The following is a 144179-nucleotide window of genomic DNA, read 5'->3' on the forward strand; positions in this document are numbered from 1 at the left end:
ATAAAGCTATTTCCAATTCAAATTTAATGGTACAGGGTTTTACCTAATTTTTTAAATCTTGTACTTGTGTCTTTTATCTTTTACCCTGACAATCTTTGTTTCTAAGTATATTAACCTCATAATTATTTCTTAATTCTAAACAAACTGATAATAATTTTAATATAACACTACCAATATTACTATTAACATTAAGACTATAGAAAGCAGTTTAAGATTTCTTTGTGGTGGGGCCAGGTGCGGTGGCTCACGCCTGTAATCCCAGCACTTTGGGAAGCCGAGGCAGGTGGATCACGAGGTCAAGAAATCGAGACCATCCTGGTCAACATGGTGAAACCCCGTCTCTACCAAAAATACAAAAAATTAGCTGGGCATGGTGGCGCGTGCCTGTAATCCCAGCTACTCAGGAGACTGAGGCAGGAGAATTGCCTGAACCCAGGAGGCGGAGGTTGCGGTGAGCCGAGATTGCGCCATTGCACTCCAGCCTGGGTAACAAGAGCGAAACTCTGTCTCAAAAAAAAAAAGATTTCTTTGTGGTTCATTTTGTCCTTAGATCATATATCATTAAGGATGTATGGTCAAAATATTGTTTTAAAGTAATTTAAAGGTATTCTATTTGTATGATTATGCCACCAACTTGATATACAGTGAAGTTTATTTGTTTCAGTTTTTTTTTTTTAAATTGTACTTTAGGTTCTGGGGTACATGTGCAAATCTTGCAGGATTGTTGCATAGGTATATTAGTTGATTTTAATTTTCCTTTTGAGTTAATATTATTTAAAAATTTAATTTTTTTTTTTTTTATTTGAGATGGAGTTTCGCTCTTGTTACCCAGGCTGGAGTGCAATGGCTCGATCTCGGCTCACCGCAACCTCCGCCTCCTGGGTTCAGGCAAGTCTCCTGCCTCAGCCTCCTGAGTAGCTGGGATTACAGGCGTGCACCACCATGCCCAGATAATTTTTGGTATTTTTAGTAGAGACGGGGTTTCGCCATGTTGACCAGGATGGTCTTGATCTCTTGACCTCGTGATCCACCCGCCTCGGCCTCCCAAAGTGCTGGGATTACAGGCTTGAGCCACCGCGCCCGGCCCAAACTGAGGTTCTAAGAAGTTAGTTAAATCAAGTGTCAAAGTAACACAGCTAGGAAAGGGCAGATTCAGAATTTAAATCCAGGCCTTCCAACTCCAAAGTCCATGTTCTCGTTCCTGTTGTATGCTGCAGAGCAAATGACAGTGGGTGGAAGGTTTCCCACTTTTCCTGGGGTCAGCTTTGTGTGGAAGCAGGGAATCCGCATCTGGCAGTAGGGAGTGACTATGCTGAACCCAGAGGGAACAGGCCTGAGGGCAGTGGCCAGCTTCTGGTGCATGCCTCCCACTGTCGCCACCACTGCCAGCCCTCAGGAACTTCCAGGTGTGAAATGTCAGCTAAGAAGTGGAGAAGGCTGCTTTCCCAAAGTGCTGGGATTACAGGCGTGAGCCACCGTGCCCGGCCCCCCCCAAAATTTTTTTATATAGTGTGTCACTCCCAGACTGGAGTGCAGTGGTGCAATCACGGCTCACTGCAGCCTCAAACTCCTGGGCTCAAGCAATTCTCCTGTCCTAGCCTCCCAAAATGCTGGGATTACAGGCATAAACCACTGTGCCTGGCTGCTTAATTTTATTTCTAATTATGCTTCCAAAGATGAAACTAGATAACAAGATACATTCAGAGAAATTTAGCTTCCATTCCTGCTACTTCATCCTGTTCCCTCTTTCCTCCAGTTTTGTAAGATTTTGGTTCATACTTTTAATGCTTCTTAGTTAAAAATGTAAGTAAATATATGTATAACCACACATGTGTGTGTATTTCCCTTTTTGAACACAAAAGATGATACATGAAAAAAACAGTTATTTACCTTGATTTTTTTCACTTCATATATCCAGAGATCATTCCATGTGAATGTATGAAGATTATCTTCATTTTTTTTTTTTTTTTTTTTGAGACGGAGTTTCGCTCTTGTTACCCAGGCTGGAGTGCAATGGCGCGATCTCGGCTCACTGCAAACTCTGCCTCCTGGGTTCAGGCAATTCTCCTGCCTCAGCCTCCTGAGTAGCTGGGATTACAGGCACGCGCCACCATGCCCATCTAATTTTTTGTATTAGTAGAGACGGGGTTTCACCATGTTGACCAGGATGGTCTCGATCTCTTGACCTCGTGATCCACCCGCCTCGGCCTCCCAAAGTGCTGGGATTACAGGCTTGAGCCACCGCGCCCGGCCTATCTTCATTCTTTTTTATAACTGTGTATTACTCCATTATGTGGTTATATTGGGATTTTTTTCAGTCTTTTAATATTATAAATAGTGCCAGTAGGCCAGGCGCGGTGGCTCATGCCTATAATCCCAGCACTTTGGGAGGCTGAAGCTGGCGGATCACGAGGTCAAGAGAGCGAGACCATCCTGGCCAACATGGTGAAACCCCGTCTCTACTAAAAATACAAAAAATACCCGGGCATGGTGGCAAGTGCCTGTGGTCCCAGCTACTCAGGAGGCTGAGGCGGAAGAATCGCTTGAATCCAGGAGGCGGAGGTTGCAGTGAGCCGAGATTGCGCCACTGCACTCCAGCCTGGTGACAGAGCAAGACTCTGTCTCAAAAAAGAAAAAAAAATAATGCCAGTAAATAGCACTGGGCATATGCCATTCTGTATTTTTTTACAGTATGTCTTTGGAATAGATTCCAGGAAGTGAGATTGTTCTATGTATCGACAAGTTCCCCTCCATAGGGGCCATATCATTTTGCATTCCCAGCAGCAATGTGTGAGAGAATCCAGGCCTCTTTACATCTTTCCACAGAGCCAGTGTGGATCAAATTGGTAACTCTGAGTTTTATAGCCTGAGAGAGACTTCACCTCCCTCACCACTCATCCCACAGAAGTATACCACAGCTCAGATCCTATTATTTTCCCTATTACATACCTTGTGCTAAAAACAAATGGGTTGCCTAGCAGGAAGGAGCAGCTCTTTGTGGCAAGCCTTGTCTTGTTACGAGCCACTTCTCAAGTTTGCCTGGCTGCCTGTGGCTGAGGAAGTTTCTGAAACATGTTAAACAGCCCTGACAGCCTGATTGCTAATGAGTCTACATTGTCAGCTGCCTACACTAAGTGATCTTGCCCATGAACCTGTGTCTGGAGGGTATACCCCCGTATATACAAGGCAGAATGGAACATCAAATGTGCATCTTTCTGCTTCTCTAAAGTACTTGCTTTCTGTTCATTATTACCAACATTGAAATAGACCCAGTGGAAGCCCCGCAAGACAAACCTGTCATTGTTTTTTTGTTGTTGATCTTTCACCTGTGGTGGGGGCCTTCACTTCCACTCGCTGCCTCTCCCTGTGTCTCCTTGGAGCTCTCGCCATCTTGTGGCAGGTCAGCAGGTTTGAGAACAGAGATGTCGACTTATCCTAAGTGTGAAGAAAATCAAATCCAAACTCCTTACCATGCTATACTGTGTATGTGCAATATATACTGTTTATAATTTGCTTCAAAATACTTCAGTATCAGCTATGTAATATACCTTATTTTATTTATTCTAAAATGCATATCTTTTTCACTTTTAATCACCTCTGAAATTAGGATGAATTTTACCATTAATAATATGTCATAATTTAACTGACAGCAAATTTTCTTTCTGCGTGCAGAAAAGAATGATGAGTTTTACAACCGATGATATTTTGGATTCATGAATTAATTATTTAATGAAATATTGTATCTGTCTACAAAATGATCTTTTGAAACACTGGCCTAGGTTGGGGGCAGTGGAGGTAGGAAGAAGGGGTGGACTTAGTATCTACTTTGAAGTAGAGGAGAGGTAATGTTTATTCATACTGATAAACAATTTTTATAATTCATTGCTAATTAGTTTTAATCCACACTCTGGGGGTGGTTAGTTAATATTTGAATTCTTCTAATTAGGAATACATACTCAGGGTGATTAGTTAGCATTTGAAAGATCCTACTCAAGTGTTCACCTCCCAGAAGTAATTATACCCTAAGATGTTCACTTTTTCCTATCTGAACCTGCACTAAGTCAGAAATTCTTATACCTTATTTTTGCCATGGTCCCCTTTGTCTAACTGGTGAACCCATTTCAGAGTCATGCTTTTAATACCCAAAATAAAACACATAGGATTACAATTAAAACCAATTGTGTAAGCCTGTAATTACAGCACTTTGGGAGGTTGAGGGGGCAGGATTGCTTGAGGCAAGGAGTTTGAGACCAACCTGGGCAACATAGGAACACCACTCCCCAACCCCATCCCACTCCTCCCCGCTTTCTCTACAAAATATTTAAAAATTAGCCAGTCGTGGTGCTGTGCACCTGTGGTCCCAGCTACTTGGGAGGCTGAGGACTCCCCTGCCATCGTTTGAGCCCTGGTAGTGGAGGCTGCAATGAGCTGTGGTTACATCACTGCAATTCAGCCTGGGCAACAGGCTGAAAAAAAAACACAAATGCATTCATATGCTGTTATCAAAATATTAAAGATACAATTTATGACATTAACATATACTTCTTCACCCTCAGCTTTATCAAGGTATGATTGACAAAATTGTATATATTTTTGGTGTACAGGATGATGTTTTGATATCTGTATGTATTGTGAAATGACTAAGTCAAACTAATTTACATATAATTATCTCACTTTTTTTTAAATTTTAGATTCAGGTAGTACATGTGCATGTTTGTTACATGGGAATTAACTGTGTAATGGTGAGATTGGGCTTCTAGTATACATATCACTCAAATATTGAACATTGTACCTAGTAGGTAATTTTTGACCCCTTCCTTCTCTCCCACCCTCCCTCCTTTGGAGTCCTCAGAGTCTATTTTCCCCATGTTTATGTCCATGTGTGCCATTTGTTTAGCTTCCACTTATAAGTGAGAACATGTGATATTTGATATTCTGCCTCTGTGTTGGTTCACTTAGGATAATGGCCTTCAGCTGCATCCATGTTGCTGCAAATGACATTATTTTGGTCTTTTTTGTGACCGCATAGTATTCCATGGTGTATCTGTACTACATTTTCTTGGATAGATATATAGTAGTGGGATAGCTAGATTGAATGGTAGTTCCCTTCTTAGTTCTTGGAGATATCTCCATATTGTTTTTTCTAGAGGTTATACTAATTTACATCCCCACCAACAGTGACATACTTATCATTTTTGCGTGGTGAGAACATTTAAGATCTACTGTCTTAGCAATTTTCAAGTATATAGTACATTATTATTTACTGTAGTCACCATGCTATAAAATACATCTCCAGGACTGATTCATCCTCACTGAAACTTTGTGCACTTTAACCAACATCTTTCCATTTCTCCCACCCCAGTCCCTGGTAATCACCATTCTACTCTCTGCTTCTACTAGTTAAAACTTTTAAGATTCCATACATAAGTGAGACCATGCAGTATTTGTCTTTCTGTGCCTGGCTTATTTCACTTGGTGTAATATCCTTGGTGTCCATGTTGTCACAAATGAAAGGATTTCCTTCTTTCTTTTTTTTTTTTTAAAGCTGAATGGTGTTCTGTTGTGTGTGTGCATACTACATTTTCTTTATCCATTTATTCATTGGTGGACACTTAGTTGATTCCATATCTTGGTTAATGTGAAGAATGCTGCAATGAATGTGAGAGTGCAGGTATGCCTTCAGTGTATTGATTTCAATTCCTTTGGATATATACCTGGAATTGGGATTGCTAGATCACATGGTAATTCTGTTTTTAATTTTTTGAGGAACCACTATACTGTTTTTCATAATGGCTATACTAATTTACATTCCCACTAACAGTATGCAAGGGTTCCCTGTCTCTATACCCTCACCAACACTTGTTACCTTTCCTCTTTTTGAAAATACCCATCCTAACAAGTACGAGGGGATATCTCATTGTGGTTTTGATTTTCCTTTCCCTGATGTTTAGTGATGTTGGACATTATTTTTTTATATCCCTGTTGTCCACTTGTTTGTCATCTTTTGAAAATGTTTATTCAGATCCTTTGCTCATTTTTAATTTTTTTTACATTTATTTTTAGTATTCATGGGTACATAGTAGGTATATATATATATTTGTGAGGCACATGAGATGTTTTGATACAGGCATTCAATGTGTAATAATCACATCATAGAATATGGGGTATCCATCCCCTCAAGCATTAAACCTTTGTGTTACAAATAATCCAAATATAGCCATTTAGTTATTTTAAAATGTACAATTAAATTATTACTGACTGGGCCGGGCCCAGTGGCTCACGCCTGTAATACCAGCACTTTGGGAGGCCAAGGCAGGTGGATCACGAGGTCAAGAGATCGAGACCATCCTGGTCAACATGGTGAAACCCCGTCTCTACTAAAAATACAAAAAATTAGCTGGGCACTGTGGCGCATGCCTGTAATCCCAGCTACTCAGGAGGCTGAGGCAGGAGAATTGCCTGAACCCAGGAGGCGGAGGTTTGTGGTGAGCCGAGATCACGCCATTGCACTCCAGCCTGGGTAACAAAAGCGAAACGCCGTCTCAAAAAAAAAAAAATTATTACTGACTATAGTCACCCTGTTGTACTGTCAAATACTAGGTATTATTCATTCATTCAAAATATTTTAATTATTTGTTTTCTTTCTAGTGAGTTGTTTGAGTTCCTTACATAGTTTGGATATTAACCCCTTATCAGATAAATGGTTTGCAAATATTTTCTCCCATTCTGTAGATTGTCTCTCTGTGTTTATTATTTCCTTTGCTGTGCAGAAGCATTTTAGTTTAGTGCAATTCTATTTCTCTATTTTTGCTCATGCTTTTGGGGTCATATCCAAAAATTTATTGTCTAGACCAATGTCAAGAAGCTTTTACATTATGTTTTCTTCTAGTAGTTTTGCAGTTTCGGGCCATATGTTTAAGTCTTTAATCCATTTTGAGGTTTTTTTTTTTTTTAGTACAGTGTAAGATAGGGATCTAATTTCATTCTTCTGCATGTGGATATCCAGTTTTCCCAACATCATTAATTTTTTAAATTCTTTTCTTTTTTCTCCTTCCTTCCTTCTTTCCTTCTTTCCTTCCTTCCTTCTCCCTTTCTCTTTCTTTTTCTTTCTTTCTTTCTTTTATAAATAGAGACAGGGTCTCACTATATTGTCAAGGCTAGTCTCAAACTTCTGGGCTCAAGTAATCCACCTTCCTCAGCCTCCCAAAGTGCTGGGATTACCAGCATGAGCCACCACGCCTGGCCCCCAACATCATTTATTGAAGAGACTGCCATTTCCCCATTGGTACCTTTGTTAAAGATCAATTGACCATAAATGTATAGATTTATTTCTGGGCTCTTATTCTGTTGCCTGAGTCTATATGTCTGTTTTTATGCCATTACCATGCTGTTTTGGTTACTATATCTCTGTAGTATAATTTGAAGTCAGATAATGTAATTCCTCCAGTTTTGTTCTTTTTGCTCAGGATGGCTTTGGCTATTCTGTGCCTTTTGTGTTTCCATGTGTATGTTAGTATTTTTTAAAATTATTTCTATGAAAAATGTCCTTGGAATTTTGATAGGAATTACATTGGCTCTGTAGATCACCTTGGGTAGCATGGACATTTTAACAATATTGTGTGTTCTTTTTTATTAACCTAACAAATAACAAGATCTAGAGCAGGTCTATAATCATTACGATTTTTAATAGTGATGAGCATAACTGATTTCATGAGATATTGGCAACAGCTATAATGTGATGTGAAAATATCTTTGATATATATTGGTGAGAAAGTTGCAGACACTGATAATAAGACTGTGATTTGTTGACCACATTCAGTTAGAAATGAATAAAAATAAAGGTGTAATTTTTCCCATCAGAGTCCAAAAAGACCCCCTGGATTGTATTCACAGAATCTCAGGGGAGGAAACCCTGTACCAGAGAGTCCATTAATTAGTATAAAGGGTGGCCGGGCGCGGTGGCTCACGCCTATAATCCCAGCACTTTGGGAGGCCGAGGTGGGTGGATCATGAGGTCAAGAGATCAAGACCATCCTGGTCAACATGGTGAAACCCCGTCTCTACTAAAAATACAAAAAATTAGCTGGGCATGGTGGCGTGTACCTGTAATCCCAGCTACTCAGGAGGCTGAGGCAGGAGAATTGCCTGAACCCAGGAGGCGGAGGTTGCGGTGAGCCGAGATCACGCCATTGCACTCCAGCCTGAGTAACAAGAGCGAAACTCCGTCTAAAAAAAAAAAAAAAAAAAAATTAGTATAAAGGATGTAAGAAATAATATTTCATTGGTGAAATGAATTCTGTTAAAAATATGTGGACTGGCTAGAAATTTGTCCATGTACCTCCATGCTTGCATGAATAAAAGATAAAAATCTGTCCAGCCAGCCCAACAGTTCAGCATGTTCTGGAGTGGCATCTAGGCCTCAGACTTTGTGTGATCCTATATAAAGCCAGTTTTTCAGATGTCCCTAGTGATAATAAATGTTGTTTTTAGCCACTACACGTTGGTGGTAATTTGTAACACAGCAATAAACAAGTACAATTTAAAAAAATAGTATCACTTAATAGAAGATTTTCCTGTTCTGACCAGAAGATAGGTTGATCCTGTTACCATAATATTAGGCCATCTGCTTCATGTGGATTTTTTATGCAAAGAACTTGCTGGAGTTCCTAAAGATCAGAGAGCATGTATAGGTTGGTGCAAAAGTAATTGCGGTTTTTGTCATTACTTTTAATGGCAAAAACCGCAATTACTTTTGCACCAACCTATACTTGACCCATTTTACAAGGAGAGACCATATAACTGTTTTGGTCCCTGACTGATAATAACTGTATGTGTCATAAAATTCAGTCTGACAATTACCTTCATTATAATATTTGACCTAGTAAGGAGGTTGTAGAAGAGGTGACCTATGGCCCTTGCCTACCTCTAATTTTCAGAGGCTTCCTAATTCTACCAAAAACAATGAGTTTAGGTCCATTTGCAAAGCCCTAGGTAATCTGACTTTTATCTGCCTCTCTGAACTCACCTCTCCCCACCTACTCTCACTTCTCTCCAGCAATACTGGATTGCCATAGCAATGGCAAACCACAAATTGAGTGGTTTAAATACTAGAAATGTGTTGCCTCATACTTCTGGAAGCAGGGTTTGTTTCTCATCAGGGTCTCACTCTGTCGCCCAGGCTGGAGTGCAGTGGCACAATCTCGGCTCACTGAAGCCTCCACCTCCTGGGGTCAGGTGATCCTCCCACCTCAGCCTTCCAGGTAGGTGGGAGCACAGGCATACGCCACCACACCTGGCTAATTTTTGTATTTTTTGTAGAGATGGGGTTTCACCATGTTGCCCAGGCTGATCCCAAACTCCTGGGCTCAAGATATTCACTCACGTCAGACTCTCAAATTGCTGAGATTATAGGTATGAGTCACCGCACCTGCCTGGGTTTGTTCTTTTGGGGGCTGTGAGGAAGAATCTGTTCCATGCCTGTCTTCTATCTTCTGGTGGTTTGCTGGCTATCTTTGGCATTTCTTGGCTTATAGAAGCATCACCCTGATCTCTGCTTTCATCTTTTTTTTTTTTTTGAGACGGAGTTCCGCTCTTGTTACCCAGGCTGGAGTGCAATGGCACAATCTCGGCTCACCGCAACCTCCGCCTCCTGGGTTCAGGCAAGTCTCCTGCCTCAGCCTCCTGAGTAGCTGAGATTACAGGCACGCGCCACCATGTCCAGCTAATTTTTTGTATTTTTAGTAGAGACGGGGTTTCACCATGTTGACCAGGATGGTCTCGATCTCTTGACCTCGTGATCCACCTGCCTCGGCCTCCCAAAGTGGTTGGATTACAGGCGTGAGCCACCGCGCCCGGCCTGCTTTCATCTTTACATGGTGTTCTCCCTATATGCATGTCTGCATTCAAACATTCCCCCTTCTTTTAGCCAGACACAGTGCCTCACACCTGTAGTCATGGCTACTTGTGAGGCTGATGCAGGAAGATTGCTTGAACCTAGGAGTTCAAGACCAGTCTGGATGATATAGGAAGATCCTATCTCTAAAAAAAAATTTTTTTAATAAATAAATAAAAAAACCTTCCCTCTTTTTATAAGAACACAGTAATATTGGATTAGGAGCCTACCCTACTCCAGTATGATCTCATCCTAATTGCATCTATAAGGTACCTATTTTCTTTTTTTTTTTTTTTTGAGATGGAGTTTCGCTCTCATTACCCAGGCTGGAGTGCAATGGCGCGATCTCGGCTCACCGCAACCTCCGCCTCCTAGGTTCAGGCAATTCTCCTGCCTCAGCCTCACAAAGTGCTGGGATTACAGGCGTGAGCCACCACGCCCGGCTAAGGTACCTATTTTCTTTCTTCCTTTTTTTTTTGTTTTTTTTGAGATGGAGTCTCGGTCTGTCACCCAGGCTGGAGTGCAGTGGTGCAATCTTGGCGCACTGCAGCCTCTGCCTCCCAGGTTCAAGCAATTCTCATTCTTCAGCCTCTCAAGTAGCTGGAACTACAGGCATGCCTCACCACACCCAGCTAATTTTTGTATTTTTAATAGAGATGGAGTTTCACCATGTTGGCCATGGCTGGTCTCGAACTCCTGACCTCACATGATCAGCCCACCTGGCCTCCCATAGTGTTAGGATTACAGGCATTAGCCACCGCGCCCAGCCAGTTCCCTATTTTCAAATAAGGTCATATTCTAGGGCACTAGAGGTTATATCTTCAACATGTGAATTTTTGGGAGACACGATTCAACTCATAACTCTTGCTTTCATGCTGTTCCTCTAACACACTAAGCTGATTTTCATTTCAGGTCCTTTGTACATGGCATGTCTTTCTGTCTAGAACCCTGAAGAAGCCTGGCTGTTACCTTCTCAGTATACATATCTTATCTTCATATGCCATCTTCTCAAAAAGGCCTTCCCTGATCACTGTATTTAAAATAGCCTCTCAACCGTACACACATCATTCCTTACTCCCTTTCCTGTTTCAGTATTCTTCATAGCACTAGTTACTACCTGAAATACGTTTATTTTTAGTTGTTTTTATCTGTCTCTCCCACCAGAATATAAGTTTCTTGAGGACAAGAAACTTGTTCATCTTACTTCTGTATACATAATTCCTGTTCAAAAGTAAATATTTAATAAATGTTGAATGAACATTGAATGAATGAACACTCACTTTGTTCTCCAATTGAGTCTCTAAAAAAATCCAGTAGAATCAAGTTTCTACTGAGAAAATAGAGCTTATTTCAAACTCCTAAAGACATTCATTTTTCCCCTTTGTAATAAACTACACTGATCTAAGAGAACAATTATAAAACAGTAAAATAATGTTTCCCCTCTCTCCCATAGTTAACTTTTTTTTATCTCTTCTTGTACTTATTACTTAATGGTATCAAAAATTAGAGTGAAGAGAAGTGAGTTCCAAGATGGTGACACATTGTAAATCTTTACTCAAAGAATGTTCATCACCTGCTCTCTCTCCAGCTTGGCTAGCTCTTTTCAGGCTGGATAGGCACACAGTAATGGGCCTGGCTGGAACACCTATTAGAGAGAAAAGGGTTATACCTTCCATTAGATTAACTGGCTCAGAAAAAGCTAAAGAAGTAAGCTGACTTTTTTTTTTTTTGAGATGGAGCCTCACTCTATCTCCCAGGCTGGAGTGCAGTGGCGCGATCTAAGCTCACTGCAACCTCCGCCTCCCAGGTGCAAGTGATTCTCCAGCCTCAGCCTCCCGAGTAGCTGGGACTACAGGTGCACGCCACCATGTGTGACTAATTTTTGTATTTTTAGTAGAGACAGGGTTTCACCATGTTAGCCAGGCTGGTCACCAACTCCTGACCTCAGGAGATCCACCCACCTCAGCCTTCCTAAGTGCTGAAATTACAGGCGTGAGCCACTGCACCCGGCCTAAGCTGACTTCCAACAGATTTCTAAATTTAAGAGCTTTAAGTCAGAGCAATGACTATGTTTTGTTCCTCAGAGGTTTTTTTAAAAAAGGATTGTCCACTTCGAGTTCTGACCTGCCTGCAAATAGGGTGGTGAACCTAATGACCTCTTGCTCTTGTATAACTGCCTCCCAGCTCTTGTATGACTTACGGCAATTACTAAGACAAACTGATATCTAAACAAAATCTCTTGGGGATTTTTTATTATTGTTTGCTTTTGTATCTTCTTAATGATCAAAAGAGGACTCTGACAGGAACCTTTGATGTTTATCCAAGTAAATTTAGGCTTTTTCTGCAATAAAGAAAGTAAGCTTGTTTGTGGTTTGTGAAGATTTAAGCAAGGGAGGAGAGGAAAGTTGATTTTAAAAACACATTTAAAAACTTTCTTAAAAGACAAATCTTTAAACGAACAGAGGAAAGAATTTAATTGAACAATTTTCTGAGATCAAGTTCCAACTTGTTTCTATTTAATCTTTTTCTAAACCTGCTTAAGTCAGTAGTTTTTAAGCCCTTGTGGGTTGCAGACACCTTAGGGCGATGCATCTCAATTTAATATGGGTATGAATCCACCTGGTGGTCCTGCTAAAATGAAAATTCTGATTCAGTTAAGTCAGGGGAGGGCATTGTTGGATGGTTCAAATGGGTCTTCAAGCTTCCCCATTTAGGCACCCACTTTGGCCTCAGCCCACCTCCAAATGCCCTGTTTTTCAATGTCCACCACTGCAGTAGCCCATTCTAACTATCGATTCTTGTCAGATGCCCCTGTTACAAATCTTTCTGATTTTAACTCACCTTCAAGTTTACCTCTCTTACGTTCGTTTCTCTCTGGACCCTACCCTCTGTGAAGATATAATGAGTAACAGGTGATCATGGGTTGATGCTTTATTTCTCTTTCTCCATTGGACAGAAGATCAAGCCCACTCATCCCTCCACCACCACAAGGTAACAATGGAATTTAACTATGGCTTTCAGGAACAAGGTTTTCTCAAAGGAAAAATTCCAAATGGTAAAGTTTTTCTGCTTTATAACACACTAATGAAAAGGCTATTTTTTAGTGGGTTGGAGAGGAGGAATAGAATTTCTAACTTCTCAGAAAAAAAAAAATATACAACCTAGGTAACTGCCAGCCTGACCTGCTTACACTCTTTGCTCTGCCTCTCATCTGCTCTGGTCTCATTGAAAGCAACATTATCTTATTTTAGAAATGGAACCATGAAACTGTCAGATGACCAGTTATTTCATGGTTATGTCCAAAGGAGTTGAAATTACAAAGCAAGAGAAGCAACCAATTTATCTTTTTCTTTTCTTTCTTTTTTTTTTTCTGAGAGACCTTGATGACCCATGGTGAAGACCTTCAAAGCAGCGTCCAAAGTCTTAACCATGAAAATCTTTTTCTTTCTTTTTTTTTTTTTTTGAGACGGAGTCTCGCTCTTGTTACCCAGGCTGGAGTGCAATGGCGCGATCTCGGCTCACCGCAACCTCCGCCTCCTGGGTTCAGGCAATTCTCCTGCCTCAGCCTCCTGAGTAGCTGGGATTACAGGCACGCGCCACCGTGCCCAGCTAATTTTTTTGTATTAATAGAGACGGGGTTTCACAATGTTGACCAGGATGGTCTCGATCTCTCGATCTCGTGATCCACCCGCCTCGACCTCCCAAAGTGCTGGGATTACAGGCTTGAGCCACCGCGCCCGGCCTGAAAATCTTTTTCTTAACTGCAAAGAAGACTCAGTCTTTAAAATACAGATTGTCTTAACTTGTACTTTCTGGAAGGAAGGGCAAATACTTGCATTCTATTCTGGGAGAGGTCCCTTCCCCTAAGGATGTGTTAAGTGCTCCTAATACAACAAAGGAAAAGGGTTTGTTGGTTTTTGTTTTTTTAAAGCAGTTGCATTTCCTTATTTTAAAGGCCAATCATTAACATACTGCTTCACTTGCAACCAAAATAGTTCTAACTCATTTATCCACAGCACATTGTGTTGATGGAGGGACTGTACATTGTCAACCTTTAGCTCTGAAAACTTGTTGTGACTTTATCTTCTTTTTTTTTTTTTGAGACAGAGTCTTTGTGGCACAGGATGGAGTGCAGTGGTGTGATCTCAGCTCACTGCAACCACTGCCTCCAGGGCTCAAGCAATTCTCCTCCCTCAGCCTCCCAGGTAGCTGGGATTACAGGTGCCTTCCACTGTACCTGGCTAATTTTTTGTATTTTTAATAGAGATGGAGTTTCACCATGATGGCCAGGCTGGTTTCAAACTCCTGAGCTCAAGTGACCCGCCCACCTTGGCCTCCCAAAATGCTGGGATTATAGGTGTGAGCCACTGTGCCCAGCCTATTTTCTTTCCCAGGCAGAGTAGTCAGTTCAGAGCCAGTAAATATGGTTGCAGGAAAGTCTTTTCTTTACCATCTGTATTACTTTCTTGTTGTTGCTATAACAAATTACTATAAACTTGGTGGCTTAAAGCAACACTTATTTTTTATTATCTTATGGTTCTGGATCTCACAATTCTGCATTCAGTCTCACTGGGTTAAAATCAAGCTGCTGACAGGGCTGCATTCCTTTCTGGAGGCTCTGGGGGAGACGTTCCAGCCCACATTCCTTGGCTCCTGGCTTCCTTTCTCTATCTTCGAAGTCAGTAATACTGGGTCATGTTCTCACATCTCGTCACTGACTTCTGTGTCCCTCTTCCATTTTTAAGGATCCCTGTGATTGCATTAGGCCACCGATATAATCCACAGTAATCTCCCTACTTTGGAGTCGGCTGATTAGGAATCTTAATTCCACCTTCATTCCCCTTTGCCATGCAAAGTAGCATATTCACAGGTTCCAGGGCTTAGGATGTGGACATCTTTAGGGAGCTATTATTCTGCCTTCCACACCACCACATGAAAATGTTTATTGAACATCTGCTGTGCATAGAGAACTTTGTGCTTTGTCTTAAGGGACAATCTGGATAAGATAGGACTTGTTCAGAAAAGGGTAAATAACAATGGGAGGTTTCACAGGCTATGAGAGAGGTAAGAAGATGAGGAACTCATGCTATGTCATGCTACAAAAATTTAGAAGACAGTGTGGTGTGATGACTGACATGGTCAGAGAAGACTTCCTGGAAGAAGCAGAACTTAATCAGTCTTAAAGAAAAGGCAAGACTTGAATATTGCTTCTGAGCTGAATAAGTCTCACATATACACTTTCGATGGCAGATTTCCAAAGTAGCAGATGTAACATGAAAGTACTCACTGCTATTCTAGTGATGTCTCCATGACACTTAACAGCCTATAAATCACTGTTAAACGTACCAGCTCATTTGATGCACACCACAGCGCTGTGAGGGAAGTAGCGAGAACAGGAAACTACATAAACCTTTCCATCACTGAGTCCCCAGGCCCCTTTCCAGGCCTAGGGCCACCCCAGTTTTCTTTCTTCCTTGCGGCCATGAGGAAATTGCCTGTTTTCCCCTTTTGGTAATTATCTCCCCAAGCCTAGCTGCAGAATGAGACACAAACTCTGCACCTTCTAAGTTTCTTGCTACTACTGAAGCCAAGCACAAAGGCTCATTTAAAGTTTGCTAAACCCTGGAGAAAACAGGGTAAACCCAACAGACATAAGGCAGTAACAAAAGTTTCATAATCTTACAGTTTACATAATAATGGTCTCTGATTTATAGTTTCTGCTTCCCTTTTCAATGGCAAAAGAAAGTACCACTGAGTTTAGGTCCTCTGCTCATATTTTCTTAGGGCTCGTCATCATCATCATCATCATCATCATCATCATTGTAGCGAGCAACTATGGAGTTTTTTTTATACGTCAGGCAGTGTTCTCATTGCTTTCCATTCTTTAACTCGTTTAATTCTTACAACAACCCATTTTATGGATAATGAGGCAGGCTTCAAACCTAGGTAGACTGGCTCTGGAATCTGTTTCTAACCATTACACCACACTGCTCTACCATCTCTTCCGTACCACCACTTTGCCTTCTGCCTGACAATATGGGCTACGATTTGGACAGTTTCTCCATGAGGGACCAGTATGCTAAGTTACAGGTGAAGAAACTGAGGCTGAGCAAAGTTAGACTTTTCCAAGGCAACATTAATAGTGAGTGGGGAGCTGGGGGTCAAATCCAGCTCCATCATACCATGTTGTCTTTAAGAGGTGCTACTTCAGTGAGGTCTGGTTCTGCTCCAACATAGTAAAAAGAATTGATTTCAAATAATTCCACATGTATCAGTCCATCTTATTATTATGGGATGTTTCATTTTTGGACACTGTAATCAAGACCAGGTTTTAATCTAAAGGCTCTAAGATCTAGAAAGAAACTAATGTCCTCCCAACACCATCCCCGATGGATTCAAATTAAAAGTAATTATAAACAATAAAATAAACAAAACACACTACCATTTTCTCCCATAACTACTTAAATTTTTGTTTTTGAAATACCAACCATCAAATTCTTTTATAAATTCTTAAAAGAATTCTTAAAACACTTTTTTCTGATGTCCTAAGCACATGTTTAAACTGTTAAGTAATTCAACACTCTCTGTTACATATTAATTCCTGGAAGAGGAGTATAAAAGTTGTAACTATAAAGGCAAATTTGGGACAAATGAGGACAGACACAGGTGATCAGGAAGAAGACAGAACATGCAAGTCAGGGAAGGGCTCTGTGTTTACAATTTGCAAGAATCCGCCTACCATGGGTGGGATCAACCGTCTACAGGAAATCTTTCCAAAAGCTGCAGTCTATGGTGAGACTGTGAATAAGTTACTGATGACATTTAACTACTCCCTAGAGATCTCCAGGAAGCAACCTCAAATTTAGTCAATGCCGTATAATCCATAAGCCTGGGAAATGCAAACATTAAGATAAGTGAAACAATACAGGGTGGAGGGGACTATTATAATGTCTAGAGCCAACAGAAAGAAAGCAATTCTTGGAGAATTTACGAAAAAGGAAGGTTGATGGTGAGAAGTTTTATTTATTTATTTTAACTTATTTTTGTTTCACTTTAAGTTCTGGGATATGTGTGCTGAATGTGCAGGTTTGTTACATAGGTATACATGTGCCATGGTGGTTTGCTGCATCATCTAAGTTTTACGCCCTGCATGCATTAGGTATTTGTCCTAATGCTCTCCCTCCTCTTGCCCTCCACCCCCTGACAGGCCCTAGGGGGTGCGATGGCCCCCCTCCCTGTGTCCATGTGTTCTCATTGTTCAGCTCCCACTTATGAGTGAGAACATATGGTGTTTGGTTTTCTGTTCCTGTGTTAGTTTGCTGAGAATGATGGTTTTCAGCTTCATCCATGTCCCTGCAAAGGACATGAACTCAATTCTTTTTATGGCTGCATAGTATTCTGTGGTATATATGTGCCACATTTCTTTATCTGATCTATCGTTGATGGACATTTGGGTTGGCTCCAAGTCTTTGCTATTGTAAATAGTGCTGCAATAAACATATGTGTGCATGTGTCTTTATAGTAGAATGATTATAATCCTTTGGGTATATACCCGGTAATGGGATTGCTGGATTGCTGGGTCAAATGGTATTTCTGGTTCTAGATCCTTGAGGAATTGCCATACTGTCTTCCACAATGGCTGAACTAAGTTACACTCCCACCAACAGTATAAAAGCATTCCTATTTCTTCACATCCTCTCCAGCATCTGTTGTTTCCAGACTTTTTAATGATCGCCACTGTAACTGGCGTGAGATGGTATCTCATGGTTTTGATTTGCGTTTCTCTAATGACCAGTGATGATGAGCTTTTTTTCATGTTTGTTGGCTGAATAAATGTCTTGATGGTGAGAAGTTTTTAGTGTGTCCAGCATTGCCCAGGAGAGGGAGGTTTCAGATTTGGGGCATGAATATGTTAGTTGAATTTGCAGGTGTAATCTTATTTTGAAAAAGGCCTACTGAGCTTGCTGCTGCAGCTTAACAGTAACATTCCATTAATATCATCTGACTATCTTAGCTCAGATTCTGTGATCACCAACTTATCAACGGACTTCCTAGTACTCTGATATTGGGAATGGGGGCCTTACCTCACAGACACAAGATTCCAATCAGCATGGCATATATAATTCTTTAGGTAATACATAAATTGTCATCCAGATTATAGATCATTCTTTTATAAATCACAGGATCTCAATGTTGGAGTATACTTAAGGGACATTTAGTTAACCATCCACGTGCTGCTGGTATTCCCTTTGTAAAAAGCTGACAAGGGGTTGTCCATTTTTCCTTGAGAGTCTCAAGTAATAGGAAACTCATTACCTCTTTATTTCTCTGAACACCTGTGTTGGAAAATTCTGCTTTATATTGAACAAAAATGTGTTATTTTATTTTTATTTTTTGATATAGTGTCTTGTTCTGTCACCCAGGCTGGATTGCAGTGGCACAACCTTGGCTCATCACAACTCCTGCCTCCTGGGTTAAAGAGATTCAAGTGTCTCAGCCTCCTGAGTAGCTGCGACTAGAGGCGTGCACCACCACGCTCAGCTAATTTTTGTATTTTTATTTTTTTATTTTTTATTTTATTTATTTATTTATTTATTTTGTATTTTTAGTAGAGACGGGGTTTCACCATGTTGACCAGGATGGTCTCGATCTCTTGACCTCGTGATCCACCCGCCTCGGCCTCCCAAAGTGCTGGGGTGAGCCACCGCGCCCGGCCAATTTTTGTATTTTTAGTAGAGATGAGGTCTTGCCATGTTGGCCAGGCTGGTTTCAAACTCCTGACCTCAGGTGATCTGCCCACCTTGGCCTCCTAAAGTGGTCAGATTACAGGTGTGAGCCACCATGCCTGACCAAAAGAGTGTTACTTTAGAGCCTCCATTCCTTGGTTGACTCCTTGGGTCACATACAAAACAATCTAAATTTTCTTTAAAAAAATATAGATAAACTCATGTCCCTGATAAACCTCTTTCCAGGCCAAATTCCCTACACTCGTTAAATGCTCCTAATATAGGATGCTTTGAAATCATTATATTGTCCTGGTCACCCTTCCATGGACAGGCTTTAGTTTTTCTTTTAAGGTGTGGTCTTGGTCACGGGCAAGTGTTTTTGTAAAATTTACAAGTGTAAAATATTTTCTGAAGTGTTTCTTACGACTCCAACTTCCCTCTGTCACACTTCCCCTCAGGTCAAGTGATGCTGGAGTGGCCATGAGCACTTCTGGAATATAGCTAAGAGGTTGTTGTGTTGGTTGTATAGTTAGTTTGGATTCAGGAGAATATATATTATGTGGTTCACTGACACTTCTATATCTAGTTAACTGATGGATAGCTGCCTTAGTGTAGAAATGGTTTCCAGGAAAACTCCTACCACCCACTGTGCCAATTTCACTTGGCATTGTGATACTAAATTGCAGGTGTGTTCGGCACCTAATTAAAATGTTATTTTTATGGGTTTTGTGATGTTGAAGAAATTTTTCAGCTTTTAACAATAAATATAAAATGTGCTGTGCATTGAACTATACTCTTATAATGGGAACATTTTATGGCCTATAAATTATACCTCAATAAATCTGTTAAAAATGTGCTATGATTTCTTTTCTATTTTTAATAAATATTTGCTTTTGTGCCTAAAGTAAAATAGAAATATGTAGCAGGATATCCACAAAACCTACACAAAACATTCTATTTAAGGGTGAAATGGAAGAATCCCCTTTGAGATTGGGAATTACGCAAAGGGATCCCTATTACTACCTTTGTTCAACATTGTACTAGAAGTTCTAGTGAGTTCAGTAAGTGAAGAAAAAGAAATAAAAGTTATAAGAATTAGAAAAAAGAAGGTTGGGTGCAATGGCTCACGCCTGTAATCCCAGCACTTTGTGAAGCTGAGGCGGATGGATCACTTGAGTTCAGGAGTTCAAGACCAGCCTGGCCAAGAAGGTGAAACCCCGTCTCTACTAAAAGTACAAAAATTGCCGGGCGTGGTGGCTCACGCCTGTAATCCCAGCACTTTGGGAGGCCGAGGCAGGTGGATCCCGAGGTCAAGCGATCGAGACCATCCTGGTCAACATGGTGAAATCCCGTCTCTACTAAAAATACAAAAAATTAGCTGGGCATGGTGGTGCGTGCCTGTACTCCCGGCTACTCAGGAGGCTGAGGCAGGAGACTTGCCTGAACCCAGGAGGCGGAGGTTGCGGTGAGCTCAGATCGCGCCATTGCACTCCAGCCTGGGTAACAAGAGCGAAACTCTGTCTCAAAAAAAAAAAAAAATACAAAAATTAGCCAGGCATGGGCAGGCACCTGTAGTCCCAGCTGCTCAGGAGTCTGAGGCAGGAGAATCACTTGAACCTAGGAGGCAGAGGTTGCAATGAGCCAAGATCATGCCATTGCACTTTAGCCTGGGCAACAACAGTGAAACTCCATCTCAAAATAAATAAATAAATAGAAACAAAACTGTGTTTAAAGCAAAAAATATGACCATGTTTATAGACAATCTAAGACAAAATACAGAAATATTATTACAATTAATAAGTGAGTTTAGCAGTGTTGCTGGGTATAAAAATTAGTAAGTAAAAACAAATTGTATCTTTAACAGCCATCATTAAAAATAAAAATAAAAATATATAATTTACAACATCATTAAAACATATAAAGTTCTTAGAAGTAAATATGACAAAGGAGATGCAAGACTTTTATTATAAAATTTACATGAAAATGAAAAAGGCCAAGAATAAAAACAAAACGCAGAACCACCCCCCAAACAAACAAACAAACAAAAAGCCAAGAATAGCCAAAGAAGAACAAGGTGGCAAAAGTTGTCTTATCAGATGTCAAGACTTAGTCATTAGGGCAGTAGCATGGAATAACTGAATGGAGAGCTCCAGAACAAAATGATGTGTATATAGGCATTTCATATATAATAGAACTGACATTTTAGATCATCAAAGAAAGTATATTTTTGAAAGTAGTTTTCAAAAATGGCTGGGCCCGGTGGCTCATTCCTGTAATCCCAGCACTTTAGGAGGCCTATGTGGGTGGATCACATGAGGCCAGGAGTTGAAGACCAGCCTGGCCAACATGGTGAAAACCCATCTCTACTAAAAATACAAAAATTAGCCAGGCATGATGGTGCATGGCTGTAGTCTCACCTACTCGGGTGGCTAAGGCATGAGAATCGCTTGAACCCGGGAGGCGAAGTTTGCAGTGAATGGAGCTCATACCACTGTACTCCAGCCTGGGTGACAGAATAAGACCCTGTCTCAAAAAATATGTACTTTTCAAAAGTGGTGCTGGAGCAATTCGTCTTCCATATGGAATACTATGCAGCCATAAAAAATGACGAGTTTGTGTCTTTTGTAGGGACATGGATGATTCTGGAAACCATCATTCTCAGCAAACTGACACAAGAACAGAAAACCAAACACCGCATGTTCTCACTCATAGGCGGGTGTTGAACAATGAGAACACATGAATACAGGGAAAAGGGCATTACACACTGGGGTCGGTGGGGGGTGGGGCTAAGGGAGGGACAGCGAGGGGAGGGGAGGCTGGGAGCGATAATGGGGAGAAATGCCAGTTGCAGGTGATGGGGGGAGCAAGGATGGAGGAAGCAAACCACCTGGCCAAGTATGTACCTATCCAACAATCCTGCATGATCGGCACATGTACCCCAGAACCTAGAGTACAATAAAAAAATTATTCTTTAAGTTACATATATATGTTTTACATACTCTTCCGTGTATATTTCACCATTTTAGAAAAGGAAAAAAAAATCAGTGCCCAGAGCTGAACATACAACTCTGGTTAATCTATCATACTAGAAGACAATCGTCTCCATTCTTTTGATGATTTCATTCTTTTGACGATTCATACTAGAAGACAATCGTCTCCATTCTTCTGCCTCTGTTTATTTTGAACCAAAGTGTACTTTTATACTTGTTAAATTTTCTCTTATTCTATTTGACCCTTCTTTTAACTTGTCCTTCCAGCCAGTCAAGCTCTCCCCAAAGCCGTCATCATATATGTCAACCATGGATCATCCTCCAGGGGAACTGGTATACTAAAGTTTCTGAGCTAGCCAGACTGAGGTCCAAATGGCAGCTGACAGACGTAGCAACACTTTGGAAAGTCCATCTTGAAACAGCTTCCTTACCACACACGCTTCCCTCCCTACTTCTCCTGCAGTAATCTGTTTATAGGCCCAGACTAATTATCTTTTTTTTATGAGAAACTTTAGCAAATCTCTTATCTAGGAAGGCAGTGCTTCACATTAGGTCATGTTGATAAGATGATGAGAGAGAATATTTTCACCCAAGAAGATTGCTATTTCCTGAAGGGGTAAAAACCCCACAGGGAAAACCCCAGTGGTTCTCATAAGTAGGGCTGGTCTATCTAAGCTGGTAGCACAGTTCCGTCCAGAAAAGGAAAGCAGAATAAACTTATTCATTCCCGGGAGCTCTTGGGGTAGGTGTGCATTTTTCACATCTTAAAGACTCACAGACCCTAAGCTGGACAAAGGTCGCATTCCTGAAGGACCTCTCCAGAATCTGGATTGCTGAATCTTCCCTGCTGCCTAGAGGGGCTCCAAACCACCTCTTGACAATGGGAAACTGGGTGGTTAACCACTGGTTTTCAGTTTTGTTTCTGGTAAGTGATTTTTGACTTCCTACTAATTAGGAAGGATTAAGGAGGCATCATGTTTGTTTATATTTGTAAATTTATTTGAAAGGGAAAGATTCCATGCCAATTATTGGGTTCATCAAGACCAGTTAGTTTAAAAATGCAACTCTAGATCAGATGAGAGGACAGAGACAAATAATATGCAGTTGTTCATATTGTCAAATCATGAGTATTTGGAATTTCAACCTGTTTTCATTTTCTGTCGTCTCCTTTTCTCTTCCATCTCACTTCTAACTACTACCGTGAGTGCTGATTTCTCTGTGTCTTTCCTATACTGCTCCCATCAAGATTTCATAAAATCATTGAATGTTTGACATGAAAGTGATCTTAGAGATCATATGGCCCAGCACTACCCACTAGAAATATAGCAAACCACATAATAATGTAATTCCTGAATTTTCTTTTCTTTTTTTTTCCCCTGCGGTATTTCAGGAATTCCTGAATTTTCTAATACCTCCACTGAAAAGGTAAAAAGAAACAGGTGAAGTTAATGTTTAGCAATATAATACATTTAACCCAACATATCAACAAATCTTTTCAGTATGTATTCAATATTGAAAATATTAATAAGATAATTTATATATTTTTATTTTTACTGAGTCTTTGAAATCTGATGTGTATTTATACGCACAACACATCTCAGTGAGGACTAGCCACATTTCAAGTGCTCAGAAGCCACATGTGGGTAGTGGCTGTGGCATTGCATAGTGCAGATGTAAACCAACTTATTGATTGTACAAAGGAAAATAAGACCTAGATGTCACACAATGAATTGATTGAAGAAGCATCACTCGAACCCACCTCCTCAATGACATTCAGACCAGAATCCCTTCACCACCCTATGTATGTACAATCTCTTTCTCCTAACACTTGAACACTTCTCTCCACTATCATTCTTCCATTTCTGAGCCACAATTGAGCCTGGGGCTCCCTGTGTCCTTTCTCACTTTCCTAGATCTTCATTCATTACTCTCTTTTCTCCTGTTTTGCTTTTGGGTTCCATATGCAAAACAGGAGAAAAGAGAAGATGTGATGCTTCTTTTATCTCCTGGCTCCCTGCCGCACCCCCCTCTCCACGTCCCCCACCAGGTGCTCCAGGAAAAAATATGTGGAGTTTCCCTGGAGGAGTGTTTGTTTTACATTGAACAAAGATGCTTATTTTGTCAGGTTATCCCATGACATATTTTAAATGCTCAAAATGCTTTATATTGAGTTCCTTTTGCACTATAATAGAAATAACACTAGTTTAGGAGAAAGGGAACCTGGCAAGTACCTTGAATTCTGCTACTAAGTGGGTGATCTTGATCAAATTTTTTATATACTCTCTGGACTTCAGGTCTTGTGTGTGTGGGAGTAGGGGGTTGGGGGGACTGGGCAGGGGAGGGGAGTAGGGGATTAATATAGTGACTAGATTAGATACAAATATGAGGTGTTTCTAGCTCTAAAATCTACGTTTACCTGCATTTTTTCCCCTGTCTTATTTTTTGCTGGGAGAGTTTACCAGCCATGATGGTGACTCACATTTAATTCTCTAGGTTTGAATTTTCATCCCCCACCAATCCAGCTGGCAAGCTTAGACTTCTCATTATCTCTGACATATACTCCCATGCACTGACTTTTTAAATAAAAAACAAATTACTTAAAAATAGTCTTATTCCTCCTTCGTCCCACGTCTTGTAGTTTACCTTCTTTTTCGTTCACAGTGGAGGAAATGACAGCCAAGATGGGGAATGGAATTCCTTACTCCTAGATGTCACTGTATTTCATCACTTGCCTTGCCTACAATTGATGATGGGCTGACAAAGTTATTTGCCCGTGTCTCTTTGTGATCCAGTAATATTTCTGCTCCCTCTAAATAAGCTTCTCTCTTCTGTCTTCCAAATTCTTGAGGTATCTGTGGCTGTTGACTTTCTTTTCTTTCAAAGACATTTCTCTGGAAGACACTCAGCTCTGGAAAAGGGTATTCGAGCAAAGGAGGCAGGAAGAAATTGATTGGTAAAGCTGGTTCAGTAGTGACACAACTCTGTAGCTAGCATTTATTGATCTCTTACTAAGCACCAAGCATTGTGTTAATCACTTTACACACATTATCTGACGTAAGCCTAATAGCATTACCATAAAGTAGGTCCTGTTATTATCCTCATTTTACAGGTGAAGAAATTGAGGTTTAGAAAAGTTAAATCACATGTCTGTCTAAGATTACAGAGCTATTAACTGGTAGTGCTACAACTTGACTCCAATATCACACTTTAAATTACTATGCTATAGTACTAAAGATGTGTGAGTGGTCTAGATCTAGGGAATGTGAATAGGCCATGCCCTGGGCTAAAGGCCCTTTGCCTGTTGTGCTGAGATGGTTCTGACTCATAATGGGTCGAGGTATATATACTAGAGGCATCCCAGTGCCCTGGAGACCTGGAGACCTGTCGAATTACAGACTAGCATCCCCAAACTTGGGCTAGACCAGTTGGTTGGTCCCCAAGGCAATGGGCAGTGAGTTCCAAATTTCACCTTTAGCCAATACAGAGATAGAACTTGGGAAAGGCAAAAGCAGTCTTAAGAGTTCAAACGACTCCAAAGGAACAATAGATTAATCTGAAAAAATACTCACAATCTGAAAACAGGAAAATGTGTGTCACGGTATAATTAAAAAGGCAGGCCCATCTGGAATGTTCTAGTTCTTTTCAGATGAGTATTGTTATAGATGCTAAATTTGTTCTTTGTTTCTTCAGATATCCATTTATTCACTTATTGCTATCTTTTAGGTGCAACAGTTTCAATAGTCTAGTCCAAGAATTGGCAAATGTTTCTGTAAAAAGCTAGATAGTATATATTTTAGGCTTTGCAAGCCATATGGTCTCTGTCCCAACTACTCTACTCCGTCATTGTATCACAAAAACAGCCATAAACAATACAGAAATGAGTAGGAGTGGCTAAGTTCCAATACCACTTTATTTATGGTCACTGAAATTTGAATTTCAAATAACTTTCACATGCCACAAAATATTCTTTTTCTTTTGATTTTCTCAACCATTAGAAAATGTGAAAATATAAAATATAAAAACCATTCTGAACTTGCAGGCTGTTGCAAAACAGGTAATGGGCCATGGGCCTCAGTTTGCTGATTCTGCTCTGGTCTAATGCATGTCTCAAAGTGCTAACTCACTCTGAAAGTCAGTTAGATACTGGCAGGATTGTACTCATTTAAAATGAAAACAGGTAAACACAAAATAGCCAAAATGGCGACACTATTCCTATCCCTACTATTCCTATCCCTATCCCGAATTTACTCCTTCCCATACCCAAATTTCACTGTATTCTTTGCATGTTTTATTCTTCCTCTAGGCTGTTTGGTTTGGGCTGAATGTTTTCCTGTTTGTGGATGCTTTCCTGAAATATGAGAAGGCCGACAAGTACTACTACACAAGAAAAATCCTTGGGGTGAGTATCACGATTGTATGGATAAAATCTCTATTTTTTTCTTATCTCTGATTCCAGCTTCTTTGTGACCCAATGCCCTGATATCTTCCAGGGCTAAGGTTGCCAGAAAAAGTACAGAATGCCCAACTGACTTTGAGTTTCAGATAAGTGACAAATTATTTTTTGATATAAGTATGTTCCAAATATTGCATGAAACACAGGTATACTAAAATATTGATTTAAAAAAATCTGAAGTTCAAATTTAGCTTAGCATCCTGTATTTTTTAAATTTCCATTATTACATTGTAATATATAAGCATCCTGTATTTTTATTTAATAAATCTGATAACCCCATTTAAGGCACACTCCCAAGACCTAATAAAGGAAACGTTCAATGAAGAAAACTATTAGGCAGTGGTTTTCAAACTGGTTTCCAGAAACTCAGGTGTTCCTACAGGACATGAGGAGAAGGCTAACTGGGTAGTGCTTTTACTCCTGCCCCTGTTTCAACCAAAGCAGCTTGTATCTATCTATGAACACCTGCTCACACTTTTAAGAAGAGTTTGCTTTTTTAAAAAGAAGGAAAGCGAAAAAGAAAAAACAAACACAACATGAAAGCCACTGCTGTCATGGAAACATACCTCTCTATCAAATAGGAGGGATACTTAGAAGAGTTTCATGGGTGCTACAGAATTCAAAGCCTGCAGAAAGGAGGGCTCAGGTCAAGGTTACAGAATGGAGAAGCTTGGGGAAGTGGCAGATCAAAAACAGAAGAGGGCAGGAGGGAGTGGGTAGGGTGCATGGATGTGGAGGTGATTAGAAGGAAGCATGGAGTTGAGGACAGTTCTCTCACAGGGTGAGGAACCCGGACACTGTCTGGTTAGAAGAGCGTATTTGACTGCTACTTCTAGTCTATTATGCAATAACAGGTAGGAGATTTTAAATCACTTTCATCTTGACAGTGGTTTTTTTTTTTTCAGTAGCTTTCAGTATCCTCCCAATATACATGTTTAACGACAGCCTGTCCTTTTAAAAAATTTCTTTTTTCTTTCCATAATCAAAGAATCCATGTTGAGATCACAACTAATTTGAACGTTCTGTTCATGGTTTATTTCACCCTGCTGTTTTCCATTTTAAATGTTCATCCTTGATCCTTCTTTAGAAACTATAACTCCAAAGGAGGTATTAATTTGCTTTAAAAATAGCTTTTTTTTTTTTTTTTTTTTTTTTTTTTTTTGAGACGGAGTTTCGCTCTCGTTACCCAGGCTGGAGTGCAATGGCGCGATCTCGGCTCACTGCAACCTCCGCCTCCTGGGTTCAGGCAATTCTCCTGCCTCAGCTTCCTGAGTAGCTGGGATTACAGGCACGCGCCACCATGCCCAGCTAATTTTTTTGTATTAGTAGAGACGGGGTTTCACAATGTTGACCAGGATGGTCTCGATCTCTTGACCTCGTGATCCACCCGCCTCGGCCTCCCAAAGTGCTGGGATTACAGGCTTGAGCCACCGCGCCCGGCCAAAAATAGCTTTTTAAATGATGCAACAAATGTGGCTAGTTATTAACAGCTTGATTACTTCACGACCCAAATGTCAGCAGCAGAAAAATAAATTATGCTGATGTCCCGTGGACATTTCATTTTTTAAAAAATTATTTTAAAATTGTTTATATATGTAGGGGGTACAAGTGCAGGTCTCTTTCTTTCCTTCTTTCCTTTCTTTCTTTCTTCTTTCTTTCTCCCCTCCCTTCTCTCCCCTCCTTCCTTCTCCCCTCTCTCCCTCCCTCCCTCTCTTCCTTCCTTCCTTCCTCCTTCCTTCCTTCCCTCTTTCTTTTCATTCTCTTTCTTTTGAGACAAGGTCTTTCTCTGTTACCCAGGCTGGTGTGCAGTGGCATGATCATGGCTCACCGCAGCCTCGACTCTCCCAGGCTTAAGCCATCCTCCCACCTCAGCGTCCTGATTAGCTGGGACCACAGGTGTGTGCCACCAAGCCTGGCTAGTTTTAAAATTTTTTTTTGTTGAGATAGGTTCTCCCCGTGTTGCTCAGGCTGGTCTCAAAACTCCTGGGCTCAAGTGATATTCCCACCTCGGCCTCCCAAAGGCCGAGTATTACAGGTATGAGCACCGTGCCCAGCCACAAGTGCAGGCTTCTTACATGCATATATTGTGTAGTGATGAAGTCTGGGTTTTTAGTTTACCTAGCACCTGAATAGTGAACATTGTACCCAATGGGTAATTTTTCAACCCTCACTCCCCACCGCCCTCCTACTTTTGTAGTCTCCAATGTCCATTATTCCACTCTATAGGACATTTTATTTTTTAAAGTCCTATTTTAAAAAATTAATTATCAATAATGCTGCTTTCAATGTGATCAAACCATATATTAGGTTGGTGCAAAAGTTATTGCAGTTTTTGCTATTGAAACTATTTGCAAAAACCACAATTACTTTTGCACTAACCTAATAGAAGTATATAACTAAAATGTGAAAATCACCCTCTCATCCCAATCCCTAGAGATACATACACACACACACACACACTGACATATGTTCACAAATGTATCAGACACATAGGTTTTGTTTTTGAGGTGAGTATGATTGTTTATTCACTTTTTAATTTTCATATAGTAAAATTTGCTGGTTTTTGGTGTACAGTTCTATGAGTTTTGGTAAACACATATAATAGGACACACAGTTTTTTTGTTTTAAGCAAAAAAGGGATCACTTTGTAGATATTGGCTGGAAATTGCTTATGTTACTATATCTCAGATATCTTTCCTTTTCTTCTTTTTCTTTTTTTTTTTTTTTGAGATAGAGTCTCACTCTGTTGCCCAGCTTGGAATGAATTGGTGCAATCTCAGCTCACTGCAACCTCCACCTCCCAGGATCAAGTGATTTTCCTGCCTCAGCCTCCCGCGTAGCTGGGATTACAGGTGCATACCACAGGGCCTGGCTAATTTTTTCTATTTTTAGTAGAGACCGGGTTTCACCATGTTGGCCAGGCTGGTCTCAAATGCCTGACCTCAAGTGATCCATCTGCTTTGGTCTCCCAAAGTGTTGGGATTATAGGCGTAAGTCATTGTGCCCAGCCTCAGATTTATTTTCATGTGAGTACGTAACCAGTGGTGTGCTGAAACCAGCTCTTATCAGCTTGTAGTGCCAGCTGTGTGCATCTCTTCCCAACTCTGCATTCAGTGGTGTTCAATGACATCAAGTTAGTATCTTGAAATCTGCCATGGTGGGAGTAGTTACATCATCAAAATTGGTGAATGCTGGAAATCAGGAATTTCCCCTCCCCTCAAAAATCAACAAGAGCGAAACTCCGTATCAAAAAAAAAAAAATTTTACCACCACTGTATCACTGCATAGAGCTCTCATTCTTTTAAGAGAATAACAATTCAGGCCTGGCGCGTTCGCTCACGCCTATAATCCCAGCACTTTGGGAGGCCGAGGCAGGTGGATAACGTGAGGTCGAGAAGTTCGAAACCAGTCTGACCAACATGGAGAAACCCCATCTCTACTAAAAATACAAAATTAGCCAGGCGTGTTGGCGCATGCCTGTAATCCCAGCTGAGGCTGAGGCAGGAGAATTGCTTGAACCCGTAAGGCGGAGGTTGCGGTGAGCCGAGATCACCATTGCACTCCAGCCTGGGCAACAAGAGCGAAACAACATCTGGAAAAATAAAAAGAAAAAAGAGAATAACAATTCATTGCATTGATGTACCATAATTTATTTAAACATTCCACAGGTTATTTCTTAAATTCATCCTCACCTTGGGAAAATACAGAGAGCAATTTGATTCCCTATGAAGTAGAGCAGATAAGCAGCAGAGAAAGAAGTTTAAATCCATAGTCAATGATGCATTAATGACAGCAGGAGTTCATTTATAACACCAATGAGTGTGGATCTAGAGAAATGAACATACATTGGCATATTTAAATGTGCTGCAATGAGGAAAAAATGTTTTCTCTAAAAAGAATCCATCCTATACAGATAGCCACCACAGAATATGGAACTGTGAAATTATAGTCCTGTATTTTCAATTCACTTGCCAATTTTAGCTTTAAGAAATCTCTGTGATTCAAATAAGCTAGTGGGAACCAATGTGGATATGCAGGATCTCTGAGATGAGCCGAGGAAATTTACTCAGAAATGGAACAGGCTGTCTGTACCAAAAACAGTCGGAGCGTGACTCAGCAGAGAGAGAAAACATAGGTCATGTGGAAAAGCCAGAAATGGAAAACAGTAGGGCAGCTTTTGTTCACCACACTGCCTGACATTCTTAGCCATTGTGGATGCTAGACAGACCTTGTCCTGGCTTATTAAGTTTATGTCAGGCTGTCCTAGGTTTACGATATAAGAAAAATCAATTTTGTGCTTCATAGATAATTGGAAAAAGGCTAAGAAATGCTAACCTTAACCTATACCCCTCCTTTTAGAAAGTCTTTGACAGGCACACAGTGTAAGGCTGGCCAGTCAGCTGAAGTGCAACAAAAATTGCCTGGCTGCTGCTGCCAGCTCCTCTGCTACTACATTGTCACACTCCATAGCAGTCCCAAGTTCATGTAGTAGACTCAGAGGCCAGTTGTATGGAGTTGAGAAGTCAGATTTAGCTGCCATATAGTTAAGCTGCCATGGGGTTAATATTCTGTCCAGCTTATACCTAGTAAGGCCTGTTTTTCTGGGCTAAATACTTCTTTGAAGCATTGACTCCTTGTCTCCTTTGCTAGCAGCTTCTACTGTTGGAGCAAGTTGTTCCTGATTTATGCTGCCTGGCCATGCAAGGAAATCAGCTTAAAATTGTGCTTCTCTGAAGTTGTCCCTTCTCAAATATATCTACCTGTTTAAAAATTTTACTCTAAGAGGTTTCCTAGTCTTGACTTTGTTAAATTTTTAAAGACATCTAAAATAGAAGTGGTTAAAATTTTTAAGTGTTTTTATTATATAACTATTATGTGCTTATAACTGCAATATTAGAAAATCCAGAAAAGAATAAAATTCTATCTGTAATTATACCTCTAAATATGAGCTTTACTTAAAATGCAAATAAAGGTATATATAATCCTTGGCCAGGCATGGTGTCTCACGTCTGTAATCCCAGCACTTTGGGAGGCCAAGTCAGGTAGATCACTTGAGCTCAGGAGTTCCAGACCAGCCTGGGCAACATGGCAAAACCCTGTCTCTGCCAAAAATACAAAAATTCACTGGGTATGGTGGTGCCCAACTGTAATCCCAGCTACTCGGGAGTCTGAGGAGGGAGGATGGCTTCAGCCCAGGAGGCAGAGGACACAGTGTGCCGAGATCTTGCCACTGCACTCCAGCCTGGGCAATAGAGCCAGATCCTTAAGACTCTTTTAAAAGTGACAAATAATAAAATTATAATTAAGAGTATTAAACAAAATGTTACATCCGTAGAATGTATTTGCTAACATGTAATCATTAAATCCTATTCTCTTTCATGTTAATAAATGTATTCAAACATTTCCTAACTACTGTCATGGGAATTTCTCAATTCAATATTAAATTCAGCATATTTTATGCATTTTGCAAACAGAGCCTGGCCTTATCATGCTAGCTACTGAGAGGGGAGGCAGCTGGAGCCCTGTTCATTTGCAGGCCTCGGATGAGTGGCTGGGTCAGTGGCTCACATGCTAGATGGTGAGATGAAGCTGCTGATGGTCTCTTTTTCTCTTCTACTCTAGTCAACATTGGCCTGTGCCCGAGCCTCTGCTCTCTGCTTGAATTTTAACAGCATGTTGATCCTGCTTCCCGTGTGTCGCAATCTGCTGTCCTTCCTGAGGGGCACCTGCTCAGTGAGTCCCAACCACTCCTAAGTCAACATTCACATTAGAGAAGGAGACCTGGACTCCTCAGTAGGGCAGCCCAACATCATGCTCCTAGGAAGGGAAGCCAGAGGTCTCCTTTGGTAGCTAAGGTGGTGGGTAAGGGTGGGTGAGTATTGGCATGCTATGTGCAAGACATGTTGATTATGTGTTAATGAATTTAATAAAGCTGGCTGGAGACATCTGACCATGATCACGTTACATTTGTAGTTTTGCAGCTGCACACTGAGAAAGCAATTGGATCACAACCTCACCTTCCACAAGCTGGTGGCCTATATGATCTGCCTACATACAGGTAACTCAGGCAAGCCCTGAATCCGCAGACTCCAGGGCATTCAGAATCTTGCTTCATTCATCCATCCATATGCATATTCAAAAAATATTTATCAAGCACTGGGCACTATTTGTTAGGCACTGTTCTTGGCCTATTTTCATGGAGCTTATGCTCTATTCTTTTGGGAATAGAGTAAGTATAAAAAAGATCTTGAATCGCTCTGCGATCAAGGGTTTATTGGGCACCTTCTTTGCACTCAGCATTCTGCTAAGCACTATAATGTAGGATTCTTCTAGTGTAGTGGGGCACACCTGCCATGATGTTGCTGAGATGCCTCTTAACATTTCTTTTCATCTTTTCATTTAGCTATTCACATCATTGCACACCTGTTTAACTTTGACTGCTATAGCAGAAGCCGACAGGCCACAGATGGCTCCCTTGCCTCCATTCTCTCTGGCCTATCTCATGATGAGAAAAAGGGGGGTTCTTGGCTAAATCCCATCCAGTCCCCAAACATGGTGAGTTGACTTACTAGCAAAGCACCTGAGATATGGTCATAAGCAGGAAGTGCACAGGTGGATATTGTGCCAGGCTGACATTTTTCCTTTCACAGACAGTGAAGTATGTGACATTCACCAGCATTGCTGGTCTCACCGGAGTGATCATGACAATAGCCTTGATTCTCATGGTAACTTCAGCTACTGAGTTCATCCGGAGGAGTTATTTTGAGGTCTTCTGGTATACTCACCACCTTTTTATCTTCTATATCCTTGGCTTAGGGATTCACGGCATTGGGTAAGATCTTCAAACCCTCATTCTCATGCCCCAGCCCCCGACCTTGCATAATTCTTTGTTCCAAACCGTCCTTCTTTGTCTATTTCAGTGGAATTGTCCGGGGTCAAACAGAGAAGAGCATGAAGGAGAGTCATCCTTGCAAGTGTGCAGAGTCTTTTGAGATGTGGGATGATCGTGACTCCCACTGTAGGCGCCCCGAGTTTGAAGGGCACCCCCCTGAGGTAAGAGCCCTATGGGCAAGGACAGACTCTTGTTAGGAGCTGTTACTGTTATTATTACTTTTATTGTTGTTATAATCATCATTATTAGCTCAGTCCTGTGCTGGGTCTTATGAAGGCTATCCATGGGGTTCCTACCTTTAAGAAACTTCCAGTATCATTGGCAACAGGCAATTAGAAGGGGATCTTGAAGAGAAAAACCTAATAATTCTTGAATGTTGTGAGACCCTCTGCAAAGGTAATAATGATAGCACACATTATTAATTGTGTTTATCATCTTCCAGCCTTGCTGCATAATATGGATTATTTAATTTATATATAGCAATAACCTATGAGATATGTACTTCTTTTTTGCTTAAATTTTGAAAAAAAAAGGACAGGATTCCAAGAGATTAAGAAAACTGACAAGCTCTTACAGTAAGTAAGTAGTGGAGCTTAAATACAAGCCCAGGCCTTTTGGATTCCGCTCAGCTGTGGTATTCCAGTCAAATTCTAGGAAGAGATAAAGCATTCTTGAAGTGGGCTTTCTTTGGTGTTCTAAGAATATGCTTGGAAATTTTTGTTAGATACTGGGCGATTATGAAACTGGGTTCTGGGGAACTCAAGGTGTGCCCCAGGGTAATTATTGTGGGTGTTATGGTTTACCTTTGCTTGCTCACAAAATAGGTTATATTGAGGAGTAAATGGAAGGGGAGGCTGATTTGTAGTGCCTCAAAGTGCTCTGAGAATGTTTAAGGTCTTTAAATCAGATTCAGGATTAAGAGCAATAGCTTAGTCCTCATCTGGAACAGGAAAATATATATAAAACAAAAAGCCTTCTAAAGTTGGCATTTTAATTCATCAAAAAAACGATAAAGATTAATAATTTTTGATACAATAAGATCATCATCTGGGAAAAAAAGCTGTATCTTTATTTCATGCCTTGCACTCAACTATGGATCAAGGATACATGGAGCAACAATTTAAATGTGAAAGAAACCCATAAAAGCACCTTAAGACCACAAGGGAGATTTTTTTCTAATACTGAAGTTGGGGAACATGTTTATAAATAAGATAAACCACCCTGAAGCCATAAAAGAAGAGATAATTTTGCATGGCACAAGAAATCCCCGTCAGGCTGGGCACAGTGGCTCATACCTGTAATCCCAGCAATTTGAAAGGCTGAGGTGGGTGGATTGCTTGAGCCCAGGAGTTTGAGACCAGCCTGGGCAACATGGCAAAACCCTCATCTCTACAAAAAATACAAAAATTAGTTGGGCATGGTGGCATGCACCTGTAGTCCCGGCTACTAAGGAGGGTGAGGTGAAAGGATTACTTGAGCCTGGGAGGTTGAGGCTGCAGTGAGCTGTAATCATGCCACGGCACTCCAGCCTGGGTGATGGTGCGATCCTATCTCAAAACAAACTAACAAAAATCCCCATTATAAATAAAGACAGACTGCAAATTACCAAGTAGGAAAAGTATTTACAACTCACAGGCCATGGACTAATTTTTTAATATATAAATAACTCCTAGAAATCAATAAAAAAAGTCTAACAACATGATAAACGGAGATGTAGAAGATATGAACAGAATAATCTCAGAAATGGAGACGTATCTTGATGTTAAATATATGAAATGATGCTTAATGTTATAATGGAAACAATGCCAAATAAAACGACGAGAATCTGTTAACCTAACAGATTAGCAAAGATTAAAAAACCTGCTAATGTATTGTATTGGCAAGAGTATAGAGAAATGCTCTTATGCATTGCTGGTTAGATGTAAACCTATACAACTGCTTGTAGAGAGTGATTTGGCAGTAGCAATTAAGCTTTAAAACTTGACTTCCGGCCGGGCGTGGTGGCTCACTCCTGTAATCCAAGCACTTTGGAGGCCAAGGCGGGCGGATCACCTGAGGTCAGGAGTCCAAGACCAGCCTGACCAACATGGTGAAACTCCGTCTTTAAAAATAAAATAAAATAAAATAAAAATAAATAAATAAATAAATAAAACTTGACTTCCAATTTATTCCACAAATACGCCTGTATATATGTTAAATTACATGCCTTAAGTTATTCATTACAGCAGTGTTTAATAGAAAAAAAGTTTGGAAACAAGTGTCCATCAATGGGGCACTAGTTACATTTTGTGACTTTTATGCAATGGAATAGTCTGCAACGAGGAAAACAAAAGAGACAGCACCATAGACACTAATAGGGACCAGTCCCTAAGATGTTAAATGTAAAAAGCAGGGCAGTGTGTATAGTCCCCTATCATTCGCATTGAAAAGATCACTTAAATGCATGTTCTCCAGAAGAATTCACAAAATAATAACATTGCCTCTGGGGATCTGGAGGGGCCAGAAGATTTGCTTTTACTGTATATCCTGTTGTACTTTCAGATTTTGTACCATATACATGTATTACCTATTTAGAAAGTAATTTTATAATAAGATAGATAGACTGTTAGCTACAGAAATAAAGAATAGACCACTGGCTACACTAATAAAGAAAAAAAGAGAGAAGATCCAAATACACACAATCAGAAATGACAAATATGATATTGCCACTGACCCCACAGAAATAAATAAATTAAAAAAAAAAACCCTCAGAGACTACTATGAACACCTCTAGGCACATAAACTAAAAAAAAAAAAAGATAGGGGAAATGGATAAATTCGTGGACACATACAACGTCCCAAGACAAGACAACGAAGAAATTTAATCCCTGAGCAGGCCAATATTGAGTTTCAAAACTGAATAAGTATAAAAAGCCTACAACCCAAAAAAGGCCCTGGACCAGATAGGTTCACAGCCAAATTTTTCCAGATGTATAAATCTGGTATGATTCCTACTGAAACTATTGCAAAAAATTGAAAAGGAGGGTCTCCTCCCTAACTCACTCTGTGGGGCCAGCATCATCCTGATACCAAAATGTGGCAGAGATACCACAAAAAAAGAAAACTTCAGGCCAATATCCTTGATGATCATCGATGAAAAAATCCTCAACAAAATACTGTCAAATGGAATCCAGTAGCACATCAAAAAGTTAATCCACCATGACCAAGTAGGCTTTATCCCTGGGATGCAAGTAGGGTTCAACATATGCAAGTCGATAATATGTGATTCATCACATAAAGAGAACTAAAGACAAAAACTGTATGATCATCTCAGTAGATGCACAAAAGGCCTTCGATAAAATTCAACATTCCTTCATATGAAAAACTCTCAGCAAACTAGGCATCGCAGGAATATATTTCAAAATAGTAAGAGTCATCTATGGCAAACCCACAACCCACGTTATACTGAATGGGCAAAAGCTGGATGCATTCCCCTTGAAAACTGGAGCAAGACAAGGTTTCACTCTCTTACCGCTCCTATTCAACATAGTGCTGGAAGTTTTAGCCAGAGCAATCAGGCAAGTGAAAGAAATAAAAGGCATCCAAATAGGAAGACAAAAAGTCAAACTATCTCTGTTGGCAGACAATATGATTCTATACCTAGAAAACCCCATAGTCTATGTCCAAAAGCTCCTAGATCCAATAAACAGCTTCAGCAAAGTTTCAGGATACAAAATCAATATACAAAAATCAGTAGCATTGCTATACCCCAAGAACACTCACGCTGAGAGCCAAATCAAGAATGCAATCCCATTCACAATAGTCACAAAAAGAATAAAATACCTAGGAATACAGCAAACCAGGAAGGTGAGAGATCTCTACAATGAGAGTTACAAAACACTGCTCAAAGAAATTAGAGATGACACAAACAAATGGAAAAACATTCCACACTAATGAATAGAAAGAATCAATATTGGCCGGGCCCGGTGGCTCACGCCTGTAATCTCAGCACTTTGGGAGGCCATGGCGGGTGGATCACGAGGTCAAGACATCGAGACCATCCTGGTCAACATGGTGAAACCCCGTCTCTACTAAAAATACAAAAAATTAGCTGGGCACTGTGGTGCATGCCTGTAATCCCAGCTACTCGGGAGGCTGAGGCAGGAGAATTGCCTGAACCCAGGAGGCGGAGGTTGCGGTGAGCCGAGATCGCGCCATTGCACTCCAGCCTGGGTAACAAGAGCGAAACTCCGTCTCAAAAAAAAAAAAAAAAGAATCAATATTATTAAAATGGGCATACTGCCCAAAGCAATTTACAGATTCAATACTATTCCTACCAAACTACCATTCTTCACATAATTAGAAAAAAATACCACACAAAATACCTTCACATAATTAGAAAAAAACTACCATTCTTCACATAATTAGAAAAAAATATTTAAAAATTCACATTGAACCAAAAAAAAAGAGTCCAAATAGCCAAGGCAATCCTAAGCAAAAAGAACAAAGCTGGAGGCATCACGTTACCCAATTTCAAACTCTACTACAAGGCTACAGCAACCAAAACAGCATGGTACTGGTATAAAAACAGACACACAGACCAATGGAACAGAATAGAGAGCCCAGAAATAATGTCACATACCCATGACCAACTGATCTTTAACAAAGTCAACAAAAGTAAGCAATGGGGAAAGGACTCCCTATTCAATAGATGGTGCTGAGATAACCGGCTAACCACATGAAGAAGATTGAAACTGGACTCCTTCCTTACACCATATACAAAAACCAACTCAAAATGGATTAAAGACTATAAAACGAAAACCCCAAACTATAAAAACCCTGGAAGACAACATAGGCAATACCATTCAGGACATAGGCCCTGGTGAAGATTTCATGATGAAGATGCCAAAAGCAAATGCAACAAAAATGAAAATTGATTAATAGGATCTAATTAAACTAAAGTGCTTCTGCACAGCAAAAGCAACTACCAACAGAGTAAACAACCTACAGAATGGGAGAAAATATTTACAAACTACACATCTGACAAAGGTCTAATATCTAGCATCTATAAGGAACCTAAACAAATTAATGAACAAAAACCAAACAATCCCATAACAAAGTGGGTAAAGTCTCCAAAAAAAGCAGGCAAAAGTCATAAAGAAACAGTTTTCAAAAGAAGACACACACAGCCAACAAACATATGAAAAAATGTTCAACGTCACTGATCATTAGAGACATGCAAATCCAAACCACAATGAGACACCACCTCACACCAGTCAGAATGACTATTGTTAAAAAGTCAAAAAATAACAGATGCTGGTGAGGTTGCAGGAAAAGGGAACACTTATATAGTGCTGGTGGAAATGTAAATTAGTTCAGCCATTGTGGAAAGCAGTGTGATAATTCCTCAAAGAACTGAAAACAGATTACCGTTCGACCCAGGAATCCCATTACTGAGTATATACCCAAAGGAATATAATCATTCTATGACAAAGACACATGCACTTGTGTGTTCACTGCAGCACTATTCACAATTGCAAAGACATGGAGTCCACCTAAATGCTCATCAATGGTAGACTGGATAAAGAAAATGTGGAACATATACACCATGGAATACAATGCAGTCATAAAAAAGAACGAGATCATGTCCTTTGCAGCAAAATAGATGGAGCCAGAGGCCATTATCCTAAGCAAACTAATGTAGAAACAGAAAACCAAATACCACTCGTTCTCATTTATAAGTGAGAGCTAAACATTGAGTATATATGGACACAAAGAAGGAAATAACACACACCAGGGCCTACTTGAGAATAGAGAAAGGGAGGAGTGACAGGATCAAAAAACTATCTAATGGGTACTATGCTTATTACCTGGGTGATGAAATAATCTGTTCACCAAACCCCTGTGACATGCAGTTTACCTCTATAACAAACCTGCTCATGTACCTCTGAACCTAAAATAGAAGTTAAAAAAAAATAATTTTGTTCGAGGCACAGTGTCTCATGCCTGTAGTCTCAGCACTTTGGGAGGCTGAGGCAGGAGGACTGCTTGAGTCCAATAGTTCAAGACCAATCTGGGCAACATAGGAAGACCTTGTCTCTATAGAATATTAAAAAAATAGCTGGGCAGGGTGGTGCATGCCTGTGGTTCCAGCTATACGGGAGGCTGAGATGGGAGGATCACTTGAGCCCAGGAGGTTGAGGCTGCAGTGAGCTGTGATGGCACCATTGCACTTCAGCCTGGTTGACAGAGAAAGACCCTGTCTCAAAAAAAAAAGTAATTTTGAAAGGACTTACCTGGAATGTTAATAGCACATTTCATTTCTAAAGTCAGAGGAAATTGTAAGATCATAACCAGGGACCTGTATTAGGATAGGGAGCTATTTAAGGCTTATTAGCAAAGCTTACTAGCTAAGATGGTTAATACCTTGTCTTACCTGGCACATCAGCTTCTGTCTTTTTCTCATCTATAACCTGAGTTAAGTTATATTTGGCCTATTTGGTATCCTTAAAATTTAGAGTTTGCTTTGGTTGGTCATGTAACACTCTAAGAGAGAGAACACCAGTTTTGCCACCTGAATGTATTGCTTTGATTCTTCCATAAACATTTATTTATTTATTTGAGACAGAGTTTTGCTCTGTCACCCAGGCTGGAGTGCAATAGTGTAATCTGTGCTCAACACAACCTACACCTCCTGGGTTCCAGCGACTCTCCTGCCTCAGCCTCCAGAGTAGCTGGGATTACAGGCATGCGCCACCACGCCCAGCTAATTTTTTGTATTTTTAGTAGAGATGGGGTTTCACCGTGTTGGCCAGGCTGGTCTTTAACTCCTGACCTCATGATTCACCCACCTCGGCCTCCCAAAGTGCTGGGATTACAGGCGTGAGCCATCACACCTGGCCCCATAAACGTTTAAAAAATACTCTCTCCGCATTCACCCCATTTAAAAATTAGAAAAATAATACACATTTATTGTAGAAAGTTTGGAAAATACAAAAATATTTTAGAAGTAAATAAAAAATTTCATAGAGTTCTACCACCTAGAGGAAATGATATTTTTCCTTGATTGTTATCATGGATGTTTTCCTCTGTTGTCAAATATTCTTTTGAAACGTTTTTTTTTTTTTTTTTTTGAGACAGAATCTCACTCTGCTACCCAGGCTGGAGTGCAGTGGCATGATCTTGGCTCGCTACAACCTCCGCCTCTCGGGTTCAAGTGATTCTCCTGCCCCAGCTTCCTGAGTAGCTGCGACTACAGGCATGCACCACCACAGCCAGCTAATTTTTGGATTTTTAGTAGAGACAGGTTTCGCCATGTTGGCCAGACTGGTCTCCAACTCCTGACCTCAGGTGATCTGGCTGCCTCAGCCTCCCAAAATGCTGGGATTACAGGCGTGAGCCACCACGCCCAGCCTTGAAACATTGTTTTAAAATAGTTGGCCAGGCGTGGTGGCTCATGCCTGTAATTCCAGCACTTTGAGAGGCTGAGACAGGTGGCTCACCTGAGGCCAGCAGTTCCAGACCAGCCTGGCCAGCAAGGTGAAACCCCATCTCTACTGAAAATACAAAAATTGGGTGTGGTGGTGCATGCCTGTAGATTTAGCTACTTGGGAGGCTGAGGCAGGAGAATTGCTTGAACCCAGGAGGTGGAGGTTGCACTGAGCCGAGATTACATCACTGCCTGGAGTGAGACACCGTCTCAAAACAAAAACAAAAACAAAAACAAAAAACCTGTATGATATACACCATTTTAATCATGTTTTAAAGTAAACATTGTGGCCATTACTTTACTCATGTATAATACTTTTTCACACCTTAATTATTTATCTTCATTTCCTAGAAGTGAAGTTCTGGCATTAAAGAGAAGGAATGCGTTTGAGGCTATTGAGATGTACTGCTAAATTGCTCTCTGGGAAGATGTTGCCAATTTGCATTTTCACCCATGTGAAATGCATGTTCAATTTTCATGTTCAATTTGCATGCCCATGTGAACACGCCCATTTCTCTGAATCCCAGTTAATGCTGGACATTATTACTTAAAATTGTTTTTCAATTTGAGAGACTAAAATGGTATCTTGTTTTAATATTTATTACTCTGACTACTTCTGAAGCCAATATTTTTTTCACATTGTTATTACCTGTTTCTTAAATATGTTTTTCTCCAAATTCAGCTGGGGAATTTTTTTTTTTCAAATAAGAAATAGCACTGAATTGCATAACGTTCATTCTGTTTCACTTGTCCCATCTCTGCCTTTTCCTTCCCTAGAGATACTCAAGGAAGTTATTTGCCTGCACCAACTTAAGAAACCTCACTTCACACAGTCCCAAGGTTATCACACTTGAGCAACTGTGCAAGAAAGGACATGATTTAGTATTGCTAGGAAGTACATTTTTCATAGCTCCTGTGCATGTAGAAGCAAACTGCTGCTTTGCAAAGATCTCAGGGATAGAAAGGCTGCTTTAAAAAAAAATTGTTCTTTGAGACAGAGTTTCACTCTGTCACCCAGGCTGGGGTGGAGTGGCATGACCTTGACTCACTGCAACCTCCTGGGTTCAAGTGATTCTCCTTCCTCAGTCTCCTGAGTAGCTGGGACTACAGGCGCCCACCACCATGCCTGGATAATTTTTGTATTTTTAGTAGAGATGGTGTTTCAACACGTTGGCCAGGCTGGTCTTGAACTCCTGATCTCAAGTGATCCACCCGCCTCTGCTTCCCAAACTGCTGGGATTACAGGTACGAGCCACTGCACCTGGCCGAAAAGCTGCATTAAAAAAAAATATAGACAAGGTAAAAAATACTACTAGATTAAATGTTTAAGCACTTGAGAAAGGAGGTGATGGATGAGAACTGAGTTTTATGTACCCAATAGCATCAGCTTTCCCTTTTATTGTGTTTGTTTTTGATTATCTGTTTCTATTTTCACATCTACTTTCTCTGTTGGTTTTTTTAGATTGGACAAGTTGTCCTTGAAGATAGTCTTAGATTTTTAAATTAAATCTAATTTTATTTTATTTTTTTGCAGACAGTCTTGCTCTGTTGCCCAGGCTGGAGTGCAGTGATGTGATCTCAGTTCACTGCAACTTCTACCGCCTCCTGGGTTCAAGCGATTCTTATGCCTCAGCCTCCCATGTAGCTGGAATTACAGGCACGCACCACCAAGCCCAGCTAATTTTTTGTATTTTTAGTAGAGACAGGCTTTTGCTATGTTGCCCTGGCTGGGTCTCCGAGAGATCAGGCCATCTGCCCGCCTCGGCCTCCTAAAGTGCTAGGATGATCCACTGTGCTGGGCCTTAAAATTAAATTTTATGTGTGATTTGAGAACATGAGTATTTACCATGTGCCCTATTTCTGTGCTTTTTTCTTGCTTCTTTGTCAGACTTGTAAATTTTCAGGAAGTGATCTGTTTTATGAATAACAGATTAACAAACAAAACCATTGTCGTTTATTTTTTCTATTTCCATCTTCCAGATTTGGTGAAATTAGTGGTTTAAAAATGATACACATTGGAGAACTCAGTAAATATTGAATGAAGGATGAACTGCAACACAAATAAGTCCTAAACAAGAAATTAAAGTGTAATCTCATTCTTTATCCTGTCTCTGCAGTCTTGGAAGTGGATCCTTGCACCGGTCATTCTTTATATCTGTGAAAGAATCCTCCGGTTTTATCGCTCCCAGCAGAAGGTTGTAATTACCAAGGTAAAGAATATGCACCTTCCAGTCTGGCACAGTGGCTCATGCCTGTCATCTCGGCACTTTGGGAGGCCAAGGCGGGTGAATCACGAAGTCAAGAGATTAAAACCATCCTGACCAACATGGTGAAACCCCGTCTCTACTAAAAATACAAACATTAGCTGGGCGTGGTGGCACGCGCCTGTAGTCCCAGCTACTCAGGAGGCTGAGGCAGGAGAATTGCTTGAACCTGGGAGGCAGAGGTTGCAGTGAACCGAGATCACACCATTGCACTCCAGCCTGGCAACAGAGCGAGACTCCGTCTCAAAAAAAAAAAAAAAAAGAGTATGCACTTTCCTCTTGCTGTGATAAGAGTTTCCTTCTATTAGACTACAGAACTAAATTTTTATGTTGTCACCCTAAAGGGGATAAAGAGGAATTTGGAGGCCGGCCCTGCTGGGTGGTAATCCCAGCACGTTGGGAGGCCGAGGAGGGCAGATTTCCAGAGGTCAGGAGTTCAAGACCAGCCTGGCCAACATGGTGAAACCCTGTCTCTACTAAAAATATGAAAAATATTAGCTGGGCGTGGTGGTGCCTGCTTGTAATTCCAGCTACTTGGGAGACTGAGGCAGGAGAATGGCTTGAACCTGGGAGGTGGAGGAAGTTGCAGTGAGTCGAGATTGTGCCACTGCACTCCAGCCTGGGGGCAACAGAGAGAGACGCTTTCAAAAAAAAAAAAGAACTTGGGTTTGACATACCTTAGTTCTTCCAGTGCAGAACAGAACTGGGAAAGAGCGGTTTCGCAGAAATCATCAGGATAAGTCTATGTCAGGGGTTGCAAACGGGCAGCCTGGGCCAGATCTAGTCCACACATTCATTTTGTTTGGTGTACACAATGTTTGTTTATAAAGTTGAATTGGTTGCCAGCATTTAAAAATCTGGATGGAAGCTTCTGCTTGAGTTTTTAAAAGCAATTTCTTGCTTCTCTTGAAGAATCAGAAAACCTGATAACACTGCCATGGTTCCATTTGCAACCATTGTCTGGAGCTAAGCAGCTGCTGCTCTCTTTAGTGAGGACTTGTGTTTGTAGTTCACCATCGTCACCAGCCCTCCAGCTTCACTCATTTGCTTTATCTGTCTGGCCCTGTCGCCATTAGAGTTTGCCTTCTTTGGTCTATGTGCTTAATTCACAGGTTGTCATGCACCCATCCAAAGTTTTAGAATTGCAGATGAACAAGCGTGGCTTCAGCATGGAAGTGGGACAATATATCTTTGTTAATTGCCCCTCAATCTCTCTCTTGGAATGGCATCCTTTTACATTGACCTCTGCTCCAGAGGAAGATTTCTTCTCCATTCATATCCGAGCAGCAGGGGACTGGACAGAAAATCTCATAAGGGCTTTTGAACAACAATATTCAACAATTCCCAGGTAGGTCCTTGATACGAGCAGAGTCTCAGACCAGGATGCAGACTGGCAGAAAAGAGAAAGCAATTCTTTGTTGAACCTTAAGTTTAGTACAGTAGACTAAGATTAAAATAAATAGGCAGAAGCCAGTCATGGGAACAACTATATCTCTGGGAGGATGTTTGAGGTTGGAGGTGGAGGGGAGTCTTCAGTTGCCCGTTGTCATCTATGTTCTGCCAGGATTGAAGTGGATGGTCCCTTTGGCACAGCCAGTGAGGATGTTTTCCAGTATGAAGTGGCTGTGCTGGTTGGAGCAGGAATTGGGGTCACCCCCTTTGCTTCTATCTTGAAATCCATCTGGTACAAATTCCAGTGTGCAGACCACAACCTCAAAACAAAAAAGGTATAATCCTGTATATCACTTTTCACCTGATCTGGGTCTGACAAGTCTATTGCCTTTCTGGGCTAAGCCCTTTACAATTGATAAGGGAGCAAACTCTCCCTGGAGTTACGAGAATAAGTGATCACTTGTCTTGGCCAGGACATCCACTTCTACAGATTTATCATAAGAGCAGGGTGTTCTTTTCAATTTGCAGTTTAAAATCACCCTGACCCAAAGATGTTGGAAGGCTCTTTCATAAGGGAAATTGTCAGAACTCTGAACATTCCTGCTCCCTAAAGTTTGCTGCTTTGTAAATGTGATGTTTAAGGTCACTTAGTAAGGCTATGCTCTCTCTTGCTGATTTCAGATCTATTTCTACTGGATCTGCAGGGAGACAGGTGCCTTTTCCTGGTTCAACGACCTGTTGACTTCCCTGGAACAGGAGATGGAGGAATTAGGCAAAGTGGGTTTTCTAAACTACCGTCTCTTCCTCACTGGATGGGACAGCAATATTGTGAGTTTAAATAACACACCAATTCCCCTGCTAAACATAAGATGAATATCAGACAAAGGATAGTGCATACGGATTAGAAATTATTTCTTATTATTTCCTACCTGCTCTCACACTCACACGCAAGTTTAAAGGTTGAGGAAAGAAGAGGCAGCTATCAGGACTCGGTTTTTCTAACCTTTTTTCCTCTGAATCCAGGTTGGTCATGCAGCATTAAACTTTGACAAGGCCACTGACATCCTGACAGGTCTGAAACAGAAAACCTCCTTTGGGAGACCAATGTGGGACAATGAGTTTTCTAAAATAGCTACCTCCCACCCCAAGTAAGTATATTTTCCTCTAGTAAGTTGAGCTTGCGGAGTTAGGGATTAGGAAAGGTATTACAGCATGTTGAACACTCTTAGGAAAAGATCTCCGGGGCAGAAACTTTTTGTGCCATTCTTAGATTCTCAGTGGACTGAGGAAATTTCATGTGGGGTTTTAGAAAGATAGGGTCATGATCTTGTAATTGATGAAAAGAGGTTTTTTGCCCCAGGAAACTCCGTTCAGTGAGGCAAATGGACCCATTTCTGATCTAAACTACCAAACAAACTAGAGAAGTGGAGCAATTCAAATGCATTTTTGCCAGAAGGGGACTCAATAATCTCTACTTAAAGTAACAAGGGTATTATCTAGCTTACCAGCCACCTGAGCTCAATCTTTCTGGAGGGTTTTGAGACATGTTAGAGCACAAAAAGCCCTGGTGCTATGAAATCAGCCATTCCAATGGGAAGGAGATGAAGCTGAGATTCCCACAACAAGTAGGCAGGTGACGATCAATTCAGTGCTACAAACATTCTTGGTTACCTTTTTTTTTTGAGATGGAGTTTCGCTCTTGTTGCCCAGGCTGGAGTGCAATGGTGCCATCTTGGTTCACTGCAACCTCCGCCTCCTGGGTTCAAGCGATTCTCCTCCCTGAGCCTCCCAAGTAGCTGGGATCCACCCGCCTCAGCCTCCAAAAGTGCTGGGATTACGGGCATGAGCCACCGAGCCCAGCCTTGGTTAGCTTTTATAAGCTCAGCTCTCACGATTCTAGAAGCGTTGGAGGTTGAAAGAGAAATAGGATATGGTTCTTGCCCTCAAGGAGCATAGGTTTGAATAAGAGATGCACACAGTCCACCTCAAGGCAGAATAATGCATTCTGTGAAACAGGTTTATGGACGCTAGAGGGAAGAACAGTCTATGGCCACATGCGGTGATTAGGAAAGGCTTCAGGAAAGCAGTGGCCAGAGCACTTACTGACTTGGATTCAGATGATCCTGGGTCCTCATGCTGTTTCTTTCTTTCTTTCTTTCTTTTAAGACATAGTCTTGCTCTGTTGCCCGGGCTGGAGTGCAATGGTGTGATCTCGGCTCACTGCAACCTCTGCCTCCTGGGTTCAGGCAATTCTGCTGCCTTACTATCCTGAGTAGCTGGGAGTACAGGCACTCGCCACCATGCCCAGCTAATTTTTTGTATTTTTAGTAGAGATGGGGTTTTGCCCTGTTGACCAGGCTGGTCTTGAACTCCTGACCTCAGGTGATCCATCCACCTCGGCCTCCCAGAGTGCTGGGATTACAGGCATGAGCCACTGTGCCCGGCCTTTATGCTGGTTCTGACACTTTCTAGTTCTGAGACCTTGAGCTTCTGAACCCTCTGATCTTGATTCCTCATCTGTAAGACAAGGGTCATATTAGTGAATGCCTGCTCTACTCACTTGCAGAGTTGTTGTGACGATTAAGTGAGACAATATATTAAAAAAAATGCTTTGTAAATTGTAAAGCAGCATATAAGCATAAGAGATGCTAATTATTGTGTTGAATGTAACTGAAGTTGTGAGAGAGTATGAGATTGTCAGGGAGAGAGAGAAGGAGAGAGAGACTAGCAAAGGACAGAGCACTACGGAATGCTGTCTAGGTTATATGGGAAGAGAAAAAGACAAACCAGGGAAGAAATAGGAGTACACAGAGAAGTGGTGTCATGGAAACCAAGGGAGCAAATACTAGAGAAGTGTAGTCAATAGTGTTGGGAGAGTAGCAGGGTCAGGAAATGCGCATTTAGCTTAAGGTTATTTATAGACAGAACAGGGGCCAGTACACAGAATAAAATATACAAAAGAGGGGAGACGACTAAGATGACCGTAATAAAAGATGGACAATAGTGTTAACAAGGAAGTGGAGAAGTTGGAATCCTACTATATTGCTTGTGGGAATGTGAAATGGTACCACACTTGGAGAAAACTCTTTGGCAGTTCCTCAAGTGTTAACATAGTTTCCATATGATGCAGCAATTCCACTCCTTGTTATACACCCAAGAGAAATGAAAATATATGTCTACACAAAAACTTGTACATGATGTATACAGCAGCATTATTCCTAATAGCCCCAAAGTGAAAACAACCCAAGTGTCCATCAAAAGATGAATGGATAAAGCAAATGTAGTACATTCACCTACTGGAATATTATTCAGCTATAAAAAGAAAGTACTGATACATACTACAACATGGACAAACCTTGACAACATCATGCTGAAAGACACCGGACACCAAAGGCTATATATTTTATGACTCCACTTGTGAAACATTCAGAATAGGCATACCTACAGAGTCAGAAAGTAGATTAGTGATCGTCTAGGGTAGGACAGGGTAGTTGGAAGGAAATGAGGACTGCTAATGTGGATGGGGCTTCTTTTGGGGATGATGAAAATGTTCTGGAATTAGATAGTGGTGATGGTTGCATAACTTTGTGGCTATACTAAAAAGCACAAATTGTACACTTCAAATGGGCAAATTTTATGGTATAGAAACTATACCATAATTAGATTTTTAAAAAAGAGAGAAAGGTATGAGAGAAGGGAGAAGAGGGTGAGATCCAGAGCATAGTTGGAAAGATTAGCCTTGGCAAGAAAGAACACTACCTCTCCAGAAGAAATTTTGGGGTGGGGATAAGCTCACAGTAGATGGCTTTAACGGGAGCTAAAACATAGGTACTCACTATGTGCCAGGTATTTTTATAATTTCTTTACATGTTCTCATTTAATGCTTAAAACAACCCTATGTGGTGAGTACTATTTTTATCCCCATTTTGCAGGTGGGAAAGCTGAAACACAGAGAGGCTAAGAAAATTCCCCTTGTCGGGCACTATGGCTCATGCCTGCAATCCCAGCAATTTGGGAGGCCAAGGCGGGTGGACCACTTGAGGTCAAGAGTTTGAGACCAGCCTGGCCAGCATGGTGAAACCCCGTCTCTACTAAAAGTACAAAAATTAGCTGGGCGTGGTGGTGCGCGCCTGTAGTCCCAGCTACTCAGGAGGCTGAGGCAAGAAAATCACTTGAACCAGGGAGGAGGAGGTTGCAGTGAGCTGAGATCATACTACTGCACTCCAGCCTGGGCCACAGAGTGAGACTCCATCTCAAAAAAAGAAAGAAAAAGAAAAAAAAGAAATTTGGCCAAATTCCCACAGATGGGATAAATGTCAGAGCTGAGATTTGAACCCAGACAGACTGGCTCCACAGTCTGGCCCTTAGCCACTGTACTGTCCTATGTCTCTTATCTGTGTTCTCAATAAAACAGGGTAGGCTGAGTGCTGAGAGTGATAAGGGCTGAGAGCATATTTGGGGTTTGTGCGCAGAAAAGGTTAAAAAATTACCATGAAGAATGTGGGAGTTAACAACCAAATTTTTATTCAAGGTTCTTCGAAGTAGTAGAGGCCTAACAGGCAGTTTCTCCGTTCTGTCATTGTTGCATTCTAGCCCTTACTATTGTTCTGTTCCTACAGGTCTGTAGTGGGAGTGTTCTTATGTGGCCCTCAGACTTTGGCAAAGAGCCTGCGCAAATGCTGTCACCGATATTCCAGTCTAGATCCTAGGAAGGTTCAGTTCTACTTCAACAAAGAAAATTTTTGAATTATAGGTATAAGGATGGTAGTCTGCATTGTCTCTCCTTTGTATCTTCAATAACTTACTTGGTCTGGTCAGGTTTGAGCAGTCACTTTAAGAATGTGCCTCTCAGTCCTTGACTCCTTGGCATTCTTTTTTTTGACTGCATTCAACTTTGTTACTTAAGCTTCAGCAACTTAAAAACTTCTGAAGTTCTTAAAGCCCATGGATCCTTTCTTGGGAAAATAGCTGTACTTCTGGACAGCCATGACTATAGCAAGGCTTGATAGCAGAGCTTTGGTGGTTGAGAGTTATACAATCAATCCCAGGTGATTTTATCAATTCCAAATGTTACTATCTCCTGAATTTTGGTTTGTAATCTCTTGCCCCTCCCGCCCCCACAGAAGATTTCTAAGTAGTGTGACTTTTTAAATAAAAATTTATTGAATAATTAATGATAAAACATAACAATAAACATAAATAATAAACAAAATTACCAAGAACCCCTTCCCCATATAACACCAACAGTGTACATTTTTACTGTTACTTTCGATATGGTATTATCCAGTGTGAACAGCAATTTATTCTTATTTTTGCTTGTCAAAAAATAAAGGATTTTCTTCTTTGCTTGATGAATGAGTCTTTTGTTACCTCTTTTTGGGTTCTCCATTTGGAAAAGAAAATCTAGAAAGTATGCTATTGTAATTGAAATTGTATTATAATTGCAAGTCAGTTACATTATCATCTTGTATTACTCTGTTAAAAGCAATTGTGAAAACCTGAACTCCATGTTAGGATGACCTATTTAGTCAAGAAGAGCTCTTTATCATTGTTTTTATTAAGGGAGTTTATTAATGTCAACTTTAAAAAATAACAATTTATAATTTTAATAGATTTTTGTGGACTCCTACCTATTCGCCAAAGAATCATTCAGCTATGACATAATCAAAATGCCTTCTTTCTCTATCAGAATGCTATTTATTTCTCCCATCTACCCAAACTTGGCCTACAAGGACCACACTGGCTCTGGGATGTTAGTAGTCACAGTGAATCACTAGGAGAGAAGCTCAGGGCTCTTAAGAGAGAAACCTCACACTTCATTGTGCCCAGACAATTCAACTCATTATAGATTTATAAGAATGGTTCCACTGAATTAGCATTATATTATCTATTTTTTCTACCATTAAGTGACCAAGAATGAACAAATGGTTGTTTCTAATATTTTAGGAACCTCTATTGCTTGAGGGATAAAACTGTTTTTTGTTTTTTTTTTGTCACTAGTCTGAGCACAATAAAGGTAGGTCATGAACTCATGGTAGCTGATTGTGTTTCATCTATTACAACAGTAAAAAAATACTGATGGGTGTTTATGTAGGGAGGGATACCTCTGCTGTTGCCAATTGGTTCACCCAGATTTCAGCTATTTAATTCAGGTTTACTAAGGCATTCGGAAAATGATAGTTTCATCTTCAATGACCTCGATTTGGAATCTTAGTGTTCCTTGAAACTTCTAAGTTCCTAACAAGAAAGGTGTCACTCTTGGCCTCCATGTCTAAATATATTGACACACTCACTTCAAGATACAACTACTGCCAAAATCAACATTCTAAGTCTTGAATATTTATGGAAGTAGGCATAAATTCATGATTTATTATGTTCATAATGAAAATAATAAATCCTATGCATAACCAACATCCAAGTTGAACTGGGGATGAGCAGGATACACAGGAAGCTCCTCACCTGCTTCGAGTAAGTTTTTCTTGTGATGTTGTAATATGAAATACCTTAATCAGCAAATTTCTTATAAATATTTATATATCAGAGTAGAAAATCCCTCGATTTCATTGTCACTCATAAAGTTGATTATCTTTGCATTCTTTTGCTTGACATGTAAGCAATATGCTATTACATTCTCTAAGCCTATGACAGGCTTTTAATTCACCTGACCATAATCCTAACCCAGGGGATAGGATTCCAAGAATATAAATTGGCTCAAAAGTAGTTCCAGTAGAACTTTACTGATTATTAAGGCAACTCTTAACCTCTTGAGGTTGGCCTGATGGAGAGAAACCATGTTCCTCCTTAATGCCACTACGAGAGAGAGTATATGAGTGAGAGAAAGAGTGAGAGACAGTGTGTGTGTGTGTGAGAGAGAGAGAGAGAGAGAGAGAGATAGAGAGAGAGAGAGAGAATGAATATTAGGCAAGAAGACCCACAGGTTAGAGCGAATGGCACTAATTATGTGCCTATCTGCAAGGAAGCAAGCAGGAGCAGACCTAATGGGCAATCTGACTGTGCTCTACATTTGGTCCACTTAAAATAACTGAGAGGAATGTAAAAGTTTTAGGGTTTTCTATGTTTTAAGTTCCCAGAGTAAATTTAGTTACAGGGTAGGGCTGCAGGTTAGGGATTGCCTGGAAGATAGGATGAAATGTTTTTTGTTCATTTGATTTGTTTTTATTTCATCTTGAACATGTGAAAACTCAGTGGCTTTTTAAACTTTCAAAGTTGACTACCTAGACTGATAAATTTAAGAACACACAAGTAAATGTCAACAGTCTCTTGTGTTGCTGACACACTCAAACCAGTGCTAAAACAATTTTTGTCTTAACTGTGAATTATACATGTTCAGACCTGCTATTGAAACAAATGCATTTTGATATTTGGATTTTTCTAAACTAAACACATGGCTGTGCTAGGCTCTGTGTTCTGTTAGCCTTCTGACCATTTTATAGCTCTAAGCATGTGCTATTTTCTCCCAAAAGACTCAGAAGACCTAGAAAGTTTTCAGAGGGCAAAGCCTTATAAGAATTCTTACTGGAAGCAAACTAAACAAAAACCAAGTTCCAGAAAACATTGCTTCTGAGAAATTCTCAAAAATCATCAAGAAGAATAAATGGTTAACTTAAAGTAAAAACAAAACTATGGCAATATGTTAAAGTACAATACTGCAGTAAGGGGAGAAACACATCTAAGGTTTCACCCTTAGTGTTCAGCTTTTTAAAAGCAAAAAGGTCATGTATATCAATTTGCAGTGTACTAAAATTGTGTTTAAAGTTTATTTCAAGTCACAGAAAATATACAAACTAAGACAATAAAATGAAGTGATTTTGTTCTGAGAGAAGGTGATGGGAGTCCTCCACCTGGCACTGATTTGAGTCATTCAAGGGTTAGGATGCAGGTCATCTTTTTCAATATTTCAACAAAATTATAGAATAAATTTCCAGATTTCTTGCCAGGTATTTTTGAAAACCTGTAGGAAAAAGTTAGGAGAAAGCCATTAGAAGTGAAGAACAAGCTCTCTTCAGAAAAAACATCAGGAAAAAAATAAAAAGGCTAGGGGAGGGAGGACAGGCATACAATCAAATCACAGATTTCCAAGGTGTCTGTCTCCTGAGTCCTGCCTCCTCAAAGCAATCATCCCTTGCAGCAGGGTTTCTCAAACTCAGCACTATTGACATTTTGGGCTGGAGCACTAATTGCTATTGGGAAGTCGGTGACAGGGACCATCCTGTGCATTATGGGATGTTTCAGTGGCCTCTACCCACTGAATGCCAGTAGCATGCCATACTCCTTAAAATTGTGATGACCAAAAATGTCTCGGGACATTGCCTAATGTCCCCTAGGGAACAAAACTGCCCCTGTTTGAGAACCATTCATCTCTAATGATAATAGTATAGAAGCCTGTCAGTGATGGCAGAGATGAATCACAACTAGCTAGGGATAGGATGGAGGGAAAGCCAACACGTCAGCCATAGTACGCACAAACACCAGTAGACACACAGTAAAATCTTGCCCACATAAAAGTGCATAAAACCACATATACATACATACAAACTATGGTAGGTTTTTAAAAATGGTGAAAACTGAGTTTGTAGTCAAGTTAACAGTGATGTGCCAATGTCAATTTCTTGGTTTTGTACTATGCTGGGTGAAGGGTACATGAGACTACTTGTACTATTTTTCCAACTTTCCTTGAGTCTATAATTATTTAAAAATAAAAGGTAAAAAAATTTACAAAAATCTTGCCCTGTGGTTAATATGCAAGGCCTTAAATTAAACATCTTATAAGCAAGAATATAATGAAAGAACTTTCAGAAACATTTCTACCTCCACTATCCAGAAACAGTAAACAGTAATTTTCTCATGTTGTAGGAAATGCCTTTTCTTGCATAAGTAAATTAGTAAAAGAGAAATATTTTTTATCTATTCCTCTGAATATAATAGGTAGTCTATACTTTTACTAAAAAAAATAGAATATGCAGGGTTTGTGGAATAAAACATTAAGGTACCAAAAGTCTACAGAGCCCTCCATCTATGATAGCTTCTCATTAATTCATTTAAAGTCTAAATACAGATATGATGCATAGTTGCAGTTTAAAGATATTACAAATATCGATTAAAATGATTTATTAAGAGTGGTAATTATTAATAGTATGAGTTCACTATTACATAACATAAGGATAGGAATTATAATATGGATGGGGTAAAAAGTAGAAATTTAAATTGTGATGTCCTACCTGATAGTTGGACAATGTGAATTTTAAACTGCTTTTAGAAAAAAGAATTGTTTATAAAATACAAAATGCTGGGGATTTTTTTTTTAAAAAGAAACACTGATACATGTATATGTAATCAAGTTGTCACATGATTATTTATGAGGCAGGTTACTTGGATCCTTTTTGAGACAGGGTCTCACTCTGTTACTCAGGCTGGAGTGCAGTGGCATCATCATGGCTCACTATAGGCTTGACCTCCTGGACTCGAGCAATCCTCCCACCTCAGCCTCACAAGTAGCTGAAACTATAGGCACATCTCACCATGCCTGGCTAATTTTCCAAAAAATTTTGTAACGATGGGGTCTCACTATGTTGCTTAGGCTGGTCTTGAACTCCTGGGCTCAAGCAATCCTTCCACCTAAGCCTGCCAAAGCTGAGATTACAGGGGTAAGCCACTGTGCCCGGTCCCTGGAGTCTTTCTGCCTAAATAATGAGCAAGAAAAATAAGGGTAGCAGGGTACAGCAATCTCTAAAATACATAGAAAGTGATGGTGATGGTGGACATTTACTACCTTAAATTACGTGCTGTAATAGTTCAACATCAAAATATTCACTATAAAACACAGGAAACAAAATATTTGTACATTTAATTGAAATGCTTTGTATGTTTTCCATTTTGACAGGACAGTTTGGAATAAGATAATATAACTGATTGTAGAAGGATACACACCAAACTATATTTAGAGGTTTTGTCTGGGGAATGAGATTGAGGAAACAGGGCTTTTTATTTCATTTTCTACCTTTCTATGTATCATTACTTTTGTTAAACTGATCATACATTACCTTTGTCATTAGGAAAGACTGTAAGCAATTCAACAACTGTACAAATATTCTATAGCCTTACTCTATCCCTATAGAAGCTGACCTACTGAAGAGTAAAGAAGACTCTAGCTAAGTGGTTTGAGGGCCTGTGGGAGAACAATCTTGTTGGTTAAGGTTAAAAGTATATACCCAGAATAGACAAGGAGCTAGTCCTATTCAGATGGGATTAAGTTTGCTCACCTATCAAGGTGCTCCAGTGGATTTCTGTATTTGTTCCTTTAAAATCAGGATACTCTGCCTTTGCTCAGGAGGCAACATGGCAATCTGGTCTGCAGTCAGTTGTAGAACCTGCATAATCAAAGCAGCCTGTGCAGAAGAAAAAAAAGGTAGTAAGTTTTTATGATGACAGCTAAAAAAACAAAACAAAAAACCCACCACTAGCTTCTGTCCAAAAAGCTACTGTAGTGGGATATGAAGCAAAATGGAAAAAGGAAGAACATTTCACACAGAAAACAAACAACAGGCAAGGAAAAAAAAAAGGCTGGTGAGAAAAAGTACAAAGAAAAGAACAAGTATAAATTAAAATACCTAAGGTTAGACGATTCAAAACAGACAACTTCATGAACTCAAAGCTCCTGGAGACTAAGATGGTATCTGTGAGCCCTGGAAACCCTTCAGGTTTTAATCCTGTTTTAGAAGTCTCTCTTTTTCACAAATTTTAGCCTTTCCATCAGACATAAGTTCCCCAGAATAGTCAAATATAAAAACAGAAAGATATAATCATGGGGAATCTACTGCTGTTTTTAGGGATAAAGTAGAAAGGGAAGGAAAAAGGGTGTGGGTTTTCTGGTCTATCTGGCCTGAAGAAAAACCTGCTATTGGCAGATGAGTCTGAAATATATAATAAGCTACCATTTACATCCACTTAAGAACTTTACATCCATTAGAAACTTTAGGACCAGACTCACAAATTTTCAGGTAACAAGATCATAAAAGAGTTCTAAGTTAGAATAAACATCACCTCCAAAGGGACTGTGAAGACCCAGGATCACCACATGGTAACTGTGAAAAGAGGAATCAAAAAGGCTAGAATTGTGCATAAGGAGGCAGTCAGACAGTGTTGCTTACCTTCTCATGATCCTGTGGAGTGACCTGGTTCTGCCCAGGACTAAAGCCACCAGGCTGGCTTCCACCCTGTATATTCGCTCCTTGCATGCCTGTTCCCTGCATGACTGGGACCTATGTGCACAAAGAGAAAAGAGAGATTTTTGGCATTTTTAATGTATAGGTAACCTGAATTCAGTAATAATGTGAAAACTTATGATCTCTATACAGATATGAGTAAGAAAAGTAAATCAATGACTCTGAAGATCATTTCTATGGTTAGCAATAGCAGAAGGCAGGGTTTAGCCAGAGATCAACTAGCAAGTTTGATATATTTGCTTACAACAGCTCCAGCATCATCAACAAATATCACACAGCACAACTGGATACCACTGAATTAATGAAAATTCAGCCAAATAAGCACAGGGAAAACTGACAGCACCCTGGAAACACAAATGAAAGCATATAGAGTCTAGAGAAAATGTATGCTGGTCTACCGGGGAAGTTACATTCACAGGGCCACCCCCTACCCTAGTTCAATCAGACACAGGTAGTTTGTCCCAAAGGGCCCTATCCCATAAGTGAGACAGAGTTGTTCATAATGTCAGAGAAGCAGAAAGGCAATGGGAAGGATTCTGGGAAAAGACTGGTATTAGCCCAACATTTGCTGTTTATAGCTTTCCATAGAGAACATATGGCAAGACGCTCTCTGCGAAATGCAGACCAAGAAATATGAGTGTCTTGAGTGAAAGAACAAAGTACAGTAATATCATACTTATTGGTATTTAAGATCTTCAATGAGTTTGACCCTTTGCAAGACTACCAGAACCCAAGGAAAAGATCTCTTGAGTACCAAGTGTAACTGTTAGAATGTCCCTATACAAGCATTACGTTCACACTCAGGCATTCACCCAGGGCTTAGGTACTCTCTTAATAAACACATATTGTTAACAAACTTGTTACCTGCTTACCCAGCAGATTAGAAGCAGCAAAACATAAAAGAAATATGGATAAACAACTGTTAGCAGCAGATACCACTTCAGCAATATGAAGAGCCAGGTGACAGCCTGACAGTGAAGGAGACCAGAAACCAAACAGGAGATAACTATGTTTTATATTACAGCATAGACAATAATGAATCTATTTAATGATGACCTTGGGTAGTCAAAAGTGATTAAACTATTTTTTTGTATCTTGTTTAAGAAGAAAGGAAATATCAAAAACATCTTATAGGCCGGGCGCGGTGGCTCAAGCCTGTAATCCCAGCACTTTGGGAGGCCGAGGCGGGTGGATCACGAGGTCAAGAGATCGAGACCATCCTGGTCAACATGGTGAAACCCCGTCTCTACTAATACAAAAAATTAGCTGGGCATGGTGGCGCGTGCCTGTAATCCCAGCTACTCAGGAGGCTGAGGCAGGAGAATTGCCTGAACCCAGGAGGCGGAGGTTGCGGTGAGCCGAGATCGCGCCATTGCACTCCAGCCTGGGTAACGAGCGAAACTCCGTCTCAAAAAAAAAAAAAAAAAAAAACTTATAATTTTTCATTAAAAAAGTTAGAAAACTTGGTAGAATAGTTTCATTATCTGGAATATTCACTTATATGCATTAACTCATTTCCCAAAGACACTGGATAGATAAAACACGAGTACTGATTTGTACAGACTGCTAGAATACTATCACTGTTCTGTTTGTTATCAATACTGAATCCAGAGACAAGTTTCCAGAGACCAGAGACCAGTCTGAACATTAATGAGCTATTATGGATCTGAAACACCTATGAGTATAATCATTTAAAAAAAATTTTTTATTTCCATAGGTTATTGGGGAACAGGTGGTGTTTGGTTACATGAGTTTATAGCAGCACAATTTGCAATTGAGTATAATCTTTTTGAAGCTTTAATTTAAGGTATTGTAATTGTTATCTAACCACTTAATAATGGGCATTTTAAATTTCTAGGTATGCTTGTTCTAGGCAGATAAGTACTAGCAAGAGCGACCATACATCTTGGTTTCCCTAAGACAGTCCCAGTTTCTGCTTTTGCCTCCAAGTAAAGTAACAGCACTTTCTTTCATGTTCTCCTTTAGATGATAAATTATATAATCATCTGAGTAATAATAAGCCTTTTGCCCACAAGTTTCTAACTAGGTGGACTAGAGTTAATTTTAAAATCTAATTTAAAAGTATGAATTAAGGACATGTTGTTAAGGAAAAAAAAAAAGGTACAGAACCGCGAAAGGGGAAAAATAAGAATATATATTTGTATTTTCTGGAAAGTGACATTAAAAATCTAATAAAAGTGATTCTTTACAGGAGCTAGGGGGCCACAGGGGAGACAGGCACAGGAGAGGAAGCAAGGTTAAGATGTGGTCTCACTATGTTTTGTAGGCTGGCCTCCAACTCTTGGGCTCTACTGATCCCTCCTGCCTCAGCCTCCAGAGTAGCTGGGACTACAGGATTCTACCCTGGCTTTTTTTTTTTTTTTTTAAGATGGGAGTCTAATATGTTGCTCAGGCTAGAGTGCAGTGGCTAGTCACAGATGCGAACAGAAAGCACTACAGCCTCAAGCTCCTGGGCTCAAATGATCTTCCTGTCCCAGCCTCCAGAGTGCTGGGACTACAGGTGCATGGCACCACACTTGGCTTGAAGTTAAGTTCTTTATATATCTTTTATAGATGAACAAATGTATATATTTATGTTAATATATTAATTTAAACTTTTTTTCAAGGTTTGAAGATAAAATATGTATTTTCTCTTGCCTCAGATCTAATTGGCTTTATGGAATTTACTAATCAAAACGATATACACCTAGTATTAGGGTAATAAATTCAAGCACTAGCAGAGAGAAAGGAGCAAAATATTATCCAGAAATGTTCTTCCAACCCTCACTTGCACTGTCTTTCACCACAGAACTACTAGTAAAATTACATAAGCGCATTTTGTAGTTATTTGTTTGTTATCTGTCTCCCTAACTAGAACGTAAGCCCACGGGGAAAGGAGCTTTGTTCTGTTCACACTGCAATATCCCCAGTACCTAGATCTATGTTTGGTACATAGTAGGTGCTCAATAAATATTTGCTGAATGACAGAATGAATGCATACAAACCATTTCTGTTACCATTTCTGTACCGACCATCGCGGGTACAATAAGAATGAAGGCCCATGAACACTTCAAACACAACAGAGAACAGTTTTATTCTACACATACCAAAAAAACCTCTATTTGTATTTCATATTAAAGAGGAGGGGGCAGACACATATCCACACATACAAATGTGCAGATAACAGGACAGAGTAGTGGAGTGGAAAAAGTAGCAGGTTCCGTTCCCGGCTCTGCCACTTTTTAGTTATGTGAATTTGGTCAAGTCACCTGAATTCTTGGGCCTTAATTTCCAAACCTATAAACTGAGGGAATTAGATGATTGCTATGTTCCATTCCAGCTCTACCATTATCTTTCTCTCTCTCATAAACACACACATGGGTAGGAAGACACATAAACAAATAGAAGAGAGAAGCACACAGAGGAAGGGGGAAAAAGGAAGGTAGAGCAGCTAGAGGGAAGTGAAGGTACCAGTGTACAAAAACTCAGGGAAGAAACACACGTACCACCTCTCCACAACCAAGTGGAGATGAAGAGGGAGGCGATAACAATCACAGACCAGCATATACACACAGGCAGAGAGAGCCAAATAAAAGGCGACAAGACTTCAATTCCACACCTTTTAAGGTGATCATTAATAAACTGCCTTTCATATTCCACTGTTGACTTAGGCTATGTGATGACAGTAAATTAACACAGGTGTCTGCAAACCTAAGATTATCTAAATGGCCACTAACAGCTCTTCATATAATCTAACCCAGTGACTCCCAGTCAGGGCTCACATTAGAATCATTTGGGGGAGGTTTTTCAAACTATCCATGCTCAGATCCTACTGATAAGAGATTCTGAGTTATACCTGGGATGAGATCTGGGCAAGTATATTTTGAAAAAAACTATGTACATGATGTTGGTTTGTACCCCTAATGAAGACTACTTTCTAACCCCTAAATTTTCAGGGGCTCTTCTCTGAATGAATAGCTACTTATTGTGGGATAAAGTTGTTTTTTTTTTTGAACTACAATCCTGATAGCCAGAAAATCACCACTGTAAGGGACAGAGGAGCTACAGGGAGATCCGAGTCTTCTCTCTATTACAAGCTGAGAAACAGCCCAAGTCAGAAGGCAGTAATAATTCAGGCTCAATAAGCAATTCCTGAATAGATCAAGATTTCACTTGGATGCCAGAAGTCAGTGTTACACGTACCTGTCTGGATCCCTGGGGGACAACCGCCCCCATGTTAATTGGACTGGGACCCTGCATTCCACTAGGTATAGGTCCTCTAGGGCCAGGCACTGGGCCTCTGGTATCCATGCCTCTGGCCTCCATCCCTCGGACTTCCATCGCACGGGCCTCCATCGCTCGGGCCTCCATTGCACGAGCTTCCATTGCACGGGCCTCCATTGCACGGGCCTCCAATCCTCTGGCATCTAACCCTCTTGCCTCCATGGCTCGGGCTTCCATCCCTCGTGTATCTATTCCTCGGGGATCCCTTCCACCTAAAAGAAAATTATAAGAAAACCATTGTGTAGCTACTTGCATGTACTGCAAGAATGATGATCAATCCAAGAAAGATAGAAATCTAGTCACATTTGCCCCCTCAGCTATTAATATATGAGACTATTATCTCCTCCCAAGTTTCTCAGATTTGTGGATAAACCTTAAAGATGCTTGCAAACCTACTGCTCCAGCATTCTTTATCCCAGATTAGAGTGTAAGACAGCAGGGTTCATTATCACATTTGCAATGTGGTCTCTGCTTACCTCTGCCATCCAAGGGTGGACCCCTCTGATCTAACATGGGTCCTCTTGGTTCTGCCATTAGAGGTCTGGGCTCAGGTAATGGCCCTGCCCTCAGCTCATGTGGGGGTGGTCCTCGGCTCTCATGGCCAGGAACATGGTGCATGGGTGGACCCTGATGAGGTGGTCCCAAGTAACCTCTGGAGATGGAGAAAAACATTATATTTTAAAATAGAACAAGGAAAACAACAAAGTATCAACCAGAAGATCAGTAAGTCAACATCCAACAAAGAACTGACATAAACAGTCTATGAATACTAACAAGAAAATAACACCAAATAGATGGAAGAAAAGCTACAGAGATATAAATCCATGTATTCTAGAATTTTGTATCTGGTTCATAATTAGGGAGGAATCAATGAATATTCATTATATGTATGAGTTTGCAGAACAATGCATAAGAATATGAGCTCTGGATTCAGATGGTATGGGTTCAAATCTCGGTTCTATCACTTATTAGCTGTGTAATATTGGACATATTTAACTTTTGCACACATCAGTTTCATCAGTAAAATGGGACTAATAATGGTATCCATCTCACAGGGTCTTGAAGATTTAATAAGATGGTAAGTAAAGTACTCAGAGCAGAGTCAGAGGCATGATTCCCCATTAATGTCAATTATTATTATTGTTATTATATTTATTTATTTATTTTTGAGACAGAGTTTCACTCTTGTCGCCCAGGCTGGAGTGCAGTGGCATGATCTCAGCTTACTGCAACCTCCGCCTATTCAAGTGATTCTCCTGTCTCAGCCTCCTGAGTAGCTGGAATTACAGGAGTGCGCTACCACACCTGGCTAATTTTTCTATTTTTAGTAGAGACGGGATTTTGCCACATTGACCACGCAGGTCTCGAACTCTTGACCTTAGGTGATCCACCCGCCTTGGCCCCCCAAAGTACTGGGATTACAGGCATGAGCCACCACACTCAGCCTATTACTGCTATTATTAATATTTCCACTACCACAAATTTCCCTGTTCAAGTATGTATACTAAAATTTCCAATTTCTGAAAATACAGTAGCTCGAAATGACATACTCAACTACATAGTTCTGCCTTAGGAGAAGTGCTTAGCCTTGGACAGTGGCCACGAATATTTACCTATCTTCTGAAGTAGGCAAACAGGTACAACTGGTACAGAAAGACTGTTCTCAGGGAAGGAGGGACAATTCTGATTTCTTTAACTGTTTCCTTCTATGTTAATGCTTACCTAGGCTCTACCTCTCCAGTTACAGAAAGTAAAGTGCCTCCCCGTGGATCATTCGGAGCATCTCCTAACAAGCCTCGAGGGGTTGGGACGTTGGCAGGCAAGGATCCCCGCTGCATAGCTGCTCTGGGGTCTTGCATCGGCACTGACAGGGAAACAAACAGGGAGTTACTGCTGTGAAAGACACATAAGAAAACAAGAAATGACTCTATATACCACTGACAACATAATTCAGACACCTTAGAGTGGGTGAAACCTCACCACAGCAGAATCCTCTTGCAGCTCAAGAACAGAAGCAGGGTGTAGGCAGAATCTGTGCCATGTCAGAGGTATGGATGGAATTATATAAAGAGCCAACTGGGGAGCAACCTGCCAAGGACTAGCACTGCAACCTGAAGAAACTTATGCTCCTGGTTTTCCTTCTAATCAATCTTAGTTCAAGGACCAGAGTCACAAAAGAGAGGTAGAGTCTTGGCATATGTGAACACTGCCATGGCTCTGCAAGAACCCGCTGTCTCCTTACAGACTGCTATTCCATCCAGGCCTCCTGACACCAGTAGGGAGGGAGTACAGCCTCGGACAGATGCCCATATCATCCATGTTCTCTGCCCTGTGTGAAGAGGTCAATCTTAGGCTTGTGGCCTCAACAGAAAAAAAATTAAAAAACAAAAACCCAAAAACACTACCCTTTTGGGTTCTGAACGCGAGGATGACTGCCAAGCAGCTCTTTTCCTCTCAGCGTCCCACCCTGAACACCACAAGCAAAAGGAAACCCACAGATACAATGGGTACCTTGAACTCGCTCAATTGATGCAGGCCCGGTGGGTCCCACGGGCGAGTGCTGTAGGGTTCCTAGGTAAGCAGTAAGTTCAAAAGGAGAAAGAACAGACACTTAAAATAGCTTGCACACACATGCAGAAACACATACACACAGAGACTCAGATTTACATATATAAGTTAAAAAGCCAAGAGTTCACTGGCTTGCTCCAGGCTACAAAATCTCCTTAAACTACACTATCTCCCTTGGGTCTCTGAAACAGTTCCATTTTGACCAGATAGCTTCTGAAAGGGAATCCCATGGGGCACTGGTTTGATCTAGGCAGGAATAAGCAGACGTTTCCATTTTCCCCTCTGCTACTATGTTTTCCCTTAGGTCTCCTTATGATAGCATTAGAGAAAAAAATATATATATAAAGGACAGTTTTGAATCTTCCAGTTATGCAAAGAACATAAACATAGTTTCAGAAGACAAACATGAAAGAAACTATACTGTATCTGGTAGGCAAGATTCATTCTGAAGCGGCCATAAGTGAAGTACAGCAATTCTATTTTTGTTAAGATTTTAAGGCACAAAAATTTCTGTTGTCACAAAAGTATCAAATGGGGAAATGCCATGAACGAACTTTACATGATGAAAGAGAGTATCACTCCACAAGAAGTACTGCCGCAGCAAGACTTTGATAATAAACATCATGACAACAGCAAAGACTAATGAGATGACATGAGCGCCAACACTAAACAAACATGGTGGGGGCAGCAAGAAGTATTTTCAGAAACATCTTTGTCTCCTTTCACCATTACAAATGTGCAAAAGCAGCATGGACTCCAGGAAAAGTAAGACAAACTAGGCACACATGAAAAGACTCTTGCTTCCTCTGTTGGGTACTAAAGGAAACTATAAAAGGAAGCTCATCTTACTTTGTCTCTTCATGAAGACATCCTGGAAATAGCCTCAAAACATGAGTCATTTCCCTTTGTAAATTTCTGACAGAAAGGTGAAGATTACTATAACAGAAGGAAGATGTCTTGGGCAAGTATCCATTAAAAAGCTAAAACCTGACAGATTGAATGCTGGGCCTATGACAGGTAGAAGTATGACTGAAACCCTAATACCCTCTCATTACTGCAAAAACTCTGGAGAACGTACATGATCTACTGACAGTGGTGGGGTGGGGATGGAGAGCGTACAATAGCACAAAAGCATGGGATGCTTAGAGAAAATATGAGATATTTGGCCAGGGAGTTTGTCCTGCTGTCAGACATCTAAAAGAAAAAATTATGTCACTTCAGCAACCAATCCCACTGTACAAACCACAGGCTTGTATATTAATATGTGTGTGTGTGTATTTTTTTGAGACAGAGTCTTGCTCTGTCACCCAGGCTAGAGAGCAGTGGTGTGATTATGGCTCACTGCAGCCTCAACCTGTTGGGTTCAACTGATCCTTCCACTTCAGCCTCCCAAGTAGCTGGGACCACAAGTACACACCACCATTGCCCATCTAGTTTTTGTATTTTTTATAGAGATGGGGTTTTGCCATCTTGCCCAGGCTGGTCTCAAACCTCTGAGCTCAAGCGATCCACCCACCTTGGCCTCCGAAAGTGCTGGGATTACAGGCATGAGCCACTGTGCCTGGCCAATATTTTGCTTTTTAAATGGGTTCCACTTATAGGCCATATGCTACAGAGGAAAAAACCTTAAGCTTTTCTATGCTTGCCCAAAGCAGTCTTTCCCATCATCTTTTTTTTTTTTTTTTTTTTTTGAGATGGAGTTTCTCTCTTGTTACCCAGGCTGGGCTCACCGCAACCTCTGCCTCCTGGGTTCAGGCAATTCTCCTGCCTCAGCCTCCTGAGTAGCTGGGATTACAGGCACGCGCCACCATGTCCAGCTAATTTTTTGCATTTTTAGTAGAGACGGGGTTTCACCATGTTGACCAGGATGGTCTCGATCTCTTGACCTTGTGATCCACCCGCCTCAGCCTCCCAAAGTGCTGGGATTACAGGCGTGAGCCACCGCGCCCGGCTCCCATCATCTTATTCCACAGGAAAAAGGGTAGAAAAGACTGAATAATATATTTGTAAGTTAACAGAGGCAGTGTGGAGTGACAGAAAGAGGATAGATTTTGGACTCAAAGACTTCTGAATCTTAGCTCTGCCACTTACTAGTCGAAAGAGAGAATAAGAGCATCAAATCCAGTCCAATTACTCATACATTAATATTTACTTATCCTGTCCCCTTGAGTAAGTAACTTATTCTGAGCTTCCAACCCTTTGCCTGTAAAACTAAGGTACTGCCACCTAACTCACAAGATTATTTATGAAAATTAAAGTGCTTGGCATATAGTATGCACTCAGTTCCTTCTCTTTTCTCACCATCTCTCCTCCTAACATTGTTTCCAACTCAACTACTACACTTTCTTGTCCTTCAAATTCCAGTAACATGAAGAAATAACGTGGAGATTTTGGAGCGGCAGCTACTGCTGTAGATAGCAGTACAGTCACAGCACAACAGATGTTTATAAAGTAGGCTTTAAAACCTATGATCCCCTCCCAGTTTTCTCTAGGGTTTAAATCTAGTCTTCTACATACTCAGCCACACAGTTACATGCTCATTATTAAAATTCCTTACTCAGTCAACAGATATCCATACAGGGAGAGTGAACATGTCAGTGGAATTATTAGACTATCAGGAAACAAAGGACCCACTTGCTTCATTATCAATTCTTGTAGAGCTGGGTTCTGAATCACCAGGTGGAAAGTCTAGATCAGCACTGTCCAAGAGATCTTTTTACAATGATAGAAATGTTCTGTATCTGCAATGTCCTGTGTGGTGTCCACTGGTCACATGTGGCCATTGAGTACTTGGAATGTGGCTATTGTGACTGAGGAACTAAGTTTTAAATTTTACTTAATTTTAGTTAACCTAATATTGAAATAGCCATGGGTAGTTAGTGGCTGCCGTATTAGACACTTGGATGTGGAACACTTCCAAGACCAATTCACATTAGTCAGACATTAATATTTATTTACCTTGTCCCCGTTCCATGGACACTGGTCCAGTTCCTGGCATTCCAACCTGAGTCTGCATTCCTCCTAGAAGAAAAAGGGCAGACAAGAAAAAACACCAATTAGAACAGTGGCTGAGTTTACAAATTTCTTCATTCTGCTCCACAAGCAGAAACCTACAAAGGAAGATATTCAACAATGCAATGAGATAGAAGATAGGGTGTGTTAGTATATTTACAACGTATACTTTATGTTTCAGTGACAGAATAGTGAGTTCAATAAGAATAATTAATCTCGGCTGGGCGCGGTGGCTCAAGCCTGTAATCCCAGCACTTTGGGAGGCCGAGGCGGGTGGATCACGAGGTCAAGAGATCGAGACCATCCCGGTCAACATGGTGAAACCCCGTCTCTACTAAAAATACAAAAAATTAGCTGGGCATGGTGGTGTGTGCCTGTAATCCCAGCTACTCAGGAGGCTGAGGCAGGAGAATTGCCTGAACCCAGAAGGCAGAGGTTGCGGTGAGCCGAGATCGTGCCATTGCACTCCAGCCTGGGTAACAAGAGCGAAACTCCGTCTCAAAAAAAAAGAATAATTAATCTCATTGGTTACCAAACTCTTGGCAGGAAGCTCTTTAATAATATAGGAAAACAATGTCCCTTACCCATGGACCTCCTCTCATGGGAGGCAGTACCATTTCTAGAATATTTTGTAATTGTGTGGGTATACTGTTTTGGTTGTGACAAGATTTGTGGGGCCATGGCTAGTTTTGAATGAGAAAGTGCCAGGGATACTAGATGTTCTGCAATGTGTAAGTTCCACAAAATCAAGAATTACCCTGTGTCCTGAACTTTCAAATGTCTCATGAACATTCACACAAATGAAAACTAACTTACAGTCTTCTGAACTCAAAACCTAAGTCTGTTGTATTTGTAAACACAAAGGTTCCTTGTACTCTTTATATATATATATATACACACACACACACTGAATTTTCCAGAAATGCAATTACTGAGTAAATTATGAGTACCGCATATAATAACTTTAACGTGAGATTTTACCATTTCAGAAAATCACATAGCTGATGTCAAAAGTCCTTGTGGTATTTGAGTTGCCAAAACAATATGCCTGTATCTGTTCTGCATTTTCAGTTTTTACATTCATGAAATAGGTATAAACATCTGACTATTAAATTTGTTTTCTGGTGTAGCGGTGCCTAATCACTTGCTTATTAAATTTTTGTATTACAAATTAATGTCCTTTTACTTCTTTATAATTAGGACATCATACTGATTTTTTGAAATCATGTTACATAGGTTACATCCTTTGTGCATTTCATTTCAGCAGAGCAGAGTCATTGCAAAATATCTGTTATGAAAAGGGGTCACTGTGTCTAATGGGGCTGAGAACCACTGGTCTAACAAGCTGAGGAATGATAACTACTATACAAGGAATAATCATGCACCACAAGTCCTTGTCTGGTCTTTTCCATAGAGCTGCAATTCTCTTTTCCTCAAAGGAGTAATATATGGTGTGAGTGGGGAGAAAAGACAAGCTGATCTATTATCTGTTCATTAATACTTCCCTCAAATAGCAAGTACATGTCAAATTCCCCTATTCCATTTAATATGCCAACTACCAAAGAGCTGTGAATTAAGAAGCTAAAGTACTGAGTGCTAGCCCTAACCTTACTACTAAGTAATTTTAATTCAGAATAAATGACTTGATAAAATAAATACACTCCCAGGCTTCCTCATCTGTAAAGAAAATGAGTTGTCTGAACTAGCAGCCTCAGCACCAACAGGGAATTTGTTAGAATTACAAATTCTCGGGGCCCCACCTTAACCTACTGAATTAGAGTCTGGGGGTGGGGACCAGCAGTCTTTGTTTTATAAGCCCTTCAGGTGATTCTAACACATACCAAAGTTTAACCACTAGTCAAACTGTCTCATGAACATTCATGCAAATGAAAGCTTGATCTAAATGATTTCAAAGCTTTCTTCTAGACTTAACATTCTTTCACTCTATCTAGACCAATCACCAAAACAATACAAAAATTTAGGATTTAAGGAAAGAAATGGCCGAAGGCATTGTGGGCATACTTTCTAATATTATACATTACCACATAATGGCATTTTCATTTATATGAGCTAGATTCCCAGAGTGGAAGTCTCCGGTCAAAATGTATATGAATTTTTAATGTTAGATTACTTTCTTAAAAGTCTGAAAAACTCCACATTTCCACCAGCCATATATATCATTTTTTCTACCAACATTAAGTGTGGTCTCTCTTTGAAACTTTTGCTAGTCTGATAGATTTAAGTAGTCTCACTGTTATTTAATTTGTAACCCAAACTGTAAATGACTTTGTTTTTGTTAGCAATTTGGATGTGTTCTTCTATGAAGTGCCTACTCATTTTTCTTTGCCCGTTTTTCTACTAGGTTCTTTCTTTCCCCTCTTTTCTTCACTGTCAGAGCTTTTTTTTTTTTTCCCCCAGAAATGAGGTCTCACTATGTTGCCCAGGCTGGTCTCTAACTCCTGGGCTTAAGTGATCCTCCCGCCTCAACCACCCAAAGTGCTTGGATTACAGGCATGAGCCACTGTGCTCAGCCTCAAAGAGCATTTTAACTAAAAAATCTTAGTGAGGTTTTAAGTTTTAATAACTTCCGAAGTATAAATGCTATAAACTCACAGAAATATCACTTGAAATTTTAATTATTTGAATTTCCTTTATGCTTACTTTCAACTTTTATTAATTCCCTCTTCTTGGTATCCTCTGGTTTATTGTCTTTTTAAAATTCTTTACAACTAGTACTTAGTTCCTTTATTTTTTAATATAGGCATTTAAGGATATTCATTTTCCTTTAAGCACTGGCTTCACTGTTTCCCATACTTTTTCTGTACGAAATATACATGCATTTTGTCCTTTAATTTATACATTTCTTTTTATTTCTTCTTTAATTCAAAGATTAGAGTATGTTCCTTAATTTTATAAGTAAAGTTTTTTTCAGTCGGCTTTTAATTATTTATTTCTAATCTTATTGGCTTATAAACAAAGAATATGCTCTATAAAATCTTCCTATCTTTGAATTTGTGAATTTTATGGCTAAGTACTATAAATTTTTTTTTAAACTGTTCCTTGGTTAGTGAAGGTGGGGAGTACATTCTCTAGTCAAAAGATATAAGGCTCCCTCTATATATTAAGTGAAGTTTATTGATCCTATTATTTAATTCCTCAGTGTTCTTACTTGTTTGTCCATTAGCAAAATGCTAATTGAAGTGCTAATCTAGAAACTACAAAATTAACCGGGTGTGGTGGCGCGTGCCTGTAATCCCAGCTACTCGGGAGGTCGAGGCAGGAGAACTGCTTGAACCCGGGAGGCGGAGGTTGCGGTGAGCTGAGATCATGCCACTGCCCTCCAGCCTGGGCAACAAGAGCGAAACTCCATCTCAAAAAAAAAAAAAAAAAAAAAAAAAAGAAAGATAATTTAAATCTAAGTGTAACTCTATTATAAAGTAGATACACAAAAATCCTAAGTAATCTAACCTACCCTAGAATAGATAAATTAATAAGAAGCAAGTTTGTTGCATAAAAATCTTTAAATATTGATAATACATTATGGGTTTATACAGATGTTTCATATGGGGAATCATTATTTCACTCAATCTTCTTAGTTACAACTGTTGAACAAGGAACAAGTATATGAGCAATACTCTTACTAATTGCCTATCTATACACTTTCAATAAATGTATATAGCTTTTAAATTTCTCTTTTTTTCCTTTTGTTGTTTGGTCTAATTATGTTTGTTAAAATACAATTTTATGACAGTTTAACATGATATAACACGTGACCTTGTATTTTTTTGTCTGTTTTATTAGCTTTTGAACTTAATCTAATAGTTCATTCATATTTAGCAGAATAACAATATTAGTTTTTATTCCTTCCATCTTACTCTACACTTATTATTACTTATTTTACATTGTCCCTTCCTTTTTTCCTTGTCTCTATTTTTGCTGGCTTGATTTGGTTTCCACTCATTCCATTTTCCCCCTCGTTAACTTGGAAGTTTTACTATGTTCTTTCGCTTTATTGTCCCTCTCCTTCTTCTTATAATTAGACATATAGGATTTAACATAAGAACTCTATTTCCTCTACCTAGGATATATGCTTTCTAGCTGTGTATTAATTTTACTTAAGGATCCCATTATCATATTTGGCTGTACTGAAACAGTGGCTATGACAAAACTTTAGCAAGTACTGAAATGGTGAAGACTAAATGAAACTTACCTCCAGGAGCTAAGGAACCAGGGCCAGGTCCTGTGACAGATGCTGGTAATTGCCCTGGTGCTGGAACTCCACCCTGTATAGAAGCTTGCATCAGAGGAGGTGCGCCATTGACATGCATTCCACCCTGACCAAGAAAAAAAAGAGTATGTACGTGACTCTGTGGATACTCAATATACTGTCTATGACCTTAAAAGTCCTCTTCAAATGAACAGCCCCAAATATACTACCAAACATCCTTTTTGTATAGCATGTCTTATGCAGCATTAGATTTGTCGCACACTTTGAACTCCACAGAAGCAAGCTGCAATATACATCATGAACCTGGTTATATGGAACATGGTTAAGATGGAACATATTCTCAATGTAGAGATTGACAAGTCTTATCTGTGTGGCAAGACAGCACATAGCACCTATTGTTAACTTCATGATTGGGGCCTGGCAATAATGGTTTTAAAAAAAAAAAATGCCCCAAAGCCAAGAAAGAAAAAAGGAGACTGGGACTCTTTAAAAAAAAAAAAAAAAAAAAAAAAAAAACAACTGCTGGGAGTCCACATTTTTAAAATTAATTTCTTTTTTTTAATTTAACCAATGTTTTCTCATTCCTGTCCTTAGATATAATTCTGGTTTTGGGAGAATGTAAATTTTTTTTTAATGCTACATTAAAACTCTTTGAGGGAAAGAGAATGTTATCTTTTCATCTGTGCATTCCCCAAAAAACTGAGTAGTCCCTTGAAATAGAAAGAGCTCAATAAATAAATAACAAAAGCCAAGTTATATTAAAAAAAATTGCATACATGTTTAAGGAACACAAAATTCTACAAAAGAAACGGAAGAGCTGTATAGGAAGGTAGTTAAGAGAAAACTGGCTATGAGGTCAGATAACACCAGGCTCAGAACTAGATTTGCCACTTACAATTGTGTTAAGTTTTGGACCAGCTAACCTCTCTGGGCCTTGGTTTTTTTTCTATCTCTGAAAATGTATTTATTTATTTAGAGCAGGGGTTGGCAAACTATGGCTCATGGGCCAAATCAGGCTCACCACCTGATTTTATAAATAAACTTGTATTGCAACACAACCACACACACTTGTTTACATAGTGCCTATGGCTGATTTCATATTACCATGGCAGAGTAGCTGTGGCCTGCATAACCAAAAATATTTACCATCTGATCTACAGAAACAATGTTTGCTGGCCCCTGCCCTGTATCTCTGCCAATCTGAGAGATGAAAAATGGTAGCTTATTGTAATTTCTATTTACATTATCTTATTTTGTGACATTATGTATATTAATGATAATTTATTACATTATCTTACTTTGAGGTTTAATACATTTTCATATATTTACATTTCTACTTTTGTGAACTATTTATGTCCATTTCCCATTTTTCTACTGGGTTATTGGTAATTTTCTTACTGATTTATAGGAGGCCTTTTAAAGTTTATTATGAAAAATTACAGATATACAAATCATATAGAAAATAGCCACCCAGCTTAGGAAATAAATAATAAAAATAAACCAATCTCCTGTATGGTCTTCCCCAACTGCATCCCGTGCTCTCTTCTCCTTAGCTGACCACTAAGACTCTTTTTAATGTTTTAAAATTTTATATGAATCATTACATACTCAATATATTCTTTTGCAACTCAACATATTTTGGGGATTTATGCAGATACATATATCCTACATTTCGGGAATGTGTCCACATTCACTTAGTTTCACATCCGTATGGTATTGTTTTGGAGTTATTTGTGTTGATGTCACGTATCCTAGTTCATCTTAACTACTGTATGGAATTTTGTTTTTCAAAGTCATTCATGTTGATACGTGTAGTTTATTTAATTGTTGTAGAGTATTTCACTGGATGAATGTACCACATATTCTCTCCATTCTTCCATTGATGTACATTTAGGACATTTCCAATTTTTCACTACAATATGGCAATAAACATTCCTGTGCATGACTATGGGCTCTTTATTAGTCTGTTGTCCTCACATGTGTGGCAAACACTTTTTCCCAATTTGTCACGTCTTTGATATTTATTTCTTTTTCTTTACATGGAAATTTTTTAGTTTTCAAATGTATCAATTTGTTGTAGCTTTAGGGTTTTGTGTCATGCTTTGAAAGCAAGCTTTACTTTTTTCATTGGTAAGAATGGAGATAATAAGAGTGCCAACCTCATACAGTTGCTTTGAGGATTAAATGAGATAATGCGTATGGAATAACGAAGTGCCAACCACAGTGCCAGGCATGCACATACACACAAAGTTAGCTTATAAGAAAAGGGCATACAGGAAGGATCTCTTTGTTTTACAAACTTGGAATCGAATCTATATTCATTCAGATGCCATGTGCTCTGCAACCTGGAAATTGCTTTTATGCCTGGAAATTGAAATTATCATCTCTGGTTCCTGACCATTCTTCTTTCAATATATTCTCCTAAAAAGAAAATGACATTCTAAGACTGATAAAAAAAATGTTAAGGGATAAAGCCCTACCAAAGACTGGGCCTGAGGGGCCTGAGGATTCTGCTGGTTCATTGACACATTGGATCCTGAGCCAGGCCCAGCACCATGGACTGGCTGAGGGTTGCCTGCAATCAGCGTTGGGATATTTGTCTGGCGATGCAGAATTTTCTAAAAAGTGAAAAGACAAACCTATGAGCTGTCTGTTTAACAAAGCAATCAGGTAGTTCCTATCCCACTTAAAGTTTACCCTACCATTTACATAAAAGAACCAGAAGCACTCACCAGGGCAATTTCTGGATCCACAATTCTCATCACTACCTGTGCTTGCAGCAAAGCATAAGCCAGTTGAGGGTTCTGAAGCAGCATGTTCCGTGCCTCCTGGGGACTATTCTGGACACAGAGCTGAGAAGATAAGCAGACTCAGGTTTAATACTTATGACTTAGGAACTGATAGTGATTTAGAGCCATTCCCCTCTGAGAAATGTAATATTCAAGAGGCTCTTTATTATCAGTTTTTGCATGGCACAAAAAAAAAAATCCAAAAACCTTGGTCATGGCAGGCAAGAGAAGAAAGAGGCATTTCAAATACTGTGATATGGTCATTTAGGAAAAAGGCCAAATTTTAATATCTACATCTGACATCTACGGGCCACAAAACCCAGATGGATTGTTTGGATAGCTGTGTCTCTGTACAAAAATAGAAAGCTCTTTGTACAAAATATCAAATATATTGTGTATATATAGAATATTGAAGGTGCAAGAAATGGTGGTCTACAGACAATTTCTATTTGAGCTCAGGGAACTAATTCAATTAACTCCTTGAAAACCTGATGTGATTTGCTTTATTCATAACCTAATGCCTCCTCCCACCTTCATTTGTTTCATCAGCTCAAACATCTGCTCTGGTGGAAGGCTGGCAACTGCTTTGCTAATGGACTCAGGGGCATCCTCAGGACTGATGGTCTCTCCATAAGGTGACTCAATGACAGGGGCACCAGTGCCAAGGCCTAATCAAGAAGAAAGTACAAGAAAGTTAGGGATGCAAAACAAAAAGCTAAATCATTTCAAGTATCTAATTTTCCGGGCTGCTGTAAGAACCAGCTGATAATTTTAGATTCTCCAGAGCTGAGAAATAAATGATTTGAAAGCCTCTTGTTTCTGGGGAGGAAAGTGAGAGTGTATTTTCTGTTCTCAGAGGAAAGCTGGGGATCACGATCACATGGATGGATAATGTTAACCTAAGTTAGAGAACTGGGCACACTGACTTCTTTGGACAAGTCATTACAGAAACAAAAGGTTAAAACAGAAAAACATGCTAATTTCAAAAATTCCTGGAAACATAGTGACAGAAATGACTAATGCCACAGTTAGTACTACTAATCGCTTAATAAATTTGAATTCATCTTTAAATGGAAATCAACTCCTTAGCAACGGAAAAACTTGTTTTCTTTTTTTCTGTGACAGAGTCTTGCTCTGTCGCCCAGGCTGGAGCAACTGAATTATTTCTAATGTCAATTTTACCTGTTTCTTAAAGATACACTTACTAGCAAGACTCCAGCATGCTTGGGTCTGCAGTGACCCTATGCATTCCTACAGTGCTTGCCAGAGCAGTTTTGAAATGGTTTGAGGCCTTGCCCTGCTCCATCCAGAGCAAGGGTATAGAAATTTCAGGGAATTGCTTCAAAAAAAATTTATAAAAATTTTTTTAAAAGATATATGTAATACTTGCCTAACTCAGGCACATCACGTCAGTCAAGTAATAAGCTGTGTGGCTAACCATTTCAGCATATTCTAAAACTTATCAGAAATGGAAAATCTTCACTGTTACATCTTTACTAACTCATACTGCATACAAGTTGGATTTATACTTACTCTTCAGCTCTTCTTTGTTCTTTTCACTGGCAGCATTATCTACTCGAAGTGCTCTCCCACTGAATTCTCGCCCATTCAGGTTCCGCATGGCACTAAGCGCTGTCTCTTGGTCTTGGTATTCACAGAAGCCATAACCCTTTGGTTTTCCTGTCTCTCTATCATATACCAATCTGGAGAGCAGAACCAAGTATCAGGAACAAATGTTACACACATACAGGGTTCCTGCTAACACTGCCATGCTTTAATTGGGCCCACTGTAACATAAATAACCTTATAGCTCTGACTGCCTCACAGAAATATTTTAAGAAACATTTTTAATGAAAAAAAAAACGTTTTAGGTAACGGTAAATGTCAATTGTATAGTATATACATTATATCTCAATAAAGCTGTTACAAGAATATAATGTATGTGAAAAGTCACCAGTAAAGAAAACCTGCCATTATTACCACGAGCCAAATTGGTGGTGATTTTTAAGAAGCTCCCACCATGAAGTAAAAAGGGATCTCACCTGAAACTAACAACAGGTCCAACCTCAGAAAAGATGTCCTTCAACTGCTCTTCAGTAGCTTCATAAGGAATGTTCCCCACTAAGGAAGAAAAATAAATTCTGAGTTTATAACCTAGATCTTTAGTGAGAAAATAAACAGACTATCTGTCTACTTATATCATCAAATGTGTAACAACTGGCTCAAAATAATGTTCTCCAATTCCAATTCCATTGTATTTCTTCAGACCTCTTAACAAAGGAAATACACCACTGAGACTAAATACAAAATGTGTAGATACTCCTAAATGTTAGTTCTCAGACTGATCTGACAAGTGTTAGATTTTCCTTAACTTTGGTGAAAATAAATACTTAGGCACTGGTATTTACCTAAAGTCTGCAAGTCTCATCAGTGACTACAAAATATAACAATGTTATTTAATATAATTTTAAAAACAGGTTCATATGGTATTTCCACACATACAACATTTAAGGGAGAATGGCCATGAATGCAGTGGAGGATGTTTAAAAATTATTCTAAATCACTTCGTCATGTCCCTTTCAAAAGGTTCTTTAAAACAATCACATTTAAAAAAAATAACAACTTATTTCAGCCAAAAAGATAACTCACAATAGTTTCAATACTTTTTAAAATTCCTCTGAAGAGGTCTTAATAGTTCATTCATTCATTCACTTACAATCTATCTCAGGACACCAGGTGGCCGCTACCACTACTGATAAAATGTTACAGATACAAAGCAAAGTATTAAAGTACTTAGGAGAGGGCAGGAAGTGAACACTAGGATCTATACCCTGGGCATATAGTCTGTATTCTGGGACAGAAGGTGAGAAGTAGTACTGAACAGTGAGGAGCTGTTGCCATGCACCTTCTCTTCTAGAAAATAATTAAAGCTCATGAAAGGAGAAACGCACAGAGGCTGAACGCTAGTCTAACTTCCCCAGTGATACTGCGGAAAAGCTACGAGACCTCGGCAGAATGGGAACATCTCTTTGCTCACGAGTCCACCAGGTTGGACGCCCTACAGGATAGGCAGGGAGAACTGCACGCCCGAACCACCAACGGCTACTGTAGCGATTCGTGAGATGGGAGGTGCAGAGGGGCGTCCCTCCCCGTTGTTTGGCTGCAACTAATTCCTCTCACCGAACACAGAACGTAGAGAACGATCCACCGCTGGGTCTCTTACAGTCAAACCCGCCATAGTTCTCTTGAGTCGGCTTCCGGTGCATCAAAGCACACTTCCGTACGGAGCAGACGCCCAGCGCCGACCACGCTTCCGTACGGCGCGTGAGCCGGAAGTGCCTGGGCGTAACGGACTCAGAGCCCGTCCCCTAACGACATTCTATTAGCGGCTGGCGCGTGTTGCGTCCACCGGAGGACTAAACCCCCACCCCTGAGATAACTTTGTTTCGAGCCAAATTCAGCCGAGTCCAGGCTAATTTGAAGGCTTTCAGCCTGCAGACTTTCTTGTTATTTTCTCTTAGGTTGCTGCAAGTGCTCGTCAACCACAATAAAGATGGCAGCAGCGGCTTTACCATGGTAACAGGGAAGTCCTTTGCTGACAACTGTGGCGCTTGCATTTTAGTTCCGCCCTATCAGGGGAGGGAAATGCTTGGGCCCGTCCCAGAAGCGTGCATATTATTTGCTAAAGCTGTGCGTGTATGGAGTGGGATGAGGAAAGGTATGGAGTGAGATGAGGAAAGGGCATGCCAACCGAGAGAAACATAGCTGAATAAATGGGAGAGGTACAGACCTTTGTCTGTTCTCGGGTAGCCCGTGGGCTCCATGTGGTTCGTGGTGGGGCGGTGCGGCGGGGGATTCTGGCAGTATTGGTAACAGAACAGAACAGAAAACATCATTGATCTGTTTTTCCACACTTTGGTGCCCGCACTCCTGGGATATGGCATGCAGGACAGGTCGTTGTATCAACCCGAAAAGGCAGACCCTGCCGAGGTTGGAGTAAAGCCAGAGGTCACCTAAGGAGGACAGGGTTAGAGGAGGGGCAAAGGAAGGAGCCAAGAGCGCCACCTTTTAGGGACTTGTCCGAAAAAGGAAGACAGTAAAATAACCACGGAATTGGAGGCACGGACGTTTTTATTAATTCCACATGTATTAAAAGTATACGAAATAGGATAAACAGAAAAAATTAAGAAGTGCTACTTTACACCATGGAGCCTATCACTTCAAGAAGTCTGTTAAGGATGGAAAGTTTCAGGAGTATCCCCATTTCTATGACTGTGGAGTCCCACTTGGAATCACTGTGTAACCAAGAGGATTCCTTGTATAATGGAATAGTCCAAAACGAGATGTCCAGCTCTGTAGACAGTTTCAAAGAGTTTTGGTGTGAGTCATTGTTCCATTGTGGTGAACTTTTGCTAAATGCACGTATGGTCGAGTATATTTCTAACCCAGTGTTTCGCAAACTTACATGAACAGAAGATTCACCTGGGGTCTTTAAGTAAGAGTATAGATTCCTTGGGCTCCACCCAGCCCTATGGAAAGGGACTCCAGGGAAAGAACTTGGGAATCGTTATTTTTAAACAAGCGCCGCTGGTGATACTTAGTGTTAGGTAATTTGAGTAACATGGTTTTTGAGGTAACTTTATGGCAACATTAAGACACCCATGCTTTCTTTCTTTCTTTTCTTTTTCTTTTTCTTTTTTTTTTTTTTTTGAGACAGAGTCTTGCTTTGTCGCCAGGCGCCAGGCTGGAGTGCAATGGCGCGATCTCGGCTCACTGCAACCTCTGCCTCCCGGGTTCAAGCAATTCTCCTGCCTCAGCCTCCGGAGTAGCTGGCACTACAGGCGCGCGCCACCACGACCAGCTGATTTTTTTTTTTTTTTTTTAGTAGAGACGGGGTTTCACCATGCTGGCCAGGATGGTCTCTATCTCTTGATCTCGTGATCCACCCTCCTCGGCCTCCCAAAGTGCTGGGATTACAGGCCTGAGCCACTGCGCCCGGCGGCACCCATACTTTCTTATGAAATTTCCCTTAAAGTAGTTCTCAACCTTTACGGAGGAGCATGTTTGGAAATGTACAGGGGCATTTTCAGTTGTTGCAATGACTACTACTAGGGGAAGAGGAGCCAGAGATGATAAATGGACCGCCATGTCCGGGGCAGTTCTGCACAATGAACCCCTCCCCCCATTGAATGCCAATAATGTCTCTCACCTTGAGAAACACTTAATATCAGCCATATTAGACCAAATGGACCCTGGATCTGAAGGCTATGTTGCATTGCCAGCCTTGCATAAATAATTTGTACTTTAGCCTTCTTATAACTGTGTAGCTGATCCCAATGAGTTAGTAATAATAAAAGCTAACATTTATTAAGCACTTGCTCTGTCCTCATTGTATTAGTTTTCTATTGCTGTGTAACAAATTTCCACAAACTTAGTGGCTTACAGCAACACTCATTTATTAGCTCACAGTTCTGTAGGTCAGAAGTTTGGGTGGACACGAGTGGGTTCTTTGCTTAGGCTCTCACAAGGCTGAAATCAAGGTATTGGGCTCTTATCCCAAACTCATTTATTTTCTTCTTCTTTTTTTTTTTTATTATACTTTAAGTTTTGGGCTACATGTGCAGATCATGCAGGTTTGTTACATAGGTATACACGTGCCATGGTGGTTTGCTACATCTATCCCCCTGTCATCTAATTAGGTATTTCTCCTAATTTATCCAAGCTCATTTTTCTTGTTGGCAGAATTTGGTTATTTGTGGTTGTAGGACCGAGGTCCTTGTTTCTTTGCTGGCTGTTGGGTGGAGGGCTGTAGCTCTTATCTGCTAGGGGCTTCTTTTTGGTCCTTACATGTGGGTTTCCACATCTCAGACCCAGTAATGGCACTTTGAAGCATTCTTTTGCTTTGAATCTCTGACTTCCTCTCTTTTGACCAGCTGGGGAGAACTCTGCTTTTAAAGGGCTCTTGTGCTTAGGCAAGGCCCATCAGATAATTTCCCAGTATTAAAGTCAACTGTGCTATGTAACAACCTAATCATGAGAGTAAAATCCATTATAATCACAGTCTTAGGAATTATGCAGGACAAATACATCAAAGGGTCAAGGAATCCTGGAGCCAGTCAGCTCTACCCATTTTATTGATAAACATGTCTAAAGAAGTTTCAGTAACTTTCCTTAGGTCCCACAACGAGTGGCTAAGGCATGGTTTGAGCCGAGGTTGCTCTGGCTCCACAGACTGCTCAATTGTTATGTCTCCTGCCTCAATATAACTGAGGAAATATGGATGGCTCAGCATATTTTGTCACTGTTTTTGGGAAAGAGTATAGAACATGTGACCTGGTGTTGGTGGGTCCGTGGCTCATAACAATGAGCTACTCAAGAAGAGGGTGGGGGACTTAGCCAGGGCATGTTCTGCTATCATCAGCCATCTGTGGAAAATATACTATTGGTTCTATGACTTCAGCAACCAACTTCACTCTACTGGTTATAAAAGAGGAGGTATGTGCAAGGAATGTATCCTAGGTGCTTGTTTTTTTGTCTTTAGATTTCACTTAGAGACTGTGCTAGTGACTCTTGCCTTGGTGCCTGTCTGTGAGAGTCTTTCCCTTCATTGAGACACTACCTGAGTGACAGCATTTCTTTTGCCTCCAGTTAATAGCAAAATGAAGATAGAAGGTGGGATGTTTCATGCTGTTGTTGGTGTTATGACTGAGCCTCAGTTAATGATATAAGTATGGTATGAAAAGGTAGGGGGAACACAAGCAAAGAAGCATTTCTACAAAACATGGGACTAAATATATAGCATAAATGTTATTTGGGACTTTGAATGGAAGAGAAAGAGTACCTAGTGGAGAATCAAAGAATTTGCGAGACCATAGTCATGACTTGTGGAGCACTGGCAGAAAACTTTGTAGAAAAGTCCTGAGTTCTTATCCAGTCTTGTCGATGACACTAAAAATCTTGAGTGAGGTAAACATAAGTGAAACAAGCAAAGATATTCAAGAATGTGAGGGCACAGAGACTTGGGTTCTTTATTCCAGTCATAGAAGGTTAAATTTCTAAGACTGGGGTAGATACTACTTCATGTGTGATCCATGTTTAAACCTCTTCAAAGAGTCATGGAATAAAATCCCTCATTGGTGTCACAGGGGTTATCTGGAAAGGCAGCAACTTCTAGATAGTTGTCATTGCATGAAAACGGTGTCAGATGAGACCAACAGTATTACCTGTGTGGAGAAATCTTCAATGAGCAGCACCTGCAAGAGCTAAGGAAACTTTTAGCCAGAGAGCACCTGAATGCTGACTCAGATCCTGATCAATATCAGGATGAAGATATCAATTGGTCTGCTTTCTAGAAAGAAATGTCATTCTTAAGTTCTGCACTGCTGTATTATCAGGCTGGTTCTACAGAAATGTCTCTACTTTCTGGGAATATTTGAGGGTTCAGCCCTGAGACTACTCTACAGAGTTGTCTAGTCCATGAAAGCTGGTCATGTTTTAGCATTTTCATTCTTTATTTCTTACTAATTAATTTTATTCTCAGTGCATACTGTGTATATTTATTTTATTCCTTTCCCAGAATCCCATTCCTTCAAAGAAGGTTCAGAGTTGTTCACGTGCTCAAAGGATGTGTTGTGAGATATGTCGTTTGGTAGAAGGTCAGGGCGTTCAACTGAATTGGAGGAAGATTTGCCCTATCCTTGGCCATGGCATGGTAACCTTTTATTACTGAATGAAGACTGCTTCCAAGCCAATCATTGGGAAAAACTGGGTAAGAGGAGGAAGTCTTTGAGTTTTTGCTTTGTTTAAGAATTAGAACAATAGGATATTGTTGGCTAGCACATGGCATCCAGGGTTTAGCAAAATGAAGATGCATATTCACCAGATAGCACTCAGACTCATACAGTGTGCTGTTGGGTAAGTGTGGCTGGGTAAAGCATGTGGATAATGGTATTAAATTGGGGACAATGGAGTGATAATGAATAAGAAGAGATAACATTTGCGAAGGGCTGTATAGATTACAAGGCTTTTCTACCTGGATCTCATGTGATTCTCACAAAACCCATTAGATTGTTTTCATATGTTACCTTTTTTTGCTAGTAAAATGTATATAACTTAAAATATACCATTTTAGCCATTTTTAAGTGTACAGTTCAGGGTCATTAAGTACATTCACATTGTTGTGCGCCAGTCTCCACCATCCATCTCCAGAAATTTTTTATTTTCCCAAAATGAAACTCTATACCCATTAAATGCTAACTGCCCATCCCCTCCTCCCAGCCCATAGCAACCACTGTTCTACTTTCTGTCTCTACGAATTTGACTACTTTGGGTACTTCATATAAGTAGAATCATACAATATTTGTCCTTCTGTGGTTGGCTAATTTCACTTAGCATAATGTCTTTAAGGTTCATCTATGTTGTAGCATGTGTCAGAATTTCTTTACTTTTTAAGACTGAATATTTTATTTAAGACTGAATACACACACACACACACACACACATATACACACACATCACATTTTGTTTATTCATCTGTTAATGGACACTTGGGTTGCTTTCACCTTTGGGTTTTGTGAATGACACTGCTATGAACGTGGGTATACAAGTATCTCTTTGAGTCCCTGCTTTCGGTTTTGTTTGTGCCCAGAAGTGGAATTGCTGGATCATGTGCTGTGGGGATTAGTTTTAACTGTCAACTTGATTGGATTAAGGAATAACTAGAGAACAGGTGAAGCATTATTTTTTGGTGTTTCTGTGAGTGTGTTTCCAGAGGATTTTGGCATGTGAGTGTCAGTGGACTAAGTGGGGAAGATTTGCCCTCACTGTGGGCAGGCACCATCTAATCAGCTGGGAGCCAGAATTGAACAAAAACGGAGGAAAGGTCTCTCTCTCTCCTGCAGCTGGGATATACTCTTCTCCTGCCCTTGGACATCAACACTCCAGGCTCTTTAGCCTTTGGACTCCAGCAGCCCCCTAAGTTCTCATGTCTTCAGACTTGAATGGGGCCATGCTACTGGCATTCCAAGGTCTCCAATTTGCAGACAGCCTGTTGTGGGACTTATCAGCTTCCGTAATCACATGAGCCAATTCCCCTAATAAATCCCCTCTCATATCTTTCTCTCTATATGTAGCCTATTGGTTCTGTCTCTGTGGAGAACCCTGACTAATATACATGGTAATTCTATATTTGATTTGTTGAGAAACTGTCATACTCTTTTTGACAGTGGTCGCTCCATTTTACGTTCTACGTCAATGCATAAGAGTTCCAATTTCTCCACATCCTTGCCAACATTCTTATAATAGCCATCCTAAGGGGTGTAAAATGGTATTTCATTGTAGTTTTGATTTGTATTTCTCTAATGGTTAATGATGTTGAACATCTTTTCATGTTTACTGGTCATTTGTATAACTTATTTGAAGAAATGTCTATTCAAGTCCTCTGCCCATTTTTAAATCAGGTTTTTTTTTGTTGTTCTTGTTGTTGTTGTTGAGCCATAGCAGTTCTTTATATATTCTGGATATTAATCCCTTATCACATATATGATTTGCAAATATTTTCTCCCATTCTGTGGGTTGCTTTTTTACTCTGTTGATAGTGTCCTTTGATATACAAAAGTTTTAAATTTTGATGGAGTTGAACTCACATATTTTTAAACTGTTGCCTGTACTTTTGGTATCAGATACAAGAAATCTTTGCTAAATCTCACTATGAAATTATTCCCTCTTTGTTTTCTTCTAAGAGTTTTATACTTTTAGCTCTTACCTTTAGGTCTTTGATCTAATTTGAGTTAATTTTTGTATGGGGCAAGATGAGGGTCCAACTTCGTTTTTTTGCATGTGGACATACAGTTTTCCCAGCACCATTAGTTGAAAGACTTTTTTTCTCCATTGGATGGTCTTGGCACCCTTGTTGAAAATCATTTGACCATATATGTGAGAGTTTATTTCTGGGCTCTTTATTACTCCATTAGTCTATATAGTCTGTCTTTATGCCACATTGTTTTGATTACTATAGCTTATAGTAAGTTTTGAAATTAGAAAGTGAGAGACCACCAAGTTTTTTTTTTTTCCAAAATTGTTTTGGCTCTTTGCGGTTCCTTGAATTTCCATATGAATTTTAGGATTGATTTTTCTATTTCTGCAAAAACATAATTGGGATTTTATTTAATAATAGGGATTGCATTGAATGTGTAGACCACTTTAGGTAGTTTGACACCTTAACAATTTTAAGTATTCCAACTCATTAATATGGGATGTCTTTCCATCTATTTGAATCTTCTTTAGTTCCTCAGCAACATTTTGTATTTTTCTGTGTATAAGTCTTTCACCTCTTTGGTTAAGTTTATTTCTAAGAATACTGTTATTTTCAATGCTACTACAAATGAAATTTTTTTTTCTTTTTTTTTTTTTTTGAGGTGGAGTCTCACTCTGTCACCCAGGGTGGAGTGCAGTGGCGCAATCTTGGCTCACTGCAACCTCTGCCTGCCAGGTTCAAGTGATTCTCTTGCCTCAGCCTCTCCAGTAGCTGGGACTATAGGTGCGCACCAACACACCCAGCTAATTTTTGTATTTTTAGTAGAGACGGGGTTTCATTATGTTGGCAGATGGTCTAGATCTCTTGACATTGTGATCTGCCTGTCTCAGCCTCTCAAAGTGCTGGGATTACAGGTGTGAGCCACCGTGTCTGGCTTTAATTGTTTTCTTCATTTCCACTTCAGATTGTTTAGTGTCGATATAGATACATAACTCTTTTTTGTGTGTTTATTTTGTATTCTGCAACTTTGCTGAATTCATTTGCTAGTTCTAACAGTTTTTTTGGGGAAATATTTACAGTATTTTACCTGTAAGATCATATACTCTGCAAATGGAGATAATATTATTTCTTCCTTTCCAATTTGGATGCCTTTTGTTTCTTTCTTTTGCCTAATTGTTCTGGCTAAAAATTCCCATGCAATGTTCAGTATTATTTATCTGGGAATGTCTTAATTTGTCCCTCATTTCTGAATGGCAGTTTTGTGAGATGTAGAATTCTCTGTTGACTTTAAAAAAAATTTTCCTTTAGTATCATGGCAGACGGGAGGCAGGACTTGATGTGCAGCTATGGACAGAGCAGCATTCAACGGCTTGCATTGTGAATTTTAGCTCCAGATTGACTGTAGGAACAAACCAGCAATCCTGAGAGGACCCATGGATCCTCTGAAAGAACCAGAGTACTCCTGCAGGATAGAGGTGATACCCCAAATACTGTGAGTACCCTAACTACAGAAGTGGGAAAGGTAGACCCTCCTCTCCCGAAGACACCCCCACTGGAGAGGCTGAAAGTCTGTTTGCTGGAGAAGTTTCAAACTTTACCTGGAGCTGAGTCAAGTTAGAGAGCCAAGTGAAATACAGAGGTAGAGGAAGCAGCAGAAAGGACCTGGGAGCTTGCTGGGACCCACGAAGCCCATTCCTGCCTGGCACCACAGGGATCCATTGGGAGGGTAGCCTGGGGAGCAAGGGGTAAAACTCCACAGGGAGAAGGAATTCTCTAGCTGAACTTTGTAACAATTTGAATGGGGTGAGAAGTCTCCTGGCCAGAACTCATAGAGGGTGCAAATTGGGCATGCAGACTTCACAGGCAGGGAGAGGAACTAAATCCCTTTTCTCTCACAGCTGGGAGGTGGATAGCCTTGAGCAAGTTTTCAAGCCTGTCTCACCCTCTCCCTGGAAACAGACTCAGGGTCATTGGTTGGGGCACGGTGGGAATGAGACCTGCCCTTCAGTTTGTGTGGGAGCTGGATGAGGACTTTGACTGCTGGCTTTGCCCCACTTTGCTGACAACCTGCATGACTCAGCAGAGACAGCCATAATCCTCCTAGGTACACAACTCCAGTGACCAGGGAATCTCACCCCTGTTCCCCACAGTGGCTACAGCAAGACCTGCCCAAGGAGAGTCTGAGCTCAGACATGCTTAACCCCACCCCCATCTGATGGTCCTTTCCTATACATCCTGGCAGTGGAAGACAAAGGGCATACAATCTTGGGAGTTCTAGGGCCCTGCACATCACCAGTCCCTCTCCACACTACTAGAGCTGATGCTTTCTGGAAAGCACCACCTCCTGGCAGGAGGCCAACCAGCACAAAAATAGAGCATTAAACCACCAAAGCTAAGGACCTTCATGGAGTCCATTGCACCCTCTGCCACCTCCACCAGAACAGGTGCTGGTATCCACTGCTGAGAGACCCATAGACAGTTCATATCACAGGACTCTGTGCAGACAACCCCCAGTACCAGCCCGGAGCCAGGTAGACTAGCTGGGTGGCTAGACCCAGAAGAGAGACAACAATCACTGCAGTTTAGCTCACAGGAAGCCATATCCATAGGAAAAGGGGGAGACTACTACATCAAGAGAACACCCCGTGGGACAAAACAATCTGAAGAATACCCTTCAGCCCTAGACCTTCCCTCTGACGGAGCCTACCCAAATGAGAAGGAACCAGAAAACCAATTCTGGTAATACGACTACACAAGGCTCTTCAACACCCCCCAAAAATCATACTAGTTCACCAGCAATGGATTTAAACCAAGAAGAAGTACCTAATTTACCTGAAAAATAATTCAGGTAAATTAAGCTAATCAGGGAGGGACCAGAGAAAGGCGAAGCCTGATGAAAGGAAGTCCAAAAAATGATACAAGAAGTGAAGGGAGAAATATTCATGGAAATAAATATCTTAAAGAAAACATAATAAAAAACTCAGGAAACTTTGGACACACTTTTAGAAATGTGAAATGCTCTGGAAAGTCTCAGCAATAGAATTGAACAAGTAGAAGAAAGAAATCCAGAGCTTGAAGACAAGGTCTGTGAATTAACCCAATCTAGGAAAGACAAAGAAAAAAGAATAATGAAATATTAACAAAGCCTCCAAGAAGTCTGGGATTATGTTAAACTTAATAATAATAATCAGTGTACCTGAAAAAGAAGAGAATTCTAAAAGCCTGGAAAACATAGTTGGGGGAATAATTGAGGAAAACTTCCCCGGCTTACTAGAGAGACTTAGACAGCCAAATGCAAGAAGCACAAAGAATGCCTGGGAAATTCATCGTACAATGATCTTCACCTAGGCACATTGTCATCAGGTTATCCAAAGTCAAGACCAACGAGAGAACCTTAAGAGCTGTGAGACAGAATCTGGAAACCATCATTCTCAGCAAACTGACACAAGAACAGAAAGTCAAACATTGCATGTTCTCACTCTTAAGTGGGTGTTGAACAATGAGAACACATGAACACAGGGAAGGGAACATCACACACTGGGGTCTGTTGGGGGTGCGGGGCTAGGAGAGGGATAGCAAGGGGTGGGGAGATTGGGGAGGGATAACATTAGGAGAAATAGCTAATGTAGGTGATGGGGGATGGAGGCAGCAAACCACCATGGCATGTTATGTAACAATACTGCAAGATCTGCACATGTACCCCAGAACTTAAAATAAAAAAAAAAATAACCTGGTCCTAAATGAGCATTGTGTCAAAAATGAAATCAAGATGGAAATTTAAAAATTCTTCAAACTGAATGACAATAATGCCACAACCTATCAAAACCTCTGGGATTCAGCAAAGGCAGTGCTAAGAGGAAGGTTCATAGCCCTAAACACCTACATCAAAAAGCCTGAAAGAGCACAAACAGACAATCTAAGGTCACATCTCAAGGAACTAGAGAAACGAGAACAAACCAAACCCAAACCCAAACCCAGCAGAAGAAAGGAAATAACCAAGATCAGAGCAGAACTAAATGAAATTGAAACAAAAAAATACAAAATATAAATGAAACAAAAAGCTGGTTCTTTGAAAAGATAAATAAAATTGATAGACCATTAGCAAGATTAACCACGAAAAGAGAAAATTCAAATAAGCTCAATAAGAAATGAAGCAGGAAATATTACTGACACCACAGAAATATAAAAGATCATTCAAGGCTACCATGAATACCTTTATGCACATAAACTAGAAAACCTAGAAGAGATGGATAAATTCCTGGAAAAATAAAACCCTCCTGACTTAAATCGGGAAGAATGAGATACCCCAGACAGACCAACAACAAGCAATGAGATTGAAATGGTAATTTTAAAAATTACCAAAAAAATGTCCAGGACCAGATGGATTCACAACAGACTTCTACCAGACATTCAAATAATTGGCATCAATCCTTTTGACGCTATTCCATAAGACATAGAAGGAACCCTCCCTATTTCATTCTATGAAGCCAGCATAACCCTAATACCAAAACCAGGAAAGCATGTAATGAAAAAAGAAAACTACAGACCAATAGCCTTGATGAACGTAGATGCTAAAATCCTTAACAAAATACTAGCTAACTGATTCCAACAACATATCAAAAAGATAATCCACCATGACCAAGTGGGTTTCATATGAGGGATGCAGGGATGGTTTTAAATACAGAAGTCAATAAATGTGATACACCACATAAACAGAATTAAAAACAAATATCACATGATCATCACAATAGATGCAGAAATGGCATTTGACAAAACCCAGCATCTCTATATGATTAAAACTCTCAGCAAAATTGGCATATAAGGGACATACCATAATTTAATAAAATCCATCTACGACAAATTCACAGCCAACATAATACTGAATGGGAGGCTGGGCACAGTGGTGCATGCCTGTAATCCCAGCACTTTGGGAGGCCAAGGTGGGTGGATCACAACGTCAAGAGATAGAGACCGTCTGGGCCAACATGTTGAAACCCCATCTCTACTAAAAATACAAAAATTAGCTGGGCATGGTGGCACACGCCTGTAGTCCCAGCTATTTGGCAGGCTGAGGCAGGAAAATCGCTTGAACTCGGGAGGTGGAGGTTGTAGTGAGCTGAGGTCATGCCACTGCACTCCAGTGTGGTGACAGAGTGAGACTCCATCTCAAAAAATAAATAAATAGGCCAGGCACGGTGGCTCACGCTGTAATCCCAGCACTTTGGGAGGCCGAGATGGACAGATCACAAGGTCAGGAGGTCGATACTGTCTTGGCTAACGTGGTGAAACCTCCTCTCTACTAAAAATACAAAAAAATTAGCCATGTGTGGTGGCACGTGCCTGTAGTCCCATCTACTCCAGAGGCTGAGGCAGGAGAATCGCTTGAACCTGGGAGGCAGAGGTTGCAGTGAGCTGAGATCGCACCACTGCACTGCAGCCTGGGCAACAGGGCGAGACTCCAGTTGAAAAAAATAAAAAAATAATACTGAATGGGGAAAAGTTGAAAGCATTCCCTCTGAGAACTGGAACAAGACAAGGATGCCCACTCTCACCACTCCTCTTTAACGTAGTACTGGAAGTCCTAGCCAGAGCAGTCAGACAAGAGAAAGACAAAAAGAGCATCCAAATCGGTAAAGAGGAAGTCAAAATGTCACTGTTTGCTGATGATATGATTGTTTACCTTGAAACCCCTAATGACTCCTCCAGAAAGCTCCTAGAACTGATAAAAGAATTCAGCAAAGTTTCTGCATACAAGATTAATGTACACAAATAAGTAACTCTTCTACTTATTTGTAGAAGAACTTCTACACCAACAGCAACCAAGTGGAGAATTAAATTAAGAACTCAACCCCTTTTATAATAGCTGCAATAAATGAATGAATGAATGAATAAATAAATAAAACACTTAGGAATATATCTAATGAATGAGTCAAAAGACCTCTACAAGAGAACTACAAACACTGTCAAAAGAAATCATATATGACATAAACAAATGGAAACACATCGAATGCTCATGGATGGGTAGAATTAATATTGTGAAAATGACCATACTGCCAAAAGCCATCTACAAATTCAATATAATCCCCATCAGTATACCACCATCATTCTTCCCAGAATTAGAAAAAACAATTCTAAAATCATATGGAACCAAAAAAGAGCCTGCATAGCCAAAGCAAGACTAAGCAAAAAGGACAAATGTGGAGGCATCACACTAGTTGATTTCAAACTATACTATAAGGCTATAGTCACCAAAACAGCATGGTACTGGTATAAAAATAGGCATGTAGGGCCAGGCGTGGTGGCTCACGCTTGTAATCCCAGCACTTTGGGAGGTCAAGGCAGGTGGATCATGAGGTCAGGAATTCAAGACCAGCGTGGCCAAGATGGTGAAACCCGTCTCTACTAAATATATAAAAATTAGCTGGTCGTGGTGGTGGTGGGCACCTGTAATCCCAGGTACTCGGGAGGCTGAGGCAAGGAATTGCTTGAACCCGCAAGGTGGAGGTTGCAGTGAGCCGAGATTGTGCCACCACATTCCAGCCTGGGTGACAGAGTGAGACTCTGTCTCAAAAAAAAAAATAAATAAATAAAGGGGGCATGTAGACCAATGGAACAGAATAGAGAACCCAGAAATAACCCAAATACTTGAAGCCAACTGATCTTCAACAAAGCAAACAAAAACATAAAGTGGGGAAAGGACACCCTTTTCAACAAATGGTGCTGGGGTAATTGGCTAGCCACATGTAGGAGAATGACACTGGATCCTCATCTCTCACCTTATACAAAAATCAACTCAAGATGGATTAAGGACTTAAACCTAAGACCTGAAGCTATAAAAATTCTAGAAGATAACGTTGGAAAAACCCTTCTAGACGTTGACTTAGGCAAGGATTTCATGACCACCAAGAATCCAAAAGCAAATGCAATAAAAAGATAAATAGCTGGGACCTAATTAAACTAAAGAGCTTTTCAACAGTAAAAGTAACAGCAAAATAATCAGACAACCCACAGAGTGGGAGAAAAGCTTCACAATCTATACATCTGACAAAGGATTAATATTCAGAATCTACAATGAACTCAAATCAATAAGAAAAATCTCATCAAAAAGTGGACTAAGGACATGAATAGACAGTTCTCAAAAGAAGATATACAAATGGCCAACAAACATGAAAAAGTGCTCAACATCACTAATGATCAGGGCAATGCAAATGAAAACCACAGTGCGATACTTCCTTACTCCTGCAAGAATGGACATAATCAAAAAATCAAAAAACAGTAGATGTTGTTGTTGGATGCAGTGAACAGGGAACACTTCTATACTGCTGGTGGGAATGTAAACTTGTACAGCCACTATGGAAAACAGTGTGAAGATTCCTTAAAGAAGAACAACCATTTGATCCAGCAATCCCACTACTGGTTATCTACCCAGAGGAAAAGAAGTCCTTATTCGAAAAGATAACTTGCATATGCATGCTTATAGCAGCACAATTCACAATTGTAAAATCGTGGAACCAACCCAGATGCCCATCAATCAACAAGTGGATAAAGAAACTTCACTAATTAGCAGGGCATGCTGTCAGCTTTGGGATCAGCCCCATGTGAGGTCTTAAGGTCTTCTTAGTTCTGTTCTGGCTATACATTTTGGCTTGGCCTGGATTTTTTTTTTTTTTTTTTTTTCCGATTCCCTTGAATGCACGACTGCTTACAAATGTCTGAATTTCCTAAAGAGCCTCACCCCTGCTTCTCTGAGGTTGGGCTTAGATCTTCTATTGTATTCCTCTACCTCTGATCTCTTGCTCCAGGTGTCTGTGAGTTTGTAGACCCCTTGCAGTGTTCATGAGTAGTGCCCACCATTTCCTGTGGCTTGAGGATCCAGCCATGCTCCTTTTCCCTGCTCTGAATTAGGTAAAACAGAGACAGTACCTCATGCAGCCCCTTGACAGGTTAGAATGTTGCAAGTAAAGTCCACTCTCCTCTCTCTGGGGTTCCAGGGAGGGAATTAGCAGCAGGACTGCTGCTTCCTCAGGTGTGCCAGGAGGGAAGGATGGGCTACAGTCGAGTAAAAATGTCACAAAATTTCTTACCATCTGATTGTGCCTTTTTCTTGATTATGTGTTTGCTTGGTTGCTGTAGAACTTTGACTATTTTCAGACTTCGTATAAAGTTATTGTAGCCAGTCTGTAATAGTTTTTTTTACAGCTTGTAACACAACTTTTATTGGAAAAGTTATACATAAAATAGCATCAACTATTTTCAAGAACAGTATTTAACCCAAAAGCAACAAAAACCAGACTAACAAAATGTGTAACAAGAAACTAATGACCTTTCTAAAATCAAACATTCAATTATCTACATTGTCTTTTTACAAATGGGGAAAACTCCATTGTTTACAGGCACATCATATTGAAAATAAAGCTGCAATAGCAATTTTTTTTACAATTAAACTCTCAGGAAACTGAATCATTAAAACAGTAATTATGAGTTTACAAATTTAAAACATTTCACATAATTTTAATTTATGGGGTATACACTGAAGTCTGAGTTTCAAGTGATTTTTTTCCCCACAAGTGTCAACATTTAAGCTGGAACTTTCAGTGTCAATTTTGCCCTAAAAAGTTAAGACATATTCTGATAATCATAATAGTCACATGATTTCTGATGCTATCTGGTCTGTTAATATAGACCTTTATTTGGATGTGTTTTTCTTCAGTTAAATTACAATAAACTGGATATAGGATTTCATTGCAAAGCTATTAAAGTTCCAAACACAGGAATGTGCAGCACTGGAAAAGGAGATCAGTACTAAAACTTATAAAAAATATCAGAGAAGCCATCAGTTTTTACAGCATTGTCTGCTTAAAGGTTAAGTTGACCTGGTATATAATTTCCCATCAGTCTGTCCTTGTAGTAGGCAGGGCACTTTCTGTCTTCATGATCTGAATACTCAAATATATCCAAACATCTTTTTAAAACTTTGATTTATAGCTTCTAGAAAATTATGTTTTTTGATAGTTGCTCTACTCTAATCAGGCCTATTTCTGCTCATTTTGGAGCCTCAGTAAAATGACAGATTATGGGGATAGCCAAGTTCATCAGAAAGACTCAAATGGAATGATTTACAAAATAGAACACTTTAAACCAGGTCAGTCCTATCTTTTTGTAGCTGAAGGCTATCAGTCACAATACAATTTCACGTACATCTTTGCTCATCAGGGTATTACACTTAAAACAAATCTCAAGAGGATGACTTGTTATTTCAGGTACCATCCCTAAGGAGAGTGGTTAACAAGAAGATTGCTAGTATTACTGATGGAAAGTCTTTTTTTTTCTTGTCAAAGACTCATACCATAGTTTTAAATTAAACTGTCAGGCATTTTCCCAGACAGGTTTTCCTGTTCAATGCAGTAATGAACTAAGATAAAAATGACTTTCAACTGCCACTCAACATTATTACATGCACCAATATTGCACACATCTGTTCTGAACTGTTAAAATAATCTTCTGAGTCCTTGGGGTTCTGTTTTCTTCATCAGAACACAAACAACCTATCTAATCAGTTTCCCTCAAAGATGAAATTGACAAATTTAACATACTAGAAAAAAATGAAGAAAGAAAAAGGCAAATATTTTGTATAGACAAAAATCTTGTTTTCTCAAAGGGTTCTCTGTACCCTACACATGGGGGCAATTTGTAAGCACTAATGAAATGAACACTAGCTATAATGCTTCTAGCTCCTCATAAAATATGGAACTTTGGTCCACGTGTTGGGATGATGTCACTGTATGGTTCTTCATGTGTCAGCTCAATAGCTTGCTGCTTTCTAAGAACTAAGAAGCTGTCGAACTTTGCAGCAGCTTGTTTTCTGTTTGTGTTTTGACATAACTCAAGCAAACTGATAGATTCAGCTCCCATTTTAGCAAGAGCTCACTGAAGACCATGAAGCATCTGCTGAGTCCTTTTCTTCCATCTTCTTTCTTCCTGATCTTGATTACCCCCTGAAGTATCTTCATCCTTTTCCTTGTCATCATCTTTTTTTTTCCTTTTCTTTCTCCTTCTCTTTTTCTGGCAGAAGTTCTAACTCTGGTATTAGCTGACAGATATCTGGTATTAGCTGACAGATATTTGGAGGTTCTTCTAGGGGAAGTTCTACAGGCAGTATTTCCTCTTCTCTACCTACTGAGGAGGCATCACAGGCTCTGGGTCAGTTTGTCCAGCCTTTTGCTTAATTCCCTGAGGTGGTGATGGAGGCGTAGTTGACACGTCCAGGTTTGTTCTGCTGGCTTCCATTACTGACTCCTGGAGGTGGCTTGGCTCTTCCAAAATGGGGTCATTGATAACATCATGCTGCTGGTGTAACTGTTGCTGGTCCTCTCTAGGAACCTCTGGATTTTCAAGTTCTTTGAGGAACTCATCCAAATTATCTGCCTGTTCTTTCCTCCTTTTTCTAAGGTCTTCTGGTACAAGTGGTGTAAGACAGCATGTAAAGAACTTCAGTAGTATGTTATTCCACAAAGGCTGAGCAGATAAAGAAAACAGTTTTTTTACTCCTCCTGTCTCTTTCCACATCACTTATTTCTTGGTAGGTGGTGCCAGACCCAAAGTAGTAACAGTATCAGAATAATCACTGTAAGGCCGGCTACCTCGCCGGGAGCTCGGACGCTCCCCGCTCCCTTGCCGGGAGCTTGGATGCTCCCCCATCCCTTGCTGGGAGCTCGGACGCTCCCCCCGTCCTTGCTGGGAGCTCAGACACACCCCCTTCCCTAGCGGAGAGCTCAGACACACCCCCTTCCCTCGTGGGGAGCTCTGACACACCCCTCTCCCTTGCCGGGAGCTTGGACACACCCCCCTCCCTCGCCAGGAGCTCGGACACACTCCCCCTTCACTGGGAACCCAGAAAAAAGCCCTGCCAGGACCTACCTGATACCATTTTGTCCCATCAGGGCCCCACTCCCTGCCTACCATTTTGTCCCATCCAGGCCCCACTCCCTGCCTACCATTTCGTTCCATCCGGGCCCCACTTCCTGCCTGCCATTTTGTTCCATCTGGGCCCCACTCCCCGCCATTTTGTCCCACTCACCTTGGGCACAACCAATCAAATGCCTAAAGTATAATAAAGATAATAATAAAGATATAATGAAGTTAATGATGAAGGTATGTTGTAGGTGATAATGAAGGTCCATTTGTAAGGTTTGTTCTCGCCGAGCTTAAAATGAAGAAACTGAGGCCAGCACAAGAAGATCTGATGCGAAGGAATTTATTCAGACTGCCGAGTGAGGTTCTGCGGTTCGACAGGAGGGGCCGGAGAAGTCGCGCAGACTCCTCTTAGATGTGGGGTTTTATAGGGAGTGAAGAAGTTTGATTGGTTGTGCTCAAGGTGAGTGGGGCCTGGATGGGACAAAATGGCGGGGAGTGGGGCCTGGATAGGACAAAATGGTAGGCAGGGAGTGGGGCCCTGATGGGACAAAATGGTATCGGGTAGGTCCTGGCGGGGCTTTTTTCTGGGCTCCCAGTGAAGGGGGGGTGTGTCTGAGCTCCCCGTGAGGGAGGGGGGTGCCTCCGAGCTCCCTGCGAGGGAGGGGCGTGCGTCCGAGCTCCCGGCAAGGGGGGGTGCATCTGAGCTCCCAGCGAGGTGGGGGGAGCATCCGAGCTCCCGGCGAGGTAGCCGGCCTTACATTCTGACCTTTTGATGATTAGATAGAGGGCGCTGCTCTTCCTGACTACTTCCTGCTGAATAGGGGCAAAGTAAGGGGGACAGGTAGCTCCGGGAGAGGGAAGGGGGTGTGTCCGAGCTCCCAGCGAGGGAGGGGGGAGCGTCGGAGCTCCCGGCGAGTGGGGGGGGAGCGTCCGAGCTCCCGGCGAGGTGGGGGGTGCGTCCATGCTCCCGGCGAGGCAATCGGCCTTACAATCACTAAATTGGGCTCTGATTGTCTTGCTATCCAAGTCTTTGATACTATGAACAATTAGCTTCCTCTTCCTCGTGGCCTTTGTTTCTTTAACAGTTATAGCAATAGGTTCCAATGCAAATGCTTCTTCCTCATTTGTAACAGGTGTTTGATCATAGTTGGCTGGTTCAACGGGATCCTGAATCAGGACTATCAGGCCCACCCATTGATACATTATCATCCTCATCCATATCATCATGTGCAGGCTGCTCTGGCAACATCACCCCTGCCTCAGAGAGGGCAGGGGATCATCAAAGATACCACCATCATTATTACTAATAATTTTGTCATCTAATATTCCACCATCATTTCCTTCTCCAAAATTGTTGTCTTTATATGGTCTTCATATTCTAAATGGTTCATTTTCTCATTCAGATTGCTGGTGCTCTGTTCAGACGCTAATATGAGGTTAGAAGCAGTAGTGCTTGCTAACATGTCATCATCCACAGAAGCACTGCCTTCTTTCATTATCTCATGATCATCCATTCCAAAATCACCAAAATAATTTTCTTGTAACGTACTGATATTCCCAACTTCTTCTCTCATGGTTATATCTTCCACTCTACTCTGATTCAAGCTGAACTCCTGGGCTTCATCAATGTCATCTAAGTCAGGCAACGGTTGATCAGTCATGAAATTCTTCAAGTAAAGTAATGGCGTTAAAAGCTGCTCCCCGATTTTTCTCAGGTCAATTACACCTGGCCAAAAAGCCATCTTTATCTTAATGAATGCTTCATTACAGTCTGAAAGAAGGTATTTGGCTTTCCTATTCAAACTAGTCCCAGAAAAAGATGTCCTCGTGTCTGTAATGCCATCTTCACCTTTGGTGAGATGATATTCTCCACACTGCTCTCTAAATTACACTGAAACACATGAGCTTTGGTTAGCTTCTTATCCCAATGGGCCACTAGCCAAATTTTGGCCAGAGGCCCTCTTACTGAGGACAAAATGTGCATAGAATATTGTTCTGGTTGGCTATGAAAATAGAAGGAAACTTAGCTCTCCACTGGGTGTGGGGCAGGCTAGGTCCAGTCTGTATTTTTTTTTTAATGTTTTGTCAATTGAGAAAAATGATGAGATAAGTCCCAATAATTTTAGGAGGTTTATTTGCCAAAGTTAAAGACATGCCTGGGAGACAGGTCTGTGCCTTTCTGCGAAGATGATTTTGAGGACTCCAAATTTAAAGGGGAAAGGGTGGGATGTTGAGAAGTATACAGTTTTCATGTATGAGGGGAGTAGGGGAAAATAGTCATTCATGCCTTTGTCTGGTTTAGTGAATCTGCATTTTTTATATAAGATGACATAAATGGCCGCTTTGTAGATGCTGCCATTGCCAGGAGCCCTGTACTATCAGCCATGGTCAACCCCACCGTGTTCTTCAACAGCAAGCCCTTGGGCCGCATCTCCTCCAAGCTATTTGGAGACAAGGTTCCAAAGACAGCAGAAAACTTTTGTGCTCTATGCACTGGAGAGAAAGGATTTGGTTATAAGTGTTCCTTCTTTCACAGAATTATTCCAGGGTTTATGTGTCGGGGTGGTGACTTCACATGTCGTAATGGCATAGTGACAAGTCCATCTGCAGGGAGAAATTGATGACAAGAACTTCATTGTAAAGCATACAGGTCCTGGCATCTTGTCCATGGCAATTGCTGGACCCAACACAAATGGTTCCCAGTTTTTCATCTGCACTGCCAAGACTGAGTGGTTGGATGACAAGCATGTGGTCTTTGGCAAGGTGAAAGAAGGCGTGAATATTGTGGAGGCCATGGAGAACTTTGGGTCCAGGAATGGCAAGACTAGCAAGAAGATCACCATTGCTGACTGCGGACAACTTATTAAAGTTTGACTTGTGTTTTATCTTAACAGACCATTCCTTCTGTAGCTCAGGAGAGCACCCTCCATCCCATTTGCTCACAGTGTCCTAGAATCTTTGTACTCTCACTGCAGTTCCTTTTGGGTTCCATGTTTTCCTTGTTCCCTTCCATGCCTAGCTGGATTGCAGAGTTCAGTTTATGACATGAAATAAAACTAAATAACAAACAAACAACAACATAAAGATGACATAAACAAAAGGGGCAGAGGAAAAATGTGGGGAATCTGCATTTTACATAAGATAACATAGACACAGTGGGGCAGGGGTACAGTCAGATATGCATTTATGTCTTGTGGGTTGGGGGTGGGGGGGGTAACTGCACCTGTAAAGATAAGCTATTAATTTGCATTGCCATGGTGAAACTTTAACAACTCACTAGGAATTTCTCTGTGGGCAAAATATGGGGGAGGTGTGTAGCTTTTCATCTTGTAACCAACTTATTGAGAAACCAAAAAGGGAGGCAGGTTTGCATGACCCAGTTCCCAGTTTGACTTTTCCCTTTGGCTACATGAGTTTGGGGGTCCCAAAATTTAATTTCCTTTCACATTTCACCTCTTTTTTCTTTAAAATATTTTGGAGAAAGCATTTAAAAGGAATATGGGTTCCTGGCTTCAGGATGCTTTTTCCTCCCTTTTTTGAGCTGGTTTCTTGTTGCTGGGATAGTTTATTTCTAGAAGTTTAGGTCCCACGTTGCCAGGAAGGCTCAGTCCTAGGAAGTCATGTCCCATATCACTATGAAGTCTCATTCCTAGGAAGTCATGCCAATAGTTGCTAGGAAGGCTAGGAAGATTAAAAAAAAAAAAAAAATTGGGAGAGGAAAGAAGGAAAAAAGAAAGGAAAAAAGCAAGAGAAAAAATATATATATATATACACACAGGGACCTAGGCTAGATTTATAGCAACAAAAGGAAAGGAGACCTGGAAGCTGGGTTAGGCTATATTACTGCCTCCTCAATTAGAGCAATTCTCTGGGCAATTATTACCCTAGCCCTTTCAGTTGTGCATTAACTTATTTGCAAGCACATACTGTAATACCAAAACTTACAAAACGGAAACAGGACAGAACACAATTATTATTATTCCTATTATAAGCAATATCTTCTGCCACCAAGTTCCCCAGGATCCAAACCAACTATTCAACCAATCTATTAGCGAGGGTTTTGGATCCGATAGGTTGGTTATCTGGGTTTTCATATCAGTCATAAGTTGAGTTATGTTCTTCGATTCATCTGGAATATATACACAACATTCAGGTTTTTTTTTTTTTTTTTGACACAGAGTTTCACTCTTGTTGTCCAAGCTGGATTGCAATGGCATGTTCTCCGCTCACTGCAACCTTCACTTCCTGGGTTCAAGCGATTCTCCTGCCTCAGCCTCCCAAGTAGGTGGCATTACAGGTACCCACCACTATGCCCACCTTATTTTCTTGTATTTTTAGTAGAGACGGGGTTTCACCATGTTGGCCAGGCTGTAGAGAAAAGCTTTCCCTTTCCAATGGGAAAACATGCAAACCATTACTAAAACATACTTGTAACTTTGAGATAATGGCCGCTGGATAAAATCAAGCTGCCATACATCAAAAGGTCCAGCTGGAAGGGGAAAATGACCCTGGGCCCCATGGAGGGGTTTTCCTGGGTTATATTTGGGACAAATAACACATGGAGAGTAAACTTTTTGCTTATTTGTTTGGTTGGGTTTTGAGATGGAGTTTTTGCTCTTGTCACCCAGGCTGAAGTGCAATGATGTGATCTCAGCTTACTGCAACCTCCACCTCCCAGGTTCTGGTAATTCTTCTGCCTCAGCCTCCCAAGTAGTTGGGATTACAGGCACGTGCCACCATGCCCAGCTAATTTTTTTATTTTTAGTAGAGATGGAGTTTTGCTGTGTTAGCCAGGCTGGTGGTGAACTCCTGACCTCAGGCGATCTGCCTGCCTCGGCCTCCCAAAGTTCTGGGATTATAGGCATGAGCCACCAAACCCGGCTGAGAGTAAACTTTTTGTGCCACTGTGAAGGATGGTTTCCAGTAATATTGTTTACACCAGGATATCTTTTTATCTGGATTCCAGTGAGTTAGATTATGAACGTATTTCATAAGGGGCACCTGATATTCCATTGGAATAATGGGTTTATTGGAATGGAATAATTAGGTCCACACCATATTTCACTTTCAGTAGACAAGTATCCCCCTGCCTGTTTCCAAGTAGATATCCCTTTTGTAGGAGCTATGTTCTGGGTTTCCTTCAACATGTTTTTAAGTGTTTTGGGTTTTATGGCCATTATCCAACTTGGGGCTGATGGCTTGAATACTGCTGTTTTAGCTGTGGCGTCAGCGAATTGGTTACCCCAACTTTCTGTGGTGTCTAATTTTGAGTGACCTGGGATTTTTATAATTGCCAAATGTTTGGTTTTACAACAGCTTCTGACAGCTCTGATAGTTGTCCATTTTTTATGGGTTGTTCTGAAGGAGTTAAATATCTTCTCTCTTTCCATAGCATTCCAGTCTTGAGCAACCCCAAAAGGCATATAGTGGCTGTCAGTGTAAACGTTTGCAGCCTTGTCTTTTGCCAATTGACAAGCTCGGCTCAGGGCAACCAATTTGGTCATTTGAACTGATCTGGCTTTGGGGAGAGGACTGGAATCAATTACCTCTAGTAAGGAAACCACAGCCTATCCTGCTTTAAAATTTCCATTGTCTCCTCTTAAATAAGACCCATCTGTATACCATTCTATCTCAGCATTATCCAGTGGCATCTCTTGAGGTCTCTCCTGGGGGTGAGAAGTCGGTCAGTCATCAGAACACAATCATGAGGGGTTTTGTCAGAAGGGCCTGGCAAGAGAGTGGCCAGATTAAGATTATTACAGCAGGAAATAGTAATATTGGGAGATGATAAAAGCAAAATTTCATAAGAGGCTAACTGGTTGACAGACAGATGTTGTATATGATGAGGGTTTAGAAGGGTCTCGAGAATGTGGCACAAAAATGGTAAGGGAGAATCCATAATTATTTCTTCAACAGACTTGTACAGAAGGGCCCTATTGCTCTTACACAGGAGGCAGCCCTCGAGCCACAGGGTCCAGCTGTTGGCTATAATAGCCTATAGGTCTCTGATGATCACCACATTTCTGGTCGGTACCCCGATGCAGTAGCTCCAATTTTGTGTATGAAAAGGGAGAAAGGCAATTTGTAGTTTGGGTGCCCTAAGGCTGGGGCATTAGTCAGAATTTCCTTTATTTGTTGTACAGCTTATTGTCTCTCTGGAGTTCACATGATGGGATAGACTCAACCTCTGTGTGTATACTTCAAAAAAGGAACTAGGTATACACACAGAGGTTGAGCCATAAGGGAACAATTTGGTATCCAGTTTCTACAATAGCCTGCCAGGCCCAAAAATCCTCTAAGTTGTTTCTTAGTGACAGGCATTGGTAAAGCTAAAATTCCTCTCACTCTATCAGGGTTAACACTCAGTCCTTTGAATGAGATAATATGCCCCAAATAAGTTTGTCTTTAGACATTTGTGTCGCTTGGTGGCTGTTTGGGTAAATATAGACTATCTTCCTGAGAGGAAGAGAGTGTGTCTGAACAAAGGAAAGTGGATGAGTGTTGAGCCCTGGGAAAATATTTAATCCTCGAAATCAGCTTCTAATATTTGGGAACAGTACGTGGGACTTTCTGTATACCTTTGGGGGCACTACAGTCCATGTATATTGCCATTCTTTCCAAGTAAAGACAAACAAATATTGGCTGTCTGGATCTACAGGAATACTAAAGAAGGCACTGCAGAGATCCACAACTGAGAAATGCTGGCTGGTAGTGGGTATAGCTAATAGAAGGGTTTGTGGGTTGGGGACTACTGGGTGCCTAGGTATTATGATATTGTTTATTGCCCTAAAGTCCTGCACAAATTTCCATCCTCTCTTGCTTGGTTTCTTTACAGGGAATATAGGGCTGTTGCAGGGGCTTGTGCAGGGAAAAATGAGCCCCTTTCTCAGATAATCTTGTATGATGGGGGCAGTTCATTCTGTGGCTTCATTTTGCAGAGGATAGTGTTTAAGGTTGGATAGGGGTTTCTTTGGGTTTATTGGAATGGCTTTATTGGAATGGCTGAGAATATTTTCCCTGTATCTGTATTTGACTGAGACCATAAGTGGGAGGGGACATCCTTGAGCAAGTGCTCCACTTCTGGTGTTAACAAGAAGATTGGAGAAGCTAAAAGGAGTTTTACTGTTTCATGCTCTGTATTCCAATGTTCTGTCTTTTTCCCTAATATTTTCTTCTCTGTCTCCATTTTATTTTCCTGGTCACAAGGTGATGTTTTAACATTGCTAGACTAAATTGTACATTGCCAGGACATTTTTAAATTTGGTATTTTTGATCTCCTGGCTCCAATTCTAAAAAAGTTTCACCTTTTGATGAAAAAGAGATATGGGCAATATGGATGTTGAGATCATGGCCCAAAAGATTGACAGGGGCCCCAGGGCATATTAGAAACATATGGGACCTACTGAGTGTGTCACACTTAGAGCCTGCGACGGGGTAGTGGAACCCGACGAGCCCTAAGGTACAGCTTTGAACTTATGCATGACATTATTTATTAGATACACCTACCATGTTAATTCTTCATTACTCTGAGGAATGGGGTTTTCTAAATAAGGTGGGATTTATCAGAGATAGTCACACCTATGTCAATTAAGGCAGTTGTAAACTCATAGTTTATTGATGTATTAATCTCTCCCAATTTGTTTGTCAGGGTAGAATATTTGGAGAGGTGAAATCCCTGTATTTCCTTGGAGCATCCCTTGTCTTCCAGAGTTGCATTCTGCCTTTTCTTTCGTTTCAGCCTAAGTCAGTCCCTCTTAAGGTGGATTTAGAGTAACATAACAGACTGAGAGGGAAGAGTCCTCAGACTTAGGAAGCTTAAAATCTTTCTGGGGCTGAGAGGCATGAGAAGTTAATTGCTTTAGCTGTAAGTGCATAACTTGGGCCTTCTTCTGTTTTTCCTTTTTTATCATAGTGCAGGATAATTGGTCAGCTAAGTTAACTAGTTCATTAGTTCTGACTGTGGTTCAACTTACATTTTACAAGAGTGACTAAATCATCATCTAGTTCGTTTAAGAAATTCACACTTAATAATGTATCATTTTTATTGTCTTGAAAGCAATCAGCTAACATCCTGCGATATTGTTTTAAAGTTTTATCAAAATGTATGAAATAATCTAAAACTGGTTCATTTGGGTTTTGGCGGCATTGTTGGATTTTATTCCAATCCACAATCCTTTGGAACACTGAAAGAACGTTATTTAATGGAGTAGTTGCTCATTCCCGCACGTCTTTGTGCCTGTCTTCTGGATTTTTGGGGGCTGGTTGTTGTGGCTCTATTGGGCCTTCAGGGATCAAATCTGTTATAGGGTCTGACCATTGTGCTTTTTCCAGCCATTCCTTAGCTGCTGAGACCGACATGTGGACTAGCTGATAAAAGTCTGCATGACCTGGGTTATAGGTTCTGATAATGAGCTCAAATTCTCAAACCCAGTTAGATCTTTATGGGGATCAGGAAATTTTTTATGCCTCAGAATTCAACCTTTGACCAGGATTGGTAAACAATCAGCAGGGTTCCCCTACCTGTTAGCAGTTGTTCCCAAAATGGGGTGATCATGAGAGATGTCCCTGTAGGGTCCCTCTTTTCCACATCTTCCAGATGAGATGTTGCCATTGGGGCTGTCAGGGAATCATCAGGGGGTGGGGTCTTTGCAGTCAGACTCCCAACTCCCTTCTGTTGAACAAATGTTAGACATGCAGGAGAAACGGGACAGATCTGGTCCAGGAAGTTCAGAGAGGTCAGGGTAGAGTGGGGGTGTAGGTGGAGGTGGGGAGGTGCCAAGGAGGAAGCAAGGAATTCTGAGGATTTCTTTAAGAAAGTTACAAGATTAGAGAGTTCTTGATTAGTATTTCTAAGTTGCTTGTTGCCCTCCCATAGGTGGTCTTTCCCCCTTTTGCTACTTTCCACCTACCACTGAAAATAGCACTTCCATTCTGGTTGTTTAGTTTTTGTGTCTGTGTTTTCCATCCTTGTTCGCAGGTTCACTAATTTGGGCATCTCAAAAGATCCCCATTTAGGTCATTGTAACAGAATCTGCTTTACTTATAGTGGTCCACTTGGTTAAATATTTGCATGATGATTTGCCATAAGTATTTTGCATATACTCTGCTAGAGTTTCTAAAGGGGAAACTTACGTTCTGTAGCTTCTGGGGTCTTAGAGGCCTCGTTCTCCATAATTTAGAGTTCCCCTTTGGGTTTGACTAAGTTGGGATGTGTGTCAGACCCAAAATCTGCTGCCTGCAGACCTAGCTTTTCAGGGCCATTACACCCTGACCTGGTTTGTGGTTTCGGCTACCTCACGCAATATGTCAGGGGCTCAAGGTTTGGGAGGGGTCAGTTCTTTATATGCACCTGCTTGCTGAGATTAGAAGCTAAGTATGTTCTTCTGAGGGGTAAACCTATTTAGAGCTGCTGCACATCTTAGGGAGCATTTCTCCCAGACACCCCCATGTGATTGATTCTCAGTTGTCTAAGAATGCCTCAAAAGCCTGAGTGTCGCAAGGTGCTCTACTTCTTCAGAGTGAAAGATTTCACAGTCATCAGCTGGCGGGTTCAGAGTTGGTCAAATCCAATAGGGGAAAGCACCAAAACATATACACACACACACACACACACACACACACACACACACACACACACACAGAAACAAACAAAACAAGCAAAACTAACAATGATCAGCAAATTATATGATTTCTGAGCACTCTAAGTGTAAGCAGGAAATTAACACCAGCTGGTTGTTAATGCTAATTTCAGTCATTTAAAATAATTGCTACACAGAATCCCAAACCAGTTTCTTACCTAGTGATGGGGGCCCAAGCTGAAGACTGCTCTCCACAGATGCTGAAGTAAACAAGCTCGCCTTCCTTGATGAAAGTGAGTGGAAACTCCCACAAAAAAGGAGTGTTTTGTTTTTCAGCAAATAAACCTCAGACCCCCAACTGGAAAACGCTGGAAGATCAGAGATCCCTGGAGGAAAGAGGTCCTGGACTTTGGCAAATTGTCCTGTCAGTTTGGATTAAAAGGTGCCTAAGCCACTGCCAAGCACTGAGAGGTGAGCTATATCAGGCCGGGTCACTTTCACTTAGGATCCCTCCGTGGTTACCGGACATCAGTTGAGAAAATGACAAGTCTCAATTATTTTAGGAGATTTATTTGCCAAAATTAAGAACGCACCCCAGAGACCATTCTCTGAAGATGCATTTTGAGGGCTCCAAATTTAAAGGGGAAAGGGTGGGCTATTTAGAATTACACAATTTTCCTGTAAGGGGAGGGTAGGGAAAAATAGTCATGCTTTTGTCTGGCTCAGGGAATCTGCATTAATAAGACGACATAAAAGGGGCAGAGGAAAAATGTGGGGAATCTGCATTTTACAAAAGATAACAGACAAAATGGGGCAGGAGAACACTCAGATATGTATTTGTGTCTAGTGGGCTGGGGTGACTGTGCCTGTAAAGATAAGCTATCAGTTTGCATTACCATAGTGAAATTTTAACAACTCACTAGGAATTTCTTGTGGGCAAAATATGGGGGAGGCATGTAGCTTTTCATCTTTGTAGCCAACTTATTGAGGAATCAAAAGTGGGAGGCACGTTTGCATGACCCTGTTCCCAGTTTGACTTTTTCCTTTGGCTAAATGAGTTTGGTATCCCAAAAATTTAATTTCCTTTCACAGTTTCCATGGGGAAAGGAGGGCCTGGAGCTTCCTACTCTGCTCTTTCAGATGTCACTCAAAAACAGTATTCTATCAGTTTTGTAAACAGGGACACCAAAGCTCAGAGAGTGAGTTGTACAAGATTACACAATTAGTAAGGAATACAACTGGGATTTGACTCTTTTAAACATTTTTTTAATTTTTAATTTTTTAAAATAAAATTTTCCAGGTTTTGTGATTTTTTAAAAAAAACTTAGTATCTTGGAGTAATTTTAGATTTGCCAAAAAGTTGCACAGATAGTGCAGACAGTTTCTATATCAGCCTACTTCCCCTCCTTTGCTCCTACACAGTTATTGTTTTTAGATTATCTTCTTAGATTAGTATGGCACATTTGTTACAAGTAATGAACCAATATTGATACATTATTATTACTCAAGTCTATACTTCATTCAGATTTTCTTCATTTTTATCTATTGTCTTTTTCTGTTCTAGGAGCCTGTCCGTGATACCACATTGTATTTAGTTGCCGTTTCTCCTTAGTCTCTTCTTGACTGTGACAGTTTCTCAGACTTGTTTTGATGACCTATTGAGGACTACTGCTCAGGTATTTTGTAGAATGTCCCTCAATTGAAATTTGTCTTATGCCTTCCTCATGATTAGAATGGAGTTATAAGTGTTTGAGAGGAAGATCACAAAGGTAATGTTCCATTCTAATCACACCATATCAAGGCTTTGCTCAGCTAACCAATGTAGTGTTTGCCAGGTTTCTCCACTGTAAAGTTACTTCACCCCTTTTCCATACTCTGTTTTTTGGAAGGAAGTCACTAAGTCCAGCCCACACTTATGAGGGCTTGAGGGGGATTAAGTGCCACTTTCTGGAAGGTAAGTATATACATAAATTATTTTGAATTATTCTCTAAGGAATAATAACTTATTTTGTTGCTCAAAGTGTTACAACTTTGTCCATTGGAAGTTCTTTCAGGCTGGCTCATGTGTCCATTTGGCATGCCCCCATGATTTCGTTTTTTGAGTACTTTCTTAAGTTGCCTCTAAATTTCATTCTAGACACCTATCTACCTCAGTTCAGTGCCGTTTATCCAGTACATTATGCCTGGCTTTCAACAAAAAAATTATAAGACATGCTAAAAAGAAAAAAAAAACCCATAGTCTTGTAGAAACAAAGCAAGCACTAGAACCAGACTCAGATGTGGCAGATATTTTGGAATTATAGGACCAGAGATTTAAAGTAACTATGATTAATATGCTAAGGGTTCTGTCTTAGTCTGCTTGGGCTGCTAAAACTTATACTGTAGGCTGTGTGGCTTAAACAGCAGAAATTTATTTCTTACTGTTTTGAAAGCTGGGAATTTTAAGATCAAGGTGCCAGTAATTTGATTTCTGGTGAGGGCCCACTTCTTGACTTGTAGATAGACACTTTCTTGCTGTGTCCTCATATGGTAAAGAGAGAGAAAACTGATGTCTCTTCCTCTTATAAGGGCACTAGCCTTATTCAACTAGGGCCCTACTCTTATGACCTCATTGAACCTCTGTCACCTTCTCACAGGCCCTATAAATGTAAAACAGAAAACTACAAAGCTTCTAGAAGATAACATAGGAGAACATAGAGGTGACCTTGTGTTTGGCAATGAGTTTTTAGATAAGACACATGAAGCACAATCCATGAAAGAAAAAATTGATAAGTTAGACTTCATCAAAGTTAAAACCTTCTGTTTTATGAAAGATACTGTTAAGTAAATGAAATGACATGACAAAGACTGGGAGAAAATATTTGCAAAAGACATATCTGATAAAGGACTGTTATCAAAAAAATGTAAACAACTCTTAAAACTCAATAAGAAAATGAACAACCCAATGAAAAGACGTGCAAAAGACCTGAATGGACACCTGCCCAAAGAAGATATACAGATGGTAAATATGCATATGAAAAGATGCTCAACATATATGTAATTAGGGCATTGCAAAATTAAAACAACAATGAGATACCACTCTACGCCAGTTAGAATGGCTAAAATCCAAAACACTGATAAGACCAGTGTTTATGAAGATGTAGAACAACAGAAACTCATTCATAGCTGGTGGGAATGCAAAGTGGTACAGATACTTTGGAAGACAGTTTGGCAGTTTGTTACAAAACTAAATATACCTTATGCTCCTAGGCATTTACGTCAGTGAGTTGAAAACATATGTCCACACGAAATCCTTCACAAAATTTTTATGTCAATTTTATTCATTATTGCCAAAAATTAGAATAGGTTGAGGGACGCTGAGAAAAAAGGAAATAAATATGCACCAGAGCATGCAGTATCACAGACAGACACTAGGTGGCGCTCCAGTTCCAGGTCTTACTAAACCACCAGAGAGACTGCAATACTACAGATAGCCACCAGGTGGCGCTCCTGAGTAGAAGCCAGTAAACTACAATTGGTAGCTTACGTACAAAAGCCCAGGCAGGAAGGATCCTCAGAAAGCGTTACATGCCTCCAGAACTCTATTTGATCTGATTGGAGGAATTCCTCCCTGTATGAGACCAGACTCCAAAGACTGCAAGAGGTGGCTGTTTCATAAATGCTGAAGTCCCAACAGATGATAACAAGGCATACAAAGAAAAAAGGAAACATGATCCAACAAAAGAACAAGTTAATATTCAGAACTGACCCTAAAGAAGTAAATACAAGTAAATTATCAGAGGAAGAATTTTAAAATAACCGTCATATGGATGTTCAATGTGAATTAAAAGAGAGCACAGACTAAATAAAATCGGGAAAATGAGCAAAATGAGAATATCAGCAGATATAAAAACCATGAAGAAGAACCAAACAGAAATTCTGAAACTGAAGAATACAATAACTGAATTGAAAAGCTCACTACAGAGGTCAAACAGCAGATTTGACTAGGCAGAACAAATCAGTGAACTTGAAGACAGGAAATTGAAATTATCTAGGCAGAAGAGCCAAAAGAATAAAAGAACAAATAAAACTGAACAGAGCCTAAGGGACTTATGGGACATTATCAAATCTAACAATATGTGCATTATGAGAGTGCTTGAGGGGGAAAAAAAGAGAAAGGAGCAGAGAGCCTATTTGAAGAACGAATGGCTGAAAACTACCTATATCAGAGGAGAGGAAAACATATATATTCAAGAAGTTCAAAGAAATTCAACTAGGATAAATCTAGATACCTATACTGAGGCACATTATAATCAAACTATAAAAAGTCACAGACAAAGAGAGAATCTTGTAAGCAGCAAAAGAAAAACAAATTGTCATTTAAAAGCGCACTTCTAATAGATTGTCAGCAGATTTTTCAGCAGAAACCTTGCAGGATAGAAGAGAGTAGAATGATGTATTCAACGTTCTGAAATAAAAAACTGCTACTCAATAATACTATATGTGACAAAACTGTCCTTCAAAAATGGGGGAGAAATTAAGAATTTCTGAGATAAACAAAAGCTGAGGGAATTAATCACACTAGACCTGTCCTGTAAGAAACGCTGAAGGAAGTCTGTCAAGTTGAAGAAAAAAGACAATAAACAGCAATGTGAAGCCCTATGAAAATATAAAATTCCTTGGTAAAGCTAGTATATAGATAAATGTAGAATTCTGTGGGTAGTATTTTAATATAGGTACATAATCACTTTAAAAATCTTATCTAGCATTTAAAAGCAAGAGCAGAAAAAGTATTTTTAAATCTATATTAATTGATTTGCAATATTGAAGAGATATTTTGTGTCATGAAATTAAGTTTTTGTAAGTTCAAAATAGATTGTTATAACTTTAAGCTGTTTTATGTAATTACAACGGCAACCACAAAGAAAATACCTATAGAGATCAGAGGAGGGAGGTGAAACAAGATGGAAGAATAGAAGGCTCCACCAATCATTCCCCCTGCAAGGACACCAGTTTAACAACTATCTATACAAAAGAGCACCTTGATAAGAACCAAATATCAGGTGAGCACTCACAGTAGCCGGTTTTAACTTCATATTGCTGAAAGAGGCACTGAAGAGATAGGAGAAACAGTCTTGAATTGCCAATGCCTCTCTTCCCCCAACCCCTGGCAGCAGATGTGTGGTGAAGGAGCATCTCTGGGTGCTGGGGGAAGAAGAACACAGCAATTGTGAGGCTTTGAACTCAGTGCTATCCTTTTAGAGCAGAAAGGAAAACCAGACCAAACTCAGTTTGATGTGTGCCCACAGAGGGAGCATTTAAACCAGCCCTAGCCAGAGGGTAATTGCTGATCCCAGCAGTTGGAACTTGAGTCTCCACAAGCCTCACCACTGTGGGCTAAAGTGCTCTGGGTCTCTAAATAAATTTGAAAGGCAGTCTGGGCCACAAGGACTATAACTCCTAGGAAAGCCCTGGTGCTTAACTGGGCCCAGAGACAGTGGACTGCAGGGGATCACGTAACCTGCTGAGACACCAGTCAGGGTGGCTAAAGGAGTACTGGCATCACTCCTCTCCTAACCCGAGGCTGCACGGCTTGTGTCTCCAAAAGAGACCCCTTCCTTCCACTTGAGGAGAGGAAAAGGAAGAGTACAGAAGACTTTGTGTTGCATCTTGGGTACCAGCTCAGGCACAGCAGGATAGGGCATGAGTCAGAGCGATGAGGCTCTTTTTTCAGACCCTAGCTCCCGGATAACATTTTTAGACATATGCTGGGCCAGAAGGGAACCCAATGCCTTAAATGGAAGGACCCACTCCTGGCAGGCTTCATCATCTGCTAACTGAAGAGCTCTTGGGCCCTGAATGACCAGCAACAATACCCAGAACTTAAAATAATAAAAAAATAAAAAAATAAATAAATAAGTTATTGAGGGCCTTTGCTGAGACTCTGAGATTTGCTGGCTTCAGGTGAGACTCAGTACATTCCCAGGTGTGATGGCTATGGGATGAGACTGCTTTTTGAGACTCCTTCTTGAGAAGAGCAGAGGAAAAGTAAAGGGTACTTTGTCTCGCACCTTAGGTACCAGCTCAGCCTCAGGGGAGTAGAGCACCAAGTGGGCTCTTAGGGTCCCTGATTACAGGACTTGGCTCTTGGATGGGATTTCCGGACCTGTCCTGGACCATAAGAGAGCCCACTGCCCTGAAGGGTGAGTCCTAGGCCAGGCAGCATTCACCACAAGCTGACTGAAGAGCCCTTTGGCCTTCAGTAAACATCAGTGGTAGTCTGGCAATACTCCCCATAGGCCTGTGGTGGTGGTGGCAATGGAGTAGGAACCTCTGCCTTTGGAAAGGGGAGGGAAGAGTAGGAAGGATTGCATCTTGTGGTTTGAGTGCCAACTTAGCTGCAGTATGGTAGAACACCAAATAAATGTCCACAGTTTTTGACTCTAGTCCCTAACTCCAAGACAGTGCCTCTGGATGTGCCCGGGGTCTGGGGGAACTCATGGTCCTGAAAAGAAGGACACAAGCCTGGCTAGCTTTGCCACCTGCTGACTGTAGAGCTTAGGGCCTTGAGCAAACATAGGTGGTAACCAGAGGGTGGTTATAGCAGGACTTGGGTGAGATCCAGTGCTGTGCTGGCTTCAGGTCTGACTCAATGCAGTCATAGTGGTAGTGGCCACAGGAGTGCATGTGTCACTCAACCTCCAGCTTCAGGTGGCTTAGGACAGAGAGAGAGCGAGTGAGACTCTGTTTGGGAGAAAGTAAGGGAAGAGAACAAGAGTCTCTGTCTGGTAATCCAGAGAATTCTCCCAGATCTTGTCCAAGACTGTCAAGGTGGTACCTCTAAGAGTCTGCAAAAACCACAGCGTTATTGAGCTTGGGGTGCCCCTTAAAGTAGATAAAGCTTAGATCACAACACCTAGGTTGTTTTGAATATCTGGAAATGTGTCCCAAGAAGGATGGGTACAAACAAGCCTAAACTGTGAAGACTATAATAAATATCCAACCTTTTAATGCCCAGACACATATAAATATCTAGAAGTATCAAGACAATCCAGGAAAACCTGACATCATCAAATGAACTAAATAAGACACCAGAGACCACTCCTGGAGAACCAGAGATATTTGAACTTTCAGACAGAGAATTCAAAATAGCTGTTTTGAGGAAACTCAAAGAAATTCAAGGTAATACAGAGAAGGAATTCACAATTCTATCAGGGAAATTTAAAAAAGAGATGGAAATAGTTAAAAAAAATCAAGCAGAAATTATGGAGCTGAAAAGTGAGATTGGCATACTAAAAAGTGCATCAGAGTTTATTAATAGCAAAATTAATCAAGCAAAAGAAAGAATTAGTGAGTCTAAAGGCAGGTTATTTGAAAATACACAGAGGAGACAAAACAAAAAAGAATGAAAAAATGAAGCACACCTATAGGATCTAGAAAATAGCCTTGAAAGGGCAAATCTAAGAGTTATTGACCTTAAAGAAGGTGTAGAGATAGAGATAGGGATAGAAAGTTTATTCAAAAGGATAATAACAGAGAACTTCCTAAACCTAGAGAAAGATGTCAATATCCAAGTAAATATATCAGTATCCAAGTACAAGATGTAAGTATCCTAGAGGAAGATATCAATATGCAAGTTGTAGAACACCAAGCAGATTTAACCCAGAGAAGATTATCTTAAGGCATTTAATAATCAAAGTCCCAAAGCTCAAGTATAAAGAAAGAATCCTAAAAGGAGCAAGAGAAAAGAAACAAATAACGTCGAATGAAGCTCCAATGCATCTGGCAGCAGACTTTTCAGTGGAAACCTTACAGACCAGGAGAGAGTGGTATGACATATTTAAAGTGCTAAAGGAAGAAAACTTTTACGCTAGAATAGTGTATCTGGTGAAAATATCCTTCAAATATGAAGGAGAAATAAAGATTTTCCCAGACAAACAAAAGCTGAGGGATTTCAACATCAGACCTGTCCTAAAAAAAAAAAAAAAATGCTAATGGGAGTATTTCAATCAGAAATAAAGGGACATTACTGAGCAATAACCTAAAAATACAGAACTCACTGATGATAGTCAGTACACAGAAAAACACTAGAATATTATAACACTGTAACTGTGGTGTGTAAACTCTAAACTCTTATCTTTTTTTTTTTTCAGATGAAGTCTCGCTCTGTCACCTAGGCTGGAGTGCAGTGGTGCAATCTCAGCTCACTGCAACCTCCTCCTCCTGGGTTCAACCAATTCCTCTGCCTTAGCCTCCTAAGTAGCTGGGACTATAGGCACACACCACTACGCCCAGCTAGTTTTTGTGTTTTTAGTAGACATGAAGTTTCGCCGTATTGGTCAGGCTGGTCTTGAACTTCTGTCCTTAAGTGATCTACCTCCCTCGGTCTCCCAAAGTGCTGGGATTACAGGTGTGAGCCACCATGCTCACCCAACTACTCTTATCTTAACTAGAAAGACTAAACAGTGAACCAATCAAAAATAGTAACTACAACAACATTTAAAGACATAGGCAGTACAATAAGATATTAATAGAAAGTTTAGGCATAAAGTTTTATTAGTTTTCTTTTTGCTTATTTGTTTATGCAAACATTGTTAAGTTATTAACATAAAATAATGGGTTATAAGATAGTATTTGCAAGCCTCATGTTAAGCTCAAACTGAAAACCATACAATGGATACGCAAAAGATAAAAAGCAAGAAACTAAATTACATCACCAGAGAAAATCACCTTCACTAAAAAAAGACAGGAAGAAATGAAAGAAGGAAAAGAAGACCACAAAACAACCAGAAAGCAAATAAAACTGTAGGAGTAAGTCCTCACTTAAGAATAGGAACATTGAATGTAAATGGACTAAATGCTTCAATCAAAAGACATACAGTGAATAGGAAAAAACAAGACTCACTGATCTGCTGCCTACAAGAAACATACTTCACCTGTAAACCACAGGTAGACTAAAAATAAAGGTATGAAAAAGATATTTCATGCCAGTGGAAACCAAAAAAGAGCAGTAGTAGCTATACTTACATAGCACAAAATGCACAAACTAGATTTCAAGACAAAAACTATAAGAGGCAAAGAAGGTCACTATATAATGATAGAGGCGTCAGCTTAGCAAGAGGATATAACAATTTATATGTGTGTATATATATATATATATATATATATGCACTGAACACTGGAGCACCCAGATATATAAAGTAAATATTATACAGCTAAAGAGAGAGATAGGGCTGGGTGCGGTGGCTCATGCCTGTAACCCTAGCACTTTGAGAAATGAGGTGGGTGGATTATGAGATTCAGAGTTCAAAACCAGCCTGGCCAATATGGTGAAACCCCATCTCTGCTAAACATCCAAAAAAATTAGCCAGGCGTGGTGGTGGGTGCCTGTAATCCCAGCTACTCAGGAGGCTGAGGCAGAGAATTTCTTGAACCCAGGAGGCGGAGGTTGCAGTGAGGTGAGATCACACTACTGCACTCCAGCCTGGGCAACAGAGCAAGACTCCTTCTCAAAGAGAGAGAGACAGAGAGAGAGAGAGAGAGGGAGAGAAAGAGAGAGACCAATACAATAATAGCTGGAGAGTTCAACACCCCACTTTCAGCAGTGGACAGATCTTCCAAATAGAAAATCAACAAAGAAAATTAATCTGCACTATAGACCAAATGGCCCTAACAGATATTTACAGAAGATTTTATCCAGTGGCTGCAGAATACACATTTTTCTTTTTTGCTTAGCACATGGATTGCTCTCAAAGATAGAGATAATATGTTAGGTTGCAAGACAAGTCTGAACACATTAAAAAAATTGAAATAATGTCAAGCATCTTCTCTGACCACAATGGACTAAAATTAGAAATCAACAATAAGGAATATTGGAAAACATACAAATATATGGAAATTGAACAATATGCTCCTGAATGACCAGCAGGTCAATGAAGAAATTAAGAAGGAAATTGAAAAATTTCTTAAAACACATGATAATCCAAACACAACACACCAAATTCCCTTTAGCGGTACTAAGAGGGAATATTATAAGTGCCTACATCAAAAAAGAAGAAAACAACTTCAAATAAACAACCTAATAATGCATCTTAAAGAACTAGAAAAGCAAGAGAAAACCAAACACAAAATTATTAGAAGAAAGTAAATAATAAAGATCAGAGCACTGGCTGGGCACAGTGGCTCACATCTGTGATCCCAGCACCTTGGGAGGCTGAGGCAGCCACTTGAGGCCAGGGGTTCAAGACTAGCTGGGACAACATGGAGAAACCCCATCTCTAATGAAAAATACAAAAATTAGCCAGGCGTGGTAGTGCACACCTGTAATCCCAGCTTTTCAGGTGGCTGAGGCATGAGAATCGCTTGCTTGAACCTGAGTGGTGGAAGTTGCAGTCAGCTGAAATTGTGCCACTGCACTCCAGCCTGGGTGACTGAATGAGACTCTGTCTCAAAAAAGATCAGAGCATAAATAAATGAAATTGAAATGAAGAAAACAACACAAAAGATCAATGAAACCAAAAACTGGTCAGTCTGAGGTTGACCTGGGATGATCGACCTTGGTAGACTGAGAAACATCCACCTTTGCTGAGGCTTGAGTAGGCAGTTTTCCCCTAACAGTGTAAACAAAGCCACCAGGAAGTTAAAACTTGATGGAGTGCACCACAGCTCAGCAAGGTCTCTGCGGCCAGACTGTCTGTCTAGACTCCTCCTTTCTGGGCAAGTCATCTCTGAAAAAAAGGCAGCAGCCCCAGTCAGGGACTTATAGATAAAACCTCAGTCTCCCTGGGACAGAGCATGTAGGGGAAGCAGTAGCTGTGGGCACAGCTTCAGCAGATTTAAATTGTCCTTACCTGACAGCTCTGAAGGCAGCAGCAGATCTCCCAGCACAGCATTTGGGCTCTGATAAGGGACAGACTACTTCCTCAAGTTGGTCCTTGATCCCCATGTATCCTGACTGGGAGACACCTCCCAGTAGGGGCTGACAGATGCCTCATACAACAGAGCTCTGACTGGCATCTAGCAGGTGCACTGCCAAGTATCAGCTTGGTTGGGAGACCCCCACCCAGGCGGCGCTGAAGGTAATGAGAGGCAGACACTGAGATAGAACAGCAGAGTGGATTGATCTGGGGGGCCAGCAGCCTATTGAGCCGAGAGCCTCAGGGGCTGACAGCCTTCCAGGCTAAAGGCCCTGAGCAGATTCTGATCCATGTATTTATTCTCTCTTAAACAGATGATTCTTATTAATAAACAGGTGTTCTATATTTACTCACAACCCAAAAACATACCAAGTGGGCAACTGTTACCCACCTACCACTAACCACAAACTAAAAGGTATTCTCCACAAGGGAGCTACAGGGGCAGGGTAAACTTAATGTTTCTCAACAGTAAACTTAATGTTTCTCAACAGTGCACCTCTGGGATGAAGCTTCCAGAGGAAGGCATAGGCAGCAGTCTTTGCTGTTCTGCAGCCTCTGCTGGGGATACCCAAGCAAACAGGGACTGGAGTGGATCTCCAACAAACTCCTGCAGACCTGCAGCAGAGGGATGTGACTGTTAGAAAGAAAACTAACAAACAGAAAGGAATAATATCCACATCAACAAAAAGGACTGTCCACTCAGAGACCCCATCTGAAGGTCAGCAACATCAGAGACCAAAGATAGATAAACCCATGAAGATGGATGGGGAGAAACCAGTGCAAAAAGGCTGAAAATTCCAAAAACCAGAACACCTCTTCTCCTCCAAAGGATCACAACTCCTTGCCAGCAAGGGAACAAAACTAGACAGAGAATGAGTTTGACGAACTGACAGAAGTAGGCTTCAGAAGGTGGGTAATAACAAACTTCTCCAAGCTAAAGGCACATGTTCTAATCCAATGCAAGGAAGCTAAGAACCTTGAAAAAAGGTTAGATGAATTGCTACCTAGAATAACCAGTGTAGAGAAGAACATAAATGACCTGATGGAGCGGAAAAACACAGCACAAGAACTTCGTGAAGCTTACACAAGTATCAATATCTGAATCAGTCGAGTCAAAGAAAGGATGTCAGAGATCGAAGATCAGCTCAATGAAACAAAGTGAGAAGACAAGATTAGAGAAAAAAGAGTAAAAAAAAAAAAAAAAAAAGAACAAAGCCTCCAAGAAATATGGGACTATGTGAAAAGACCAAATCTACGTTTGATTGGTGTACCTGAAAGTGACAGGGAGAATGGAACCAAGTTGGAAAACACTCTTCAGGATATTATGCAGGAGAACTTCCCCAACCTAGCAAGGCAGGCCAACATCCAAATTCAGGAACTACAGAGAACACCACAAAGATACTCCTTGAGAAGAGCAACCCCCACGACACATAATCCTCAGATTCACTAAGGTTGAAATGAAGGAAAAAATGTTAAGGGCAGCCAGAGAGAAAGGTCGGGTTACTCATAAAGGGAAGTCCATCAGACTAACAGTGGATCTCTTGGCAGAAACCCTACAAGCCAGAAGAAAGTGAGGGCCAATATTCAACATTCTTAAAGAAAAGAATTTTCAACCCAGAATTTTATATCCTGACAAACAAAACTTCATAAGTGAAAGAGAAATAAAATCCTTTACAGACAAGCAAATGCTGATTTTGTCACCATCAGGCCTGCCTTACAAGAGCTCCTGAAGGAAGGACTAAACATGGAAAGGAACAACCAGTACCAGCCACTGCAAAAACATACTGAATTGTAAAAGCCACCAATGCTATGAAGAAACTGCATCAATTAATGGGCAAAATAACTAGCTAGCATCATAATGACAGGATCAAATTCACACATAACAATATTAACCTTAAATGTAAATAGGCTAAATGCCCCAATTAAAAGACACAGACTGGCAAATTGGATAAAGTGTCAAGGCCCATTGGTGTGCTGTAGTCAGGAGACCCATCTCTTGTGCAAAGACACACATAGGCTCAAAATAAAGGGATGGAGGGATAGTTGCCAAGCAAATGGAAAGCAAAAACAAACAAAACAAAACAAAAACTGCTGTTGCAATCCTAGTGTCTGATAAAACAGACTTTAAACCAACAAAGATCAAAAGAGACAAAGAAGGGCATTCCATAATGGTAAAGGGATCAATGCAACAAGAAGAGCTAATTATCCTAAATATATATGCACCCAATACAGGAGCACTCAGATTCATAAAGCAAGTTCTTAGAGACCTACAAAGAGACTTAGATTCCCACACAATAATAGTGGGAGACTTTAACATCCCACTGTCAACATTAGACAGATGAACGAGACAGAAAATTAACAAGGGTGTTCAGGACTTGAACTCAGCTCTGGACCAAGTGGACCTAACAGACATCTACAGAACCCTCCATCCCAAATCAACAGAATGTACCTTCTTCTTAACACCACATTGCACTTATTCTAAAATTGATCACATAATTGGAAGTAAAACACTTCTCAAGAAATGCAAAAGGATGGAAATCGTAACAGTCTCTCAGACCACAGTGCAGTCAAATTAGAACTAAGGATTAGGAAACTTACTCAAAACTGCATAACTACATGGAAACTGAACAACCTGCTCCTGAATGGCTACTGGGTAAACAACAAAATTAAGACAGAAATAAAGATGTTCTTTGAAACCAATGAGAACAAAGACACAATGTACCAGAATCTCTGGGCCACATTTAAAGCAGTGTGTAGAGGGAAATTTATAGCACTAAACGCCCATAAGAGAAAGCAGGAAAGATCTAAAATCGACACCCTAACATCACAATTAAAAGAACTAGAGAAGCAAGAGCAAACAAATTCAAAAGCTAGCAGAAGACAAGAGATAACTAAGATTAGAGCAGAACTGAAGGAGATTAAAAAAACCCTTCAAAAAAACAATGAATCCAAGAACTGTTTTTTGAAAAGATCAACAAAATTGATAGACCACTAGCCAGACTAATAAAGAAAAGAGAGAAGAATTAAACAGACACAATAAAAGTGATAAAGGGGATATCACCACCAATCCCACAGAAATACAAACTACCATCAGAGAATACTATAAACCCCTCTATGCAAATAAACTAGAAAATCTAGAAGAAATGGAAAAATTCCTGGACACATATGCCCTCCCAAGACTGAACCAGGAAGAAGTTGAATCCCTGAATAGACCAAAAACAAGTTCTGAAATTAAGGCAGCAATTAACAGCCTACCAACCAACCAAAGTCCAGGACCAGATGGATTCACAGCTGAATTCTACCAGAGGTACAAAGAGGAGCTGGTACCATTTTTTCTGAAGCTATTTCACACAAAAGAGAAAGATGAAATCCCTCCCTAACTCATTTTATGAGGCTAGCATCATTCTGATACCAAAACCTGGCAGAGACACAACAAAAAAATAAAATTTCAGGCCAATATCCCTAATGAATATCAATGCAAAAATCGTCAATAGAATACTGGCAAACTGAATCCAGCAGCACATCAAAAAGCTTATCCACCACGATCAATTCAGCTGCATCCCTGGAATGCAAGTCTGGTTTAATATACACAAATCAATAAATGTAATCCATTACATAAACAGAACCAATGGAAAAAAAAACCACATGATTATCTCAATAGATACAGAAAAGGCCTTCAACAAAATTCAACAGCCCTTCATGATAAAAACTCTCAATAAAGTAGGTATTGATGGAACATATCTCAAAATAGTAAGAGCTATTTATGACAATCCCACAGCCAATATCTTACTAAATGGACAAAAACTGGAAGCATTCCCTTTGAAAACTGGCACAAGACAAGGATGCCCTTTCTCACGACTCCTATTCCACATGGTATTGGAAGTTCTGGCCAGAGAAATCAGGCAAGAGAAAGAAATAAAGGGTATTCAATTAGGAAAAGAGGAAGTCAAATTTTCTCTGTTTGCAGATGACATAATTGTATATTTAGAAAACCCCATTGTCTCAGCCCCAAATCCCCCTAAGCTGATAAGCAGCTTCAGCAAACTCTCAGGATACAAAATCAATGTTCAAAAATCACAAGCATTCCTATACACCAATAACAGACAAATAGAGAGCCAAATCATGAGCAAACTCCCATTCATAATTGCTACAAAGAGAATAAAATACCTAGGAATAAAACGTGCAAGGGATGTGAAGGACCTCTTTAAGGAGAACTACAAACCACTTCTCAAGGAAATAAGAAAGGACACAAACGGAAAAACCTTCTATACTCAAGGACAAGAAGAATCAATATTGTGAAAATGGCCATACTGCCCAAAGTAATTTACAGATTCAATGCAATCCATATCAAGCGACCATTGACTTTCTTCACAGAATTGGAAAAAACTACTTTAAATTTCATATGGAACCATAAAAGAGCCCACATAGCCAAGACAATCCTAAGCAAAAAGAACAAAGCTGAAGGCATTACACTACTTGTCTTCAAACTGTACTACAAGGCTACAGTAACAAAATCATCATGGTACTGGTACCAACACAGATTTATAGACCAATGAAACAGAACAAAGGCCTCAGAAATAACATCACACATCTAAACCCATCTGATCTTTGACAAACCTGACAAAAACAAGCAATGGGGAAAGGATTTTCTATTCAATAAATGGTGTTGGGAAAACTGGCTAGCTGAAACTAAATCCCTTCCTTACACCTTATACAAAAATTACCTCAAGATGGACCAAAGACTTAAATGTAAGACCTAAAACCATAAAAACCACAGAAGAATACTTAAGCAACACCATTCAGGACATAGGCATGGGCAAAGACTTCATGACTAAAACACCAAAAGCAATGGCAACAAAAGCCAAAATTGACAAATGGGATCTAATTAGACTAAAGAGCTTCTTTACAGCAAAAGAAACTATCATCAGAGTGAACAGGCAACCTCCAGAATGGGAGAAATTTTTTGCAATCTACCCATCTGACCAAGGTCTAATATCCAGAATCTACAAAGAACTTAAATAAATTTACAAGAAAAAAAAATGAACAACTCCATAAAAAAGTGGGTAAAAGATATGATTAGACTCTTTCAAAAGAATACATTTATGGCAACAAACGTTATGCCAACAAACATGCGAAAAAGCTCATCATCACTGGTCATTAGAGAAATGCAAATCAAAACCACATTGAGATACCATCTCATGCCAGTTAGAATGGCGATCATTAAAAAGTCAGGAAACAACAGATGCTGGAGAGGATGTGGAGGAATAGGAATGCTTTTACATTGTTGGTGAGAATGTAAATTAGTTCAACCATTGTAGAAGATAATGTGGCAATTCCTCAAGGATTTAGAACTAGAAATACCATTTGACCCAGCAATCCCACTACTGGGTATATGCTCAAAGGATTATAAATCATTCTACTATAAAGACACATGCACACATATATTTATTGTGTCACTGTTCAAAACAACAAAGACTTGGAACCAACCCAAATGCCCATCAGTGATAGACTGGATAAAGAAAATGTGGCACATATACACCATGGAATATGATGCAGTCATATAAAAGGATTAGTTCATGTCCTTTGCAGGGACATGGATGAAGCTGGAAACCATCATTCTCAGCAAACTAACACAAGGACAGAAAATCAAACACCACATGTTCTCACTCATAAGTGGGAGTTGAACAATGAGAACACATGGACACAGGGAGAGGAACATCACACACCAGGGCCTGTCGGGTAGTGGGGCCTCGGGGAGCGATAGCATTAGGAGAAATGCCTAATGTAGATGACTGGTTGATGAGTGCAGCAAACCACCGTGGCACGTGTATACCTGTGTAAGAAACTTGCACATTCTATGCATTTACCCCAGAACTTAAAATATGTTATATATATATTTGCTTGTTTTTTAAAAAAAATTAAACAAAATTGACAAACCTGTAGCCAGACTAAGAAATTAAGAGACAAAGTCCAAGTAAATAAATCAGAGATAAAAAAGGAGACATTACAACTGATACCTCAGAAACTCAAAGGATCATTAGTGGCTACCATGAGCAACTATATATCAATAAATTGAAAAATCTAGAAGAAGTGGACAAATTACTAAACACATAAAATCTACAAGATTAAACCAGGAAGAAATACAAAACCTGAACAGACCAATAAAAAGTAACAAGATTAAAGCTATAATAAAAAGTCTCCCAGTAAAGAAAAGCCCAGGACCTGATGGCTTCACTGCTGAATTCTACCAAACATTTTAAGAAGAACAAATACTAGTTCTTCTCAAACTATTCCAAAAAATAGAGGAGGAGAGCACACTTGCAAACTCATTCTACAAGGCCAGTACTGCCCTTACACCAAAACCAAACACACACATCAAAAAAAAAAAAAAAAAAAAAGAGTGCGAGAGAGAGAAAGAAAACTATAGGTCAATATCCCTGATGAATATGGGTACCAAAATCCTCAACAAAATAGTAGCAAACTGAATTCAATAATTCATTAGAAAAATCATTCATCTGACCTAGTGGGATTTATATCTTAGATGCAAGGATGATTCAACATCCTCTAATCAATCAATGTGATACATCATGTAAACAGAATGAAGAACAAAAACCATATGATCATTTCAATTGATGCTGAAAAAGAATTTGATAAAATTCAACATCCCTTCATGATAAAAACCCTCAACCAACTGGGTATAGAAGAAATATACCTCAACAGAATAAACACCATATACTACAGACTCACATCTGGTATCATACTGTAGGGGGAAAAACTGAAAGCCTTTCCTCTAAGATCTGGGACAAGACAAGTATGCCCACTGTCACAACTGTTATTCAATGTGGTATTGGAAATCCTAGCTAGAGCAATCAGACAAAAGAAAGATATAAAGAGAACACTGGATATTCATATGCAGAGGAATAAGACTATACCCCTATCTCTCACCATATAGAGAAATCAAATAAAAGCGGACTAAAGACTTAAATGTAAGGCCTGAAATTATGGAACTGCTAGAAGAAAACAGAAAAAATTCTTCAGGACATTGGTCTGAGCAATGGTTTTTGGGTAAGACCTCAAAAGCACAGAAAACAAAAGTAAAAATAGACAAATGGGATTACATGAAGCTAAAAAGCTTCTGTACAGCAAATGAAACAATAAACGGAATGAATAGGCCCTTACAGAATGTGAGAAAAAATTGTAAACTATCCATCCAAGAAGGGTTTAATAATGAGAATATATATAAGAAACTGAAATCAATAGAAAAAAAAACCCTTCAAAAATAATTTGATTAAAAATAGGCAAAGGATCTGAACAGACATTTCTCGAAAGAAAACATATGAATGACCAAGAGGCTTATGAAAAAATGCTCAACATCACTAATCATCAGAGAAACGCAAATAAAACCACAGTGAAATATCATCTCATCCTTTTTAAAATGGCTATTATCAAAAAGGCAAAAAATAACAGATTTTGATAAGAATGCAGAGAAATGGTACTGCTATTACACTGCTGGTGGAAATGTAAATTAGTACAGCCATTATAGAAAACAGTGTAAAGCTTCCTCAAAAAACTAAAAATAAATCTACCTGATCCAGCAATCCCACTGCTGAGTATGTAGCCAAAAGAAAGGAAATCAGTATATCAAAGAACAATCTGCATGTCCTTTTTTATTACAGCACTATTCACAATAGCCAAGATATAACATCAACTTAAGTGTCCATCTATGGATGAGTGGTTACAGAAAATGTGATATATATATATTCAATGCAATACTAAATACTATTCAACTATAAGAGAGAATGAAATTTTGTGATTTGCAGCAACATGGGTAGAACTGGAGGTCATTATGTTAAGTGAAATAAGCCAGGCACACAAAGAGAAATGACTCATGTTCTCACTCATATGTGGGAACTAAAAAATTTGATTTCATGGAGGTAGAGAGTAGGATGATGGTAATCAGAGGCTAGGAAGGGTGGGGGCAGATGAACAGCAGTTGTTTAACAGGTACAGAAATACAATTAGAATGAATAAGTTATGTTTAACAGCAAAGTAGAGTGACTATAGGTAACAACAAATTATTGTGTATTTCAAAGTAGCTATAGGAGAAAATTTGAAATGTTGCCATTACAAAGAAATGATAAATGTTTGAGGTGGTAGATACTCTAATTACCTTGATTTGCTCATTATAAAAGTATAATATGACACATACCCCCAAAACAGGTACAATTATCATGTATTAATAAAACTTCATACACAGTGTGTTCCCTGACCATACTGGAAACAAACTAGATGTCAATAGCAGAATGATAGCAAGGAAGTATCCTACCACTTGAAAATTAAACAACACATTTCTAAATAATCCATGGGTCAAAGAAGAAATCTCAAGAGTAACTATAAAATATTGTGAACTGAAAAAATGAAAGTACAGTGTATCAAAATATGTGTTATGTAGTTAAAGCAGTGCTGAGGGTGATATTTATAGCATTAAATGTTTATATTATAAAAGAGGAAAGATCTCAAAGCAACAATCTAAGCTTCCACCTTAAGAAACTTAAACTTCTACCTTAAGAAAAACAAATGTAAAACAAACCTAAAGCAAACAAAATGAAGAAAATAAGAACAGAAACAAATGAAATTAAACATAGAAAACAATATACACAACAAAGAAATCACATTCTAGTTATTTGACATGATCAATATATTTAATAAACCTCTGCCATGACTGACAAATAAAGAGGACACAAATCACCAATATTAAGAATGAAAGAGTGGATATCACTATAGACATTCAAATATTAAAAGGATAATAATGAAATACTATGAACAATAATACACACATACATTTTACAACTAAATTAGTAGTTGTACACACATACATTTACAACTAAATTAACGAATTCTGCAAAAGCCACATACTACCACAAATCATCCAAAATGAAATAAATAACCTGCTTTGTCATATAGCTGTCAAGTAAATTGAAGTATCAGCTGAAAACATTCCAAGAAAAGAAATCTTCAGGCTCAGATAGTTTCACTGGTGTAGTTCATTTTCTGTTGCTATAACAAAATACCCAAGACTGAGTAATCTATCAAGAAAAGAGGTTTATTTTGGCTCATGGTTCTGGAAGCTGGGAATTGTAAGATCAGGCAACCACATCTGGTTAGCTTCTTGTGAGGGCTTCATACTGGATCATAAATTGTCAAAGAAGTGGAAGGGGAAGTGGGTATGCTAAAGGGATAAAATTCAAGGCATGACTTTGCTTTATAACAACCCACTCTTGTGAGAACTAGCCCAGTCCCTCAAGAACTAATCCAGTCTCAGAAGAACTGAGTCTTGTGAGATAGACATTAATCCATCTTATTATCCTAGTCACCTCTAAATGGCTTCATCTCCCAACACTGTTTACATTGACAATTAAATTTCAACGTGAGTTTTGGCAGGAGCAAACCACATCCAAACCATAGCATTCTGCCTTTGGACTCCCAAAACTCATGTCCTTCTCAAATATGAAACATAGTCATTCCATTCCAATAGTCCCAAAGTCTTCACTCATTCCAGCACCAACTCAAAAATTCAAAACCTTATCCAAGACTCAAGGCAAACTCCTTCCAGCTGTGAGCCTGTAAAATAAAAAGTTATCTACTTCCAAGATATAATGGTGGCACAGGCATAGGATAAACATTCCATTCCCAAAGAAAGAGATAGGCAGGGAGAAAGAAGTAACTGGCCCAAAGCAAGTCTGAAACTCAGCAGAACAGACTGTAAATTTTAAAGATCCAAAGTAATCTTTCATTCCACATTCTACCTCCTGGACACGCTAGAGGTTTGGGCCTCTAGTGTCAGGCAGCCCTGCACCCATAGTTTTCCTGGACTCAATCCACATGAAGTGTAAGGGGAAGAAGGCATCCAAAAGGGGCAAAATGTGAGATGTAACCTTACTTTATAACAATCTGCTCTTGTGAGATCTAACCCAGTCCCATGAAAACTAATCCAGTCTCAGGAGAAAACATTAATCTATCTTATTAACCTAATCATCTCTAAAGGCACCACCTCCCAACATTGGCAATTAAATTTTAACATGAGTTTTGGTAGGGACAAACCACATCCAAACCATAGCACACCTAATTCTACTAAACATTTAAAGAAGCAATAACACCAATTCTACACAATCTCATCTGGAAAATAGAAGTGGAAAGAACAAATCCCAACTTCTTTTATAAGGCCAGCACTACCCTGATATCAAGGCTAGATAAAGACAGTACAAAAAGAGAAAACTATAGACCAATATCCTCCATGAACATAGACATGAAAATCCTTAACAAAATATTGGCAAATTCCACCCATCAATATTTAAAAATTGTAATACACTATGATCACATGTGATTTGTCCTGGAAATTCAATACTGGTTCAATATTTAATCAAGCAATGTAGAGCAAACATTTCATTAAATTCAACATCTTTCTATGAAAAAAGCTCTTAGCAAGCTGGGAACATAAGGTATACGTATAAGCAAATACCATTTGATGAGAAATGATTATTGTAAATTTCTAGGTATTTGCTTACAAAATATTTGTCAATTACAAAAGATGAAAAAAGAGTAACCTTATAGTGGAGAAGCCTGGCAGATATCATCTTAATCAAGTGGTAAAAGTGGACATCATTAATAATGAGACAAATAGAAAGTATTCGCCACCTGATAGGATAAGGAAGGATGTAGCATCACTTCTGTGATGTTTCTGTTAAAGATGCTGATATGGTTTGGATATTTATCTTTTCCAAGTTTCATGCTAAAATGTAATCCCCAGTGTTTTAAGTGGGGTCTGGTGGGAGGCATTTGGATCATGGGGGCATATCCCTCATAAATGGCTTAATTACCATCTTCTTGGTAATAAATGAGTTTTTGCTTTGAGTTCACAGGAGATCTGGTTGTTTAAAAGTATGAGGCACCATCCCCCTCTCTCTCTTGCTCCAACTCTCACCATGTGGGATGCCTGCTCTCTCTTTGCTTTCCACCATGATTGTAAGCTTCCTGAGGCCCTCACCAGAAGTAGATGCTGGCACCATGCTATATGTGCTGTTTGCAGAACTGTGAGCCAATGAAACCTCTCTTCTTTATAAATTACAAAGCCCTAGGTATTTCCTTATAGCAACACAAGAACAAGCTAAAACAGATGCTCTATCAGTCAGGGTTCCATGAGAGAAGCAGTCACAAGGAATTTGTTACAGATATTTGATCATCTACTATTGTGGGAGATGATTAAGCAGTCTACACAAAGCTGTTGTTCTCATGTCTGATGATGGAGGTTGAAGCCCACAGGCCAGGCAATTGGAAGGGAAAGATAAATGTAAAGTAGGGGAGAACAAAGACAAGCTGCAACACACAAGCCCAAGCTGGCAGTTCTTGTTGCCTCTAACCTTAGTAATAGTGTGGAGATCCTGCAGAAGCCAGGCCCTTCACCTGGGAGTTAAACACATACCTGGCTCAGGAGTCGAAGGAGTTGAAGGAGGACCTAGGGGAAGGTGGAGCAGTTGTAGGCCCAGAGGTACTCCACACAAAGAAGGTGAGACAGCAGATAAGCAGCAAATGTGTGGGCTACAAAATGGCTATTGCTTCACTTCCATCCTCCAAATCTCTCACAGGAATCTTTTGAGGCTCACCCTAACAAGAAGCATAGAGAATGGAAAATGCAGTTGACAAATATTACAAAGCCACCAGAGATACATAACATGAATCTAATCATGAAGAAATATTAGAATAATTCAAATTCATGGACAGTCTCCAAAATAACTGTAATGTTGACAAGTTTCAAGATTATAAAAGTTAAGAAAAGACTGAGGAAACATTCCAGACTAAAGGGGACTAAAGGTACATTACAACTTAATGCAATTTATAATTCTGTCTTGAATCCTTTTACTCTGATGGACAATTGTCACAACTTGAATGGGGTCTGAAGATTAGATGGTGATAATATAGCAGTGTTAATTTCCTGATACTGATGGTTGACTTGTGATTATATGAGAGAATGTCCTTGTTTGTCAGAAATACACATTTAAGTATTTGGAAGTGAATGAGAAGCAGGTTGGCAATTTATTCTAAAAAGGTTCCAGAAAAAATGTCATTTGTATCTACCACTTTTCCATAAGTTTTCTGTATACTTGTAATTGTTTCAAAATAGAAAAACATTAATAAAAATATGCATTGGCAAGTGGAGCACTTGCATCCTTGATAAGCTCAATGGTGGCTATACTCTAAAGGCCAGAAATAATGGTAAGGGATACTGTAATAAAATTAGGTCCCCTGACCTCATATAGAAATAATGGGATCCCAAAGTGGTAAAGGTCAGGTGGACAAGATAGGGATTGTTATCACAGTAGCACACAGCAACTGAATGGTAATCTGAGTGTTTTGACCCACATGAATCTGTGGCAATGGCTAATTGATCATCAGGTCACTAGAAATAGGATAGATACTCAGCTTACTAAAGTGCTGTTTGACATATTGTGATGGTTAATTTTAGGTGTCAACTTGACTGGATTAAAGGACATCCAGATAGCTGGTAGAGCATTATTTCTGGATTTGTCTGTGAGGCTGTTTCAGGAAGAGATTTGCCTTTGAATCAGTGGACTGAGTAAAGAAGATCTGCCCTTACCCAATATGGGCAGGTACCATCCAATCATCAGAGCCCCAGCTAAAACAACAACAAACAGAGAAAATGTGAACTTGCTATCTCTCTCTCTCTCTCTCTCCCAGAGCTGGGACATCCATCTTCTTTTGCCCTTGAACATCAGAACTCCAGATTGTCTTGTCTTCAGACTCTGGGACTTATACGAGTGATTCCCTGTGTTCTCGAGTTTTTGGCCTCAGACTGAGAGTTACATTGGCTCCCCTGGTCCTCAAACCTTCAGACTTGGACTAAGCCAAACTGCCAGCTTCCCTGGTTATCCAGCTTATATGCAGCGTATTGTGGGACTTCTCAGCCTCTGTAATCATATGAGCCAATTCCCCTATTAAATCTCTCCTTGGCCAGGCATAGTGGCTCATGCCTGTAATCCAAGCACTTTGGGAGGCTGAGGCAGGCAGATCACAAGGTCAAGAGACCGAGACCATCCTGGCCAATATGGTGAAACCCCATCTCTACTAAAAATACAAAAATTAGCTGGGTGTGGTGGCACGCACTTGTAGTTTCACCTACTTGGGAGGCTGAGACAGGAGAATCACTTGAACCTGGGAGGCAGAGGTTGCAGTGAGCCGAGATTGCACTACTGTATTCTAGCCTGGCGACAGAGCGAGACTCAAAAACAAAACAAAACAAAACACTCCTCTCTATCTATCTATCATCTATGTATCTATCTATCTATCTATCTATCATTTATCTATCCTTCCATTCTATTGGCTTGGTTTCTTTGGAGAACTCTGACTAACATAGATTTTGATACCAAGAATGGTTCTAGAGGAAGATAATTTTTTTTGGAGACAGAGTCTCACTCTGTCGTCCAGGCTGGAGTTTCCGGGTTCAAGTGATTCTCCTGCCTGAGCGTCTTGAGTAGCTGGGATTATAGGTGCCTGCCACCGCACCTGGCTAATTTTTGTATTTTTAGTAGAAATGGGGTTTCACCATCTTGGCCAGGCTGGGGATTACAGGTGTGAGACACCTCACCTGGTCTTTTTTTTTTTGAGTTGAAGTTTTGCTTTTGTTGCCTAGGCTGGAGCACAATGGCACGATCTTGGCTCACTGCAACCTCCTCCTGGGTTTAAGCGATTCTCCTGCCTCAGCCTTCCAAGTAGCTGAGATTACAGGCACCCACTACCACGCCAGCTAATTTTTGTATATTTAGTAGAGATGGGGTTTCACCATGTTGACCAGGCTGTTCTTGAACCCCTGACCTCAGGTGATCCATGCCTCGGCCTCCCAAAGTGCTGGGATTACAGGTGTGAGCCACCACGCCTGGCCCGAGGAAGAGAAGTTTAAGGATGAGTCTCCTGAATCGGTTTTCAGGTTTGGGGAATTGGCTCTTTAATCTGATTAGACTTAAATATGCTAAAAACTCTATTTCTAATAGTACAGAAAGCACTGATATGATAGTCCATGGCATGAACTGTTTATAGAGATAATCAAAATGTCTGCATTGGATACACCTAATTAACCACTTATAAGAGGGCAAAGAACTTAGTGACTCTGTATATGATACTTTCAAACATTTGTGGAAAACTAAGGAATACAATGATATTGGTTGGTTGCTCCTAATGTCACTGGACAAAGTGATGAAAGAAAAGGATGAGCTCAGAGATTCAAATTCTAGGCTCAAGCAATGCATACATGACCTAAGAGTTTTTAGGTGTATCCTGAGGGAGAATCCTATGTCCTGTAGTCACAGGGCTAAAATTGCTAGAAATCAAATACAAATTTTCATTATATAATTGGCTGAATTACAATAAAGGTTGAACTTCTAGTCTTGCAGAGTATTTACTGTTAAAGTGAGAGCACTGATTGGGAATGAATGGGATCCTGTAATTTTGGATGTGGATATGTGGGAAGACTGATGAAGCCGGGGACATTGAGCTCCTAAATTTGCATGAGTCTTTGAAGCCAGTGGAAGTTGCTTCTTCACCCCTAGCAGCAGTGGCCTCCCCTACCCACAGCGGCATCTGCCTTTCCACCTCTGTCTGAGGGGATTAACTTTGCATTGCCTGAGGAAATGGTAGTGACATTCCCTAAGGCAGCTGTCAAGCAAGACAATTCAGATTCTTCTTAGGACCTATCCCCCACCACCCCTCTTTGCTTCTAGACCTATAACTAGACTTAAGCCCCAGTAGGCCCCTAAAGGTGAAGTACAAAGTAATGACCCATGAGGAGGTGCACTGCATTCCAAAAAAACCACTTGAATTTTCCAATTTATATAAGAAGAAATCTGGGGGACATGCATTGGAATAGATATTGAGGGTGTGGGATAGTAATAGAAGGAATCAGGCTGAATTTATTGATATTGACCTACTAAGCAGAGAGCCTTCATTTAATGTTGCAACTCAGGGAGTTAGGGTTCTAATAATTTGGTTGGTTAGCTAAAAGATGGATCAAAAGATGACTCATGGTGGGTAAGTTGGAGATGCCTATTATCTCTTGATTTAACATACAGGAGGAACTTGAGAGGCTTAAGGAGATTGGAATGTAATTAGGGTAGATTTGTCATTTAAGACCTACTTACCCACTTTGGGAGAGTTCAAAAGATACACCCTTCACCAAAACTTTGAGAAATATATACTTTTTTATTATGCTTTAAGTTCTGGGGCACATGTGCAGATCTTGCAGGATTGTTACATAGGTATACACATGCCATGGTGGTTTGCTGCCTCCATCCCCTACTCCCCGTTACCTACATTAGGTATTTTGCCTAATGCTATCCCTCTCCAATCTCCCCACCCCCTACTATTCCTCCCCTAGCCCCCCACTCCCCAACAGACCCCAGTGTGTGATGTTACCCTCCCTGTGTCCATGTGTTCTCATTATTCAACACCCACTTATGAGTGAGAACATGTGGTGTTTGGTTTTCTGTTCTTGTGTCAGTTTGCTGAGAATGATGGTTTCCAGATTGATCCATGCAACTGCAAAGGACATGAACTCATCCTTTTTTATGGTTGCATAGTATTCTATGGTGTATGTGTACCACATTTTCTTTATCCAGCCTATCCTCGATGGGCATTTGGATTGGTTCCAAGTCTTATAGATTTTTAAGTGGAGCCCTAACATCCTTGAAAAGCTCTGTGATTGCTCTTCTCTGTAGGCCAGACCTTGCAGTAGGAACCACAGTCACTCAATTGGTAAAATTAAATGCCTTGAGAGTAACTGGATCCCAGGGTAGCATGTGCCAAGTGGCAGCACTCAACTGCCAAAGGCAATGTGAGCATAGTTGCCATGATGAACAGCAGAGTCAGAGCAACCATCAGAATACTCTGACTTGTATAGACTACAGCACTGGCCAATTAATTATGGTGTTCTTAGAAGTGAAATAGATGGGGAGGGATCCAAGATGGCTGATTAGGAGCAGCTCAGGATTGCAGCTCCCAGTGAAAGTGCAGAGGGTGAGTGGATGCTGCATTTCCAGATGGATTTTTATTGTCCACAGACCAGGAGATTCCCAGGCGGAGGAGCCCCATGGGTTGCTAGCGTGGCTGTTTTGCCAGCGCCCCAGCGTGGTGGTTCTCCGTACAAAGTACACTGATCTGGGTGCCCTTTTAGCTGGCGGTTGGAGCTCCAGGAAGGCAGAGTCGCCCATTCATCTGATTAAAAAGGGGACTGAAACAGGGAGCCAGGCCAGGAGATTCCCAGGCAAAAAAGCACAACGAGTCTCAGCACCGCTGTTTCAACTGGTGCAGTGGGTTGCCACATGGGAAATCACACAGATCCTGGTGCCTTTTCAACAGACGACTGGAACACCTGGGAGACAGTCGACTGTTCAACTAAAAAAAAAAAAAGACTCTGAAGCAGGGAGCCAGGTGATCAGGCTCGGCTGGTCCCACCCCCACAAAAAAACAGCAACTGGAAATGCTCTGGATTGAGTTTCACAGCAAGCACAGCTAAACCCAGGACAGTCCAGGTCTGTGGGGGAGGGGCGTCCGCCATTACCGAGGCAGTCCACCACTATGGAGGTAATTTGCCATTGCCGAGGCAGCCCACCATTGCCGAGGCAGTCCGCCATTACAGGGAGAGTCTGCCATTATAGAGGTGGGCCACCATTGCCGAGGCAGTTCTAACTACACCCGTATAAACAGGACCGCAGGGAAGTTCACACGGCAGCTGGGTGGAGCCCACAGCAGCTCAGCAAAGCCTCTGCAGGCAGTGACTAGGCTGCCTCCTCGCTGGGCAGGGAAGCCCTGAAAAAAGGCAGCAGCACAACAGAAACTCATAAATAAAGCCCTAGCTCCCCAGGACAGAGCACCTGGGAAAGAAAAGGGGGGGTTTATGAGTTCTGCTGCAGCAGATTTAAACGTACCTGCCCAGCAGCTCTGAATGAACAACAGAGCTCACAGCTCAGCACTTGAGCTCCTATAAAGGACAGACCGTCTCCTCAAGCAGCTCCCTGACCCCTGTATATCCAAAGAGTCACCTCATAAAGGAGAGCTCAGACTGATATCTGGCGGGTATCCTTCTGGGACAAAGATAGCAGAAGAAGAAACTGCCAGCAACCCTTACTGTTCTGCAGCCACTGCAGGTGATCCTCAGGCAAGCAGGGCCTGGAGTGGACCTCAGCAGTCATACAGCAGAGGGGCCAGACTGTTAGAAGGAAAACTAAGAAACAGAAAGAAATAACTTCATCATCAACAAACGGGACGTCCACTCAGAGACCCAATCTGAAAGTCAACAACTACAAAGATGACAGGTGGATAAATCCACAAAGATGGGAAGAAACCAGTGCAAAAAGGATGAAAACACCCAAAAACAGAATGCCTCTCCTCCTGCAAGGAATCACAACTCCTCATCAGCAAGGGAACAAGGCTGGATGGAGAATGAGTGTGATGAATTGACAGAATCAGGCTTCAGAAGGTGGGTAATAAGAAACTTCTATGAGCTAAAAGAACATGTTCTAACCCAATGCAAAGAAACTAAGAACATTGAAAAAAGATTTGATGAAATGCTAATGAGAATAAACAACTTAAGAGAGGAATATAAGTGAATTGATGGAGCTGAAAAACACAACACGAGAACTTCACGAAGCATACACAAGTTTTAACAGCCGAACTGACCAAACGGAAGAAAGGATATCAGAGGTCGAAGATCAACTCAATGAAATAAAACAAGAAGGCAAACTTAGAGAAAAAAGGGTAAAAAGGAATGAACAAAGTCTCCAAGAAATATAAGACTATATGAAAAGACCTAATCTACGTTTGATAGATGTTCCTGAATGTGACGGAGAGAATGAATCCAAGCTGGAAAATACTCTTCAGGATATTATCCAGGAAAACATCCCCAACCTAGCAAGGCAGGCCAATATTTAAGTCTGGGAAATACAGAGAACACCACAAAGATATTCCTCGAGAAGAGCAACCCCAAGGCACATAATTGTCAGATTCACCAGGGTAGAAATGAAGGAGAAAATGCTAAGGGCAGCCAGAGAGAAAGGTCGGGTTACCCACAAAGGGAAGCACATCAGACTCACAGCAGATCTCTCAGCAGAAACCCTACAAGCCAGAAGAGAGTGGGGTCCAATTTTCAACATTCTTAAAGAAAAGAACTTTCAACCCAGAATTTCATATCCAGCCAAACTAAGCTTCATAAGTGAAGGAAAATAAAATCCTTTGCGAACAAGCAAGTACTCAGAGATTTCATCACCACCAGGCCTGCTTTACAAGAGTTCCTGAAAGAGGCACTAAGCATAGAAAGGAACAACCAGTAACAGCCACTCCAAAAACATACCAAATGGTAAAGAGCATCAACACAATGAAGAAACTGCATCAACTAACGGGCAAAACAGCTAGCTAGCATCAAAATGGCAGGATCATATTCACGCATAACAATATTAACTCTAAATGTAAATGGGCTAAATGCCCCAATCAAAAGACACAGACTGGCAAATTGGATAAAAAGCCAAAACCCGTCGGTATGCTGTATCCAGAAAACCCATCTCACATGCAAGGATACACAAAGGCTCAAAATAAAGGGATGGAGGGAGATTTACCAAGAAAATTGAGAGCAAAAAAGAGCAGGAGTTGCAATTCTCGTCTCTGATAAAATAGACTTTAAACCAAAAAAGATCAAAAGAGACAAAGAAGGACATTACATAATGGTAAAAGGATCAATGCAACAAGAAGAGCTAACGATCCTAAATATATATGCACCCAATACAGGAGCACCCAGATACATAAGGCAAGTTCTTAATGACTTCCAAAGAGACTTAGACTCCCACACAATAATAGTGGGAGACTTTAACACCCCAGTGTCAGTATTAGACACATCAACAAGACAGAAAATTAACAAGGATATCCAGGACTTGTACTCAGACCTGGGCCAAGCAAACCTAATAGATATTTACAGAACTCTCCACCCCAAATCCACAGAATATACATTCTTCTCAGCACCACATCACACCTACTCTAAAATTGACCACATAATTGGAAGTAAATCACTCCTCAGCAAATGCAAAAGAATGGAAATCATAACAAACAGTCTCTCAGAACACAGTGCAATCAAGTCAGAACTCAGAATTGAGAAACTAACTCAGAACTGCACAGCTTCATGGAAACTGAACAACTGGCTCTTGAATGTTGACTGGATAAACAGTGAAATGAAGGCAGAAATAAAGATGTTCTTCGAAACCAACGAGAACAAAGACACAACATACCAGAATCTCTGGGACACATTTAAAGCAGTCTCTAGAGGAAAATATATTGCAATAAATGCCCACATGAGAAGCAAGGAGAGATCTAAAATTAACACCCTATCATCAAAATTGAAAGAGCTAGAGGAGCAAGATCAAAAAAAAAAAAAAAAAAAAAAAAAAACCTCAAAACCTAGGAGAAGAAAAGAAATAACTAACATCAGAGCAGAAGTGAAGGAGTTAGAGACACAAAAAACCCTTCAAAAAAATCAATAAATCCAGGAGCTGGTTTTTTGAAAAGATCAACAAAATAGACAGACCACTAGCCAGATTAATAAAAAAGAAAAGAGAGAATAATCAAATAGATGCAATAAAAAACGATAAAGGGGATATCACCACAGATTCCACAGAAATTCAAACCATCATCAGAGATTATTACAAACAACTCTATGCACATAAACTAGTAAACCTGGAAGAAATGGATAAATTCCTGGACACTTGCCTCCTCCCAAGCCTAAACCAGGAAGAAGTTGAAACCCTGAATAGACCAATAACAAGGTCTGAAGTTGAGGCAGCAATTAAGAGCCTACCACCTAAAAAAAGCCCAGGTCCAGATGGGTTCACAGCCGAATTCTACCAGACATACAAAGAGGAGCTGGTACCATTCATTCTGAAACTATTCCAAATAATCCAAAAAGAGGGAATCCTTCCCAAATCATTTTATGAGACCAACATCATCCTGATACCAAAACCCGGCAGAGACTCAGCAAGAAAAGAAAACTTCAGGCCAATATCCATGATGAATATAGATGCAAAAATCTTCAATAAAATACTGGCAAATCGATTGCAACAGCACATCAAAAAGCTTATCCACCATGATCAAGTAGGATTCATCCCGGGGATGCAAGACTGGTTCAACATATGCAAGTCTATAAACATAATTCACCACATAAACAGAACTAAAGACAAAAACCACATGATTATCTCAATTGATGCAGAGAAGGCCTTTGACAAAATTCAACAGCCTTTTATACTAAAAAGCCTCAATAAACTAGGTATTGACAGAATGCATCTTAAAATAATAAAAGCTATTTATGACAAACCAACAGCCAGTATCATACTGAATGGGCAAAAACTGGAAGCATTCCCTTTGAAATCTGGCACTAGAAAAGGATGCCCTCTCTCACCACTCCTATTCAGTATAGTACTGGAAGTTGTAGCCATAGCAACCAGGCAAGAAGAAGAAATAAAGGGTATTCAAATAGGAAAGGAGGAAGTCGAATTGTCTCTGTTTGCAGACGACATGATTGTATATCTAGAAGACCCCATCGTCTCAGCCCAAAATCTCCTGAAACTGATAAGCAACTTCAGCAAAGTCTCAGGATACAAAATCAATGTGCAAAAATCACAAGCATTCCTATACACCAGTAACAGACTTAAAGAGAGCCAAATCAAGAACGAACTGCCATTCACAATTGCTGCAAAGAGAATAAAATACCTAGGAATACAACTAACAAGGAACCTAAAGGACCTCTTCAAGGAGAACTACAAACCACTGCTCAGTGAAGTAAGATAGGACACAAACAGATGGAGAAACATTCCATGTTCATGGTTAGGAAGAACCAATATCGTGAAAATGGCCATACTGCCCAAAGTAATTTAGAGATTCAACACTATCCCCATCAAGCTACCATTGGCCTTCTTCACAGAACTGGAAAAAACCACCTTAAACTTCATATGGAACCAAAAGAGAGCCTGAATAGCCAAGTCAATTCTAAGCAAAAAGAACAAAGCGGGAGGCATCACACTACTGGACTTCAAACTATACTACAAGGCTACAGTAATCAAAACAACATGGTACTGGTACCAAAACAGAGATACAGACCAATGGAACAGAACAGAGGCCTCGGAGGCAACACAACACATCTACAACCATCCGATCTTTGACAAACCTGACAAAAACAAGCAATGGGGAAAGGATTCCCTGTTTAGTAAATGGTGTTGGGAAAACTGGCTAGCCATGTGCAGAAAGCAGAAACTGGACCCCTTCCTGACAACTTACACTAAAATTAACTCCAGATGGATTAAAGACTTAAACATAAGCCCTAACAGCATAAAAACCCTAGAAAAAAATCTAGGCAAAACCATTCAGGACATAGGCATAGGCAAGGACTTCATGACCAAAACACCAAAAGCATTGGCAACAAAAGCCAAAATAGATAAATTGGACCTAATCAAACTCCACAGCTTCTGCACGGCAAAAGAAACAGTCATTAGAGTGAATCGGCAACCAACAGAATGGGAAAAAATTTTTGCAGTCTACCCATCTGACAAAGGGCTGATATCCAGAATCTACAAAGAACTAAAACAGATTTACAAGAAAAAAACAAACAAGCCCATTCAAAAGTGAGCGAAGGATATGAATAGACACTTTACAAAAGAAGACATACATGAGGCCAACAAACATATGAAAAAATACTCATCATCACTGGTCATTAGAGAAATGCAAATCAAAACTACATTGAGATACCATCTCACGCCAGTTAGAATGGTGATCATTAAAGAATCTGGAGACAACAGATGCTGGAGAGGATGTGGAGAAATAGGAACACTTTTACACTGTTGGTGGGAGTGTAAATTAGTTCAACCATTATAGAAGACAGTGTGGCGATTCCTCAAGGACCTAGAAATAGAAATTCCATTTGACCCAGCAATCCCATTACTGGGTATATATCCAAAGGATTATAAATCGTTCTACTATAAACACATGCACACGAATGTTCATTGCAGCACAGTTTACAATAGCAAAGACCTGGAACCAACCCAAATGCCCATCAATGATAGGCTGGACAGGGAAAATGTGGCACATATACACCATGGAATATTATGCAGCCATCAAAAATGATGATTTCGTGTCCTTTGTAGGGACATGGATGAACCTGGAAACTATCATTCTCAGCAAACTGACACAAGAACAGAAAATCAAAAACCACATGTTCTCACTCATAGGCGGGTGTTGAACAATGAGAACATATGGACACAGGGAGGGGAGCATCACATACTGGGGTCTGTCAGGGGAAATAGGGGAGGGATAGTGGGGGGTGGGGAGTTGGGGAGATATAGCATGGGGAGAAATGCCAGATATAGGTGATGGGGAGGAAGGCAGCAAATCACACTGCCATGTGTGTACCTATGCAACAGTCTTGCATGTTCTTCACATGTACCCCAAAACCTAAAATGCAATAAAAAATTTAAAAAAAATTAAAAAAGAAGTGAAATAGATGGCAAGCCTACTATATTCTTTTTAAAAATTATTATTACTATTATTTCAATAGTTTTTGGGGAACAGGTGGTATTCAGTTACATGGATAATTTCTTTAGGTGTGATTTCTGAGATTTTGGTGCACCCATCACCTGAGCAGTGTACACTGCACCCAATGTTTAGTTTTGCATTTTTTACCCCCAACCCTTCACCCAAAGTTTCCAGAGTCCATTATATCATTCTTTGTTTTTGTTTTTGTTTTTGAGACAGAGTTTTGTTCTGTCACCCAGGCTGGAGTGCAGCAGCATAATCTTGACTCATTGCAACCTCTGCCTCCCAGGTTCAAGCGATTCGCCTGCCTCAGCCTCCCAAGCAGCTGGGATTACAGGCATGCACCTGGCTAATTTTTGCATTTTTAGTAGAGATGGTGTTTCACCATGTTGGCCATGCTGGTCTTGAACTCCTGACCTCAAGTCATTCATCCACCTGCCTCACCCCTCAAAGGTGCTAGCTCGTGCCTGGCCCATTATATTATTCTTACGCCTTTGCATCCTCATAGCATAGCTCCCGCTTGTGAGAACATACAATCTTCTGTTTTTCGTTCCTGAGTTACTTCACTTAGAATAATCGTCTCCAGCTCCATCCAGTTTGCTGTGAATGCATTATTTTATTCCTTTTTATGGATGAGTAGTGTTTCATTTTATATATGTATACATACATATGTATATTTCATTGTATACGTGTATATATATACATATGTATACACGTATATAATGAAATATATATATTTCATTATATATGTGTGTGTATATATTTATATTTATATATGTATATTTATATTTGTGCATATATATTCATATATATGTGTATATATATTTCATTATATATGTATACATATATAATGAAATATATATACACATATATATATATATATATATGTATATATAATGTGATTGCTCTTCTCTGTAGGCCAGACCTTGCAGTAGGAAGCACAGTCATTCAATTGGTAAAATTATATATATATAACATTGTCTTTATTTACTTGTTGGTTGATGGGCATTTAGGCTGGTGCCGTATTTTTCAATGGTGAATTGTGCTGCTATAAACCTGCATGTGCAAGTGTCTTTTTCATAAAATGACTTTTTTCCTCTGGGTAGATACCCAGTAGTGGGACTGCTGGATTGAATGGTAGTTCTACTTTTCTCTTTTTTCTCTTCTTCTTTTTTTTTTTTTTTGAGATGAAGTCTCACTCACTGCAATCTCTGCCTCCCAGGTTCAAGTGATTCTCCTGCCTCAGCCTCCTGAGTAACTGGGACTACAGGTGCATTCCACCACGCCCAGCTATTTTTTTGTATTTTTAGTAGAGACAGGGTTTCACCTTGTTAGCCAGGATGGTCTCGATCTCCTGACCTCGAGATATGCCCACCTTGGCCTCCCAAAGTGCTGGGATTACAGGCCTTAGCCACTGTGCCTGGTCTCTACTTTTAGTTCTTTAAGTAATCTTCATACTGTTTTCCATAGTGGTTGTACTAATTTACATTCCCACCAGCAGTGTAAAAGTTTTCCCTTTTTACCATATCCACACCAACATCTATTATTTTTTTTTATTTTTAAATTATGGCCATTCTTGCAGGAGTAAGGTGATATTGAATTGTGGTTTTGATTTGAATTTCTCTGATAATTAGTGATATTTAGGATTTTTTCACTTATTTATTGGCCATTTGCATATCTTCTTTTGAGAATTGTCTATTCATGTCCTTAGCCCAGTTTTTGATGGGATTATTGTTTTTTTCTAGCTGATTCATTTGAGTTCCTTGTAGATTCTTGACATTAATCCTTGTCTAATGGATGCATAGTTTGTGAATATTTTCTCCCACTCTGTGGGATGTCTGTGTACTTTGCTGATTATTTCATTTGCTGTACAGAAGGCTTTTTTAGTTTAACTAAGTCCCAACTATTTATCTTTGTTTTTGTTGTGTTTGCTTTGGGGTTCTTGGTCATGAAGTATTTGCCTAAGCCAATGTCTAGAAAAGTTTTTTTCAATGTTATTCTCTAGAACTTTTATAGTTTCAGGTCTTAGATTTAAGTCTTTGATCCATCTTGAGTTAATTTTTGTATGAGGTGATAGATGAGAATCCAGTTTCATTCTTTTACATGTGGCTTGCCAATTATCTCAGAACCAATTGTTGAATGGGGGTGTGTCCTTTCCCTACTTTATGTTTTTGTTTGCTTCATTGAAGATCAGTTGACTGTTAAGTATTTGGGTTTATTTCTGAGTTCTCTATTCTGTTCCATTGGTCTAAGTGCCTGTTTTTATACCAGTACCATGCTGTTTTTGTAACTATAGCCTTGGAGTATAGTTTGAGGTTGGGTAATGTGATGCCTCCAGATTTGTTTTTTGTTTAGTCTTGCTTTGGCTATGTGGGCTCTTTTTTGTTTTATATGAATTTTGGGATTTTTTTCTAGTTCTGTGAAGAATGATGATGGTATTTTGATGGGCATTCCAACAAATTTATAAATTGCTTTGGGCAGTATGGTCATTTTCAGATTATTGAGTCTACTCATCCCTAAGCATGGGATATATTTCCATTCATTTGTGTCATCTGTGATTCCTTCCAGCAGTGTTTTCTAGTTTTCCTTGTAGAGATCTTTCACCTCTTTGGTTAGGTATATACCTACATTTTTTTAATTATAATTATTTTTGCAGCTGTTGTAAAATGGGTTGAGTTCTTGATTTGGTTCTCAGCTTGGTCGCTGTTGGTGTGTAGCAGTGCTACTGATTTGTGTATATTGATTTTGTATCCTGAAACTTTACTCAATTTATTTATCAGATCTAGGAGCTTTTTGGATGAGTCTTCAGGGTTTTCAAGGTGTACAATCATAGCATTGGCAAACAGTGACAGTTTGACTTCCTCTTTACCAATTTGGATGCCCTTTATTTCTTTCTCTTGTCTGATTGATCTGGCTAGGGCTTCCAGTAATATGTTGAATAGAAGTGGTGAAAGTGGCCATCCCTGTCTTATTCCAGCTCTCAAGGAGAATGCTTTTAACTTTTCCCTGTTCAGTATAATGTTGGCTGTTGGTTTGTCATGGATTGTTTTTATTACCTTAAGGTATGTCCTTTCTATGCTGATTTTGCTGAGGATTTTAGTCACGAAGCGATACTGGATTTTGTCAAATCCTTTTTCTGCATCTATTGAGATGATCATATGATTTTTGTTTTTACTGCTGTTTGTGTGGTGTATCACATTTACTGACTTGCATATGTTAAAGCAACCCTGCATCCCTAGTATGAAACCCACTTGATCATGGTGTATAATCTTTTTGATATGCTGTTGAATTCAGTTAGCTGGTATTTTGTTGAGGATTTTTGCATTTATGTTCATCAAGGATATTAGTCTGGAATTTTCTTTTTTTGTTATGTCCTTTCCTGGTTCTGGCATTAGGGTAATACTGGGATAGCCTACTACATTTTTACTTGATCTGTATAAGCAGAAAACTTCCAGGTCAAGTCAACAAAAGTCTAACCCAAATCATAAAAACAGAGAATCGTGGTCCCTCAATCAATTCTGACTTAAGCCAGTTTACAAACCCAGAATCCCTTGAATGAAGGGGAGGCTGGGTCTCCTCAAGAAAAAGCCCTGGTACACTACTGAAAATGTATACTGTTGATCTTTGTCCCAGTCTTCTCCAAGGGGACCTGTGGCCTTTTACCAGAATAACTGTGCATTGGGGGAAGAAATCAGATTTTTCAGAGAGTACTGGTTCTAAACTGACATTGAATCTAGGAGACCCAAAACATCACTCTGGCCCTACATTCAGAGTAGGGGTTTATGGAGGTCAGGTTATCAATGGAGTTTTAGCTTAAGTCCAACTCACAGTGGGTTCAGTGGGACCCCAAACGCATCCTGCAGTTATTTCCCCAGTTCCAAGGTGCATAATTGGAAAAACAGCAGCTGGCAGAATTCCCACAATGGTTCCCTTACTATGGAGAGTGGGCTATTATGGTGGAAAAGGCCAAATGGAAGCCATTAGAGCCACCTCTACTCAGGAAAATAGTAAATCAAAAGCAATACTTCATTTCTGGGGGGATTGCAGAAATTGGTGCCACCATCAAGGACTTGAAAGATGGAAAGGTGGTGATTCCTACCACATCCCTACTCAACTCTCTTATTTGGCCTGTGTAGAATACAGATGGATCTTGGAGAATGACAGTGGATTATTGTAAGCTTAATCAAGTGGTGACTCCAATTGCAGCTGCTGTACAAGATGTGGTTTCATTGCTTGAGCAAATTAACACAGTTCCTGGTACCTGATATGCAGCTATTGATCTGGCAAATGCCTTTTTCTGAATCTCTATCTATAAGGCCCATCAGAAGCAGTTTGCTTTCAGCTGAAAAGGCCAGTAATACACTGTCACTGTCCTGCCTGTGAATGGGCATATCAGCCCTCCAGCCCTATTTTGTAACTTAGTTTGCAGATATCTTGATCACTTTTCCCTTCCACAAGATAACACACTCGTCTATTACATTGATGACGTTATGCTCATTGGACCTAGTGAGCGAGAAATAGCAACTACTCTAGACTTACTGGTAAGACACTTGTGTGTCAGAGGGTGGGAAACAAACCTAATTACAACTTTAGGACCTTCTACCTCAGTGAAATTTCTAGGGGTTTGCTGCTGTGGGGCATATTGGGATGTCCCTTCTAAGGTGAAGGATAAGTTGTTGAATCTGGACTCTCCCATGACCATGAAAGAGGCACAATGCCTAGTGGGCCTTTCTATATTTTAGAGGCAACAACACATTTGTCATTTGGCTCTATTACTCCAGCCTATTTACTGAGCAACCCAAAAATCTGCTAGTTTTGAGTAGGTCCCAGAACAGAAGGCTCTGTAACAGATCCAGTCTGCTATGCAACCTGTCTGCCACTTGGGCCATATGATCCAGTAGATCCAATGGTACTTGAGGTATCAGTGGCAGATAAAAATGCTGCTTGGAGCTTTTGGCAGGCCCTTTACGATGAATTATAGCTCAGGCCTTTTGGAGCAAGGCCCTGCCATCATCTGTAGATAAGTACTCTCCTTTTAAGAGACAGCTCTTTGCCTGCTACTGGGCCTCAGTAGAAACTTAATTCTTGACCACGGGCCACCAAGTTACCATGTGACTTGAGCTGCCTATCATGAACCTAGTGTTACCTGACTCACCAAATCATAAAGTTTGGTGTGCATAGCAGCACTTCATCATCAAATGGTAGTGGTATATATGTGATTAAGCCTGAGCAGGTTCTGAAGGCATGAGTAAGTTACATGAATAAGTGACCCAAATATGTATGGTTCCTACTCTTGCTACACTGTCTTCTATCTCCCAGTTTGCACCTATAGTCTTATAGGGAGTACCCTATGATCATTTGATGGAGGAATAGAAGACTTGGGTCTGGTTTAAATAATTCTTCATGATGTGAAGGCACCACCAAAAAGTGGATAGCTATAGCACTACAACCCTTTTCTGGGACATCCCTAAAGAACATTAGTGAAAGGAAATCCTCCTCGTGGTCAGAACACCAAGCAGTACACCTGGCTTTTCACTTTGCTTGAAAGGAGAAAGAACCAGATGTGTAATTATAGCCCAATTAATGGAATGTGGCCAGTGGATTGGCTACATGATCAGGGACTTGGAAGGAACATGATTGGGAAATTGATGACAAAGAAATGGGGGAAAGAGGTATGTGGATTGACACCTGAACTAGCAAAAACTATAAAGATATTTGTGCCTCCAGTTGCATCCATGTTGCTGCAAACCACACAATTTTGTTCTTTTTAATGGCTGTGTAGTATGGAATGGCCTTTTGAAGACACAGTTACAGCATCAGGTAGTTGATAGTACTTTGCATGGCTGAGGCAAAGTTCTTTGGAAGGCTGTTTCTGCTCTTAATCAGTGTCTAATATATGGTACTGTATCTCCCATAGTGAGGATGCACAGGTCCAAAAATCAAGAAGTGGACATGGGAATAACACCACTTACCATTACTTGTTGACCAATAAACAAAATTTTTGCTTCTTGTTCCTATGACTTTATGCTCTGCTGGCCTGGAGGTCTTAGTTCCAGAGGGAGAAATGCTTCCACCAGGAGACATAACAATTATTCCATTGAACTGGAAGTTAAGACTGCCACTTTGGGCCCCTCATACCTCTGAGTCAACAGGCTAAGAAAAGAGTTACAGTGTTAACTGGGGTGACTGATCCAGACTACCAAGGGGAAATCGGATTACTTCACTGCAAAGGAGGTAAGAAAGAGAATGTTTAGAATACAAGGGATCCTATAGAGCATCTCTTAGTATTACCACACCTTCTGGCTAAGATTAATGGGAAACTGTAATAACCCCATTCAAGCAGGACTGCAAATGACCCAGACACTTCAGAAATAAATGTTAGGGTCACCGTGCCAAGTAAAGAACCAGAGCCAGCTAAGGGGCTTTTTGAAGGCAAAGGGAATATAGATGGGAGTAGAACATAGTTATAAATACCAGCTACGACCACAAGACCAGTTACAGAAACATGGATTATAACTGTCATGAGTATATCCTCCCTATTTTGTTAAGAACACATTTGCTGCTATATATACATATACAGATGGTCCCTGATTTATGATATTCGATAGTGATGTGAAAGCAATATGCAGTTAGTAGAAACTGTACTTCAAATTTTGAATTTTGGTCTTTTTCCAGGCTAGTGATGTGCAGTATCCTGCGATGCTAGACTGTGGCAGCTCCCAGTCAGCCATGAGATCATGAGTTAAACAACCAATATTTACAGTGTACTGCGCTGACAACATTACTTGGATATTGTGTTTTGTGTTTTCACATCTTATCATGTCTACAAAATGCCCAATTGTGTACAATATTCAATACTTTATTATAAAATAGGCTTTGTGTTACATGATTTTGCCCAACTATAGGCTAGTGTAAGTGTTCTGAGCACATTTAAAGCAGGCTAGGCTAAGCTATGATTTTTGCTAGATTCAGTGTATTAAATGTATTTTTGACCCATGATATTTTCAATGTACAATGGATTTATTGGAGTGTAAACTCATGATAAGTCAAGGAGTAACTCTACCTGTATGGACTCATAGTTTCTTATTTTATTCAATAACTTGTTCCTATCATTAATCTAATCCTCAAATTGTCAGGAATTTGGCCAATGGTAGCCCCTTTAAGCTGGTTTATATGTCTTTTCGATTTGCCTTCAATCATTCTTGAGCACTTCCTTGCTTTCTAGCTCAAAAGGGTGTTACAGCCTCATCTTATCATTTTCTGTTCCACCTCTGTAATCAGTCATTTCTGCAAAGACCTTTGGCTTCTTTTAGCCCAAGAATGATATTTAGAAACTGAGATCTGTGTGCTATGTGTGATTGTTGCTACTGGAATGTCATTGCTCTTAGGCCATCTCAGCAGCTAGAGCTAGGACATATATATACGTGTGTGTGTGTGTGTGTGTGTGTGTGTGTGTGTGTGTATCTAGCTGTCTATCTAAATATGAATATATGTCTACAAACATTTACATCTATATTTTGTTTCTGTTTTTGTTTTTTTGAGACGGCATCTCACTCTGTCTCCAGGCTGGAGTGCAGTGGCGTGGTCTCAGCTCACTGCAACCTCCGCCTTCCAGGTTCAAGTGATTCTTCTGCTTCAGCCTCCAGAGTAGCCTAGACTGGCGCCATCTGGCTAATTTTTGTATTTTTAGTAGAGTCGGGGTTTCATCATATTGGCCAGGCTGGTCTTGAACTCCTGATCTTATGATTTGCCTGCCTTGGCCTCTCAAAGGGCTGGATTACAGACATGAGCCACGGTGCCCAGCTACATCTGTATTTTCATATTAAAAATCACAAGTTCTAATTGGACTTCCGATTCCAATAGGATACCATAAGGTTTATTTTTTTTTCCCTTACCATACTGGTAACTCCCTTCTCTGACAGTGAGAAACTTGGCTTCAGTTGTTCTTAATGATTTTATTAGGCCCCTCCCTCTATGTAATCTATGTCTTTACCACCCCTTCACCTATGAAGATGTCTCCTAACTCCACTTTGGCTTTGACACCTGATTGCCAGGCCACTCCTCAGCATGGATGTCTTCCTCACCCTTCTTGACTTCTGATGTGCCATACCAGGATACTGTTTTTCTGAGGATTCTCATTCTGTCCCACTCAGTCTGTGATGTTGCACACCGCCCATCCCACCCCACTTCACCTCCACTGTGTGGATATCC

General features: G+C 40.2%; 2 protein-coding genes, 1 non-coding gene and 2 pseudogenes across 7 annotated transcripts; 3 read left to right on the top strand and 2 right to left on the bottom strand.

Moving 5' to 3' along the window:
• Window positions 1-13677: 13677 nt before the first annotated feature.
• Window positions 13678-49428, top strand: NOX1 (NADPH oxidase 1). Of its 3 annotated transcripts, none has more exons than XM_012464056.3 (13): window positions 13678-16901; window positions 25912-26007; window positions 31684-31794; window positions 32035-32119; window positions 32465-32616; window positions 32712-32893; window positions 32982-33114; window positions 42539-42631; window positions 43798-44033; window positions 44250-44412; window positions 44759-44905; window positions 45101-45225; window positions 48697-49428. In XM_012464056.3, exons 1-13 carry the CDS (start codon window positions 16899-16901, stop codon window positions 48821-48823), a joined length of 1653 nt encoding a protein of 550 aa, XP_012319479.2. In that variant the 5' UTR covers window positions 13678-16898; the 3' UTR covers window positions 48824-49428. The 3 variants fall into 3 exon arrangements, with proteins under 3 accessions (XP_012319479.2, XP_012319478.2, XP_012319480.2); XM_012464055.3 differs by lacking the exon at window positions 13678-16901 and adding an exon at window positions 21499-22533; XM_012464057.3 differs by lacking the exons at window positions 13678-16901; window positions 31684-31794 and adding an exon at window positions 21499-22533.
• CSTF2 (cleavage stimulation factor subunit 2) lies at window positions 49218-75465 on the bottom strand. Of its 3 annotated transcripts, XM_012464052.3 has the most exons (16): window positions 75382-75461; window positions 74244-74322; window positions 73735-73904; window positions 72733-72869; window positions 72145-72264; window positions 71893-72030; window positions 69395-69518; window positions 65131-65193; window positions 62116-62175; window positions 61847-61933; window positions 61327-61468; window positions 60081-60256; window positions 59524-59816; window positions 55246-55356; window positions 54358-54483; window positions 49218-52049 (listed from the first exon to the last, which is right to left on the bottom strand). In XM_012464052.3, the coding sequence occupies exons 1-15, from the start codon at window positions 75437-75439 to the stop codon at window positions 54361-54363; spliced, it is 1881 nt and encodes a 626-aa protein (XP_012319475.1). In that variant the 5' UTR covers window positions 75440-75461; the 3' UTR covers window positions 49218-52049; window positions 54358-54360. The 3 variants fall into 3 exon arrangements, with proteins under 3 accessions (XP_012319475.1, XP_012319476.1, XP_012319477.1); XM_012464053.3 differs by lacking the exon at window positions 61847-61933 and having other exon boundaries at window positions 75382-75465; XM_012464054.3 differs by lacking the exons at window positions 61847-61933; window positions 62116-62175 and having other exon boundaries at window positions 75382-75465.
• Window positions 73407-73539, top strand: LOC135269380 (small nucleolar RNA SNORA9). Its single transcript, XR_010337669.1, has one exon. It is a non-coding gene; the product is annotated as a small nucleolar RNA SNORA9 (small nucleolar RNA).
• A 16225-nt stretch (window positions 75466-91690) lies between the features above and the next one.
• On the bottom strand, window positions 91691-95255 carry LOC105725094 (double-strand-break repair protein rad21 homolog; annotated as a pseudogene).
• LOC135277799 (peptidyl-prolyl cis-trans isomerase A-like) lies at window positions 95254-95743 on the top strand (annotated as a pseudogene).
• Window positions 95744-144179: the final 48436 nt, after the last annotated feature.

This window comes from Aotus nancymaae, unplaced genomic scaffold, assembly GCF_030222135.1.
Source record: "Aotus nancymaae isolate 86718 unplaced genomic scaffold, 86718_ANA_hifiasm-v0.15.2.pri h1tg000004l, whole genome shotgun sequence".
NCBI lineage: Eukaryota > Metazoa > Chordata > Mammalia > Primates > Aotidae > Aotus > Aotus nancymaae.

Bases quoted from the DNA above. Each gene is read 5' to 3' on its own strand.
- NOX1 (XM_012464055.3), top strand. From the start codon at position 22,489: ATGGGAAACTGGGTGGTTAACCACTGGTTTTCAGTTTTGTTTCTG. The intron at 31,795-32,034 runs GTGAGTCCCAAC...TTACATTTGTAG, and splicing joins TCCTGAGGGGCACCTGCTCA to TTTTGCAGCTGCACACTGAG. The intron at 33,115-42,538 runs GTAAGAGCCCTA...CTGTCTCTGCAG, and splicing joins TTGAAGGGCACCCCCCTGAG to TCTTGGAAGTGGATCCTTGC.
- CSTF2 (XM_012464052.3), bottom strand. From the start codon at position 75,439: ATGGCGGGTTTGACTGTAAGAGACCCAGCGGTGGATCGTTCTCTACGT. The intron at 72,265-72,732 runs GTGGGAGGAGGC...TTATCTTCTCAG, and splicing joins AGCTGATGAAACAAATGAAG to CTCTGTGTCCAGAATAGTCC. The intron at 69,519-71,892 runs GTAGGGCTTTAT...TTTCTTGGTCAG, and splicing joins CCCCTCAGGCCCAGTCTTTG to GGTGGAATGCATGTCAATGG.